General features: G+C 37.1%; 22 protein-coding genes, 2 long non-coding RNA genes and 2 other non-coding genes across 35 annotated transcripts; 10 read left to right on the top strand and 16 right to left on the bottom strand.

Moving 5' to 3' along the window:
* Positions 1 to 2,651: 2,651 nt before the first annotated feature.
* LOC117781446 (WD repeat-containing protein 82) lies at positions 2,652 to 4,589 on the bottom strand. Its single transcript, XM_034618206.1, has 2 exons — positions 4,334 to 4,589; positions 2,652 to 3,649 (listed from the first exon to the last, which is right to left on the bottom strand). The coding sequence occupies exons 1-2, from the start codon at positions 4,586 to 4,588 to the stop codon at positions 2,744 to 2,746; spliced, it is 1,161 nt and encodes a 386-aa protein (XP_034474097.1). The 5' UTR covers position 4,589; the 3' UTR covers positions 2,652 to 2,743.
* Positions 4,590 to 16,977: 12,388 nt separating this feature from the next.
* Positions 16,978 to 19,575, bottom strand: LOC117781186 (probable cytochrome P450 309a1). Its single transcript, XM_034617936.1, has 6 exons — positions 19,336 to 19,575; positions 18,717 to 19,074; positions 18,238 to 18,657; positions 18,036 to 18,159; positions 17,704 to 17,967; positions 16,978 to 17,154 (listed from the first exon to the last, which is right to left on the bottom strand). The coding sequence occupies exons 1-6, from the start codon at positions 19,530 to 19,532 to the stop codon at positions 17,000 to 17,002; spliced, it is 1,518 nt and encodes a 505-aa protein (XP_034473827.1). The 5' UTR covers positions 19,533 to 19,575; the 3' UTR covers positions 16,978 to 16,999.
* A 636-nt stretch (positions 19,576 to 20,211) lies between these two features.
* LOC117781185 (probable cytochrome P450 309a2) lies at positions 20,212 to 22,779 on the bottom strand. Its single transcript, XM_034617935.1, has 6 exons — positions 22,464 to 22,779; positions 22,048 to 22,399; positions 21,052 to 21,477; positions 20,872 to 20,995; positions 20,552 to 20,815; positions 20,212 to 20,443 (listed from the first exon to the last, which is right to left on the bottom strand). Exons 1-6 carry the CDS (start codon positions 22,757 to 22,759, stop codon positions 20,280 to 20,282), a joined length of 1,626 nt encoding a protein of 541 aa, XP_034473826.1. The 5' UTR covers positions 22,760 to 22,779; the 3' UTR covers positions 20,212 to 20,279.
* Positions 22,780 to 23,965: 1,186 nt separating this feature from the next.
* On the bottom strand, positions 23,966 to 25,855 carry LOC117781187 (4'-phosphopantetheine phosphatase). The gene has a single exon (XM_034617937.1). The coding sequence runs from the start codon at positions 25,605 to 25,607 to the stop codon at positions 24,531 to 24,533; it is 1,077 nt and encodes a 358-aa protein (XP_034473828.1). The 5' UTR covers positions 25,608 to 25,855; the 3' UTR covers positions 23,966 to 24,530.
* Positions 25,856 to 26,071: 216 nt separating this feature from the next.
* On the top strand, positions 26,072 to 26,896 carry LOC117781188 (60S ribosomal protein L37a). The gene is made up of 3 exons (XM_034617938.1): positions 26,072 to 26,176; positions 26,384 to 26,512; positions 26,580 to 26,896. Exons 1-3 carry the CDS (start codon positions 26,174 to 26,176, stop codon positions 26,724 to 26,726), a joined length of 279 nt encoding a protein of 92 aa, XP_034473829.1. The 5' UTR covers positions 26,072 to 26,173; the 3' UTR covers positions 26,727 to 26,896.
* Positions 26,897 to 27,895: 999 nt separating this feature from the next.
* Positions 27,896 to 51,607, bottom strand: LOC117781184 (polypeptide N-acetylgalactosaminyltransferase 5). Of its 4 annotated transcripts, none has more exons than XM_034617930.1 (11): positions 51,479 to 51,607; positions 50,794 to 50,844; positions 35,680 to 36,570; positions 35,258 to 35,610; positions 35,013 to 35,179; positions 34,633 to 34,951; positions 34,210 to 34,387; positions 33,783 to 33,963; positions 30,200 to 30,339; positions 29,823 to 30,056; positions 27,896 to 29,763 (listed from the first exon to the last, which is right to left on the bottom strand). In XM_034617930.1, the coding sequence occupies exons 3-11, from the start codon at positions 35,857 to 35,859 to the stop codon at positions 29,617 to 29,619; spliced, it is 1,899 nt and encodes a 632-aa protein (XP_034473821.1). In that variant the 5' UTR covers positions 35,860 to 36,570; positions 50,794 to 50,844; positions 51,479 to 51,607; the 3' UTR covers positions 27,896 to 29,616. The 4 variants fall into 4 exon arrangements, with proteins under 4 accessions (XP_034473821.1, XP_034473824.1, XP_034473823.1 ...); XM_034617933.1 differs by lacking the exon at positions 33,783 to 33,963 and adding an exon at positions 31,225 to 31,405; XM_034617932.1 differs by lacking the exon at positions 51,479 to 51,607 and adding an exon at positions 51,233 to 51,364.
* A 1,364-nt stretch (positions 51,608 to 52,971) lies between these two features.
* Positions 52,972 to 62,742, bottom strand: LOC117781050 (protein Hook homolog 1). 4 transcript variants are annotated; one of them, XM_034617767.1, is made up of 7 exons: positions 62,247 to 62,742; positions 57,481 to 57,791; positions 56,098 to 56,944; positions 55,258 to 55,356; positions 54,403 to 54,495; positions 53,400 to 53,599; positions 52,972 to 53,344 (listed from the first exon to the last, which is right to left on the bottom strand). In XM_034617767.1, the coding sequence occupies exons 1-7, from the start codon at positions 62,700 to 62,702 to the stop codon at positions 53,275 to 53,277; spliced, it is 2,076 nt and encodes a 691-aa protein (XP_034473658.1). In that variant the 5' UTR covers positions 62,703 to 62,742; the 3' UTR covers positions 52,972 to 53,274. The 4 variants fall into 4 exon arrangements, with proteins under 4 accessions (XP_034473658.1, XP_034473659.1, XP_034473660.1 ...); XM_034617768.1 differs by having other exon boundaries at positions 52,972 to 53,599; XM_034617769.1 differs by lacking the exon at positions 54,403 to 54,495.
* Positions 62,743 to 66,647: 3,905 nt separating this feature from the next.
* On the top strand, positions 66,648 to 69,110 carry LOC117780105 (26S proteasome non-ATPase regulatory subunit 14). The gene is made up of 3 exons (XM_034616509.1): positions 66,648 to 66,820; positions 66,886 to 67,662; positions 68,825 to 69,110. Exons 2-3 carry the CDS (start codon positions 66,898 to 66,900, stop codon positions 68,984 to 68,986), a joined length of 927 nt encoding a protein of 308 aa, XP_034472400.1. The 5' UTR covers positions 66,648 to 66,820; positions 66,886 to 66,897; the 3' UTR covers positions 68,987 to 69,110.
* Positions 69,111 to 69,140: 30 nt separating this feature from the next.
* LOC117780106 (histone H3.3A) lies at positions 69,141 to 69,990 on the bottom strand. The gene is made up of 2 exons (XM_034616510.1): positions 69,605 to 69,990; positions 69,141 to 69,465 (listed from the first exon to the last, which is right to left on the bottom strand). The coding sequence occupies exons 1-2, from the start codon at positions 69,884 to 69,886 to the stop codon at positions 69,337 to 69,339; spliced, it is 411 nt and encodes a 136-aa protein (XP_034472401.1). The 5' UTR covers positions 69,887 to 69,990; the 3' UTR covers positions 69,141 to 69,336.
* A 655-nt stretch (positions 69,991 to 70,645) lies between these two features.
* LOC117781853 (protein D7) lies at positions 70,646 to 71,081 on the top strand. Its single transcript, XM_034618725.1, has 2 exons — positions 70,646 to 70,685; positions 70,742 to 71,081. Exon 2 carries the CDS (start codon positions 70,750 to 70,752, stop codon positions 71,008 to 71,010), a length of 261 nt encoding a protein of 86 aa, XP_034474616.1. The 5' UTR covers positions 70,646 to 70,685; positions 70,742 to 70,749; the 3' UTR covers positions 71,011 to 71,081.
* Positions 71,082 to 71,091: 10 nt separating this feature from the next.
* Positions 71,092 to 72,778, bottom strand: LOC117781844 (UDP-galactose transporter senju). Its single transcript, XM_034618715.1, has 3 exons — positions 72,515 to 72,778; positions 72,338 to 72,455; positions 71,092 to 72,278 (listed from the first exon to the last, which is right to left on the bottom strand). The coding sequence occupies exons 1-3, from the start codon at positions 72,594 to 72,596 to the stop codon at positions 71,297 to 71,299; spliced, it is 1,182 nt and encodes a 393-aa protein (XP_034474606.1). The 5' UTR covers positions 72,597 to 72,778; the 3' UTR covers positions 71,092 to 71,296.
* Positions 72,779 to 72,842: 64 nt separating this feature from the next.
* LOC117781846 (eukaryotic translation initiation factor 3 subunit H) lies at positions 72,843 to 74,359 on the top strand. The gene is made up of 3 exons (XM_034618718.1): positions 72,843 to 72,985; positions 73,249 to 73,926; positions 73,992 to 74,359. Exons 1-3 carry the CDS (start codon positions 72,908 to 72,910, stop codon positions 74,247 to 74,249), a joined length of 1,014 nt encoding a protein of 337 aa, XP_034474609.1. The 5' UTR covers positions 72,843 to 72,907; the 3' UTR covers positions 74,250 to 74,359.
* Positions 74,360 to 74,541: 182 nt separating this feature from the next.
* LOC117781843 (putative ankyrin repeat protein RF_0381) lies at positions 74,542 to 77,688 on the top strand. The gene is made up of 2 exons (XM_034618714.1): positions 74,542 to 74,797; positions 76,032 to 77,688. Exons 1-2 carry the CDS (start codon positions 74,578 to 74,580, stop codon positions 77,624 to 77,626), a joined length of 1,815 nt encoding a protein of 604 aa, XP_034474605.1. The 5' UTR covers positions 74,542 to 74,577; the 3' UTR covers positions 77,627 to 77,688.
* On the bottom strand, positions 77,657 to 79,057 carry LOC117781849 (ankyrin repeat domain-containing protein 39). Its single transcript, XM_034618722.1, has 3 exons — positions 78,913 to 79,057; positions 78,643 to 78,849; positions 77,657 to 78,461 (listed from the first exon to the last, which is right to left on the bottom strand). Exons 1-3 carry the CDS (start codon positions 79,013 to 79,015, stop codon positions 78,223 to 78,225), a joined length of 549 nt encoding a protein of 182 aa, XP_034474613.1. The 5' UTR covers positions 79,016 to 79,057; the 3' UTR covers positions 77,657 to 78,222.
* Positions 79,058 to 79,070: 13 nt separating this feature from the next.
* Positions 79,071 to 79,540, bottom strand: LOC117781852. Its single transcript, XM_034618724.1, has one exon. It carries the CDS (start codon positions 79,513 to 79,515, stop codon positions 79,129 to 79,131), a length of 387 nt encoding a protein of 128 aa, XP_034474615.1. The 5' UTR covers positions 79,516 to 79,540; the 3' UTR covers positions 79,071 to 79,128.
* A 111-nt stretch (positions 79,541 to 79,651) lies between these two features.
* LOC117781851 lies at positions 79,652 to 82,397 on the bottom strand. The gene is made up of 3 exons (XM_034618723.1): positions 82,010 to 82,397; positions 80,229 to 80,332; positions 79,652 to 79,987 (listed from the first exon to the last, which is right to left on the bottom strand). The coding sequence occupies exons 1-3, from the start codon at positions 82,089 to 82,091 to the stop codon at positions 79,787 to 79,789; spliced, it is 387 nt and encodes a 128-aa protein (XP_034474614.1). The 5' UTR covers positions 82,092 to 82,397; the 3' UTR covers positions 79,652 to 79,786.
* A 1,130-nt stretch (positions 82,398 to 83,527) lies between these two features.
* On the top strand, positions 83,528 to 85,789 carry LOC117781845 (reticulocalbin-2). 2 transcript variants are annotated; one of them, XM_034618717.1, is made up of 5 exons: positions 83,528 to 83,679; positions 83,755 to 84,276; positions 84,565 to 84,703; positions 84,857 to 85,313; positions 85,372 to 85,572. In XM_034618717.1, exons 2-5 carry the CDS (start codon positions 84,054 to 84,056, stop codon positions 85,570 to 85,572), a joined length of 1,020 nt encoding a protein of 339 aa, XP_034474608.1. In that variant the 5' UTR covers positions 83,528 to 83,679; positions 83,755 to 84,053. The 2 variants fall into 2 exon arrangements, with proteins under 2 accessions (XP_034474608.1, XP_034474607.1); XM_034618716.1 differs by having other exon boundaries at positions 83,531 to 83,679; positions 84,565 to 84,712; positions 85,372 to 85,789.
* Positions 85,790 to 86,355: 566 nt separating this feature from the next.
* Positions 86,356 to 88,145, bottom strand: LOC117781847 (SPRY domain-containing SOCS box protein 3). Of its 2 annotated transcripts, none has more exons than XM_034618720.1 (4): positions 87,587 to 88,145; positions 87,361 to 87,518; positions 86,704 to 86,922; positions 86,356 to 86,632 (listed from the first exon to the last, which is right to left on the bottom strand). In XM_034618720.1, the coding sequence occupies exons 1-4, from the start codon at positions 88,038 to 88,040 to the stop codon at positions 86,603 to 86,605; spliced, it is 861 nt and encodes a 286-aa protein (XP_034474611.1). In that variant the 5' UTR covers positions 88,041 to 88,145; the 3' UTR covers positions 86,356 to 86,602. The 2 variants fall into 2 exon arrangements, with proteins under 2 accessions (XP_034474611.1, XP_034474610.1); XM_034618719.1 differs by having other exon boundaries at positions 86,356 to 86,606; positions 87,587 to 88,137.
* LOC117781848 lies at positions 88,064 to 89,247 on the bottom strand. The gene has a single exon (XM_034618721.1). The coding sequence runs from the start codon at positions 88,719 to 88,721 to the stop codon at positions 88,134 to 88,136; it is 588 nt and encodes a 195-aa protein (XP_034474612.1). The 5' UTR covers positions 88,722 to 89,247; the 3' UTR covers positions 88,064 to 88,133.
* Positions 89,248 to 89,614: 367 nt separating this feature from the next.
* On the bottom strand, positions 89,615 to 96,829 carry LOC117794448 (collagen alpha-1(IV) chain). Its single transcript, XM_034635035.1, has 9 exons — positions 96,813 to 96,829; positions 96,331 to 96,426; positions 95,826 to 95,874; positions 94,795 to 95,748; positions 94,239 to 94,735; positions 92,711 to 94,161; positions 91,682 to 92,650; positions 90,476 to 91,620; positions 89,615 to 90,418 (listed from the first exon to the last, which is right to left on the bottom strand). Exons 2-9 carry the CDS (start codon positions 96,348 to 96,350, stop codon positions 90,158 to 90,160), a joined length of 5,346 nt encoding a protein of 1,781 aa, XP_034490926.1. The 5' UTR covers positions 96,351 to 96,426; positions 96,813 to 96,829; the 3' UTR covers positions 89,615 to 90,157.
* Positions 96,830 to 99,123: 2,294 nt separating this feature from the next.
* LOC117779808 (collagen alpha-1(IV) chain) lies at positions 99,124 to 115,343 on the top strand. Of its 2 annotated transcripts, XM_034616128.1 has the most exons (10): positions 99,124 to 99,282; positions 108,873 to 109,055; positions 109,110 to 109,154; positions 109,214 to 110,970; positions 111,034 to 111,884; positions 111,947 to 113,861; positions 113,920 to 114,034; positions 114,097 to 114,320; positions 114,381 to 114,568; positions 114,635 to 115,343. In XM_034616128.1, exons 1-10 carry the CDS (start codon positions 99,193 to 99,195, stop codon positions 114,901 to 114,903), a joined length of 5,637 nt encoding a protein of 1,878 aa, XP_034472019.1. In that variant the 5' UTR covers positions 99,124 to 99,192; the 3' UTR covers positions 114,904 to 115,343. The 2 variants fall into 2 exon arrangements, with proteins under 2 accessions (XP_034472019.1, XP_034472018.1); XM_034616127.1 differs by having other exon boundaries at positions 114,381 to 115,343.
* A 678-nt stretch (positions 115,344 to 116,021) lies between these two features.
* On the top strand, positions 116,022 to 116,815 carry LOC117781076. The gene is made up of 2 exons (XR_004617144.1): positions 116,022 to 116,109; positions 116,183 to 116,815. It is a non-coding gene; the product is annotated as an uncharacterized LOC117781076 (long non-coding RNA).
* A 2,081-nt stretch (positions 116,816 to 118,896) lies between these two features.
* Positions 118,897 to 120,537, top strand: LOC117780761 (fibrinogen-like protein 1). The gene is made up of 2 exons (XM_034617406.1): positions 118,897 to 120,002; positions 120,081 to 120,537. The coding sequence occupies exons 1-2, from the start codon at positions 118,960 to 118,962 to the stop codon at positions 120,223 to 120,225; spliced, it is 1,188 nt and encodes a 395-aa protein (XP_034473297.1). The 5' UTR covers positions 118,897 to 118,959; the 3' UTR covers positions 120,226 to 120,537.
* A 2,174-nt stretch (positions 120,538 to 122,711) lies between these two features.
* Trnam-cau lies at positions 122,712 to 122,783 on the top strand. Its single transcript has one exon. It is a non-coding gene; the product is annotated as a tRNA-Met (tRNA).
* A 104-nt stretch (positions 122,784 to 122,887) lies between these two features.
* Trnam-cau lies at positions 122,888 to 122,959 on the bottom strand. The gene has a single exon. It is a non-coding gene; the product is annotated as a tRNA-Met (tRNA).
* A 12,199-nt stretch (positions 122,960 to 135,158) lies between these two features.
* Positions 135,159 to 135,570, bottom strand: LOC117781160. Its single transcript, XR_004617151.1, has 2 exons — positions 135,436 to 135,570; positions 135,159 to 135,356 (listed from the first exon to the last, which is right to left on the bottom strand). It is a non-coding gene; the product is annotated as an uncharacterized LOC117781160 (long non-coding RNA).
* Between the last annotated feature and the right edge of the window lie 2,115 nt (positions 135,571 to 137,685).

The raw sequence follows: 137,685 nt of genomic DNA, 5'->3' as shown, positions 1-137,685 counted from the left end.
AGTTTAATTACTAAACAATTTAAATAGCATATTTGTGAAAATATTAAAATTGAGCATATTATCACAGGTAAAGACAAATATTAAAAAATTAGAAGGTTAATAGACTATGTTTTGCTTAAGTACAGGGTCTAAAAAGAGTAGATTTGTGCCAGCGCTGTAAAAGTTTTGCCGCCTAAAAGTCTGGGCCGAGTTGAACTTCCCCCATATCTACAAGTGGAGGTCATCAGGTAGGGGCTGCCATTATTGAAAGTGCTTGCTGAGTAATTTAAAAGTTTAGCAAACAATCGCCTATCTCCCCAGCCACCTTCTTCCCCAACCAACTTCTGCCTCTCAGAGGAAGAGTCCAAAACTTGTAGTCGCATTAAGGTCAAATTGATTCTTTATAATAAGTACATAACAAGTATGGATTGTAGCTGAGCTTAAATCACTTTTATTATAATGCCACAGTGACCTGAATTTCGTTGTTGTTGCTGTTGTTTCTGTCGCTGTTGCTGCCACTCGCAGCGATGCATGCAACTGATTGGCGCCTCGAGTACAAAATTCCTCAATAATTTCGACTTGACTACAAAGTTTGCACAACTTTCTATGCTTTCATACTTAAAAAAGAGCAATGGGCCATGTTTCTAAGCCCCTACCTCCGGCCCCCTTTTTAACTTTACTCTACTCCGCTCCATCTAACACAATTTGAACCCAAACAAGATTTGTGAGATGGGGTCCTAAAGAAATCCGCTTTTATTACCCCACGAGAGTCGGAGCATTAAATATTCCTGCTTCATTGCACAGTTGATTTGAAAGTGAAGTAGAGGAAGGAGGCGGACCAACTGAAGGGGAGATTTGTTTTATAATTTAGTCACGCATTTGGCTCATTTCGTTTTTGCATTTTGCCTACCTTTTTTAATTAATTTTACTTTGACTGGGAGCGAGAGCGTGCAACGTTTATGCGCTTCAAAGGATGTTCCAGCCTCAAAGCCAATGACCATGCAAATCAAAATGGCGACACGTGCGCTTCCGCTTCCGCATTCAGCTGCAAATTTGTCGCATGCGTTAATTTAAGTTATTTATGTTTACTTAGCCTTCGCTTTCCACCATTTCCACCTAATTAGCCTAATAACTGTTATTGTAATTGCTATTGCCATTGTTGTTGCAAATATTTGGGAGATGTCCGAAATTTGAGTGAACTTTTGACTTTTGAATTGTTTACCATTGGCACGTTTTCCTTTTGACTCGGCATATTCCATTAACGATTACTATTCAAAACTATGCGAAATTTATGCAAATTTTATGTTTCTATTATGAAATTGGAGCTGCTTTGGGGTATTTCAGGCATAAAGCTGTGTGTCTTATCCCTAAGGAATTGGAAATTGGCATTTTACTGTTATTGTAAGTATTTATTCCCCCTTGTGATCACACGGAGACCAAAAACTTATTTCTTAAATCCGTTTAAATTAAATCTTTTATAATATTTTGCTTCCTTTTAGCTTCTGCCTTTTAATATTTCGTTTCAGGAAGTGAAACATAAGTAAAACCTTTTCCTATTTATAAGAAATATAATTCTGATCGTATTATTTACCAATATTATTGCTGACAGGAAGATTCGAAATTTGTTAATTGGATTCATTGTAATTGTAGTTTCTCTAATCACTATTCGTTTTTCTATTGCGTTTACTAACTCCACAAAGATGTTTGCCCAGTCGACCTATCAACACACACAAAAACTAGATGCTTCTACCAAAAACTTTACAGCTTCTCACCAAAAAGTTATTGACAAAGCCAAACTTGTCTTGCACTTTGGTCAAAACTTGACAAAATGTTGATAACTTAAGTCGTTGAATAGTTGCATTCAGAGCTTAAGATGTTTGTCCTTTTAGTAATTTCAAGTAAATACATACAACTGTGGCACGTACACAGAAAGAAAAATTCATTCTAAAAATCAAGTTTCGAAAACTTGATTTTAGCTTGAATTTTTTAAGTATAAATAAAGGACATAATTCCCAAATAAAGATAATACATAGATAAAATGGGAACGATATTAAAAAATTGACATTAAAAAGACAAAGAAGTCTAAATTATTTTATCTAACTTGAGAAAAAATCGGACTTGATTTAAGTTTTTCATACTTGGTATATGGTTCAATACTTGGTATGGTTTATTTTCGCCCGGAATCCCGGATTTTTTTTCTGTGTACATATTCAATTAGTGGTACATGGAAAGAACTTTAGTAAAGTTGAATAGGGGAATTTGTGTGGGTATTTGCAAAAGGTTTTATCAATATAAAAAGTATATAAATCTCTTTGGGAAGAAATAGAAATAAAAATAACAGAAACTAAACTAAATGAAACGCTTGTCAGCTTTGCCGCCAAAGTTACCCCTTTAGAATTGCTACACTCTCGTCCTTCCCCTGGAAACTTGTGCTGCATTACAGGGAGGAATTCAGCCAGCTGTGCAATTTGCTGGCAAAACTCGACAATTTGTGTCTCAAAAGCATAAGGCGTCCAAGTTGTTGTTCCACGTTGTTCAACAGTCGGTTGTCGATGTTGTTGTTGTTGTTGTTGTAACTCCAGCTGTGAAGTGTGCTGCCAGTTGTTGAAACTTTGGTCCAAGTGAAGCAATTTAATTGCACAACTTGCTAGCAACTGCAACTGGAAGTGGAACTTGAGGAAAAAGGATAACAGCAGGCATTGCAAGTGCAACTCTGATTGATAGTCTATGTCTATGTCCCTGTTGTTGTTGTTCTATCAGGAGTTTAGTTATCATCAGGCAGCTCTCCCTCCTCGAGGCTATTTCCATTCAGAAAGCGCCGCCAATGTGACAAACGTCTCTTTACTCGATTCTTTCTCATTTGCTGCCTTCTAGTCTGAACCTCCTCCTGATCGCTATCATCTGTGATGGTCAGGTCAATTGTGGGTACATCGATTGATGACTGCGTCTGTGCTTGCGTGTCCTCCACAAAATCATACTGTCCATCGGCCTTGGGCAGCCAGAAAAGAGTCATCACATCACTGCTGACAAACATTGCAGTCTGGGGATTGAATTGCAGACAACTCACGGGATGATTGCTATTGCTGAGTAAGACTGCAACCAGTTGACCAGAGGATGCATTCCACACATGGACACGCCCCCCATCCGCGCCAGACAATACGAACTGGGAGTCCGGAGTGTAGCTGACCTGCAGCGGCAAATGGCCATCGTTGGCATGGCCCGTGTAGGCCTGAACAAGACTTCCGTTGAAGGCATCCACGCTGAAGCAACAGGAATAATTGGTGGCCAACAAAATCGTCTTGCCATCCGGCGCAAACTGCAACTGTGTCCAGTTGGCCAAGTTATTGGACACGTAGTGAAATTTCTGGCACGGTTTCTCGCTCAGCATGCGAACATCATAGATCTCAATGAGTTCGGTTCTCGTTGATGTGGCAAATACCAAACCCGCCGGATCATAGGCGAGCAATGGACACTCCAATTTGGCCAGTTGCCGGGTATAACTAGAGGTACGCAGATCCCACATAAGCACTTTATTATCCCTTCCGGCACTCATGAAATGATTCTCACTCCCAGGCTGAAAGCTCAAGCAACGCACCTTGGCAGTATGGCCTCTGAAAAGACGCACATGCTGACGACTTCTGAGATCCAAGCACCTTAATGCAAAGTCCATCTAGAAATAATAGAGAGAAAATATAATAGCTTTTTATTTTAAGTTTAAAACGGAAAAGATAAACTTAGTTGTAGAAAAGAGTTGTGTCCATTAAACTTGTAGATCATTTTAAGATCATTTTAGAAATATTTTATATAAATTAAAATTTAAGTTTTCATTATAGACCTTCACAAGATTAAGTAAAACAAAATACCCATGAGTATTTCATTTACATCAGCAGCTCAATTTTTTGTGTTAAATGCAGGGATAGTAAATAATGATTATTTCATTTTTTTAAGTGAAAAAAACATTCACATCTAGTAACTTTAATAGAGCGTGAGATATACCAAATTTGTTCTTTAATCATTATTCTGCAAGTTTTTTTTTTTTTTTGCTCAAAAATAATGATTATTCCTGAGTTTTATTTTATTTCTCATAAGTAACCATAAGTAATATAATAAAATTCAAAAATAATGATTATTTCTTGAGTTGTACAATACACCTTATAATGGTTAAAGTCCTTGGTTAAATGAACTCCATCTGATCGGACAATCGTCGCAATTTTTCCATTTTTTCTGTACATATTGCTAGTCGCCTTTCGCACCCTTCGTGCTGCTTTCGACACTAGCGCGGACTGCCGTCCGCAGTGATGTAAACCTCTAACTTCAGCATACCCAAAACAATCCCCATCGAATTCTGACTCACCCTTGTGGAGCTGTGCAGCAATTGATCCGTCTGGGGTGTAAAACAAACCGATTCTGGATGATATTGGTGCATGAGCACCTGACACAACTGCTTCAGGGCTGTGCAACTGTAGACAATCATATTTTGATGATCACACACAACCAAACGCTGTCCATCCTGTGAAAAGCAGATGGATCGTTTCTGCTCATCCGATTCCTGAAAGATCTTTGCGACACCAAACTGTCGCAATGCGTCTCCAGTAAGTTTAATCTTCATTTGGATTTCCATTAGATTGTTGCAAGTACAAGTGTCTCGCCTCTTCACAAAATCAAATTAGTCGTATAATGACAACCAAGTCAACGCCAACTGACTATTTGATATCGTTCTATATTTGTCTGCAAACTTGCTACACTTCAGCTCTCGTTCCGCCTACTTCAACTTAATTAAATCAAATCTATCCAAGCAGCTGTGCCACGCCCACACAACGCCCACTGTCACAGCTGGTCTGCTGTTGTTGCATTTTACTTCATTTCCATTCTGTGGTCTCGTTGTAACTCTCCATTGCGTCTCATTAGTGCGCTCAATGGGAGGGAAAGCGAAGGACCTTTAAAAATCGACTGCTGAGTTGGCAAAGCAGTTGGCAGCGCTGTCAGCTTCCCTCTCCTCTTGTTGACCAACTGCCAGCATCTTGTTATTTAGGCCGATTCGCGTCATTAGTGCTGCAACGGAATGCCACCAAATGTTGCCATTGCATTGTTCATTCTCTTGCTTCCTCTCTTGAGACGAGAAGACAGCCAACTCTACATTAATGTTGGCCCGAAAACTTGTGTCTTTTGGCAACAACTGTCTGGCATTTGATTGAGCATTAAGCCAGCAACATCTGTGGGAAAATAATGAAGACTGCTTTTAATTACTACAGTTGCAAGGAATTTGCAATATTTAGTTTGTTTGGACAACAACTTATCAGCTAAAACTAATTGGGATTTATCTTTTTCATTGTATATGCAGAGTATAAGAAAGTCGACTACTGTCGATTTCCTTGTTAAAAACTTGCAATATGCAATTTTATTTTTACGAAATGATGATAATAAAAATCTGTTCTAGTTTCTTTAAAAATAGCGCAGGGTGTCTGCTAGTCGTTTACTGCCTATATGCTAGTTTTTGCTAAGGCTTTTATACCTAATAGTCTTGTGGATACTATATATTCCTGTTTTTAGATAATAATGTATCTTTAGTTATTTTTAGTGTGCATAAGGGGTATCTTCCAGTCGACCATATACTATAAACTTACTTTTTCAACTTGTGCTTGATAGTCAATTGAACATTCTATCAATATTACCGATCATAAAAGCTTGCTAAGCAATTTGAAAGAAATGCACAGGGTATAACATACCTAGTCGACTACTCCCAATCAACATTTGTTTGAGCTGTTTAAATCGATATATCCTATGCATGGAATTTGAAAACAATTCATTTCATTTATCCTACAGTACTGTATGTTGTTTATTTACAATTACAGGGTATACGTTAATAAGTAAATGACATTTCTAAAAGCCCTGTACCTAAATTGGCTTTCATGCAAATTTAATCAGCAGTAGATCAGGTGTTAAGACTCGAACTAAACGCTCGCCATAGCCAGATACCTGGCCTGTCGCGATGGGGAGTCAAACTCATCTTGCCCCACCGCCACCACTTGCCCCACAATTGCCCCACTGATGGTTCCGCTAGCAGAATGAATGTAATTGTAATGTAAGCGGAAATAAGCGCGGCTGTCGCTGTCGTTGACGTTGTGAGAGCTGTGTGCGCATTTTAATTAAAATTTATAAGCCTTGGCCGGGGACTTGGCATCAGGCGCGGCATCCGATACCGCGATTTCATGATCCAGAGATACCAGGACACCACAGCCAGGACTCCAACACAGCCGTTGCTCGCGTGGTGTTTTAAGCTTTTAAGTTGCGGTGGATTTGCAAAGCTATGCGCTGGATTTTATGCGAAAATCAACTGCGGTGCACATAAATTAAAAATCAAGCCACAAAAAAACAACAATAACAAAATCGCACACATACATTGTATGAGATTATGGGAAAGGATCCTTTGTGCTCATCGTTTGTAATTAATTTGCAACATTAGCTTTTGGGGCAGGCACTGCCAAAGGCAACATCAACATTTCCATTATTCAACCCAACCTATAGTCGTAAATGAAAAGTTTCCGCAATTTACGCCATTTGCGGTTTGGCCTGTCAAATTTAATTATTTTATTTCAGCACAAAACAATTTTCGAATTATTATTATTTATTTTAATGGATTTCTGCATTTGTAATTGTTTTCGATTAATAAAATTTTAATAAAATCAATTAGGATTTTTTGTTTGCGTTTTTTGAATACTGACAGCAATAAAGGAAATTAAATCTGACACTTAACATATTTGTAATAACCATTATGTTTAATAAGAGTACTTTAGTATTGCAAAGTGTGCGCAACTGTGAGATATTCTATACGAAAATGTCAAATCAATTTTAAGATAAATGTAATGTTAATCAAATAAGTATATGTAAAAGCATAGTTTAAAGCTGCCATTGAACCCCTTAGCTCAGTAAAAATGAAATATAACAAATAATGTTTATTAGAATTTTTAGAACTTAAAAAAAAAATTATTATTTTGTACAAAAAAAAGGAAAGCTGATAAGATAAATACTCAGAAAAAATTACAATTAGATTTTTATTTTTGAGCAAAAAAAAATATTTTTTATCAAAGCTGCAAGCCCCCAAAACTTTTGTAATTTTGTTATTTATTAGTTTATGAACATCGCAAGCATTAATGTAACACTGTTTTATTACGGGAGCTTTAAGTCATATAAATTGTTTTTTTCTAAAGCCAAACTAATTGCAATGTATCGAATTAAATTTAAATGGTCTTTAAAATAAATAAATTATTATTTCTTCATGCCTATCCATGATATCCACTTACACACTTGCACACAGTCATATTTATTTTGACCTGCAACGAATTGGCAAAATTAAATTGCATGATATGCATATACACACAGCCATATCTATAGCCGCGTCTGCATTTTGTATCTGTATCTGTGTCTCTGTTGGCCACTTCACTGAGCATCGTTTTTGGACGATTTGGTTGCCAACTGTTTATTGATATTTTATGCTGCAAATTGCACTAATTGCAATTTTAGGCACGTCCATTGCCCTCGACATTTGCATAACGCGTATTGCCAATTTGATTGTTACCAGACGCCGACTTGTAAACAGAATTTCCCCATTGAATGCAAAACCAAAATAAATAGAATTTAATATTTCTTACCAAATATTTCTCAATTTTTTTTTTTTTTAGTATTCAATCACAGCAAATCAAGTGATTGTTGCTCTGTAAAGTTTTCTGCTTAATTATTTCAAAAATTTTCAGAAGATTCAACTCAAAAGATTTAATTTTTAATGGCTGTAAATAATGATTTCTTACATACGAAAGAGGAATGAATTGTAAACTGTTATTGAATTTTAATTGAAACATGTAAGCTTGATTAAAAATTGTATCTGCGAATGCTGAAATTTTCTGTGTGCTACAAAAACAAATTCGGAACGATTTTTATTGTTGTTGCTTGTGTTGTTATCTCACAGCCAAAGTGCAAATTGTTGTCAAGTTTTGTATGAACTTCTTAAAAGCGCATAAAATTTACAAGCAATCCATGTGGAGGGAGTTCTCATGGGTTTCGGGTTCGAGTGTCAAGTTTATTACGGACAAGACATGCAAAGAATCAGTCAAGTTGCCTGCAGTAGGAGAAGGGTCGGGAGTGTAGGAGGTAGAGGCAACTTAAAATGGCAAGCCAGCTTGAAATTTGTGCAAATTTTTCAATCAGCGTGAGAGACATTCGTGTCCATGTCGAGGTGTATATGAGTGTGATTGTGTGTGGGAGTGTTGGCAAATCGTAGCTTTTGCAGTTGACAACAAGAGCAACGACGACAACAACAACAACAACAGCAATGAACAACAGTAACAACAACAGGAAGTCGATTGCAGTTCACACGAAGGCAATGTGAGTCAAACCAAAGCCAAAGTTCAAACACAATTTCTCAAATATGCACGAGCATGTGCAATCATGTGTGTGTGTGTGTGTGTATGTGTTCCTCATGCGTTGCTCAGGCAGCTGCCAGGCACCTTTGAAATTGAATGGGTCGCTCTCATGCCGTAAAAGAAGATAAATGACACAAGTGAGCTTTACATTTGCCACATGCAACCACCGAGAAGTCCTAACAGTGGAACAGAAATAACGGTAGGAGTGGGACCTACATTAGACACACATTAGACATTCGCATATACACAGACAGTTTGCAATCTTGAGGCCTGCAATCGTCAGTTGACAGCCCAGGACGACTTGCATCCTCCACGTCCTGTACGAGTTTTTGCCTCAGCTATGCATTTGATTAAAACCGGAGGACCCGTCGGATGAAACGCATATGGAACTCGCACAGGTCAACAATGAGGTATCCAAATGCAATTTACTTTCATCTTTATGCCACATGGATGTCATTTAATGATCACATGTCTTGAAAACATTATAGACTTGACCCAAAACGACGCTCGTTAAATAATGAAAAATACTTAAAGCTCGCCAAGCCGGAAGGCGTAAAAAAAAATAACAAATGAGAATAAATAAGAATGCAATAAATTGTCAACATCCACATCAACAACGGATGTGAAACACCCTATCGAAATAAGTATTTTTAATTTTTTTAGTATTATGTAAAAAATATATTCATTAGCCCATATTTTAGTGAGTAGTAATTGTACCAGTTTTTGTAGGACAAGTTTGTTAATCCATCTAAACTTCGTTAATTTAAAAAATTATATTTATAAAAGACTTTGACTATGTTTATAACCCTTTAAAATTAAAAAAAAAAAAACTTTTAACTCTCATAACTTTGTCAATCCCAAATGATTTGAAAAGGCAATGTTTGTTTTTATATTGAATGATCTTTGATTTAGTTAATTAATAAATTTTCTTATATTGTTAGTTTTTTCCTAAATATATACAATATTTTAATCTAACCTAATCTATACATGATTTTTATCTTACCTGATTTATATGATTACAATCCTTAAGCATAACTAATTATTCTCTTGGAGACCGAACTATTAAAAAATGAATGAGTCGAAACTAAAAACTATCTTCTATCTGCTGGATACTTTCCCCTATGAGTGAACGTCATACAAAAGTAACAACGCCCGTCTGACAGTAAAGCATGAAAATTTATTACATTTGCTGAGTTTCGTTGCAACTGCGATGCCGCTTTCAGGTCCGAATCCATTGCGCATTAAATTTGGTGGCGTCGGTATGGCATTGGATAGCGTCGCTGGCATCTCCGGCCATTCAACATAAAACAGACAAAAGTTGTGCCAACGCAAAAGCTCGCTGGCGCCATAGCAACAATGTCCAATACCCAGGAAGTAAAAATTATACGTTAAAAAAAAAGAAATACAAGAGAATGACAAAATAAAAACGAACGCATGGGCTGAAGTGCATACATATAAAATGATGGCCATGGAGATGCACACTTTAACTCGTACGAATACGTGCGTATGTGTGTGTAGGTGGGTAAGATGAAATATATAGTTTTTAATATGCATAAATTGCACACTTACTTTATTTCGTTTCATTTTCAAGTACCCTACAAAGCGGTTGAAATCATTTTGACTGCCCTCCGTCGACAGCTGAGTACGCTGCACCAATTGCAATGATACCAAATGTGTGAGTTCCGTTTTGAAGATCAAATTCTACAAAGAAAATACTATTTTGTTTAATTAAATTTTCCAAGCTAAGGCTTTAGAGTTTGCCAGTCGAAACTAAACTTTTAATCCTTTTAGATAAACAGAAGCATGTACAAATGTCAATTACAACTATTCTGTGTCCTTACTGAAAGTATGTAACAGCTCCAATAAATGTTTTGTACTTGTAAAGCTATTAAAAGCTCAGTTGAAAAATTTTTAAATTATAAAACATTTTTTATCATTTGTTCTAAAAATCCCAAACAGCGTCAAAGCAACCATTGTTTTCAAATGTCTAAAAAAAAATTTGAAAGATTTGACAAAATGTAATGTTTATTGAATTAAATTAAATTATTGTTTATATTGAACAAAAATGCATTAAATAAAATTTTAATGAATTTGTTAATTATATAAAATATTCCTTAATCTAAAAATGTTTTTTAAACTGGAAGTAAACCAGCTATAGGGACTTAAAAAAAATATGTTTGAAAAAAACAAAATCTGTGACATTTAATTGTCTTCAAAAACTTTAGAGATTTGTGAAACACATCTATATATTTTTCAAGTGCAATCCAATATTTGTACTTTAAGTGTAGGGCTTATTATGTATGACCATGATAATTTTTTCAAGTGCAACATGATTCATATTTTCAAATATATCTTCATGAATTTTCAGCAGAACTTAAATGAAAAAGCAAAGCTGACAAAAGTTAAGAAGTAAAGCGGCTTGTGCCGCGAGTCCGAATGTGAATGCGAATGCGAATGTGACGGCCAATGGTGAGTGCTTCCCCACTTCTCTCCTCTTCTTTTTCCGCAACATCCCTTTGCCCTGTTGCCTCCGTATGTCTGACAGCTGGGAAAAAGCGCTTGATATCTTTGCCTCCAGTGATACAGTGTACATCCATATGTCAGTCTCTGTAAGAGTGTGGGTGTGTGTGTGCGAGTGTATATGTGTATGTGAGTGGGAGTGCATGTGCATGTGACAGCTACTCCCGCGATGCGTTGACAGTTGTCAATGTTATTAGCGACAGTAAAGGGAAGCTTGACAGTGGAGCAAAGTCAGCAGATTTCACATAACGCCAAACAAATTGCTTCAAATTTTTGGCCGGCATTGTAAGGAATGCGAATTCGCTCTAATTGAGCTCCACAAAGCATTCGATTCGCTTTAAGACAAACAACATTGTCATTTTCCAACTTCGAAGCTGAACAAATGTCTAACAGCTTCATTTATTTGTACACGGATTCTTAACCTTATCCAAAGGGACAGGAACTCCATACCAAGCTTAACCACAAGCTAACTGCTCGTATTTGCTGATTGTGTAACAAATATTGACAACCTCCGAGCTAAACTAGCCCAGGTCTTTCCCTGTCCTTCCTCGCTCTTTTCCGGTTTGGTCCTGGTCAGGTCAAAACAGGACTCGGCTCGTCCAGTGTCCATAGGGATATTTGTGCCATATCATGTTCCATGTTGACGCACCAGCACAAAAGCTGAAATTATATTTAAAAGTTGGCTATTTTTTGTATTTTTCACTCTCCATCTGCCTCTCCCACACTTCGTCGCATCTCTTTCTATTCAGTTCCGTTCTGTTGTCTCCTGTTCCGACTGTGGTATGTGGCACGTTATTTACTTTTGTGGTCATTGTGCGACATTTGGGGCTTCTAAAGTCCCCAAAGTTATAATTCTTAAAGTTTTTATCTGCCACACACAGAGGCACAAGCACACACACACTGAAAGAGGATGTCGCTGTCTGGCCGTCTGCTTGTTCAAGTGGGCGTATACGTAATATTTAAGTTGTACGTCGTATAAATAGATTTAATAGCCTTGCCTCTCACATTTTTGCATATTAATGATTTATGAATGGCCAAACTTGACATAAAGGAACAACAACAATAAGAAATAAGAAAAATAAGATATAACATTTGCTGTCTATTTTCATTTCGAATTCACTTAATATTCATTTGGTACTCGAACGAAGCGCTAATGAAAATCTTAATGTGCCACAAGTCAATAGCAAATGGCAAGGGACAGACAGGGTAAGGGTAGGTAGAGCAAAGCAACGGGGGAATTACAAATGAAATTCCAATAACTTTTGGCTATTTTCATTTTTAATTAAGAGCTGACGGCTGTCTAACGGAGCGACTGTCTCGTTCAGGCGGCCTACATACTTATTGCCTACTTTTAGGCGATTTATGGGCAACAACAAAATGGCAATTTGTTAAGCTAATGATGCCATTTTTCGAAGGAAATTACCTGACCATAAGCAATGCTCATATAACAAACAAATAAACAAACCAACTGCCAACACACAACCTCCAGGCATGTGTGTGTTTTTGTGTGTGTGACATGAGCTACCTCAGCTATCGGAAATAAGGCTATGAATAAAACTAGTTCAATTGATTCAAAATGAGAGTATATTTGACCAAAATACGTTCATATATAATAAGAAAGCCTACATAAAATAGATACTCTTTTAACTATTATATTTGAGTTTTTACCATTTATTTGAAATCTGACAAGCATTTGTCTAAAAAATGTATTTTTCAAATGTGTTTTTCATTTAAACTGTACAAATTATTTCAATTAAATGCTCGTATTTATTTCAAATGGATTAAATTGCATTTCAGTTTAATAATTTATTCCATCGAACAGTGTTTTGCATTTATATTCAATTAAATTTAATTGAGTATATTGTTGGAAGACTAAATTATTTTTTGGGACTAACTATAAACTAAGCTGATTGAGCTAGATCTGGCAAAAGGAACCACTTGGTTTGAATGACCAGCACTCACATTACGTATACGTGCATTGGGTCAACAAGATTGTGGCCAGTCAGCAAAAAATTTGGTTTGCCTACACAAATACTTACCTGTCATAAAGGAAAGGTCCTTTAATACTTAGCTAGGGCTTATGCTTACACATTGCCTTTGACTTTGTGGCACCAGAAATGAAATCTAAGGGGGATTGAAGACCCTTTACGATGAAAGTAGCTAAGATTGTGGCCTTTGCGCTTAAGCTGAGAGAAATTTCACTTTAATTAGCGCAACGTTGCACAATGCAATTTGAAATCAGCGTTCGAACCAACTGTTGCCGGCAATAAAACCCCAAAGTCTATTAAGCATTGTGAAGCCAAAATGGCAGCGTAACGTTTGGGGATTTAATGCCAATAAACGACGTAAGGTACACGTAGACAGAAGAGAGTCAGTAAATGGGTAGATGCTTGTATCCAAGCTAACCAAGCAGAAACACGGACAGACATCCCGACAAACCGACCCCATATTCGGCAATGGATAGCGGAGTACGATGGCCAATGTTGCATGCAACTGGATGCTGAACTGCGTTTGGAATCCCCTGGCTAAATTGCAACATGCCAATGCACATGATGTGTTTAATGGTTAAATTGTTGCTAATTCCATTAGCTGTTTCCTGACTACATTTTGCGTTGCTATTTGTGGCCAAAGTGTTGCAATGCCAACACAGCGGCAATAGCACCAACCAACTCCACCAGCTACAGTTGCAACAACGTCAACGAATTTCAACTTGACACAGATGCGAGACCCGCTGGCAAATGGAACGTGCCCAAATTAATGTTAGGTTGACACTACGCTACCATACACAAAATTTCGTCAAACTCCCTCCCTTATTTTCCCCTCTCTCTCCATTTGCATTCCCCCCTTTCAACACATATCAACTGCACCTCCAGGCTAGGCTACAAATTGGCACATTGTTTGCCCTCTCAACTGGTCTGTCAAACGTTTGTTACAGCTCGAGGCAATTGAATCGGGGCTAATTCGTTTTCCAGAATGTGTTCAACTGAAAACGATTAAACTGAATGAATTTTACGAGTGCGAAGTTCTCTTTCATTTATAGATCATAAGAAAGTGCTCGACTCACTCTTCCTCTTATTTGTTTTATAAATTTTCTAAGAGTACAGATTAAACATAACATACAAATCTATTAAAAACACCTTTAACTCACTCTGACAATTTGTTTTAATCAAAGAACCAAACCGAAACCAATAAAGGTTACGGTCGAAATCAACTATTTCGATTAAAGGCTCTATTTCAGTTTTCTTCTATCGATTTCGATATCAGTACTGGTTACGGTACACCAAATCAATTTTGAACCATTTTAAAATGATAAGGTGTCGTTTTATTCAGGGGTGCCACAGAAATCTCTGAAGGTTTAGGCTCAATCTGATTTGCAAATCTTTCAAACTAAACTGTAGGTGACACATAACTTTGATAGATTTAATTTTTCGGAGTATTTAGACAAGACAAAATATTTCTTACTTTTGACATGATTTTTTACAAGAAAATGAAAGTCTTCAGAATAAAGTTTTTAAGTGTCGTTTTATACTAATTACGATAAAAGGAGTTGATTTAAAGTAAAAATTTAAGATTTTACATTTTGAATTTTCAAAATTTCAAAGGGGGGACCCTTTGACCTAGCAACTTTACCACAACCGTACCGTAACCGAAACAACGGTTTTCGGTGTCGATTTTCGGCTCTTGTACTGGTATTTAAAATGAAAAGCTTAGTTTCGGTTAACGGTTCCGATATGGGTTCCGGTGTTATTCCCTGGTTTTATAGTCACTTTAGAAAATTATATGACACTTTCGCTTATGTAAGACTCAAGTGGCTTAGAGTGTATTTTAAGAGTCAAAGCTTTAATCGACATGCTGATGACTTTTTATGAGTTCCATTTAAATTTATCGCCAGAGAATTCCACATTCTCGCGCCGCTTGACAAACAAATGCCCGAGTCTCAGCCTGCAACGTGAGTTGGGTAAACGCATTAAATGTGTTTAGTAAATGTACTAAATATACACAACAGAGCATTTACCATAGCTCCCAGATGACAATATAAACGTATAGCTATAGAGTGTTAAAAAGGCGTGGGGTGGAAAGGGGAGGAGAGAGAGGGTCTCTCTTCATTCAGTTAACGCGCCGTCGCGTCGTAGTTGCCACTTTTCTATTTATTTGCCCATTAACGCTCATTTGTGGTTATCAGGTAAATTGGATAAAAGCCAACGTAGCATGAAGCCTGCCACATGCCACAAGCCAGGTATAGCCTCAGCCACGGGCACAGCCTCATGGCTGCGGCATGTCCTTGCTGTTTGATTCTCCTGCTGCTCCTGCTGCTTCTCTGCTTATCTTCAAGTGTTGTTGCACCATGAAATGAAGGCTTTCGCTTTTCTCTCGTTTTTGGCTAAGACTCTGCTGTATTTTTGGGTGTTATTCATTCCATTTCGCGTTAACTGCGACAGTCATTAACTTTTTATGGCCCTCTCTCTCTCTCTATCTCTCCGTCTCTTTCTCTCTCTCTATCTGCCTGCCTCTTCTCACTCCTTTCCCTTTCAAAAAGCAAAGCTGCATTTACATTCAATCGAATTCAAATATTTGCGGTTATGCGAGCTCGAAATTTATTTAAGCCACAATTTGCTTAGGCTAATAAATAAAATGGCGACGATGGCGTCATAAAATTTAATTTCAACTCACAGACACGCAAAAATACTCAAATATACAATATATATATGTATAATTTTTTAACAGCTAAAAGCTTTGTGTATTTTGCTCTCGTTTCAAAAATATAATAAAACTGAATGCCAAAACCGAATGCAATTTGGAAACATGCTTGAATAGCAAATGCCCTGCTACATGGTTTACATAACGATAGAGCTGCTTCTAGGCCTAGTATTCAAACATAATTCTAAATAATTAAGCTAAATATAAACAAAACAAACTACATAATAATGTTAACGAATACCGTATATCGAAGAATTGACTTAAAAAATGTTAAAGTTTATCATTACCTTATTTCAAATATTTAGTTATTGAAGAATCGACTTAAAAAATGTTTAAGTTTATCATTACCTTATTCCAAATATTTTGTTATCGAAGAATTGACTTAAAAAATGTTTAAGTTTATCATTATCTTATTCCAAATATTTAGTTATAGGGTATACAAAAACGAGACTTAAATGCGCCATATTTGCAAGCTTAAATGAAATTTTGTGGCTTGTTGCAAAACAAAGCAAAAAAAAAAGTGAAATTCAATGTAAATAAAAACAAAGCAAGTAATAGAGTGTGACTCACTTCCATATACCCTGTACCAAATAATAAAGACTGGAAACAAATAATATTTAAAACCTTTATTTATTTTGTATATTTTTTCCCCCCTGTTCCTTGAGCTCTCAGGAAGTTATTAAATTAATATTGTCTTTTACGTAATATCTCATGAGACCTTTTGTAAATTTGAGTTAATGTAGAACTGCAGAAAATTGACAAGAATTTATTTATTTTTTCTAATATTATGAGACATACTTAGTGCTCAGGTATTTAAATTATTGACTTTTGTGGGGCTAACTTATATAATTAGAAATGATAATCTTTAATGAGACAAAATTTTTTCTGAAACCAAAAGGTTTCGTATTTCAAAATAGATGACATTAGTTCAAACAGCCCATTAAACTAACCAGCTACAGGGTATTCTCAAACGCAGCCTTTGCAGCATAGCAGCACACACATATAGACACAAATACATTCATATGTAAGCACATGATGCAGACCAGAGTTGCATTTGCGATGTCCACTGCATGCGGTCGCTCAATACGAAAATACTTGTACACAAAAAAAACACTCTCCAACACACACATACTCGTAGTATAAAGTTCAGCGCATTTTGTGCCCCGTTGAGGGTCACAACAATATTTGCCAGAGAGCAGGGGAAGAGTTAGGGGGACAGTGTGTCGCCTTGGTGTCAGTTGGTCTGCGGTTGGTTTGCGCTAAATTAAATTTGGCTGCGCTCGACACCAAAACTCCGGCACATTCGACAACAGACGTTTCACGCTCGTAATACTCGTAAGTGTCCCCCAAAAACTGCTCCAAATTGAAATGTTGTGCTTTATTTATTATAATTTGGTATATTTCAAATTAACATCACCTTCCAAAAAGATTCCAAGGCCTGAGTCCGAGCTGAGAGGCAACTTTGTAGTTTGCTCGACTTTGTATTTCGATAATATTTGCACCACAGCCATTTTAACATTCAATAGTCCCATACGCATGCCTAGAAAAAGAAATGTTTGGTGGTTATACATGGATTTTTGTATGAAATTAGTTATGATAAATGCGTAATCATTAAATGGTATTTATGAAATAGAAAATGTACATTAAAATTTTTTTTATTAATATAAACAGGTAATAATACCGGAACCGTTAACCGGAACTAACCGTTTCGTTTTCATCGAACCAAAACCGTTACTAAAAACCAAAACTTTTGTACCGGTACTTGAATAAGTTTCAGTACTTGAATAAGTAATATTTTCTACAGTTACTTTCATTATGTCACTTACGAAATCTTCTTTAAAAGACAGAGAGCATTTCTTCATAGCATAAGTCAGATTTATTTGATTTAATTTAAACTTATGATAACTATTTACGAATTATATTATACAAATTTTCTTTTTAGTCTATTCTACTTCTTTATAAAAGATATAATTTATGCTATTGGACAGTATTCAATAAGTCAATTAACGAATTCAGAAAACCTAATGAAGGGACTACATCTTTCACTGTATTAAAGTCTATCAGAAATTGCAGCCAAATAAATACTCACCCATACAAATACGCGGACCATCGCCAAAAGGCAAAAGGCAACCCCGCTTGGTGAATTCACTGGCAGCATCATTATCAAAGCGTTCAGGCTTAAACGTCATGGGATCTGAATAGAAAGCTTCATCGTGATGTAAGTGATAGGTGGGAATGGCCACTGTAATGCCCGGCTCTACATTCAAAATCTTTCCATCACCCAGATCTATAGTTGTGGGCTTTGTGCAGATTTTAATAAAGAAACCAATTGCGCTGGTCAAACGCATGGATTCTAAAATTGAATGGGTAAAACGAAAATAAAACTTTTAGGTGTATTATCGGACGATTTTTTAAACTCACCATTAACACACTGATCGAGATAAGGTAGAGCATTGAGCTGCTCATAGGTGATTATCTTATCAGTCTCTAGGGCATTTAAGATTTCAGCTCTCAACTTTTCCTGTTGCTCTTGATACTCGCCCAGCTATAAGTATGTTATGTTATAAAACCATATTGTGAAATTGTAATTGAGTGCATTTTTAAATCTACATATATTATTTACCGTGTAGAGAAAATGATAGAGCACAGCGCCGGAGGTCTCAAAACCATCCATGAGCAGGGTTAGAGCATGACCCACCATATCATCATCAGTCGCACCCTTCTGTTGCAATTGCAACAAATGGGAGAGGTAATCATTGCGAGAGGTGCCACTGCCACTTTGACGCAGTTTTGCAGCATCTTGCGTGAGTTTCAGATATATATCATTTGATTCTTGGGTAAAGAAACGCATTCTGAACATTCGACGCATAATGGGAGCAATGGCGGTTTTGTTGAAATTCCTCATGTTCTGGAAAGCATTGTAGGCCCAGGCCGTGGTAAGCTTTTGAAATTGGCTAGTCTCATTGATGCCGCAACTCAAGGAGCCCGCGTCGATGCCCCAGATGAAATCACCCATGGCTTGGGCTGTATAACGATAGCACAGCTGAAATATTAATACAACTATCATTAATCGATTCACAAAGATAGTCTTCTTCAACTCACATCTCTTGTCTCGATAACAGTGTCTGCCCGCTCCTCGATGGACCTTCCAATATAGTCGAGCAGCGTCTTTCCAGTTTGCTCCCAGATGACATAAGCTTGCTTTAATTTATTTGATGTCAGACCAGCTCCTCCATCTGTGCGACGCTTCTTCCATTCGTCGCCTGCACTAAAGAAGGGATTCCTTGCTACATACTTGTCGTAGTCCTTGGAATGCGTCACATAACTACTGGTCACAGTATCTCGAAAATCACTAAAGTTCTTTACCAGGACCTCATGGGCCAGTGCCGGATCGAGCACGAGAATTTGAGGTTGTCGTGTCAAAAATACGCCCACAGCTCGGTGTTTTCCTTTGTATTTGCTATAGAAAATAATAAAAAAAAATTATATAATAATTATACAAATTTATTTATTATTTATTTGTTTCTCAGTGCCACAATTATAAGTAATCAGTTTATGTTTTATACGTAAGGTAATTTAAGTATATTTAATTAAATTTTGTAACTAAGCACTCCATAAATTTTTTTTTAATTAATATAATTTTTTTTTTATATAATTAAATGTTTACTTGAAATTTAATATTTTCTTAATTAACCATTACATTTATTCGAGAGCAACTTACTTATAGATCTTTCCCAAATCTCCTATGAAAGTGGTGCTACCGCCAAAAAGGCCTGGATAGCTGCCCAAGAGGGTAATTGGCTTGGCTGTAACTAGACCTCGTTTATCCCAATAAGTATGAAACCAGGTCAGATACAAATAGACCAACGCAAAGGAGACATGCACGAGTCCAAGCAATAAAGCGATCAGTGTCCACATAGCGACGACGAACAGAACTAATCGCAATGGAAATAAACTGAGAACTGTTTGCTCAACGCTTTGTCGAGTAGCATTTTGAGCAATACCGGCTGATAAACCCTATCTGAAAACATCAATGAATACTATATGTAAGTAGTAAAACGATCAGAGGCGCAGTCCCTGATCTTTTCAAATAAAAAGGGGGTACTTATCAGCAGCAGCTAAACTAAGTCTACAGGGTGTCTAGAGAACCTCTTAATTTTTTAATAGAGAAAACATTCATGCCTCTCATTTATATAGAAATCACTTACTAAAAAAATATCGTTTATTTTTTAATCTTGACTGAACCCCAGTCATCGATCTCTGACATCGCTATATTTATTCATAAAAAAAACATTCTTATCAATAAATATTCAGCGTTATTTATGACTGCAATGTCAAGCGACCTTAAACTCATCATACACCTTTGTAGAATATTGTTTAAAACGAGATTTAGTCGGTTTATACATCATAATATTAGCTTAGCGTGGAAATGCACATGAATTAGTAAACTTGATTATACACATTCAGACTTGCGAAACTTCAATGTAAATTATATGTTATACCTGAAAATTCATATGTAATTAATTTTAAATAACGTTACCCAGTTCTATATGAAGCATATTAATTAACTTCTACTTGGATTTAAGATTGCAATCTATTTTTTATATTTATTTACTTTATTACAATGAGATTATTATTTATTGTAGTATAGTAATTAAAGATATTCTATTTTAAGAGTCGACGATACTCCAGATTGATATTGCCTCGTAGAACTACTCCAAAACCGGAATCTCCAGCTGTCTCTATATGGTCTTTAGAGCGAACAACTTGATATTCGCTGATAATGTGCAATAGAGCCGATTTCAATGTCAATAAAGCCAGTCGCATACCTAGACAATAATACGATAATATAAATATAAGTAGGTGAGAAACAAACAAGATAGTGATAACTAATAATGTTGAGCTTTAATATATATGTAGCTCTGTTTGGTACTTACCCATGCAAATGCGGGGTCCATCACTAAAGGGTAACAGGATCCCCTTCCGGATAAGGTCATGATGGGCTCCGTTGTCGAAACGTTCTGGTCGAAATGCCTTCGGATCGGGAAAGTATTTGGCATCATGATGAAACTGGTAGTTGGGTATCATGATGGTCATGCCCACCTCAACCTCCAGCTGCTTAAACTCATTCAGCTGAATATTTGTAGGATGAGTGCAGACTTTAGTATACTGCGGTATCAGGCTGCTTAGACGCAAGGATTCTAAGAGAACAAAAAATGTATTAGGTAAGTCATTTAAAAAAAAATACAGTTCCTACCATAAACAACCTGCTCCAGATAAGGTAGCTCACACAATTGATCAAAGCTGAGACTTTGATCATTTTCCATAGCATTTCGTATCTCCATGCGAAGTTTTTGTTGAGCACTTGGATGCTCCGACAACTGCAAGGACCCAAGGACTGAAATATTTCTCAAATGTGGAATATTAATTTACTCACATAGTAAAGAGCGTGCAGCAGAGCTGTGGCCGTGGTATCATAGCCATCCAGCATGACAGTTAGAGCATGTCCCACGAGATCATCGTGCGACGCATCCTTCTCCAGGCGCAGCTTCAAGAGATGGGACAGATAATCGACACGTTGTATTTCGTCGCCTGACTTGAGACGCAGCTCAATTGACTCCTTGGTTAGATTCGAGAAGAAATCATCTGTTTCTTTGGGATAGAAACGTAAGCGCAACAATTTGCGACTGAACGGCGCAACTATCGATGCCATAAAGATGGATATCATATAGAAGGCATAGCTGGTCCATTTACTGGCCATTTCCTGCACCTTATTCGGCTGCTCGGCGTTGGGAGTCAATGTATCCGCATTAATGCCCCAAATAAAGTCACACATCACATCGGCGGTATAGCGAAAGCAGAGCTGCAACGGCATCGGGTGAAAGTAAAAGTTAAAGTCGGAGAGGCTATAGTCGCGATCCCGACAGTAGAATACCCCATACTTATTTCAATATATATAAATGTACTTTATAGAAATTACTATCTGATAAAAACTACTGCATACTTTTGGGTGCTTGTATTGCCTTAATTGTCAATAACTTTGGTGAGCTATTACTGCCGTTCTTCTTGTTCGATCTTGCTAAGATTAAGTGGGATAATAGATAATATAAATATATAACGTAAATTGCCATTAAATCCGAATTGTCTTAAAAACTGTTGGTCTGGTGGTTTTTCGCGATTTGCGGGGGATATACAGATGATAAGTTTTCCAGTCTAAAATGTATGCTATAAATATTTTATATTTAACTTGGGAGTAGATTGGGTAACATGTCTAAAATCTCAGGAAATTTTCTTAATAATTTTAACAGGTTTTTACTAACTTTTTCCACTAATTTAAAAATATTTTGTTATTGTTTGTAGATTTGAAAAATCTTTATAATTTATCTGCAAAATTTGTAAATCTCTCCCTTAAGTTAGTCTCATGTATACTTACATCCCTGGTCTCCACGATATTGGAATGCTTCTTAGCCTGCTGGTTCACAAAATTGGTTAACTTCTTGCCACTCTGCTCCCAAATGGCGAATCCCTGCTTCAGGCGATTTACGGATAAACCAGTCTGAGCCTCGGTGCGCAGTCGACGCCAGGTATTTCCCGATGCCCAGAAAGGATTACGACGCGCATATTTATCCCATTTGGCATGACGCATGTAGGAGCTGGTTAGAGAATCTCGGTAGCAGCGGAAATTTAACACCAACACCTCGTGGGCCAACTCCGGATCAAGCACGAGGATTTGAGGTTGTCTTGTGACAAAAACACCCACAGCGCGATATTTGCTTTTGTATTTGCTACGGAATAAAAACGCCGAAAAGTTAACTTACCAGCTCATATCGAATACATAAAGCTACTTACTTGTAGATTTGCTGCACCTCCTCGACAAGGTTGCTCTTGCGTGTGAGGAGGCCAGGATATGTTCCGAGAAGCGTCAGCGGCTTCGCTGTAACTAATCCTCGACTGCGCCAATACCGATGATGCCATGTCAGGTACAAATAAAGTGGCAACAGCAGCAAGTGCAGCAGCAACAGCAGTACAGTGAACATAAGATACATATTTCCGCGCTCTATATTACGACAGCCCCAGCCTCCGGATCTATACTGAGGCGACAATTGCATTTGCAAATCTTGAATGCTCTTCGCTGGCATCGTCATTGATAACACTCTATTGATTATAGATTTCTTTCTTCCAATTTTCAAATTTTATTTATTTTGTATTTATTTGTATATACGTGTATTTTTCCTATACTACATCCACTGATTTCTTAATCATCTTCTGTTATTTTTAGACAAATAAACATTTATTTTTAAATACTTCATTCATATTGCATACTGATAGATAGCATAAGTTCTATGTAATTAGAAGTATTCATTTCTTCCATCAAAGAACTAGTATTTAAATTTTATATTAGTTTTCAATACGCAAATCAATTGTATTTACATACATGATGTATTTGAAGATATAGCCTTGACATTCCTTATCTAATCTGAAAGTTTCAATAATATTGGATAATAACCACAGTGAAATAATTTTCAATGGTATTTAACTGGGAAAGAAATACTGGCGCCACCAAGAGTTTGTCGCTCGCAAGCTGCGTTTCAGATATTACAGGGTATAATTTTGTTAAGTTTTTAACCTATGTAAAATAATGAAAATAAATAAATAAAACACTTAATCAATCACTCTTGACTCTAACTGAAGTACTTGTTCTTATTATATATTTCTCATGCGTTTCAAAACTTTTATCTAATCAGCTTTACCAATATTCCACTCTCTGAAGCACTTTGTGGGCATTATATCTGCCTTATCATTGTATGTACATTTCCACTGTAAAACCGATCAAGCAAACTTAAGTTAAAAATTGTTCATATACCCTGTAAATTACTTATCATATTTGGTAAAAGGGATAGCTAAGCATCTTCTATCTTTTAGCTATGATCATCTCATCTTGTTGATTTCAGCGATAACTGTAGTAAGATCTACCAAACCTGCTTTGCTGCTTTGTTTTGCTTTCTACAGGGTATTTCCCCAGTCAATCAGCGTCCAGCATAATAAAATATCATCTCAAAACTTGTAAATTATTCTAAATAATCTTTTAATTGCATTTTAAAACTATCTGTTGATTATCATTTAGTGCACAGCTGATAAGCTGCAACTCGAATTGTGCTTATCAGTCAGCGTACAAAACGAGAAAGAAAGATAAAGAGGGAGATAGTGAGTTTAATCGCAAGTTAAACAATTAGTGCAAGTATAGGTGAGGCATTTTAAAATTACCCATATTGAAAATTGTTTGTGCATTTTATCACGTCTGTATAAACAATAGCAGCTCTCCCTCCATAATCAAAAGTTCTGGCTGGTTAGTTTAATGTCTTATCGACATTGAGCTTTAATCCGTTGTGGTTGTGGTTGTGTCCCTTATCAGGCAGTTAATTTATAACCGTGACCGATAAAAATGTGATGTTTAATGTGAGCTGCTTTGATAAACAAGAGGCTTTGTTATTTATACTTTTAATAATTAAAATCTATGCATGTGTGTGTGTGTGTACAATTTGCAATAATTGACATAAAACGCTTAAGCTGAAATTGTAAGGAATTTATAGATTTGTAAACAAATTCTGAGCTAACAATTGAGCCAAAGAATTCGGATTGAATAATAATTATAATTGCTAGAATTACTCTGGAGTAATTAGATAACTATGCACGCTTTTTAATTACAGTTCTGTTAAAAGTATGTATCTCATTATTTAGTAGACAAATACAAAGGGACACCAACCCACAATTCGTATCCTGGCTAGAAGACAGTAACCAGAATCGGATTCTTAATCTGAATCTCAATCTCAGTTTTGGATTAAAAAACAATAACAATTTGAAAGCATAACAATCAATGGTCGATCCACCGCCCTTCCTTCCTTCCCACGAGATGCACTAGCTGTGCTCGTACTTGCAGATGACTGCGAACATCCTATCGCCGCCAAGGTATTTGGCCAACCAGCGATTCTTGATCACCGCCAGCTTTAAGGTCTCGCACTTGAAGTGGGCATTCAGATTGGTGTGCAGCGCCCTGCCCATGCCCTCTATGACGAGCAGATCAGTCTCATTGGCAGCTATGGCATCGCACAGATCACGGGGCAACGTCCTCATGTCCAGGCAGGGTCCACTCTGTCCATTGGCATAGACGAGGAGTCGGTTGGAGCGCCAAGCGCTCTCCAAAATGCTGCACTGGCAGGCGCAATCGTCGAGCAGCAGGCTCAACTCGCTGCTGGTCACGTCGTTGAGCGAGGGTTCACTGTTGGCACAGAGCAGCACCTTGGTGCCACGCTTCAGCAGCTCCCGGACAAAGGGCAGGATGCCCAGCACCACATCCACACCGCTGTTATCCACAAAGATGACGGCACATTTGTGTGGCGTCTGGTGCAGTCGCTGCAACCATGCATCCAGATTATCCATTAGCCAGGGCCGCCCCTCGATGCGATCCAATGCCGCATGCAGTCCAAAGTTGCTGTCCTGCTCGAGGATGCTGGCAATGGCCTGGGCGCCCCAGTCGAACATGTTGCCGGCGAGTACACCTCGCACCAGTTCCGTCCACCGTGCATCCTCATCCGCAATTGCATCGATCTCCTGCAGGCGTTGCTTCAGCCGCCCCTTAGCCGAGGCATTCTCCTGCTGCTTCTGGCTCAGCCAGGGATCAGTGAAGCCAAAGCGACGCAGCATCGTCTCATTTAGCTTGAGCAGCTCACTGGTGCCCAACACAACCTTGCCGCTGTTGCTGGATATGTTGTTCTGATAGTCATCCAGTTGCTGCAGATACGCTGCCTGGAACTGCGCTGCCCGCTGCTCGGCGGTGTCGTCGTCCGCTTGACTGCGTGCCGCCTGCTTGGCAAACTTACTGATCAGTTCACGAAAGCAGGGGAACCAATAGGCAGCCGCCTTGGCATCTGTGTTGAGATCCAGTGTGTCCGGCTGATAGTTGCCCTCATCCTGCAGGAGCGTACAGCTGTGCATGTTTCCTCTGTCTCTGCCTCTGTCTCCGACTCCTTCTCCGTGTCTGCCTCTGCCTATCGACGACACTCTTTGCAGTGTACGCTGAATGGGGCGCTTTAAACGTGACCAAATGTTGACGGCCGTTGTGTGGACGCTGTGAAATGCGCACTAATCTTATAACGCAACGATTCAATGTAAATTAATTTTGTGTTTTTTATCAAATCCGCACATTGGACAGCACTGGCAATGTAACAACAAACGCATCTTGGCAGCAACAGCTGACTGTTACGTTAACGCTTGAATGGCAAAATGCTTATCATGCATTCATTTTCAACTGCTAAATCATGGCATGCTATTATTTAAAACAATTTAAGTTATTTGTATTTTTTCTTATATTTTTTGGAAGTTAATTATTATTACTTGATTACTTTTTATTACATAATTTTTCAAAATTTCAATGCCGCCAGTTAAATTGACATACATGCCAGCTTTTGTCCGTCACGCGTGTAAACGCAGCCAACTTCACGTTTCGGCATTGACAAGCCGTCTCTTTCCTGTTGAATTTTTGACAAATCAACAACACAAAAATGGTACGAATTCCGAAAAATCGTAAAATATAAATGTAATCGGCAATTTTTGTGATTTAAATATGCTGTGTAATAAGCAAGCAAACTATATACTATTGTTTGTTTGTTTGATTTTGTATGCGAAATGAGTTTAAATCAGTTAAAATGATCTCGCAAAAATTGTGTATTATTTTTGCTACATACTAATCCAATTTTTCGAACTTAACGCAGGCCAAGCGCACCAAGAAGGTTGGAATCGTTGGTAAATATGGTACCCGTTATGGTGCCTCGCTGCGTAAGATGGTCAAGAAGATGGAAATCACGCAGCACAGCAAATATACCTGCTCCTTCTGTGGCAAGGTAAGTTTTAAACTAATATGCCCTTTTGCTGCAAATATTTATGGCATTTGTTTGTTTGTGTGTTTAGGATTCCATGAAGCGCTCCGTCGTCGGCATCTGGTCGTGCAAACGCTGCAAGCGCACCGTTGCCGGTGGTGCCTGGGTTTACTCCACCACAGCTGCCGCGTCCGTGCGCTCCGCCGTCCGTCGTCTGCGTGAGACCAAGGAACAGTAAACCCCACACTCATCTCTGGATGTTTACGTTTACGTTAGTGGTTACCGTAGTTAATAGACAACGCGATTGATTTTCTGTGGTTTGCGCCGCGCCGGTCGAAAGAGCTGTTCTGCTTTATTCCAAAAGCAAATGTGAAAAATAAAGAAATCTTTTACTTATGCCAGTAAAAATGAAAGTGCTGTTTCTTTTAATACCCTGTAACCACGAGGTATGACATACAATTGTGCAACAGAATCGAACGAACAACTGAATCGAATAGCACTCGGGGAACATCCAGAAACACCATATATGGCATAATTTACCTATATCCCATAGAAAATAGGCAGATTAATTTTATATATGGTACAATATCTGTATAGCAGGGACTATTAAAACTTTCAGTGTATACAATTATTCCATGTCTGTTCGCAATATGCATCGAGTCAATCCAAGTAACATGATCTTTAACGCTTATATCGCATTTGGTATACAATTTTGGTTGCTAACTCATCTCTTAGGTTGTTATGATATATGAAGATGTCTACAACTGTTTCAGTAATGCTTGATTCGCTCATATCATACAAATACTTCCATAAATGCTGTTGTACTCAATATAAAAAATCTTACCTTTAAATAAAGAGACACTTTCAGTAAAATTGTAGAAGCATTAGATTATTTCAATATATCTAATTTTTGGCGGATATTTTGCCACTATAGGTTTTTGTAGTCTGAGGTAATTTCAAGAAGCTCGTTCATTATTAAGCAAGTTGCAGTCTTAGTTTTCGGAGTTGGATTTTCTTACGTTGTACCGGATTAAGAAATAGTTAAAGTTGTGATTCTTATTATTTTTTTCCAGTTACAGTTAGTAAAGTAATATTAGAAAGCAAACCTTTTGTAGGAACAATCTGCTGAGTCATTGAAATTCTCAGTTATTTCTTCTTATTCGACTTAATTGAAAATTTTCAAGAATACTTTTACCTTATGGGGTCTGCCACGCCTCCTTTTGCCTAATTTATCCGTTTTAGACCATTTTTAATAAGCTCAGGGCATAAAAAAAGATACTCATAATTTGCATAATTTTTAATTTTCTTTTTTATTTATAAAATTTTAAAAGTTTCTAATTAAACAAAAATTACATTATAAAACTTGTGGCATATTTTAAACGCTTTGTATATTTCGTTTTTTTTATAGGAGATTGTACAATCAAAAACAATTAGAAATTATATTTAGCTAACTAAATATGAAATTTGGTTGCCAGACTGGCCCGGACGAGGGTTGTGTTTCCTTCGTATCTTTAATGGAAATAATTGAATGTTGTTTTTTTTTTTTTTTGCTAATTTAATGCTAAAATTAAAATTGCACCGCCACCAGTTATATATATTCGTCTATATTACTATATATATATATATATATATATATGTATATATATAATATATATATATGGTTAAAAAATTAATTTAGCTAAAAAGTTTTACTTGGCTCTTACACTTGTTAGTTTGAATAGTTTTTTAGGGACAACATTTAAGTCAGTTATTTAGTTTATCAGGTTGCATTTTGATTAAATATTTGATAAATATTTACACAACAGCGAATCGAGTAAAGTTTTTTGAGCACATACATAAATTTTTTTTCTTGTTAATAAGAGAGCTGTTGTTGTTGTTGGTGTTTTAGTTGTTGTTGTTGTGGATTATGTGAACTACGCAAAACTTTCGACTAAGTCTAAACTCTAAATTCGAACTTAGAGAATTACTTAATGCTAAATGCAAATTTATAGTACAGTTTTGTTTTGCACACACGCATGCTCACAGACACAGACACTCTCTAATTAATTTAAATGTATAATTTTTATAACTAATTTCTCAATTTATATACAACATTTTTCGTTTACGTTAGTTTTATATCTTCCATAAATATAGGTTTATAGTATATATGTATATGTATATGTATGCCTAGAACCTATGTATATAAATATTTAGTTTTTACACTGTATTATGATATGCGTGCATTTGTTTTATTACGAATGTTGTATAATGATTATGGTTTTCAAAGCAATTTTCATTTGTTTATGATATGCAGCGCCGTTTTGTGGTATCAACTCAACAATTTGGTACAAAGCGAAAAAGATTTTTAAATTGCCAAAAGATAGAAAGCAAACTTAAACATTAAATATACAAAAAACACAACTCAAATTTGTATTAGCTAGGGGAATGTGCAGGGTACTTTATCATCTTTCATATACATAACTATTGGGCTGTTTCCAATTGCAGTTCAATTTCAACTTTTCCTAAAAGGTTTATGATTTCAACATTGCATTTGAAATTACAATTTGGAACACGCCATTTCATTTTAACTTTTGCCTTAATCGATCTCCTATGACACATGTTAGTTTGTTACAATTATAGTTGTTGCTGTTGTTATTAGTTTAGTTATTTGTTTTTGTTGTGAAGCACAATGTCAATTAAATGCCAATTTATTGGTACTTGGTCGAGGCTAGGTAAATATATTACAATTAAATATGCATAATACATAAAATTTATCGCACACGCATACAACATATTTATTTATATATGTATATACACACACACATTAATTGGGAAGACATAGCGCAACACACACGCACACACACCGCACTCACACACATGGAGATAAAGAGATAGAGTGAGAGTAACTATCTGCTTAGGCTACAACTTATAGCATAAAGTAAACGAAAAATGCTTGAAATCCTTGCTAGTAAATCAGATCCTGCTACTCCTGTTCTTTTCCTGTTCCTGTCTCTCCTTATCATCCTGCTTCTTCTGCCATTCCTTATAATGCTGGCAACTTAGTTAACAGTTTAAACACAAATTGGAAGTTCTCAGTTTAGTTTAGTTTGTAGATTTTTGTTTTTTTTTTTTTTTGGATATCTTGTCAGCTAGTGCGCCTGCCACTTGAACTTTGACTCCATGAGCCATTGCTGCCCCTTGGAATAGTTGCAAGGTCTCAGCAGCGGCGTGCTTGCATCATCTCGCGTTGCACGCTGCAAACACTGTCCCGTGTTCGTATGCCTTATCCATTTCTCCTGTAAATAAACACCAGTGTTAAACATGCATCCACACAATGATAATAATTTAGACTCACCTCCGCATCGTAGACCCATTCCTGATTGCCGCCCATGTTGTGACAGCGCACCATATTCACTGGCCCATTTGAGCTGGAGGCATCGAGGCACAGATCATCGGACATGATCTGCTGTCGCTTCGTATACGCAAACACCTGATTGCCACCGAGACCATGACAGTAGCTAATGCCGACCTTTTCATTATACTTGCGACCCATCGTATCCAGGCAGGTTTCCGTCTCCGCATTGCGAATCTATTAAACAAATATATAGATTAATATTTATAATATTTTGTGCATTCAAATTCACAGTTTTTATTAATTCTCCGGTGTGTCGAGAACAAGTTTATTACATATATTTTTTTCTTTAATTATTTTTAGTTAAAATCAAAGCTTACCTCGCCCAGATAGTAGTAGTCCAGTGGCATTAAACTCTCTGGATATACGTTCTCCAGATACCAACGGAAGCTTTTGCATTTGAGGCGATCGCGAAGAGATTTCCGATCGCTCACATCACCAGCAGAAGCTTTGCGAGCACCTAAAAGAGTTCAGCACAAAATATGGATGGAAAAGAAGAAATAGAGAACATTGAGTTAAGATATGAACATGGGGGGGTTATTCAATTCAAACATCAATGTAAGTGTAAGTGTACGTGTTTTGGAGCTACAATCGTGTACGTTAAAAGCTATTTACAGCAATTATGTGAGGTTAAATATGTCAAGCAATTCGGCAAAGAAAGTGTGTGCAAAGCTCTCAATAAATATTATAACAATATGATATAAACATAGATATTATACAAACACATTCAAAGCATGCAAAGGTGGGCATTTCTCGGGTGCTACAAGTATAAAAGAATCGGGAACAAAATTAGGGGTATTGAACTCATAGATACCCCACAAAATAAATACGTGAGGAGGACATGTAACAGGCGACGTGAATTTTGGGGACAAAACAATAAGAGAAGAAATAAAAATTGATCAGATAAGAAACTTAAATAGACTAAATGGAAATTTAAGAGTTGAAGGCTGAAAAGCAATTTGCAAAATCAAATATACAGGGTGAGAATTTTTCGTAGGTGTTGCAGTTGGGTGATTGATTGTTTGATTGGTTGGTTGATTGATTGGATTGTCACGGCCATGCCATAAATTATATTTATAAAAATATTCGTATCAACGATTGATATCATAAATAAATAATATAATATATGTGTAGAGTATATAAGACAGACGATTGCAAAATGCAGAGCTTGCTCGATAAATATATACGAAGCAGATAACTATACGTTAGAGATAGAGACAGAAAGACAAGTTAGTGAAAATAGGAGAAAAGTAGAAAGAGAATTAAAGTGAAGAAGCATTCGATGGAGTATTTCTTTTGAGTTTTATTTTGTTTTTGTTTTTTTTTGTTTGTTTTATTCGTTAACCTGGATAAAAGCTGTAGTAGAACTCTTTCCAGTCGTCCAGCCAAACCTCAACCAGACGCGCATTATTGTGATTAACAATCTCCGTGGTGCCGCCTGGGAAGGTATACGGCGTTGACTTTCGAAAGACATGACCGACCCGGGAGCAGGGCGCTATTTCGAGGACACCACCACACATCCATACCTGGAGGATCGGCGGGTTTTCATTTTGTATTGTCAGAAGTTATCGGTAATCGAGCAAAAAATAAAGTGAACGAAAGTGGGAGAGAAAGATGTACACATATACATATTCATATATAAATATATCAAAATATATCCATATCAAATTTTATAGCCAAGCGCAAATGTAGCGAATACCAAATGTACCTCTTTTTGGGGCGAGATACATTCGTTTATTTTTTACCTAAACTGTATGAGGAAAACTTAAAAAGAGTAACGAGACCTAGGACTTATCGAGACAGCGAATCCTAATAGCTGATATGGGTAGAACAGTTTGTTGCTTGATCGGCCTGTAAGCCATTAAGACGCCAGTCACATGAACGAATAAAATCGTTTTAGTTTAAATTATTTTAGATTATTTCTCGTTGCAATTTCTGCAAAATAACTAAGTGTTTCTGAAAATGTAAAGAATCCAACTTAGCGAGTAAACAATGAGTCTTAGAACGATTACCAATAAGTAACGAGACTCTTAGAAACCAACGAGACTTAATGCGAGTATTTCCAATATCTATGGAGACTTTTAAAAAGGAAATATAAAAGGCAAAGAGTCTTGTGTTAATGAGTAACGAGACCCTTAAGGAGTTAATATAAAAAGCAACGAGATTTTTAAGCGATTAGTGACTAAAAGTAACAAAACTCTTGAAAGGTTCTCATAATAAGCAATGAGAACAATGCTGTAACGAGTGGTCGTAGTAACGAGTTCGTTTGACTAGACAATCCCAGGCCACAACGAAGGGCGGATCAAATAAAAACATATATATGTATCGAGTAATCATCGTACCACAAAAAGAATATTAGTAACAACTTAAAAGAATTAACTAAATACTAAAATAAATTACCAATTAGTGTTTGATTAACAACATTTTACTTAAATTATAAATTAAAACAAAGCAACGAGAGTAGTACGTTTATGGACGTTAAGTTTAGCTTAAGTTCAATGTTAAGGTTTCAATACATCTGTTATATTTACTCGTATGTATTACATTACTCGTTATTTTAAAGCTTTTGTGGGTTTCATGTGTTCATTTGTTTTTGTTGGTTTTTATATTTTTATAGATGAATGTAGGTTTGGTTAGTCTCATTAGACATGAGCATGAGCACAAAATTCAATAACATTTAGAAAGAGTTTTGTTAAAAAACAATCAAAGAGCACACTAAATATTTATAATATGGCTATAACTTTAAAGCATATGCCAGTGCGTATTACACTTAAGTTAAGATTTTATATACGACAACAGTGGCATTAGCTTTTTATTTTACTTAATATCATATTATACAGTACAATACATTTATATATGTATGTATTATATGGTTAGCTAGTTAATATTACGAGTAGTTTTAGTTAATTCATAGAGTCGACTATATAGATTAGATATTGAAGACTTGATGCTTTTTCTATGCTCAAAACAATGTCAATTCTTGTTTTTGTTTTTGGTGTTTTAAGTTGTGTTAGTGTATTAGTGTTGAAGTGTTGAGATTGACCCTTTGTTAGGCTTCGTAACTGTAATACTCTTGCAGAGGATGTCCATACCGATATCAATCATTTCAATTAATCTAGTTTTTATCATGTTATCAATGTACAAATAACTAACTTTACTTGGAATCAACAAACTTGCAAATTAATATAAAAACTGTTCGCAAAAATAGTGTTAATGGTGCGCTGATTGTAGGGAAACCTCGATTAAAAATGAGCATGTGCTCAATAAGTTCAGATCTTAAAAAATGTAACTATTAACATATATAGAACCTATAATGAATAAAGGAAAAATATTTTTGAAACCTATGATTTTTTGTTGTTCCCGATAATGACCAATGGACATGAAAATACTTATCAGGACTTCTTAAACCTTATGCTAACCTTTGTTTGTACAAACCAAGTTGGGGTATTGTCTCTTACTCCGCTCGAATAAAAGTCTATCAATCTGATCAAAATAATATAGGCAGTCTGTTTTTTACTATATAGTTCTGTGCCAACAATTTGAACTTTAGATTGTTTTATGCAACTTAAAATTTTTTCTACGAATCAAAGTTTTTTAAAATATTGTTGGAACTGGATCTCTGCAAGTGAATTATTGCACCGGCAAGCCGAAGGTAATGTTAGTTTATTGTCTTTTGTTGCTGTTTTTAGTAGCGTGTGAAAGCCAATTACAATCAAATTTTGAATACTTAAATAAGTTAGATGCACGTTATAAGTATAAGTATTAGAGGCAATTGTTTATGTTTATGTAGTTGTTGCTGTTTTTTTTTTTTTTTAAATTATAATTATTATTATTGTAATAGTAGTTATTGTTTGTTTTCGAGTTTGGTATTTTTATTTGTTGTTGTTTTGAATATTTGCGAACCTGTGCTCATTGCATAATAGAAATCACGCCACTCGTCCAGCCAAACCTCGGCCACCCGCGCCGCATTATGCAGCACAATTTTGGCTACGCCGCCGGGGAAGGTGTACGGCGATTTGTCGCGGAAAACGTGGCCCACATGCGAGCAGGGTATAATTTCTAAAATGCCTCCGCATTGCCATATCTGAGAATTGTCATGGATTGTTGTTTGTGTTGGTTGTGATTAGAAATATTGTTTAGGTATTTTTTTTCACTTCTTTTTCTTTTGCATGATAATAAAAAGAATGAAAATAATACGTTGTACTTAAATAAAGAGAAATTAAAGTAATTATCATAAGTATTTTATAGGCGAATGGGCAACACTTGTTTGCGGCTTGGCTGTAGCTGTAAGAACGAATAGAAAGATAAAGTGCATTGTGTTTTGCCTTACTCTAAACGACATTTCCAGATTCTCGCCGCCCCAAATGTCCATACCCTCATCGTAGGATCCAATCTCATAGAAGTAATCCTTGTCAATGGAGAACAATCCACCAGCCATTGTCGGTGTTCGGAGTGGCGCTGTGCGATCATTATTACGTCTCGCCATCTCCCTTTGAGGCACACGATACCTAAGAGCATAAGTACAATTAGAGAAGTTCTTAGATTAAAGCTTACCAATTATAATTATCATGTTTTACACTTTACAAGAGCTAATTTTTACTTAAAGTGAGCTTCACTGTGTTTTTTCAAAAATATTAGCTCAAATTTCTACATAATTTTCCACATTCTAGTTATCAGATTGAAATGATCTTTACTGTGCTTTCGAAAAAGCTTAAATGCAACTAGTGTGAAAAGAGAGATAATCATAGCGCACCATCTAAAGTTAAGCTTCCAGTTGAAGCCACCCCACGTGGAATCCGATGCGGTAATGTACTCGAATGTCTCATCCGAGATGACATCAATGATGGGACACACAACCGTGCGACGATTCTGAACAATGCGAGCCAGCAGCGGCTCCAGCCAACCCTCAGTGCATTCACAATGCGCATCCAGGAAGGTGATGACCTCACCGGTGACATGCTCGGCACCAAGGAGACGGGCGCGTATCAAACCAGAACGTTTCTCAGTCCGCAGCACAAATGTACGGACCGGCAGCTTGGCCACATAATCCTCCAGCTGTTTGCCCAGAAAATCTACAAGAGATACGAATTATTAGACATGTATTTCTTCGATTGAATTTATCTCTGAATTAACCTCTTTCGCTGGCATCATCCACTAGAATAATCTCCTTGAGCAGAGAACGCGGTGAACGATTGATGACACTCCAAACTGTGCGCAACAACGTCGTCCAGGCCTCATTATGGAAGACTATCACAATTGAAGTTGTGGGCAACTTTGAGGGATAATGTTTGTGACGACAGCTAAATTGAAAGGAAAGGAAAACATATTTTAAAGATATTCCAAGGGGTTACTGTCTGTTTTTACCATCTTTGACTTACTTGTCATGTCGCACATCTGTTAGTGAGCGATTTAATGAGATCATGTCACTGGCCAATAGATTAAATTGATTCTCTTTGAACTTCTCCTTCATGAGATCCTTCATGTCAGCGGGTATTTTGACGGGTTTACCCATCTCACCCGGTTTGCCCTTGGTTTCTCGCACCGTGGGCGCTTGGAACCATTTCTTTAGCACCAGGCTGCGATAGGTCATCGAAATGCCGCCGGAAGCAAAGCCCTGGCCCATGATGGGAGCAACGCCAGCGCTATCACCACCATCCAGAGATTTCTCCGTATTGATTTCATTATCGTCAACCATTTGATTATCGTCCACCAAACGCTCAGCGTTTGGCAGCTAAAAAATGTTAAGAAAATACAATTAATTGGTATGCGTATCTTAAGAATTTAAATGGGAAATACTCACCTCCACATCGTATTCGCCGGCTCGCCTGCAACGCCAGCCATCTTTGCCTATGCAGTCCGAATAGTGGGCAATGAGCACAAAGTCAAAGATTACCCACACCAACGATGTGAGCAGAACAATGCGACAGGTGTTGGAGCGCATGCGTCCCCGCATTTTTCGTGTGAATGTTTGAAATGTCATTTTAACTTTTCTCTTTTAACCTGTTATGCTTCTTTTTTTTATTCTTTGTTGTTGATGTTGTTGGTGTCGGCTTAATAGTGTTAAATTAACCGCAAATTTTGTTTGCGTGCGACAAATTTGATTTGTAACTGTCAGTCAAGCAGTCAGCCGGCAGCAATCAGCTGTTGTCCGTCTTGAATGTGATGACGATGTTAACTTGTATATCAGTAATTTAAGTTAACAGCATTCTGTTAATGTGAACGCTGCTGTTAGTTAGACGATATGTTATTGTTGTTATGTTTTGTTGTTGCCCTGTCGGTTGCCCTATGTTAAAATGTATAACTTTTCTTATCAGACTTATCGTTAGACACGCGTCGTGATCTCAGCTTCTGCTGCGTCTCTCTCTCTCTCTCTCTCTCAGCGATCGTCAATTGCTGTTAATTAGTTGTTGTTGATGTTATGGTTGGTTGGCACATATGTGAAGCAGTCGCTCTCTCTGTCTCTGTCTCATGCTACGCACAGACGTTGATGTTAAATTTTAGCTGCTGCTGCTCAACTAGTTGCTCTTCTTGTTGCTGCTGCTGCATCGTCTCACTGTTGTCGGCTGATCCATTGAGACGACGTCCAGTTCCAGTGTCGCCTCGGCCAGCTCATGCCCCAACCAGTTTTCGTCTGTTTCCCTTTCAGTTCCACTCCACGCACAAAACAAAGAGACCTTGAGATATTATTCAACTGCAAAGAAAGCAAAAAATCAAAGTAAACATTAATAATAATACAAATGAAAAAACAGAAATTAACACAAAAAACTATTATATAAATATGCATAAGAAATGAAAGTTTATTTTACGACATGACTTGCAATTGTTTTCAACCCTTTAATATGTTATTGAAAGATTCAAACTTTAATTTCTAATATTGATTGAGATAGACAAGGTATTATCTGGTTTTTGTTTTTTTTGGTATGCAAATAAATTCAATAAAAGAAACATTCAATACCTTTTCTGTCAGATCTCACCATAAAATTCTCGTTATTCTGTCAAAACAATTCAGCAAGAAAGTGCAAAACAAATGCAAAAAAAATAAAAAAAAGAATGGAACCCAAATACCATTGACAAAGGTCATAGTCACAACACTCCTAAAAATGCCACAGACAACAACAACAAAAACAGCAACTATGGCAACTCTAACGAAAACCCAAAAACCGGCATCCAAACGAGATGTCAGCGGCATCCAAATATCATGGGAAAATGTTGCCGTGAGAGAGGCTCGACTTGACAAATACCCTTAGTAAAGGCACACAAAACAAATACTTTAACATTTACCTAGTGATGTAAAGCGAAGCTTTAAATCGAGTTGTATATCAAAATGTTAAATTGAAAAAAAAAAAAAGAAACGAGTTACAAATATCGAGCTGAAACAAAAATTTATGTGTTTTAAATATGAATTAATTGGAAAACTCAATTTTAATCATAAAGCATTCGTTAATTTATTAAAAATCGTAAATTGAATAGCTGAACTTAATTTTGTCATTTGGCTATGATTAAATCAAGTTTTCGATGTTTGGACCTTTTAGCCCATGGAAGTACTTATTAGGCAGGTTGAAACTCATGTGACATTTAACAAAAGACTTTGCACAAAAGTCTTCAATCAGTCTTTCACACAAAATTTTCTTTATGCAGAAAATGCCTTTAAAAATATACAAATGAGAATTGTATCAGCAGCGAGTGGACCCGTTTAAAGCTTTCGACTCTGGGGTATAACACAAAAAGCGCAACAACTCTTAACGGTATTTTTGCCATGTTGTTTTTCTTTTTTCATTGTGCACAGAAAACATGCATTTGAATCATTCATAAGGCATGCGACGACTGCCAAAGCTCGTCTACTAGACAGACTGAGAGCGTGTCCCCGAGAGAGAGGAGGAGGAGGATGAGGAGAGAGCGAAGCGTATTTTAACCAGTTTCTTATAACATGATGCACACACGCACACCACGTTGAGAGCTTGTTGAGATGACTGCCTGTCTGTGGAGATGGAGAGAGAAGGGGGACAGTCGGCAAAAGGGCGAACTGTTAAAATATGCAGTTGCATGCATGCATGTGCAGAGCCGAAAAGAGGCTAAAAATGAAGTGGCAAATGACAAGGCAGAGAGAGAGATTCTACAGCTTCACAGGAGTGCCCTTCAGTGTGGGCAGGACAACTCGTCAATTATGCATTCAATATCAAAGATACAAAACGAGTTTCCAGTTGACGCGATTAAGCTGTACACACCGACACACACATATGTATATACATATATACACGTCATAAACACAGAGTACACAAATACACATACATATTTATGTTTGTAACAATGATTTTTGCAAAAGCTGTTTGCATTAACGGCAACAGCAACAAAGCTGCACAATTCAATTGGTTTATTATTCAGCAAGGCCTTAAAAAATTATTTAAATTAATAAAAAAAAGTATAATAAATAATTTAAAACAATACGTTTCGAATTCGTTACCACGTTAATCAATTTTAACTGACAGTTTCTGCCATTTATGTATAATTTAATTGTGCCAATATTTCGATGGCAATATAATTAAACAAACGAAATAAACGATGGCAATATAATATATATATATAAACATATCGAATAAATAATTATGTTATGGAATGACAATAAATATAGACAAGATAATCTATCATTTAAAACTACTTTTTAAGCCAATGAGGACCAAAACTGATATGTAATTTGTGGTATTTATTCAAGGTTAGTATCCACTGATAATTAACAGAATTAAATGCAGCTCATTCTAATCGATTGTTAACGATTTGTTGCTCTGTATGGCAAGATAATTTTTAAACAGTCAGCATTCTTTAGCATGCAATCAGTGTTAATATATAATTGAATTTCTTCTATTAACGATAACAATATTAATAAAGACACATTAAACCTTAATTATAATTCAATTCGGAGCAATTGAAGCCAAGCACAGCAATCAATTGAGAGTCTATCTGCAAATGCCGCTCAAATAGAATTAACAGCGTCTACAATTCTAACAGTCGAATGTAAACAGCTCTACAGCGAAAGTGAGACAGAAAAAGAGGGAAAGAGCGAGTGCAAGTGTTCGCCTCCATCAGCAACAATTACAATGGATGAATTTTTTATATGTGTGTGTGTGTAAATGTGGGTGCTAACGGCGCCGTCTGCGAACTATTGCTTTGATTTGTGTTTATCGTGTTTTCTACTTTTCATATACATATGTACTATGTAAGCATGCTTGTGACTTAATCAACTTTTGTGTGCTGTATGCGCGTAAATTTAATGTTGTATTTTAATTAAAAGTCGCACAGCCACGACTCGCAATTTTTCGAAAAGCTGTCAAAGTGTCATAAATTGAAAATGGCGCTCACTTAACATCTCGCCTTTCCTTTCCTCTCTCATTGTGATGTTCGTCAGCAAAGCGGAAGCAACATTTTTATAAGGGCGACTGTTTATTGCTACTGATAAGCGTGGCGTGGCAGCTTGTGGGCGTGGCACAAGAGTTGACGGCACTTGTAGCCCACTTGTAGCACGCTTGTTGAGTGCAACACACTTTAAGCGCCCCACAGTAATTAATTTGATGAAAATCTGTGTCAATTTTACATGAAAAGCTGCGGTGCGAAAAGGACAGCAACAACCAATGATAGCGAAACATGAACATAAATAACTATTCGGTTCGATTAGTCAGATGGACAAGCAATTTAATAACTACATAAAAAGCTTTGAAGCTCTTTGAGCAATTCATTAATGAATTGGCGAGTTGGCAAAGGTCGCGTTAACAACAAAAACAACAGAGAGACAAGCAAAAACATTAACAACAACAACAATTACAAATGAAACTGTAACAGAAATTGCAATTAAAAAACGACAAAACAAAAGCACAGTGAACGCCAATTTAAAACCAATTTAGCAATTAAAAGCAATTAATGAAATTGTCAAATTGGTCAATTACAAACACCGGTGACCAAAGAACCATGTGGATAGAGAGTCCTCAAATGATAATTATGATAGTCACTTGGTTGGGATTTGGTTCTCATGCGCTAGAGTTAATTAAATAGGTTACACACAGAATTTACAGCTGTTATCCCGTTTGCCATTTGTACCAAAACTTGTACATTTGTTTAATTAAATGGTACATTAGATTTTTTCTCTTTAAAATACTTCCTTTGGTTTATAGGCTTATCAAATATTTTGTTATTAATAATACTATGACCTTCACACATTTAAACATGCACACTTCAATTACATTAAAAATTAATTCGTTGGTACAATTCCGTTGCTTATTGCAAAAGAGACAATATTTAGCAAAATTTTGGTACACGATATTTTCATGAAGTGGTCACCTTAACTGTAATGTTAACAGACATAAACAATTAACATAGCTTACTGTCATTTCAGGATAACATTCACATGTCGAAATGACAGCTTACAGTGAACATGCATTCCAATTGCAATCCACATACGAAAAAAATTATTCATCGTTGTAAATGTTCACATGGCACTCCCAGACAATGGCATCCACACATACATATGTTTATATACATGCATAAATTCATCATTCAAATGCCCCAGCGCGCTACCAAAATAAATCACTGGCTGTTAAGTCGAGCGCAAATACATTTTGTATAATTAAGCACGCGCATTTGGCGCACACTCCAAGCACACACAGCGCCAAATCCGACATAAAAACAAAGCAACAACAACAACAACGGGAACAATAACAAATCCCACAATATTTCGCATAAATTTGCGTCGCACCAGAAAGAGAAACCATAACAGAAACAAACACATCAAAGCCGCCTCCACGAGAAGTGTATCCGATGTTACCCCTGATTGAAGTGACGCAGCAGAATCTACACGGAGTCCCTGCACTTGCCCTGGCGCTTTAATGATCCGTGATGGCCGCCAACTGCCAAGTGCCAAACCGCCAGACAACGACCTGCTCCGGTTGAAGGAGCCACTTGAGAGGCGCGTAATTTATATTGCACACAAATAAAATTTATTTCAGTTACATGTTGGCATGCACAGCCGGCACTGTTACAAATTAGTGTGCTATAAATACGACGACACACACACACACACGCATATACTTACTACAGTTACAGATACAATCCACAATCGGGCAGCAAGTCAAAGTCATAAACAAATGCGCTGTCGCTTGAGCCGGCAAAAGGGTTAATGAACTAAGCGAGAGACGATGCTCAGCACTTTCAGCTAATAAAATGTTAATTTGCCAACCGGCTTTCTGTATTATCATTAACTGTACACTTGGCCTAGATTGAACAGATGAGACAGCCAGTGATCAAAGATATCAAAATGATAATCGTATGAAGCTGAAGATGATGAATCTTTACATTAATCATTAGCATAAGAATTGCAACAGAGATTTTGAATTAAAGCGATACTTTAGAGCTTGCAGTATTTAGTCAACAGATGTCATGATAAAAAAAAGTGTTCAGATTTTACAATTCAACTTATTCTATAACCTTACTTGTCATTATAGTTTTTATAATTTCAACATAGAGATATTTTTTAATTTGACATAAATTTCTACTCTCCCTTTCCCTTCCCTAATATCCGCAATTTTGCAATACCTATCGTTAAATCCCTGACCTTACTAATACTAATAACTTGTTATGTTACTTTATACTAGTCTAACATTCATACTATTGTTATTAACAATACTAATCTTAATTGATCTGATTGGGTTTTTCTGGGTTTCCCCAATCCTAGCAACAAATGTTGGATCATTTATAGTTTTTGCTTACCCCAGATCTAACTTTAATTTCAGTTCATAATTTATTTTTAGTTGTTTTTGTATTTTTAATCTTTAACTTATTTTTTATACTTGGTAATTTTTTCATTGCCGACTGCGTTTAGTCGTGCATAAATAAATAAATAAATAAAAAAAATAATAATTAAATATTGAAAAATTTTGTAGTTTAAATTTAATCACATTATATGCAGAGTTTCTCAATATTTCCTAACAAAAAAGAAGTTAAATAAAATGTATTATGTATTTAATTTATATAATCGCAACTGAAAACTTTCTTATCAAATACTTTTAAGTAGTTTTTACAATCTAGTCGAATGTATCTGGTTATAAAGACGACACAATTTTTAACTGTCACGTAAAACTTAATTGTGAAAAAGCTGCACAAACACATTCAGTTCCACAAGTATGTTTACATTATCACAAACAGTCGCTAATCCCAAACAGCTGTTCAAGCAAATTCTTATTTTATTCTTGTAAGTATTAATTTTGCAGCTGGCTTAAATGCCTGGCTATCAACTCACAAAGCACAAAACAAAAATAAGTAAGACTCAGAATCAACAAAAGATTATTAGCAATTTATATTAAGCCTATGTAATAGGTACCCAAGGCATTGTGATTAATATCCATCTGATGAATCCGGTAAAGCGAACATGAAATTATAGAAAAATGGGCACAGAATGTAAGAAATGCGTCGAAATGTGCGGATTGGCAAGCGGGCAATCTCGTATTTTTTTGCCCAGTAAAGAAAGCTGTCATTATCATCATCATTATTATGCGAATCCCATCATTTATTCCGAGCGTTACTTGTCTCCCAGTAGCTCGTAAAGCAATTGCTGCACTCAAATCTTTCGGGGCAGAAAAAAAAATCAAAGTAAGAGTGGAACGCCGAGTAGTTAATACTCTAACATTTGATAAAACTATATATCATTTAAAAAAAAAAGGGGAATGTATTTAAAAAAAATATAAGTTCTCCAAAAAGCATTTAGATTACAGATAAGTTCAATAGTAAGCTGATCAAATAATACTTTCACAACAGAAGAGTTTTATGGGGTTGTTGGCACCTCCTTTCCCTATGCTATAAAAAAATTAAAATACCCACTGCAAGAGAATACCAAAAATCCATGACACGCATTTTAATTAAAATCAAATAGAGACTCTAACAAAGGCGAGGGACGGAGGATGATGAGGTCGACTGCAAAGTCCGCGCTAATTCCAACAATTTGTATGGTAAGTTGCACGAGTTTTCCCATTCTCTTGCCAAAAAATAAAAAAACACAAATAAAGAAAAAAGTAGAATAACAGAAAAACTGGGGAGCTGCCCCCACAATGCCCAGCGGAGTTGACGAGTTCTGTGGCCAACCCGCAGTTGATTTGGATTCTGATTTGGCTTGGGGTTCCGGAGTTCTATGCTGTGTTAAATATACTAGATGAGCGCCCCTCGACGGGATGGGCGTGGCATTGCGGTTAGAAAGCAGAAATATGCTAAGCGGCCAACCTTTTGCATAGCAATTGCCCAATGCTCATTGTCCGCGTGGGGAGTACACAAAAAGTTGCCCTGTTTTCAGCAGTCGTGTTTTTACTTTAAAAACTTTGTACTAAAGTGGCATCTCAATCGAAAGTGGATCGAGCAAGGAAGGGGCTATGAGACACCCTGTAATCAGTGGAAAATTATATGCAAGTGACTGAAAAGTTATCAATAGTCAACCTTGTAGTATTTAATTAATTTCAATTGCAATACTATCAATAGTAAAAGTAACTAAGTTTAATAATGGTAAATCATTTCAAAATTAAATATTGTGATTGTTCAAAAAGTTTATTGGTTTTAATAAATAATGAGATGATATAAACTCTCATATAAAAATATATGTTTTGTCCAGTTTCTCTGAATTTAGATTACGACCCATATTTGTAACTCTTTTTCTGTAGTTTATGAATTTTATGCCAAGTCATAAACTAAAGACACCCTTTAACGCCGTTAAGTACAAAATGAGACATTTTACGCAAAAATAAAAATGCCTAAGAAAAGTTTTTTGAGGTTTGACATTTGGTCCATGGCCTTTTATGTAGCTCATCAACGGACGGTGGCTCGACCCGCATCATTAACTTTTTTCCATGTGCTCATTACAACAGCAAAGAACCAACAACGTTGATGGTTTATGCTACGCTAAGTAATACAAATAATTTTTTTAACTCTTTATAACTTAATCGCAAAGATGACTTAAAATTCGATCACGACATACATCATATACATTTTTACCTTGTAACTCATCTTTATAAAAAATATCAAACTAACTTTATTTTTTAAGTCTTCGAATATTAAATTTTACATATCATGAATATTAATTTCACTTCAACAAAAAACTGCTAACTTGTTATGATTTTCAAGCAGTTATTGAAGAAAAGCGCTTAGAGATCTGCAAATTGCTTATATTATTATTGTTAGTCACCATACATTTATCACAATAACGTGCACGCATGAACATTAACATTAACAGCTGTTGACATCATTCGCTTGTGTTGCGGTTTTCTCATGCAAACCCCAAAATACTTGTCATCTCTCTTTGTACGCTCTTCCTATCGTCCCCCTGTCCCCTGTCACTGTCTCTCTCTTCCTCTATTTTTTTCTCTCGTCTTTTATTTTTTCGGACTGTAGGGGCCATTAAAATGTTATTTCCTTATTATTGCCCTTAGCCTTAATCGCCTTCCTCAACAGCAACAACAGCACCCATTGGGGAGCACTTAAGTCCAGGCTCAACATGTGGCTGACTGACTGAATGACGGACTGATGGACAGACTGATTGACTGACTGACGAACGGAGGGACTCTTTGATGGTGTGTGACAATATGTGGATCCAAGCTGTATGCGTGCCAATGACAATGCCAACACATTTCTATAGAATACATTTTGTGAGATGCGGCCACGTAATCTTCAGTTTTGTGTTTAGTATGTGGCGCCACATACACACACACAGATTCAAATACACACATTCACCCTTTTCAAAGCCACCCGTTTTTAAACTTTTATACTATAGCCAAATTGCAAACAAAAAACATCTCTTTGCTGCGTCATGTCTATTATGACTATGTTTATAAAACAGACAAGAACAACTATAAGAAAAGATTGTTCGGCTACGAAATACCCTACGATTAAGTGTGCTAAGCCTTAAATTTGCTTCGTCTTCCCTTAAATTCTAGCTATGTTAAACTGATTCTTGAATAACTTCCGAGTTTGTTATCCGATCCTAATGAAATATGCAGGTCATATCTAGGCTTGATTAAATACTTTGAAAAATGTGCTTGTCATCCAATTTTTTCGATTTTTGTCTCTACTCTTTATGTTAATTTAATTAATATGCACTTCGTAGGTTCGTAGATGCTTCTTTCTGTATTTGCACAAATCTATAATACCCTGTATGACAATTGTAAATGAAAAACAATAAAAACAACAACTATCACCATAATAACAAGAACAACATTGGGCTTATCTCATCATTCATACTACATGATATTACTTGAGTTTCTAGTTAAAATCGATTTGAGCTTTAAATACGCCCTCTTTTAAGTTCAATCCGCCTTTGCCGGGGGCATCAATGCAAAAACATTGATCTAATTAAGAAGTTGCGTAACTTTTAGACCTCTCCCCCCTTTTGCCCCCTCAACCTCCCTCCCTTGGGGACATGGCCAGTGAAGACCTTCAGCCATTGGCAAACTTGGCAATTAGCTTGAGTGCAGTCAAGCATTACGCAGACGAACAAAGATTGTCTTCTGACAATGTCTCTTATCACAGCGACAATCAATTTAAGATATGCACTTTTAGACTCTGAAACTAACTAACTTGAAGCACGTCTTGCACCTGTCCAATAAAAACTACATATATTTATAGTTCTTTTTTCACAAATGCTGAGTGGAAAAATATGTTAAGCAAATACACCTTCAATTGGTGTCAGGCCATCTATGAATATTCTAGTTATGCTTCCTATGCACTCAACGTGGGTTGTACATTAAGTAATTAAGTGGAAAGAACAGCTTTGAAAATTTTAAAAATCATTCAATTTAATTTAGTTAATATAATTATTTTTTCTTATTGAATTTATTTGTAAATAATATAATCACAACTTTAAAAGACGAACTTTTACTATCAAAATTTAAATATATTGCTTTATTTTATGGACTGTCGTTAGAATTCAAAATCAATTTATTTTGTCCACTTTAAATTATATTAAAATTCATTGAAAAGCGGTGGAAAATCAATTGTTCGTAATCGGTTTCGAAAAGAAAAACACAAGATAATTTCTGCCTATGATTTCATTTTATCATATCATATGGAAACAAAAATCATATTATTTAGAAAAGCAATCGGAACTAACTGAACACCTATTGTATGTTTGAGATAGGAAATACCCTATGTTGTCTTTCATAATTAAATGCAATACCTTATCTTTCGTTTGGTATTGTCAGCAAGTTGTGATTCGACACATTCGTATTCATATTCATGTAAGTACAACTAATTACTTAATGAACAACCCTCGTGCTGATACACGTATGTACTTTTCAACATATTTTTTCCGCTTGTTAGTTGCGTGGCAGGCGTTTCATGCGCTAATAGTTGCCAGCCCGGCCAAACAAACAGTTGATCAACATTTGTTGTTGTTTTTATAAATGTTATTGTTGTTGTTGGTTTGTTTTGTATTTGTTGCTGCTGCAACTTCGACAACGCTGGCAGCCTTGGCAAAAATGCTGCGCTTGCTGCTGCTGCGTTGGCGTTGACTCATTTGTTGTTGTTGTTGTTGCAGCTCCAGCGCTTTGTCAAGTACACAATAAATGGCCATGGACCTGCTTCGCTTGAGGGGCGTGGAGGCTGACGGAGGGGGAGTAAGGGCCCTTCTCATGGCTCATAAATTTCTTGCCGCTTTGCAATATGAAATATTTGCAGCATAATTGAATTAAGTCTGTCTGTATGTTTCTGCGTATGTATGTTTGTGTGTATAAGTGTGTCTGCTTGTGTGCACTGTGCTGTTAATTTTTAATTTATGCTCATAAATAAGCAAGCAATTTTCATTAGGCAACGTTTGAAAGATGGTAAAAACCAAAATTCATCAAGCAACAGTCAAAAGTCAAAAGAAAGTAAATTAAAATGTTAATTCAAAGAAAGCGTTAAAGGTCAACAAATTTCTATGCCCTTATACATTTATAAATATACGAACAAGTAGTACTCAAACACATAATTAGCTATTTACCTTTGCATGCGTAGTTACATTTGCATCTATGTTAAGCTTATTTAGCAGAAATGTAATGTTCATATATCAACTTGTCTGTTACTTACATAATTATGTAACGTTAACATATGTTAAAATTCGTAAAGTCATAAACTGTGTAAACGTAAACACAGATGTTATATTTACATTATATAAATGTCAACTGACGTCAAGACTCCATAACTCAACTCAGTTTTTATTTCATAAAGATACTTTCTGCAACTATAAAGACTTAGAAAAAGTGAGAGACAGCTGGCAGTCAGCAACGTGTCCAAAGAAGCTACGAGTATGTGGCTATAAAAACGAATTAACGAATTTAAAAACAAATTTGAATTTTCGAAATTTCAAAGGGAGGGACCCTTAGCATCGATAAAAAATATCTAGTAGAATCTAGATGACATTTTTTTTTAAGAATTTAATAAAATTTGAATGCAGAATGAATTAAAATGCCAAATAATGATTAAAATGACATTCTGGCTCATCTAGTTTATTCGCTTGATAAGATTTCAATTTATATTTATATTTGTTTTTTATTTGTACTTGTGTTTTCGTTCGCTCAATGGAACTACTGAACTTACACCTCAAATTTAACTACAAAGTGTGATTACAACTCAAGCACATTTGCAGGGTATTTAATCTTTTTCATTTGATAGTTTTAGTTTTCTTTGGAATTTTCTAATGCTTTACTTTTTAACTTGTTTTGGTCTCGTTGTAAAACCACGTATGCTAAAAATAGAACTGCAAGTGTTTTGAACGTAAAATTTATAAGAACACGAACTCGAGCTTTGCTGGTGATCATAAAAGAAAGAATGTAGAAGGCAGTCAAGGGAGGAGGTGAAGTGTTTCGGCAAGTAAAGTTCTCAAGTCACAAAGTGGCTGCTAAAATGCTGCGTAATCATTTTCGGAAGCTTTCAAGTAACTGGAGAGCAGTATTAACTACAACAAAGATGCAAAGGGATGAGAGCAGGAGTGCGGGAGTCAAAAACGGAAAAACGAGAGCAAATTGAGTAAAAGCTGTGCAAATACTCAAAGGCGGCTACAAATAAACCAATGCGTGAGTATGTGTGGAAGTACGTGTGGGTGGGGGGTGAGTGTGTGTGTGACAGACATTCCAAACAGTAAACGGCAACGAAAAAAAACTAAAAGAAGCAGCAATAGCTTAAAAGAAATAAGGCCAATGATGCTTGTAATTGTAGCCAGCGTTGTTGTTGTTGTACTTCTTGTTGTTGCGGGCGTGCAGTTAAGGCCATGCAAAAGTCTCAAGGCAATAGTATCACACTCGTTTGTAAGAAAGAGAGACAGAGAGAGAGAAACACACGCAAAAACAAAAATGAACAAAAAAAAATGATGAAGAATAAAAAAACAAAACCAAAAGAAGACAAAAAGCGTGCAATGTGCGAGCTTTGCAAGTGATTAACGTTTCATGTGAGAGCCGCCGGCTGATGATAGCCCCATAGAAGTCAATCAACCAACAACAACAACAAATGAAAAATGAAAGATGTGCATCAAATGTGATGATGCCTTGAAATGCTACAACAAAAAAGAATCATATTGGAATACTTTTTGCGCGTGAAAGACTTATAAATATCCCGTATTCATTTGCATATTCAAGTGAAATATTCAGAAAAAGTTGTTATCCTACGAAAATTATAGCAATTTATAGCTTTAACGAAAATTGGTTGTGTATTTCGACATATTTTTAACAAAAATAAATGTGTCATTGGGTCTTTTTTTATTTATTTCAAGTAAGAACACACTTTATAAATAAAAAACAACTTTTTTCATAATGTGTATTCAATTGTTTTGCATGAACACAGCTGAGACACACGACTATAATATACAGGAGTGTTCCAAAAATATTAACCAACCGAAAACCAACCTAAAATGTATGAATTTTTGGTTGGTTTCGGTTGATGTGAATTTCTGTAATCTACAGATATATTATATTACCCATGTTGGCTTTAAATATAAACTAAAAGCTATTTACTACATATACTACATATTTTTATATAATTTGCTACAGTTAGTAAATGTTGAGGAGGTATGCATTTTTAATGTAGTCCCTTTTTTTTCTTTCAAAAGTTTGGCTACGTTTAAATTTGAAAAACACTTGACTAACTACTAAAATCTCATCTTGCACATTTTAAGCAACAACAATCGTATGGTCGCACTGTGGGGAAATTTAAACAGCATCCAGTTGTTCAGTTTTTCATTTGCTCTTTGGGTTGTTAGCTGTTTTTGCTGCTTATAATGTTATTCCTTTTGTTGTAGTTGTTACTACTATTGCAGGTGTCTCATGTATGTGTCTAGTTTTAGTGCCTGACTCCGGGGGAATTGCGGACTTTTGATGGCTTTCTCTCAAACAACTTTGGACATTGCAACAACGATCCGGGCTTATTAAAAGCGGCTAGTTATCTGTTTGTGGTCAGTGCCATGGCCCACTTTTATAGCTTCATTTGGCCAGAAACAGCAGTCAGCAGTGGCAACAGCATCAGCATTAGCTACAGAAACCGGGACTTGGGCAATTAAGCACTTCACCCAGTCAAGTACACTTCAGAAAAAGTCATATAGGAAATATTAAGTCAGGAAAATGTCTAACTGAGTGTATACCTATACAGACCGAGGATGAGACTGTTATGTTACAACAAAAGAATTCATATAATCCATTTTTTTTATTTGACCAAATTTCATCAAAAGCAAAAGAAAATTGCGTTAAATCAATTGTAAAACTTGATAAAGTTAGCAGAAGATTGCTTTTGGTTTCGGTAATGGGATTTTCTCTACTCAACGAACAGTTATTTTGGCTGGCCAAAAACAATGGCACTGTGCTCTGTATGTTTTAAGCGGACTTTACTGTATAGAGACAAACTTTAAGCTGAGTAGAATATATGTACAATGAAAGAAGAAATTGATATTAGCAGGACTCTTCCTTAATTCTTATTGGGATTGCATATGCATCAAGTAGTGTTATTTGGAAATAAAGATATGCTTCCAGGCAAAAGCTTATATTTCGATAGAATTTCACTTTTGAATACGCGCAACTTATAAGAAATTTAAATTTTTGAAAGACTTTTGTTTTTAAAAACTTAGATTCTTTTCAACATAAGAAAGATTAATGATGGTTTGGTGACTCAGTCTAGTATACTAAGTGTGTACTATCAGCAAATTCATTTTAAAGGCAAAAGAAATGTTTTTTTTATCTCATTCGAAACTCAATTTGCTGTGGCAATCAACTGACATTTTAAAAGAAGGTTTTTTTTTGCTGAGTGTAGGGAAGCGATAAAGCGTAATGCAATCACATTGTTACCTTCCCCCCTCACCACTCGTTGCCGTTATCGCCCCACAGGTTGGTCCAGTGATGAGAGACGAGCACTTAACATTAATTACAGCGCAAAGACGGCCTTAATGCATTTGGTTCCACTGTGCGGAGAGTTCGGTTGATAAAAAGTAAAATGAAACAAAAAAAATAAATAGCGCAAATTTACAAGTCTCCTGGACAACGGTGGCGGCAGCTGCGACTGCGGCAGCAAATGAGTGCATAGAGCAGATAAAAGAAAACCTGCGATTACTAAAACACACTCACACACACACACGCACACAATCATGCATTGCATATAGACGAAAAGCCAACAAAAAGCAGAATTGCAACTGCAGCAGCAGAGGCTGAATTAAAGATGAGCATGAAGAGTGAATGATGCGAAGAGCGGGGAGAAATGCGGAACCGGTTTAATTGAGCGTCGGCCTCCAATAAGAATCAAGTTCACAAAACCAACATCAACAACAACGACAACAAAAGCCGCAAACGCATTGAATTCGAGCAAGTAATAATTTTAAGTACATTAAATAAAAGCAACAATTTTAAGAAACTTTTTTATGTTGCTTTTCTCTCATTTCTCTTACCTTACAGTCGACGTCACAGCTAGTGTTTGTGGTAGGCAGCGCTTAAAATTCCTGCGAAAAAGGAAACGAACGTTGCAGAAATTGAAGAAGTTAACAATAAGATCGGAGGGGAAAAGAAATGAGATGGAGTGGCAAGGATTAATGTGGACGCGTTCACCGCAAAATGTGGGCGACCCGGTTTATTTACACGTTGTATTTAAGACGGAGGGACCGCGCCTGCTGCCGCACTTTCTACAACTACAACAAATACATGTTTGTAGTTTCTTTTATAGTAGGTATCAAGTGCCTGCGCACACACACACACAATTTTACGCACGCACAATACAAAAATTTCTAATATGTATACTCAGTGTGTGTGCGTATGTATGTGCGTGTATTGTATAAGCACTATTTTTATTCTTTTTAAACAACAACAGTTAATACACAACGCGCAATTTACCAAATTTTCATTGCATTTGCACTGCAACAATTAATCAACACTTTCAATTTTCACATATTACAATTTGATAAACAAAACGCGACGTTCATCAACATTCATCCGGCACTAAAGTTACAGATGCTAAATAAGATGTATGCACATATGCATATATTGTGTAGGTTTGGTGTATCTTTCTATAATATATTTATTATACACCGCATATCACGAAAACTTCAGCAAACGCTTAATTTGCTTTAAAATACATACAAAAACAGACCACGCCACGCGTCCGCACAGATTGTTGAGTCGAAAAAGAATGAGCACGTCACTGTCTCTCTCGGGGGAAATCAACACACAACTGGAGAGCAGAGCTGTGTCGTTTCGTTCCGAAGAAGATCAAATGAACGGGTCATTGAATTGAACGAGTGAGCTTGTTCACTCATTCGGGCCTAATCGGACCGATTTGATCAACGCTGGTTCCGGTGCTTGGACTGTTTACACCAGAGTTGCCAACTTAGCTATTTTATAGCGAGCTCTGGCTATTTTCCGAGTTCGTTTGCTAGAAATGTTTCAAAATTAGCTGGAAATCTGGTTATTTTATTATATTTTCAGCTCTGTTTTGTTATAGATATTTTTTAGTAAAAAGTTCACACAAAAACAAATTTAGATGCTTTCCAGACAGATACAGCTTTTGTTTTCACTAATATCTTGGCATCACTGGTGTGGAAAGGCTGTCTTGGCCCAAACGTTGCCATCCTGCAAAATTTTACGATCTGGCAATATGCACCACTTTGGGAATAATACCAAAAATGGGAACTTATAAATTTATATATTTTTTTTTTGACAATTTCTCAATTTTAAAGCTAGAATTTTTTTTATTTTAAGAATTAAATTTGTAACTTCTCTCCTTTTGAGGTGATGAAATTCAAACCTTCATAAAATCTGTTTCAGTATTTATTATTTACCAGATGTTCTGATATATTTTATATAAAACGCGCGGAGTTTAAATTTTTGTAGTTTTATTTTGCAATATTTTGCCGAGTTAGGTGCTAAAAAAAAGTTGGTTGCAACAAACTAATGTTAATTTTAAAAATAATACCAATACCAAGATAAAAATATACCCAAACCAATTGAATTCGAAAATAGATTAAGTGAAGGAGAATAATAAATGTTCGGGCTCGTCACCCATCGCTGTAAGAGTTACAAATTAAACTCTAAGCAATAATAAAAAATTCGACGAAATTCTAACAAAAATTCTTTTTTATTAATTTACTGTTTGCAAATAAAACGTGTGTCAGCCTTAGCTCGCAGAAAACAGAACGGTAGTCAGTTCATTTATTTGATTTTGGTAAATTTCTGTAAGTTTTGTGGAGCTTTTATATTTTTGTAATTAAAATTGCTTTATTTTGAATCTAACTTAGAGTAATATAATTAATCAAATTGAATTTTAAAAATTGCTAAGAAATTGTTTGTTTAAATAACTTTACGCCTTTTTTATTTCGGTACTGTCGATGATTAGATTTCGATATATCGATAATCATGTGCTAGTGGAAACATGCTTGGCAACATATTTTTTGTTATGCTTAGCAACATGTTTTTTGATTTGATGCGATTGCACTTGTCAATTTTTTTAATCAACATCGCTGTATTTGGCGACTATATAAAAGCAATCTCTCCGTGCTCTAGCTAAGGCTTATCTTACTAAAATAAATTTTCTGTAATAAAATTATGCTGCCACTTAAAAATAAAACATGAACATGTTTAACTAGTTTAGCATTTATTTATCATTAAAATTTCACTGAAACACAATCAAAACTATGTCTGATTTTTACTTATGCCTGAGTTTTATCTGACAACCAGGACTACCAAAAGGATGTACATTTTTTTAAATTAAAATATATTTCTATTTGTAACGCATTTTGCATTATTTAAGGACGTACTCGTTCGCTTAACAAAATTATTTAAATAAAATTACACAGCTTATTGGAAATTTTTACAAGGTTCTTTCTTCGTTGTGTTCGTCGCCAAACAAAATGGGTACGTCTCAATTTATCAAAATTATTTTAAACACAAAATAAAATTGAAAATAAATTCGTAATATAAACAAGACACAAAACAATGAATTTAGCGACACTAAAAAATAAAACATTATTTTGCAGACTCTAAGCAAATATAATAATATTTTTACTTTGGCGATCGTGCTTGATTGATCTTCTGCTTCTCCTCATCGGTGAACTCCAGAATACTTTCAATTGCCTGAAGATGGCCCTGTGAGTTCTCTTTATCCGTTAAAAAGTAGAAAATAGCGCTTTTGAGGAACTGCAACGTTACTTCCGGATCAACATGGGTGCGATTCTTTTGGGCCTCCAACAAACGACGATAAATAGTCTACATTTAGATCAATTGTTAGTTTGAAAATAGAGGAGAGAGTGCAAAAAGAAAATCTTGAGATTAGTCAACATATATACTTTAGAATACATATTAAATGTGAGGTTAGATTGCTTTTACAAAAAATATAATCATTGTAATGGTATTTACATAAAATTGATTCATTTGTGCTTATGACATATGAACATTTATATTATGTATATGTAACACTGAAGATTAAAGGGAAATGTAGTATACATATTTAGTTTTTGGGCAAAAGTTCAAATGGATTTGTCTAAGGATATATAGTTTTATATAAAACCACATGCTGTATGTATTTACTTAAAAGGTATACTTAGGTATATTTAGCTTTAAATGTGTGGATTTATCAGAGTTTTTACTTCCGGTTGCACTATAGCAACGAAATGTTGATCTTATATTAGAACATACCTTTAGTTACCATTAAATAATATCAAAAATATTGTTGGTAAAATGTTCCAACAAGGAACATTGCGAAACCAAATAAAATTGAACACATTTCATGTTTCATTTCACGCATTCCAGCCCAGCCCAGCCCAACTCCAAGAGCCCCATTTACCACATAATGATGCCGCGTATGTAAATGAATTGTATAAGTATTCGGGAGGGGAATTTGATTGATGAAAGACCAAAATGTTCGAAAGCCAATGATTAAATAATAATGAAAGTAATATAAAAGTAGTTTTGTTAACTTTTGGTTTTTGCAAATAAATTAAAAATTTGGTTAGGTACAATTTGTTAATATCTTGGATTTTAAGTTTTGGGTTTTTACGGATATTACAAACCTTACGCGCGCCAAGAACCCACAAAGAAATCGCCTCCTTTGCAGTAAGGAGGGCGTGATTACTGCCGCACTCCCTCATTCTACACTCTGATGCCTACAAAAATAGTTTGTTTTGTTGGTTATACGACAAAAGTATATATTTAGATATATATGTATATAATAAAGAAATCGGAAGAATTTAAGTTGTTAAAAATATTGCCAACAAAATTGTAAGGGAAACAATAAGAAAATCTATAAATCAGCTGTTAATTGATAAGAAAGAAATACAAATGTCATTTAAATATATTTAGAGCACATGCAAGTAATAACTGTATAACTGTAAACTGTACTTGAATCATGCATACACTTTTATCCTCTACGTGACTGTTCTTTAAACTTTAAAAACTTGAAACTCTCAATGGAACGCAACGGAATGGAACAAGAAGCAAGTAAACAAAAACAACTATATGTACTTGAAATCAAAACGTTGCTTTTAATTGAATGCAGTTTGTAAATAGTAAATGGTAAAAATTATTTAATTATTATGTTATGATTACTTAAAAGCTATAAATGATAATTTGAAAATTTGAATTATTTTGCATTTACTTTGACGCACATTTCAATTAACTGCAGCTTTTCCAGCCAGGCAAAGCGCCAAATTGAAATGCGACGTCTTAACCAGAAGCACACACACATGATTGATTGATTGATGTGTTTCTTTTCATGTTGTTGTTGTTGTTGTTGTAGTTGTTGTGGTGGCTGTTGATGTGTGTTGTTGATGTTTATGGGATGAGTCGCTTGACATTCACGATGCAACAAAATGCAACACACAAAACAAAACCGAAAATAATATTAGAAATATATTGAAGAATCTTACGCGTATATTCTCCAGTTCATCCTGTGTGCTCTGCAGCTGTTGCAACAGCTCATTGATGGACACTTTGCTATCTGGCTGACGCTGAGCCAGTTCCAAAGCCTGGAACATTATGGAATGAAACACAATTAAAATAATTACATATCATTACTTTCAATTTGCTCGACAGTGAGTACTCGCTACCCTAACGATACTTAGTACATTCTTGTTTTTTAGTTGATCTTTCCGAGTAGATCGGCATCAGGTTACGACTGATTAAAGTTTTCGAAAAAGTGCCAAGGGAAAAGTATGGGAAATAATGAAATGTGATGAAAAACGATTAATTTTTCCCATTTTAATGCAGAATAAAATAAAAGGTCAAATAATGATCAAATTGGCATTCCTCTAAGGCTTGACAAAGTTACTTTGGAAGTTTTTAAAAGTGTCAAGTGAAAAGTATTGAAAAAATTTACAGTGATGGACATAAATAGATTTTTCCAATTTCGATGCTAAATGTAATAAGAGTCAAGTTGTCGATATCTTACAAAAATCGATAATGTTGAGGGACCATAAAAATATCGAGCTAAAGTAGTTGAAAATCGCATCCACGAAATTCGAGCTTTCGATGTATTTTTACAAACAGAGTTATTACTTCAGTAATTAATATTTATCAATTTGCGAGAGCGGAAACAAATACAAATAGACAGACAAATGGATATATGCCAAGGCTAATCAAGAATTGATGTACTTAATGTACTCAGTGTTCCCTCTTTTTTTTGGCAATAATTATAAAAAATCTTCTACACTTTGGATAGCGAGCATAAATACGTAAAGACAAATATGGCGGCAAGTACGAGACTGTACCTGATCGGCGCGAGAGATACGCTCGGCTTCCTGGCCCTGTTGATACATATGCAAATACATTTTATTTTGTTTCTCCTCGTGCTCGATTAGTTTACGCTGCAGATCCTCCAGTTGTTTCTCCAGCTCCCGAATTCGCTGCTTCGCATGCTCATAGTCCGGCACAATATCCGAGTATCGTGTGTTGCATTCAGCGAGCTTTTGCAGCAACGCCTCGACCTTGTCGTTGTGGGAACGCTTTAGGTCACTGCTGGCTCCGTCCTGGGTACGTATCAGTTCCTCAATACGATGCTCGTACATGCGAATTAGCTCCTGCCGTTGTAATTCGTAATTCTCCAGGCTGCTGGCTGCTGCCTCGGGTGTGGCATTGCCACAGATCTCACTTTGTGTCTGAGAATCCTTCGAGTGTACCGACGACATTGTTAGATCCTCAAAGTGTCCCGAATCCGCATACGAACTTTGCATCTCAGCTGAAATTTGTTGATGCTGTTGCTGGTGACGTGGACTGCATTTCGCCTCATCCACCATGTCCACAATAGGGGAGACATCCTGCGATGTCTTCAGCTCCGCCTCACGTACGGTTACCGCATCTGAGGAGGCGGAACGTTCCTCCGGCGAACTCAGCGATGCCTTGAACAAACGCAGCTCCACAACTTCCCGAGTTAGACGCATTATTTCCGTATCCTTAGCCTCCAGATCCTGTCGCGCAATGCACAGCAGCTCCTTGAGGCGTCGTATCTGACGCTGGGCACGCTGCGTTGGCGTCAGATACTCCGGACCCACTTGACCCGCATAGTTCGAGCAGTGCACCACATACTTCATCTTGCGTCCACTGAACGTGGTGCCATTTCTGCAAGATAATGAACATTAAGATTTCAATAGTTTCAGTAACATATAAATATTGAAAGGGATTTATATGTTAATACATGCCTTTTTACTAGAGACAATATTCAACTTAATATACTATATTCAATAGATTCTATATGCACCCAACTTTACTTTGTTAATTTTAATGAATATATAAATAACAATAAAGAGTAAATTTGTTATAAATTCATTAACCTTCTTCAAAACTTATCGCGAAAATTAAACTTTAAGAAATTAAATAAACTAAGACTTTATCGAATATTTCTATTTTTTTATATCAAATATCCTAGTCGAAAAAATAATTTATTCTTTCCAAAAACAGAAATCTTACTATAAAATTTCTTTGTGAAAATCTTTTCCTTCCTGAAATGAAATTATTATAAAATTTCCTAGTGGAAAGTTATTTTTCTTTTCAAAAAATGCAATTTGTATTATCATCAGATGATACTGGTGACTTGTCGTCTCTCTTTCTTTTTATTATCTCTTTCACCTGCTTTTGTTTAAAACACCAACACTCACCTGGCCACGTAGGGATGCTCACAAGACATGGTGGAACGGCCCGAGGTTGTGGTTGTAAAGGAATACATCGAGTCTAGATCATCATCCAGATAGGTGCTAGGTGAATCTGGTGTCACTGGCGGCGTCTTTGGCGATATCTTTGTCTCATGCACCGTCGACAATTTGGTGGACTCCTGTTTCTTGAGAGTCTTCGACGAACGGGAGCCGGTGTGACCAACTGGACCGTTCAATGGTGTCTTCGGTGTCTTTGGAGTGGACGTAGACGTCGAAGTGCCAGTTGTCTCAGCACTGCCGCCGTTTAGCTTCAAAGACTGCAAATAGAAATATGTTTAGTCAGAGCGATTAACTGTTTAATTTCTTTCTTTCTTTTGCTTTTTTTGCTTTCGCTGCTAATATCTGCGGTTGTTGCGTCTAAATCTCTCAATTGCTTTGCTGCTCACTCGTGCATAGTTCGCAATGTTGGCAAAAAATAAAAAATAAAAAAAAATAAAAAACACACAAAGATAAAAATATCACAAAGAGATCGGGGTAGGAAAGGTAGGGAGTCCAAGTTGTAGGGAGATTGAAAACAACATCATACAATACCGAATAACGTAACGCCCCGAAAACCAATTTGTTGTTATACATTTACAAAACATTTTGAGCACCAGTGTTGGCAACTTTCATTGTGGCATTCGTCTCCCTCTCTCTCTCTCTCTCTTTTTCCCCCTTGCAGCCACTGCAGCATATTTGTGGTCAATTAACTGCCTATTACCCTCCAGGGGGGGTTAGTTTTGTGGAGCCTTTATTATGTGGTTAGAGCCCTAAACCATAGTCCAAGTAATTTCCGATTGACTGACAGAATGTATTGTCACCTTCAGACATCACTGGAAGTTAAGGTTAAGGAAGTTATACAAATTTAAATATAGCTAGAAAGCTAAAAGAGCAGGTTAATTTAAATAAAAAGAAAATAAAAAGAAATACTACAAATCAAAATATATCTAAATTTACAGATGTTAATAAATATTTAAATACTTCTTCTGCAAATTTACTGAAAGTTAACTCTTATCTATTTCTTCATTATTTTGTCTCGTCTGTACATTTCTTTTTTTTTTTTAAGTGTATGACTAAAATTGACAGTGATGGAAAAGAATTGAAATTTAAAATTTGAATTCAGAATCAAATAAGAGGCCGAATAATTAGTTCTATGTTTTAAAAAAAAGTTACCGAAACCGAAAAATCAAAACTGAAATAGAACCTTTGATCGACATATGTAGTTGCTTCGGGACGTACCAGATCTGAGACCGGATCGATGTTTGTTTCGGTTGATTTCCTGATTTGTATTTTAATATTTAAGTCTATGATTTATTCAAATTAAATAGTCTACAAAATATAGATAGGAATATGATATATTTAAGAATCAACGCAATCAAATTTTTAGTTGTTGCTGAAAAGAAACCTGAAAAAAGTGCCGTCTGACAGTTTTAGAGTGACCCAAATGTGAATTGATTTATGTAGAATATGGAATGAGTTGAGGCAGTCATTGACCAACTCGTCATTGGTTACTTTAGCCCCATTGTCAGCTCTTTTAACTGACTGCATACGATATGACCATTGTCAGCGACAGCTGCAAGTGGTTGGTTGAAAGCAAAACAGCAGAAAGTTGTTGCAAATCTGGTTAAAAGCAGAGAGACTCAAGGGGGGACCCTACAATTTAGAAGGTGCGTTCAGCACGTTCCTCATGCATATTTCATAATCACCATTAATGAGTTTCTTGCCCTATTTTTAATTGTTCAACCGCTGGGGAAATACTGAGAATACTTCATGGCACTTCTTACAAATTCTTGCAATGAGTTTTACGCACGAGCTAACTGTCGAATTATGAGATACGAAAACAAAACAGAGTTACGACTATCTGAAAGTGTATGTATATGATGGTAACTCTACACCACGTTAACTGGGCTAATATGCGTAGCTGTTACGTTGACGCAACTCACACTTAAAAAAAAACAATTGAAAGTCCACTACAGTCACGTCCCATCAATTTGCATAGTATCTTATATGGACCGCATATCACTTAAACTACCCAACTAAGAAAAATCGATATAGCTTTGATTTGAGTGCTACCTGTACCATCTTTACTGTGAGTATGTATGCCAGGCAGGTGGTGCACTTTGTCATTGCAATGTATGCTCCGTAATGGTCATAATAGCCCAGTTGGAACACTGCCAAGATGTTTTTATATGTGTTGCAGGCATCTTTTTTGGCAAACTTTTCAATATTATTTGCCTACTTTTCAGGGTCGCTCAAGGAAGAACGAAGGTACAGTCGAACTTCCCTAAAATTAACTATCTTAACACAAAATGACTTCCATAAGGCATTTGATTAAATTGTGTAACCAGATATACAAGAAAAATACTTTCAAAATAAACTTTACTGCAGCAATTTTCAAAAAATTATTTAATTTATCTGTTGTAGGAGTATTCTACAGAAATGCTTCTCTGTACATAAGATGCTTAGTCAACTTGTATACTTTATTAAATAATTAATAAAACTAATTCAACGTATATTAATTTTTTCTTCTTATTTGTACAACTAATTTAATAAACTAACACAAAGATTTTAATAAAATATTTCCTTCAATTTTCGTAATTTATTAAAGTGCTTCAGATAAATTAATAAAACATTTTTTAATATTTCCGTTATAAAATAATTTGTGGTATTTGAACAAATCTTACTTTCTTTTATTGCTAACTCATCACTTATTACCAGTCTTTATTGTTAACATTATTATTATTAATTTTGAAATATTTTTTTTTCAACTTTCTTTAGTTGCACATTCAATCATTTAATACAGTTCAAAACAGTTAGTTGCACAAGTGTTGCCACTGAACAATTTATCAATAATCATTATTTATTTATTCATAAAAAAAAAGCAAAGGGCCAACGAACTGTGGTCTTGGGCTGGCCAATTGTGGCTAAATAAAGGCCACCATGGGATAATTACCATTAAAAAAGCATGTTAAAACATGCCACAAGCTGCTTGCCGCAAAGCTGTTGCCATTGACTACAATTTAGAATGCGTTACGTTACATTCACACACAAACACAGGTACAGATACAGACACAAACGTATGTATATGTATCTTTACAGATATGTTTGTTCACACGAAAACTCAAGTTTTGCTTAATTTGAGGTTTAAACAATAACACAGAAGCAAAGAGCGCGACTGAATGAAGGTTTGAGCTTTTGCACGCGTTCACTTTGAGCATTAAAAATTAACTGAAACGCAAATCGCAATGGGCCAGAGAAAAAGTGAAGAAGATGCCCAAAAAGAAGCAGACAAGAAAACATTAACAGCAACAACAACAACCCCCCAAAATGACAGCAGTTGTGAGAGAGCAAGAGAGTGAGTGAGTGACTGCAAGAGAGAAAGAGAGAGAGAGAAATAGAGAGAGAGTGTGTGTGCTAGTAACTGTGGGGGTGCATGTGTTTTGATTCTTTTTCTTGGTTCCGTTGTCAATATTTGCAAAAGCTGAGATTTAAACAATTGCATTTCTTCGTCAGCTGTTTGCCCTGTGTACACTTTGGCATGGAACAGCAAGCACAAAGTGGAATTGAAACAGCTGCAAGCGGAACACGAGTGACAGTTGTTCGCCTCGTTTGCCAGATTATTCAAGCTTTGCTCTGTTTACCAGCTCCGAAAGAGCGGAGAAAGAGCAACACGGAAGCACTCATTTTTCCAAACTTCAAAAAACAATAACAACTTTGCAGTTACTTCAACTTTGTAATATCTTGAACCCTTTGAATTTCATTTGAATAACAAAGCTAGAAAACATTTATTTAAATTGAAGAAAAATTTAACTTTGCTATAAAATTTATATTATTATAATAATAAATATATTCTTTAGTTTAGCTGCACTTAAGACAATTTTATAGAAAATAAAGCTAAGCACAAGGAATTGGAATACCAAAGCCAAAGCTTGTTAATTATATATTAGCAAGTGACACCACTCGACTAGGAAATACTCTGCATCTCCTATTTGCGAGTGTCATTTATTTCCGATACTTGAATATATTTTTTGTTTGTTAGTCAATTACTATGAAATTCTTTAAATAGTTTGACCTTTGGGTTTGTTCAATATAAATAAATCTTAATATAACATTTTGTGCCTCAAGCTCTTACAGACTTTGCAATAAAAAATATGCATACCGTCGGAATGACACATATTTAAAGATTCTGCAAAATGAAGGAGTTATCTGTTGCGTAAAATGACAGAAAAGAGTAAAATATATTCTTAATCACAGAGTATACAAGCTTAACTGTTTTGACCTCTTGAACTTTGTGGAAAGCCTAATGCTAAGATCCTAAGGACCTACACTTGCAGGCTATCTGGGTATGACAGGCTATATGTAATTATAATTATAGTGACAGCTCTCTCGCTTGGGAATTTTATAGGATGGTTCAGACAAGTCCTTAAGCTCTACACTCGCAAGCTTTCTGTTTTTGTTAAGGGTAGTGCATGTGAAATGCCTAGAATTATATAGGGAGCAATGACAGTTGTCTCGATATGGAAATTGTGGGGGTTGTTAAGAGTCCCACAGGCGTTTTATAATGAAAGTGGACATGGTATTGACAGGCGTGTCTGCTTACGTCTGCTTTCCGGGGGCGGTTCTTATTTTAAGTTACGTAGGTCAGCACGGGGTAAATGCTCGTAATAAAAATCGATACAACTACAAAATGTATGCCAATTCCAAAGGCAAACTCAACGGGAGGTACAACTTACCATATTACGCGACTTGGAGCCGGACATGTCCAGGCTGTTATTGAGCTCCGATTCTTGCTGGGACAGGCACTGTTTATCGCTGAATAATGCATGGAGTGGCGCCTCCGTTGTTGATTCCCGCACGGATGTCGACGTGTTGTGGCCTAAATTGCTCCAACTGCGATTACGCCGTGTGTGGGCGTTTAATGGAAACGTTGACGATGAGCTCTCTGGGAGCTTGGCGCGCGTACTGAATTCACCGGCGGGAACATCGGACTCATATTGTTGATGATGATTCGATTTTGTGCCGCGCAAGCGCATGGAGGCGGAACGACGCAATGGAACAAATTCGGCATCGCTTGGATGTGGTATGCGTGTGGAAGGTATTGTTGTTGTTGTTGCTGTTGGACCTGTATGTTGCAGTTGCTGCTCCTGTTCCTCATTTGATGACGTCTTAAGTGGCAACAACGACGTCATCGCTAGCGCTGCTGTTGTTGTTGTTTTTGCTATTGAAAGTGAAAATGCAAAAATGCAAATTATTGCAATTTTATTATTGTTGTTGCTGTTGTTATTTGCTATTGTCTTGCACTTTCAAAATTGAGCAATTTTTCAAATGAATGCACGACTTAAAAGCTTCATTATCTTAAATGCTCGCTAGTCCAAATAATTAAAAACTTTCTTCAGCTAAACAATTAATGAGCCACCTCCCTCTCCCCCCCTCTCACACTCTCCCTCTCTCTCTTTCACTCTCTGTCTATTTCTTCCCCTTTACTTGCATTGCATTTTGCTTTAAGTTAATTTTTTCCAATAACAAGTGAAATTGAAGTTGGTTGCATGTCGCGCGTTATGAAATTCAAAAAATGTACTATATTTTTTAAACATATCTGCGGCTTTGGTTATGGATAGGTATAGTCTTTAGTCTTTACTCTTTGGCGTTCTAGTTACTTAAAAACCCCATTGCCAAGTCTTGGTTAAAACCAAAAGCAGCTGTACACACATTTCAGTTACAAGTGTAACCAACACCTTTAACCAACATCTCTGTGTTGCAATTCCACTTATACAAATCTATATCTTTAGTTGAGAAAACTTGATTAGATATTGCCAATTACTTATTAGTCTAGAAAGTTTGCGAAAACTTGCAAATAATTTATATAAAAACATTGCTTTTGTTTAATATAAAATAAGTGTTGCTGACGTTTACCTTATTTACTTGTGAGTACAACAAAAAAAATGATTGAAAATGCAAGGCAAAAATTTAAAATTATAAACATGTTATGGCTATGAACTGATCTGACAATAACAAAAATATTTTACCCTTCTTATAAAACTTATGTTTTCATAAAAAAAATTATTTATTTTATAATATTGATCTGATTTTAAAATATATTAAATCTAATAGTAAACATCTGATCGCATATTATCAAATAATACATTTCTGATTTAATCATACAAAAAATTATGTAGAAAGGGAAAATGATTTAGTGAAAATCTGATGTTAACAAATTTTAAAGAAGAGAACCGAACCTCTATTTAACCATCCGTACAGAAAATAATGTCACTCTTATAATATTATTGTTAAACTCATTTAAAAAACAAAAAATACCATAAGAAAGCTTGATTTACACATTTAAAAAAATCCAACAAAAAACTGAAGATCGTATTACTCTAAAGTATTCAAATTTGGGGTATTTAAATTTCATATGAACAACTTACCAGCTATTTGATATACTACTGTCTCGAATAAACAAAAATTAAATTTACAACATTAAGAAGATTATTTCAAGAAATAATTTTAAAGTTTTCTTTGAAATTTTTAATTTAAATTAAAGTGCATATGTTTTTATTCAAGTATCTCCAAAGATTCACATATATCTCAGGTTTCGAGAGTGAATTGCTTGAGCTGAGGTTGGTACGAAATATATGATGATAAAGCATTTCAAAGATTGACAAACTGTTGCATGTGGTGATATGTTCTTAACGTTTTCACTGAGTATAATCGATAAAGAGTCGAAAATTAGTAAAATGAAGACACAAATTACAGAAATTAAAGAAATTTGTTGAAAAAAACGTTTAACTCTCCATTAAGTGGACTCTGCCAAGGGCATGATTATCTTCTGCTCCAAACCTTAAGCTTTTCTTTCACTATTATTGTAAAGTATTTCCGCTTATTTCTTATGGACGAGCAACAACAACAATGACAACGAGCCAAAATAAAATATATACACGTATATAGTTGAGTTTTGTTTAGGCCATAAAAGGTCAATTTCACAGCTGAGCAAACGTGTTTTCATTTTTGTTTTGTACGTTCAAATGGATTAGGACATATGTACAAGTTGTTTAGCTTTACTTTGCCGCATGTAATTTGTTGTAATACTATGTAGCTGTAGAAATAGGGAATATTCAATTGGAGATAATTTAGGTAACAGGTTGGAGGTGGAAGTTAAAACTTTATATTGAGCGTAGAGAATTTACCTGTGATCGGTAAATCAGATAGATTAAAGAAAAACCGTAATCGAAACCGTAACCTCAAACCGGTATTATCCGATTTAAATTTGTTAACCGTAACTGAAACTCTAGCAGAAACAAAACTTTTTATTGTCCCGAAACCAAAAAACCAAAATTATTATTATTATTATTATATTATTATCGTATAATGAAAATACCCTCACATTTTTAAAAGATTAATAAATAAGTAATAGAAAGCAGGCCCACAGAGGAAATGGGGGCTGGTCGCGAGCATCATTTTACAAACTAATTTTCATTTTAAAATTCAATATTGATCTTATTATATAGAACTTTTTTAAAATTAAAGAATTTTTTTTATTAACATTTTTTAACATTTCTACAACTTATTTTTTATGAGTAGTGTGTTACATACCGATTACTGTTATAAGATTAGATAAAATAAAAAAAATTGTGATTACAGAGTATCCCATAGTCGACCACTCTCGACTATAGCACTTTTAAAAGACTTGTCTTATATATATATTTTCCAGGTATCGCAAATAAGATTATTACTACATTATTTTTTTAATCTTACTACGAGAAATAAAAATTGTCTTTATTTTTAAAAAATTTAAAATAAATCTTATATTTGACCTTAATAACAAAATTAAAAAAAAAACAAGAGTTATATTATGATTTTTAAACAAAAATTTAAATATAATTATTATTTAATTTTTTTTATTGAAAATTAACAGTTGAAATGTATATAATTATTTTTAAAAAAAAATCTTTACTATGGTTTTTAAAACAAGCATAAAAAAAAATTAATGTAAATTTATTTTGTCAAAACACTTTCTTGACTAATGTTTACATGTTTATATAAAGCGCAAGCGAGACAAAAAATGGAGTAGCAGACTGAACGGCGACGCTGGCAGCAACTGCAAATGTTGCAATCAAAAAAGTCCCACCTTTGACTTGTCGACCTGGCAAACGATGGCATTTTAAATGATTTCCAGGGCTGGGAATTTTTGTGGCATTAAAATAAGCGTTGAGTGAAAGGCAGTACTGCAATTAATTAGCGCACCAACCTGCCTACAATTGCTTGTACTTACCTTTCCGTTCATTCCCTTCACATGCCATTTACAATTTTAAAGGTAGGCTAAGAAGCTGCCACCATAACTTGGATTCGGTCTAGCAGAACGCATTGCCCGCAAGACTTGCTCAAGCTGCATATTTAGCGGGTAATTTTAAAATATTTCAATCATTTGCTGCGAAATTCAACAGCTCGATAGTTGAAGTAATTTTACAATCTACGTTTTTCTACCATCAAATTACGATGAGACGATAGGAAACATGTAAATATTTTGCAAAATAATAATAAAATCTTGATGTTGTTATTTGTTTATTTAAATACAAATTAATTTAACTTAAATTTGAATCACGTTCTGGATTAAATATCTGTTTCTGGCTAAAAAGCAACCAAAAAATATCTGAAATTGCGCTATAAAACAGCTTTAAAAAAACAAAATTGCATCCCTGAATCCAAAAAGGTGTGGCAGCCTTAAATATCAGAAGAAAAAAAATAACGATAGCTTAAACTTCCTTTTCAATAAAAGTACGATGTTCTTAATTTTAAAGCTAGAATTTTTTATTAGAATTTTTTGTCAATTTTGGTATTTGGCTTAGAGTCAAATTATATAACTTCATCCCCCGAACTGTGGCGAACTTCACACCTTCATTAAAATCAACATCTTTATTTTATCTAACTTCGAATTTTAAATTTCTTAAAAAATCTTTATTAATTGCAAAGTTATTGCTAAATTAAGTTCACATTTGAATTGTGATCACAGTTCATCACCGATTGCTCACTTTCGATTTTATGTAGCCCTAGTTTTCTCTATGCCGTTATCGATATACTTTTGATTCCTCCTTGATAGTTGGTCACACTTCAAGAACAGCTGTTGAAACAGTGTTGCGATTTCAGCTGTTATCGATAATTAAACCATTACTGGCACTTTGCCGACGCTGACTGTCAAAAAAAAAAGGAAAGAGCAAGAAACTTGCTTTGTGTTTGTTGTAGCTGCCAACAAAATTCAACATAAATTAAGTAAAAACTTTGATTAAACACAAGTCGTTTAAATACCAATCAGGTGAGTGCTTTGATACTTGGCATTGTTTTAGTTCGATACTCACCCACTGATTGAACATTTTGCAGTCGAATATCATCATGGATCGTTTGCTACGTTTAGGTGGCTCAATGCCACAGGCCGCTCCACCAACAGACGCCCCTGTCGTGGACACAGCCGAGCAGGTGTACATCTCATCCCTGGCACTATTGAAGATGCTGAAGCACGGACGCGCCGGCGTACCCATGGAGGTGATGGGTCTGATGCTGGGCGAATTTGTGGACGACTACACGGTCCAGGTGATCGATGTGTTTGCGATGCCACAGACGGGCACAGGCGTTTCTGTGGAGGCCGTGGATCCCGTATTTCAGGCCAAGATGCTGGACATGCTGAAGCAGACGGGGCGACCAGAAATGGTAGTCGGCTGGTATCACTCTCATCCCGGTTTCGGCTGCTGGTTATCCGGCGTGGATATCAACACGCAACAGTCGTTTGAAGCGCTGTCCGAGCGTGCCGTCGCCGTTGTCGTTGATCCCATACAGTCTGTCAAGGGCAAAGTGGTAATTGATGCCTTCCGCCTAATCAATCCCAATATGCTGGTGCTGGGCCAGGAACCACGCCAGACCACCTCCAATCTGGGCCACTTGCAGAAGCCATCGGTGCAGGCACTGATCCATGGCCTTAATCGTCACTACTATTCCATCAGTATCAATTACCGCAAGAATGAGCTGGAGCAAAAGATGCTTCTCAATTTGCACAAGAAATCATGGAAGGATGGTCTCACATTGGCCGACTACAACGAGCACTGCTCCATCAACGAAGACACAGTCGCCGAGATGTTGGATCTGGCCAAGAACTACAACAAGGTAAGCCCAAGCTGCACATCTGCCAACATAACTATAATAATTACAAAAACTCCAATTGAAATTCAATATCCCTCAACCAAGCCGAAATTGTTTCATCCGATCGGACTATATTTTATAATATACCATATTTTTGAGGAAGCATTCAGATGCTGGTAACATTTGTTTCCAACATTTTCCCCATTATAACTTTTAGTTAAGTCCTTATTTTACTTGGCCACAAAAATTATTTTTTCGACATGCCGAATAGCAAATACCCTACCATTTATGCTCCAATTTCATTAAAAAATAATTTTGTTTAATATTCTCCGTTTCTACATTTGCACAAACTTAGAAGTGAAAATATAAATTTTATTTTTTAACTTGTTCTTAGAAACATGTACCAAAATAATAAAATAAGACTAAAAGATGTCCATAAAATAGATATATATTTTTTCAAGAGGAATGTGTCTATTTTGGATTTTGTCAAAACACTTTGTTGACTGTATATGTATTTTTAATTTGACAAAAATCAGTTTTTATCTTTATTTTTATGCAGTTAATGTCTGACAATGCTGCAACTCTAACCCATAACCAAATAATAATTGCAAGTTTTATGAGCTTTAACTAGTTCCATCAACTGTGAATGAGTCACCAATATTATTATTTATCTTTAAACATATTTTTGGGCAGCATTTTCTATGTAGAAATGAATTCCTACACATATATTTTACTTTTATAGTATTATGAGAATTTCAAAATGCTAGGGATGTTTGAAAATTAGAAGCTTCAGTAAAAAGGAGCTGAGATTTAAGAGCTGTCCTAAGGCCTCGCCCGTAAAGTGATGCTCTACCTGAATAATGAAGAATATACTATTTTCCCTTAAAACTTTTCCCATTGAATAATAAACATATTTCAAAATTTCAAAGGAATTTACCTGAGAATTTGTCAAAAGAAATCCATAATGCTGATAATACAGTTAGTGAATTGTTTTGACAAAAAAAATGTACATTTTATTTTACAAATAAAAATATATTTTTTCATGCTTTCTTTTTTTAACATGTAATATAATTAATAAGATACATTGGTTTTTTTTTAAATAATGTGATTTCTTACATTTGTACTAACTGTATACTTTTCTGCTAATTTCGGAACATACTGAAATACTTAAAACATTTACTTACAGTCACTCGAGGACGAGGAGAAAATGACGCCCGAGCAGCTGGCGATTAAGAATGTGGGAAAGCAGGACCCGAAACGGCATTTGGAGGAGAAAGTGGATAAGGTTATGCAGAATAATATTGTACAGTGCTTAGGAGCCATGCTGGACACAATTGTCTTTAAATAAAATATTGCATTTGCTATTAAAAGAATAAAACCAACCCTAAAAAAAAGAGAACACAAAAATCACACCCATACACTAACAAAGAAAATAAAAACTGCTTTCTGTTTAGAGCAAAGTTTTACACAAACAAAAATGTATTTTTATTACTCGGACAAAATTCGCATATGTATGTATATGTATTTTTTCTTCTTCCTTTACTTATATTTTAAGTATATAAAGTACGATAAATCTTATGAAACTTAAGGCTAAGCGGCCGCAGCAGCTGCGATTAACGACGCCGACGTCGCTGCTTTTCTCGATGTTGTTCGGCCGTCTGTTGCTGCTTTTCTAATTAAAGATGGCGGACACGTCGTTTAGGCGCGTTCACCACGGATACGTCTGGCCAGCTGGATATCCTTGGGCATGATGGTAACACGCTTGGCATGGATAGCGCACAAATTTGTATCTTCGAATAGACCTACCAAATAGGCCTCGGATGCTTCCTGCCAAATAAATTGTGTTTACAATACATGATGAAATTGTCATTACATGATGATCTAAAATCGACCCCCCACGCCACTTTTGATAACAATATTCCCACCATTTTTTTCTTCTCTTTCCCGCCAATTTTTCTTTGCTTACCTGCAATGCTCCGATAGCGGCCGACTGGAAACGCAAATCGGTCTTGAAATCCTGGGCAATTTCACGCACCAAGCGCTGGAAAGGCAGCTTACGGATGAGCAATTCAGTGGACTTTTGGTAGCGACGAATTTCTCTCAGTGCCACGGTACCAGGGCGATAGCGATGGGGTTTCTTCACACCGCCAGTGGATGGTGCCGATTTACGGGCTGCCTTGGTGGCCAATTGCTTGCGAGGCGCTTTTCCTCCAGTCGATTTACGCGCAGTTTGCTTGGTACGGGCCATTTTTTAAGCACAAAATTCTTTTTTCACAACTTCAACAATTACAGCAAATTTTTCTTTCTCAGACAAAGTGACGTCCGAACTGTACGATAACTTTTCAATGAATGGTTGGTGAGGGGTTGGGAGGAGGCGATACCGCTGGATTATTTTCAACATTCAAAGAGTATCGATTAGAGATGATTCAATAATATTATCAAACTATCGAGTAAAAATACTTTCAATGCAATTACGTAAGCTCAATAGTTCAATAAAATAATAAAAACCAGATTTTTTATATATTGTAGACGCTTTACATAAACTATTCGCTTAAATTCTGAAATATTGCATACTTTTAGTTTGCATATAAAGTAAGTAATAATTATGGTAATTGTAGGTTCACACTGCATCACTGCACTTACCTTGGACTGTGACAAAAGCTGACACGTCATACAAATTGTTTCAACAGCTGTTGCACTTAAGTATTCCCTATTGCTTATTGTTTCTTACTCATTACAAAAAAAAAATAAATATATTTTATATTAAACAAGACAATTGTTCGAACTTAATTTTTAGAGGATCTTGCTTTTACAATTGGCGCAACGCTGTCACAAACTGTCACAGATCAAAGTGTCACAGTGTGTGCCTAGCATAACTTTGGTTCGTGTCTCCAGTGGGCTGCAAGCGTATGGTCATCACAGCCTACAATGCTCCGGAATTCGCTCACCCCTAGCACTGATGTTAAGCTATCGATAGCACACTTGTTTGACTATCGTTAAAAATACTACTTCCATCTCCAGAGTAGCGGTACTTTGAATTTTCAGGTGTGCGTTCATTTTATTTTTGTCAATTATTCAAATTTTCTAAATAAATGTTGTATAGCAATCAAAATGGATGAAGATCAGTATGGCACCTGTCCCTACGACAAGAGCCATCGTATTGTGCTGTTTAGGATGCCCGGCCATATTATTAAGTGTATGCGCAATTACAGGGGTCCTCCGCTGGCAATTTGTAAATATAATGCAACTCATCGTTTACCGAAGGAGCAAATGGATGAACATTTGGCCGAATGCGTCGATTATCTAAAGTTTCACAACCATAAAAATCTGAAAATTGGACTAAAGTCTCGACAGTCTCCTCCTACTGAATGATGTCAGATATTGTCAAGATTCGACATTATCATTTAATGTATGAATAAAATACAACATTGTTATCATTTGAATCAAACGCAGTTTCAATGAAAGTAGTTTGATATTTATATGAATTATATCTAAAACGGAAACGCTATTTACACGCACATATGTACATACAAACAAAGATTGCACGCTTTTGAGGCACTTCTATACACTGCAATAAATAATCAAATGCAGTGACTAGAGTAGCAGTGAGAAGGGAAACTACATATATATACACATTATTAAGCCTACGTTAATTTTGTTAGACTATATCCATTTCCAAATCCGTATCCCCTTGCTCATCCAGCAGCCTGCGATCGTCTTCTCTCTCTTTAGTCTTGGGATTGGTAGTTACCTCACTTAGGGTCGCCAAGGGACGCACCTTGCCGAGATTAACCACGGGACTTTGTGTATACAAATAGATGGCATAGGAAACTACGGCAATGGCAAGTGCGGTGTTTATATAGATCGGTATGGCGAACAGGAAATAGCACAGCACGGCCGTAAACAGAAGTTCCAATGCGCTGGCGAATGTCTTAAGTATGGAGTTCATGTACTTTAAAAAGAAACTTGTCACAATACCAATTGCGGCATTGTTGACTATGATGATAATCACACTGAAACGCATGATGCTGCCAAGATTGTGGGCACTGAATGCGTCCAGCAGTTCGCCGCGCAACAGAAGAATGCCAGCGTTGCAGACAATTGAGTCCAGATACATGAACACGTTCTGCACAAAGATGTTCACCTCGGCGCCCTTGTCCTTAAGCAGATACTCGTTGTACACGCCCGCCAAGCAGGAGCATATCGTCTGGGCCAAGATAAAAACGGCGCTGATGCTGAAATCGAATCCAGTCATATTCTTGCCAATTGCTTTTGAGGCAGCAACTGTTCCAGCTGCAGCCCCCCCGCCTGCCTGTTGGAGGGCTGCCGCTTCGCTGTCATCGTTGGCATCACTGTAGAAACTGTTTAAGTCTACCTGCTTCAGCATACAGCCGAGTGTTAACAGAATCAATGATATCCATTGGCGACGTGACAAATACTTTTTAAATATGATTTGAAAGAGAACGCCTGTGACTACAACTCGCAGTTGCAGCAGCAAATAATATGTCGTCGGATCGAACGTGGCGAGATTCACAAAGGCGAGATTATTGTAGAGACAGTAAAGAAATGCGGGCACCATATAAAGAGCAAGCACTTGGCGATCTTTGTGTACATCGCGCACCAATGAGCGTAGATTGTTTCTAAATTAAATTAAAAATCAAAATTAGTGACAACATCCCAAAGATTGTTCTCTACTTACTCTCTGCAATAGAGGCAAGTTGAGACTATGAGCTTGAGGATTTCGGTGAGGAGAACAACAGTGACAGTATTATAGCTGTAGGAATTGTTCGAGTCCTGTGATGCCGTAACAAATATACCTGCGAAATAGAGTTGGCAATTAACAAGAATGACATTGTGTAGGTCCCTCAACACATACCTTGTCCAATAAACAATGACATATACAGCAGGAATATGAGAAAAGTCAATTTTGTTGGGAACAATTCACGCCAATTTGTCATGTTGCTGCCGTTTGTTCCAGTTCTACTTGCCAGCGTAGCGAAATGTTCAGTTCAGGGTCAAGCTACAGCTCGAAGTTGACGCTGTACTATCAATAACGCTTGTTTCCCTCAAATTCTGACAAGCTCAGCACTTTCATTTAGTTAAATTTACAGAGATAAACAAAACAAGAAAAAACGAATATTTGTTATCTCAGTCGGCACTACAGCTGATTGTTTACAGTGTTGGAAAATTGCTTTGTGCTTGGTGTTGGAAAACATCGTTTTGTGGGTCTGCGGCCAACTTCACGTCTTTTCGCTTCGTCAACGTCAAAATGGCAAACCGCGGTGGTCGTCATGCTCGTACTGAGGATTCAGATAATACCATAAATTATGTACAATGCGACGGTTTGGTAAGTTATTAACAAAGTGTTTAGACAATGGTATAAGTGCAAAATCAAATATGAGTATAATTTGAACAGTAAATGGTGCTTTTAAATGCCACGCGCTGGGCATGTCCATTTGTTTGTATGTGTGTGTATGTGCAAATTAAGAGAGCGGATGACAAATGCCAAGAGAGAGAGAGAGAGAGCGTGCGAGAGTGTGAAGCTGCCGTTGCAGCTGATTAAAGTGTCCTGCTCAAACTAATGTTTTCCCATTTATTTCCATTCTACAGGCCGTCATGAAAATGGTAAAGCACTGCCATGAGGAGTCCAGCAATATGGATTTGGCCCAAGGTGCACTGCTCGGTCTGGTCGTGGACAAGTGCCTGGAAATCACCAACTGTTTTCCATTCCCCAAGAGCGGCGACGAGACCATGGACGAGGAGATGTATCAGCTGACAGTGATGCGTCGTCTGCGTCGCGTCAATGTCGACCACTTGCATGTCGGCTGGTACCAGAGCTCCGATGTGGGCAACAGCCTTTCGTTGGCCCTGCTCGAGTCGCAGTATCATTACCAGACCAGCATTGAGGAGTCTGTTGTCGTTGTCTACGACACACAGAAGTCATCACGCGGCTTCTTGTGCCTTAAGGCATATCGCCTTACACCCCAGGCCATACAAATGTATAAGGATGGTGACTTTACGCCCGAGGCATTCCGTACCCTCAAAGTCGGCTACGAGAGTCTTTTTGCCGAGATTCCCATTGTCATTAAGAACTCGCCGCTGACGAATATCATGATGAGCGAGCTAAATGAGCTGCTGCCCGAGGATAAGGGACACAATTTCCTGGATCTGGGCACCGCTTCTGTGCTGGAGAATCACATGCGTAGCCTCATTGAACGCGTCGATGAACTCTACCAGGAGGCTGTGCGCTATAACAAGTACCAGCAGGTGGTCTTCAAGCAGGACACGGTCAGTTTAATCTTTTTCCCTTAAACAATCCTTTTTATATTGTATTTATTTTTTATTGTTTGCAGGAGAAACATCGTGCTCTGGCCAAACTGGCGGCCGAAAATGCTGTGCGCACCTCGAAGGGCGAGCCAACGGTGGCCGAGGAGGAGGTCATCAAGCAGTTCCGACCCATGCCGGTGCCGGCCAGGCTAACAGCCACAATTACCTCTGGCCAAATTAATACGCATGCGCAGCACATTGCACAATTCTGCTCTCAGTCGCTGGCTAAACTCTTCATTACGGAATCACTGCAGAATGCCAAGGAAACGAAGGAGATCAAGTAGTTTAGTTTATGTTAAAACACATCTAAAGCGAGTCTTAATTTAGACACATCAATAAAATATCCAAACTTTGTAGCTGTGTGTAAGTGCATATGCCACAGCTGAGCGGAACTCTCTCTCTGATTCTCTCTGTATCTCGAGTCATTCTCTCTGTGGGGCACGCTTGATGGGTGGTGGGTTTTTTTTTAATATGTCTGCGTTGTTTGTTTCAGTCTCTTTTCGTGCGCTTTTCCGGGCAGTCATCATTATTTTATACTGCAACTTTTGTCAATTCTAGTTTTATTAATTTTTAGCATTGCAACTGCTTCAATTAGATTAACCCAATGGCAATATGCTATCCTACGATCTCAATGAGCGTTTGCTGACTGCCGTTCACAGCGGCGACTTTGGTCAGGCCCTCAACTGCATCATTGAAGGTGCCCAGGCAACCTACGTATCCTCCACTTGCGGTCGCACCGCTGTTGGCACCGCTGCCCTTTTAGGTGACGCTGAACTACTCGAGCTTCTCGTTCAATCTTGTGAGGAGCCGCAACTGAATCTATTCCATCCGAGTAAGTTGAACGACACAAAGGGTAAAGGGTTCATGGCCAACAGCTGGTCACAGAAAATCAATGATTTGCATACACATTAAATTTGTTTCAAAATAACCCCCAGATTTTTATTTTGCGGTTTAATTATCGGTTTCAATAAAAATGAATGATACAAAATTTGAATAAAATGTTTTTTTTTTTTAATTTTAATAATACTAATAAATAATATGGAAAATGAGTGATAGATGCAAAGAGCTTTGCCTTTTTAAATATTTATTTAATATTTTTTGTAATCTGAATACTTTTTTTTTTTAATTTTCAATTAATTGCAATTCTTGATTTTTTATGATTGTAATAAGCTAAGACACAGTTGTATACATTTAAAATCTTTTTGTTTACATCCAAAAATGTTTAAGATCAGAACGTAGAAAATAAGAAAAATTAAATTTATAATTTGATATAATGTATATATAAACTAATATATTTTCGAATACAAAAGAGAAATTATAGCTAAATGAACGTGATAAATAATTTTTGAGAATTATCTTAAAATATTAAAAAACATTAACATTAAATAACTCCTAAAATATATTTATTTGGTTTATTATTTTAAAATATAACTGTGGATCGTACATATTTTTCTAAATAAGATAATACAGTTTAAAATAGTATGGGATTTTTTCAGGATTAAATTATAAAATAACTTTAAAATTATATCTAAAACACACAATTGTCAAGTATAACCATGTATGGTTTAGAATTCACAATAGAGTTGAAAGGTAAATGGGGTTGATCATATCGTTAAACATTCTCTACCAGAAATGTAAACATGAATTTTGATACGTGCCGAGCCTTCCAAATCGTCCCTATTGTAACAACTCTATATGATTCATCAAAAATATTTTGGGGTTGGTTACGATCGTTAACCTTCTGAGAGTGTTTAAGAGTTGAGTTTTGTAGCATAGTGTAGCACCGTCAATGACCCAAATTCGTAACGTAAAGAAGAAAAATGAAAAGCAAGTAGATCAAATTTGAAAAGAATGAAAAAACCGGTTACCTGAGGAAGTTGGGGTGTGGCTTGATAAGGTCTTCGGAAAGAAGTTATGCACTTCAGGAAAGGTTTTGGAATTGCCTCAGTGTGTTGGCTGCAGTCTCAGAGTCGGGTAGTCGGGTATGCTATGAGTTTTTTATATTTGTATTTGTGTCGATCTTAAATCTCCATAGAACTCATCAGATATAAAATTAAATTTTTCAGCTCATACGGATTCTCTGGAGATTGAAAGCACACCTGACGGCATGGAGAAGTTGGAATGGGTTGATGAGTTTGAAGGCGAAAGCTGGTCAGAAGATTCAAATGGAGGAGGAGGAGGAGGAGTTGGAGCTGGCGAAGATTCACAGCTATATCATTACTATGCCAAAACCTTTGAGAACACTGGCGAGTTTTTGATGCAATGTTGTCCCAATTGCCGTCAACAAGATCCACATCTATATGACTCGGACTTGGCGACACCTCTTCACTACGCAGCCGCCTGGGGACATTCCCAGTGCGTCGCTGTGCTGCTCAAACATCAGGCACCCATCAATGTGGTCAACAGCGAGGGTTATTCACCGCTCCATGTGGGAGCCGGATTTGCCGAGGTCACTCGGCTGCTGATCAAGCATGGAGCTCACGTTAATGCGAAGACCTTGAGCGATGGCAAGACGGCACTTCATCTAGCCATCGAGAATCGTTGCACGCAGTCGGCGCAGCTGCTGCTCCAGACAAATATCAATATCAACGAAACGGATGACGAGGGCGAGACACCACTGATGATGGCCATCATCTGTAATCTCCATGAGCTAGCTGTGGATTTGATCAATCGTGGTGCTCGTATCAATCTCCAGGATAAACGGGGAAGTACCGCACTATATTTTGCTGCAATTGGAAGACATCTGCTGTTGGCACAGCTACTGCTGGATCGCGGTGCTCGAAGATTACCATCACATCATCTGCTGCATCATTGTGTTGGCTCACGTACCTCAGATCTTGATATGGTGCAGTTGCTCCTGGAACATGGAGATAGTCTCAGTGTGCGGGACTACGATAATTGCACTCCGATTATGCTGGCCATACATCACCAGCTGCCCAAGATGCTGTCCTATATGCTGGACCAGGCCGAGAAGCAACGTCGCCAGGGACTCTATACGGATGCCCAGGATGAGGGTCTTCTACTCTTTGCCGTGCAGCAGATCGAAGACATTCAGGAATTCTCTACCACACTCAGAATACTGCTTGCCAAGTTGCCAAGTGCTCGTCGAGATTTGTATAGCTTTAAGACGCCAACTCTTGTGTGTGGATTTGTCTACAGTGAGACACCTTTGGCTCGTGCCATCAGCTTGCAGAGATTCAATATTGCCCAACTGCTGATAAGGGAGGGCTGCAATCTCTCCCAGATCTCTGCCGAGCATGCTGTGAGCAATCTACGCTCCGATGTCTCCACACAGAGTTTAACATTAGCTCGACTTTTGGCACATGCTGGTTTGAAATTTCCTTTGCCCTCCGAAAGCAGTTCAAAGGAGACTTATGTTGAGCAGGAATTGCGGCAGTTAAGCACACAACCTCACACGCTGCAATCACTGTCCCGTCACGTGATACGCCAGCAACTGTTGCTGTCGCTGCAGCAACATCCATCGCTCCACGAACAGTATACGCCCACGGAGCAGAGCTCTACATTGGCCCGTATCGTGGATGAGGCGCTGTGCATGCCGATGACTTTAAAGAAATATGTTAGCGATTTTTCGGAGTTACCCACAATTCGTGGGCCTCAAATAGAACATCGTCTCATACGTTCCGTCGAGTCTTGGGATTAGCATTGACAACAACAGCATGTGCAAATTGTGTGCAAGTTCTAAAATACATTTATTTTATAATTATTTATGTATGTAATGTAGCATAGGTATTTTAAGTTTGTGTATTGACCCATAGTCTAGTGTATGGTAATGTATTGTGAAATTGCAGTTTTAAATGGTTCGAGTACAAGTTCTCTAGTCGAATAGCCCCCATATATAGTATATGTAATTATCATATAGTTCTATTTGTCTTTCACAATGCCAAAAGTTTTACTATTTTCAAATGGAAATTTCGGGTAACATTGCAATAATTTTCAAATTCCCATATGGGGTTTTTAGCATTTTTAGCAATATTAATTTTAAATAAAGAAGGTTAATTGGGAAACTATAAATTATGAAACAGTTTTGCGCTTATAGTTTACAGTTTGACAAAATATACAACCAATACTACAAATGAAGTAAATTGTCTACGCTTAACTATTACACGTATTTTAAGAATAATCATACGTTCGGGGTCCATTGAATGTTGCCATGAATGCGCCGTTTTATTTTGGCTGCATTCGATCAAAACTTATTAAGGCTACAAAGTGTTATTAATGTCACATTAATGATTCCATTTAGGGCTTTAAAAGCAGCTTGAAATCATCGTTGGCATTCTCCATAATATACTCAAAAGCAATTTTATCCTTCTTGTCCTTGAGTAGCTTCAACTCCGGCTGCCGCTTCAACAGATAGCGACACACCTCCAACTGGTCACGCAGCGCCGCCCGATGCAACGCACTCTGACCGCAGTCATCCTGGACCAACAGATTAATATTGGGCTGCTCCGCCAGCAGTTTCACAATGCTCAGATGACCTACGAGATAAGAATTTTATTAATAGTTACTCAATATAATAACATACTTTTCATGGCTCGAATGACTTTAAAGCTTTTATCAGCAATAACCAACCATATATTTCACCAATCTTCATGCTATTTTATTCAATCAATCTAATGGCTATGAAAATGGTAGAGAATAACAACGAATGATGCTTACCCATCATGGCAGCACGGTGTAGAGCTGTGGAACCCGCCTTGGTCACCGCATTCACATCCACTTTGCCTTCGTCCAAGAGCAACTTGCAGATTTGCTCGTTGCCATTGCGAGCAGCATAATGGAGGGCCGTGTAGTCGCAATCATCGCGTGCCATTGCCTGACCCTTCTTGATGAATTCACGGACTCGCTCCAGTTCATTGTAGATAGCTTAGGGCATAACAAGGATTTAGTAAGTAGGTAAGTAGGGATATTTGAGATGGCATCTCTAACCTGCATTCCAAATACCGCGATCGAAATCCATGTCGGAAAGCGTCTGCTGTGCCGGCTGCGTTTGTTTGTGGCACTTGCAACTATCTGCGCTATGCTGGTCCATTTTAATCCAATTATTCTTAGCTAACTATTTTGAAACTTGTTTGATAAAGATGATCAATTGATTGTTTGGTGATTGATGAATTGGCTTCGCTATGCTTTTATATTGATAATTCTCTAAACCTCACGCTGCATTGTCCAACAGATTTCGGCCTCGCCACAACTGCAAACAACTTTGTAGCTAAGCTGGGCAAGGGTATTCAGCATAACCATGGGCGGTACAGCAACCAAAACACCATTCACGCAAGACTTAACCGATAGCCGTTGGGACAGAGCCTGAACCTCCGCTTGATTTAGGCCAAACACGGTGCAAGTATAATCATGCAGTGATCCCTTCACGGTGACGTATGCAAAGGTGCCCTCCGTTTGCAAAATGGGCACGGGAATGGTCACAACATTTGCTGGACAACCGGCAATTGATGTTGCCGATGGTGCTATCTGTGGTGGTGGACACTCGCAATTTAATGTGGATTCCTTTGGTGCTGATGTCTGATTATCGCTCATACTTTGCTTTTGAAACGCTAAATACACATATATGAAAATAAGGATGAATTCACGAAGAGACTGTCAGAATAGGTTATGCTATTCTGTACTATTCTATTCTATTCTATTTTGTTGTGGTTTTTTGGTATTTTCTTTCAGGTTGCTATAGTTATTTCTACAAAAACACAATCACTCTCCTACACACAGACACACACACATATACAGAGACACGCACAACTAAGTAAATAAGTAAAATCTGAAGATATTAACAAATTGATTGCAAAAACGAAATTTACTCGGGCGAATCAACCTTGTGATAATTGCCTAAACTTGCCGCCTCGCGACCAATATTTGATAAATTCTCGCGGACAACGGATACGCTTTCAGACTCGGGTTCAGGTTCGTCAAACTCCTTGCGCATAGTCCACATATATTCGTTATAGTCCTGTTTCACTGCTGTCGATGAGCTGGCCACAACGCGAAAGCCCAAAATCTGGAAGCCATGAAATAGTTATTAATGTTGTATAATTTATATAATTATTTTTAGTTATATTTAATATTATAAAAAACTAAAATGGAATATATGATATTAAATAAGAAATTCAAATACTATTTATTATACATTTGTTTCAGGGATTGCGAAACACCCAATCGAATCTGCTAAGGTATGTTCAAAAAGAGGAAATGTTTGTCACTCATTATGATTATTATATAGTAAAGGGGAGTATACTTGCCTCTAGCGCTGATAAAATGCGACACGGATGCACTAGATACACAATCGTCGACTCATCACTGTAGCCGCCGCAGGAAAATTTGTTCAACTGTTCAATATCGTCAGCTGAAAATACCGGGGAAGATTCCATTTTAGCTGTTATCGTAATTACTTTTTGTTTTCTTTTTTTCGGCTTAACATTGTTTAATTTGCAGTGTTTATACAGTAAAGTATGACAAGCTCGAAAGAAAGATAATACATAATAATAATAATAGTAATACTTGAGGTCAGTGAATGACGTCAGCGCCCGACCAAACGGTGTGTGCGAGTGTGTGTAAGTGTGCTAATTAAACAAAAGTCTAGACCTGACAGTCTGTGTACTATTTCTTAGATTTATTACAAAGTTTTATATTGAAGATATTTGAACGACTTTCGTTTATTCTCAAAGTGCATTGACTTTGTCTATAAAGACAAAAACGTAATAAAAAAAATAGTTGTAAATATGCAATTTATATATGACTGTCTACGCTTGTGTTTCTGTATCTCACCATGAAATCTACAGGCGTAGTTCAACTGCACTCAGTGCGAAACCAAATGAAACTGACTACTACTCAGCTCAATGTGCGACAAAAACAAGATATAACAGAAAGAAAAAGAGAGAGAGAGAGAGAGACAGAGAGAGAGAGAGAGAGAGAGAGAGAGAGAGAGAGAGAGAGAGAGAGTGAGTAATAACTAAATTCGTTTAAAAACCGAAACTTTAATGCTCTTCGCAACTTTTATATTTAATCGATGCAAACGGGTTTAGATCTGTAAAGTTTAAACCAAAAACTGCAGCGCAAATGTCAAAAGTTAAATGGTTTTGAAAATTAAAATTCAAAATTTAAATGCATTAGGAACATGTAATGCGGAAAAACTGAATACTTCAAGAAACATCATCAAAACTACAAAATCTTGTAAGTTTTCGAGCAAAGTCACAGACTTTAGGTGAAAAAGTTATATGATGTTTTCACTACATAATTTACATAGTAAGTAATTTTCATAAAGTTTGTAATTAAAGAAGGGTATTTAAAAGTCTTTCCAAGCAATAGGACAATATATTTATATTTTTATGTTTTCAGTTGCCACACGGATATTTTTGTTTTTAACTTTTTATGATGGCTAGTGTTGTAAAAGGGCATTAAATTGTTCAATGCACTCACCTGACACATTCACATACAAATGTATTTAATACATACGTAAGCATTTATGTATAGGTGAGTGTGGAAAAGGTGCGTTTACTTATCAACTAGCAATTGCTGCAGTTACAATGAAAAGCGAAAGAGAAGTTGAATTTAATAAATTAGTGCATAGAATAAACAATAACAATATAAACAATATTTTGGGATGCCATTGTCTAGTAAGGCCCTACACACACACGCATACACAGAGACAGTCAAGGCCGGGCCTTTCAGAAAGTATCTGCCCGTGCATACATATGAATAGTAAAAAATAACAAAAATAAAGAAAAACAGATGCTCAAATATTTAGGTGTTGTGTGTGTGTGTGCGAGTGTACTTGTCTGCACATGATTGTGTGATAAAGCACTCTTTAAATTAATTATGTCGCACAATAAAAAAATATAGACAAAAAGAAGACAAAGTACTCGTAAATTCAACAATCAAACTGGCCATTAAAATGTTAACAAAATAGAAGAAAATAACGGTTAAGGTTGTGTAGAAGTGATTTTCGGGTACACTACTAGCGTGAAGAGAGTGAAGAGCTCTACTTTGGCTTTCTTTTGTTGCTGATTGTTTAATGATTTACCTTTCAATCCAGAGACGAGTACACGCCATGGATATTTGTGACTGTAGGAGGCTAGATTGCCGCGAATGATAATGTACGGCATTTGGTATTCGTATTTGTTTATATTTTTCTGTATTTTATCTTAAATTTTTATTAGCGCGGGCGGGGCGTGATGGTCGTTGCAAAAGTAACCGGTTCAAGCTCGTAATGACCGAAAATCAAAATAGTCGCAACACGACAAAAGCTAACTGCTGTGCTGACTGAAGGCTGGCTCTCGACTGAATTTGGTTTTCAAGCTTAGAGGTTTTTCCCCAACGTCAAAGCGTGCAGTGCTTGTTGTTGCTGCTGCTGTGGTTGTTGTTGTTATGGTTTTGCTGGCTTTTGTTTGTTATTAATGGGCCTTGCGCTGTGTCGCTCTCTCGCGCTCTCTGAAATAGTTGGCAACTTTATTGGATTAATCTTAAAATGTAAGCAATGCACTCTCGCAGTGGCGAGTAAAATAGATAATCCCTCGCTCTTGTCCAGGATAAAAGAGAGAAAGAGAGTACACACAAATACACTCACACACACACACACATTCATATGGGGGCTGACCAGTTGCATGTCAAGCGCGAGTCACCGCCGATTGACTGTTCACAATTACAGTTAGCTGTGTATAATTAGGCGACTCGCCTCACACCAAAAAAAAAATATTTCCGTAATTCAACTAAAAATAGTCGTAGCAACTGTGCCGGTCAACAACTTCATATAAAAGCTTGATTTTTATTGCACCACACACAGTGGCTTTCAGCTTATTTGAAACTAAGTTTTTTTTATATTGATTTAGTCGGATTTAATACATATAAATAAATAAAATGGAAATTCGTTGTCAAAGTTCAAGCATTAATTAAGAAATCTTCGTAGAAATTTAATTAATATCTTCTTTCCATTTAAAGATAAATTAATTTAAACTTGCAATATATAAGAGTTTTGGGTCAAATAAGATGGGAGCCACTGTACACAAACACCTACACCCTCACCCCCAATGACACTTTCAATTGCGAGCTATCGTATCCTTTTGCGTGTTTTGCGCACACAAAAAATAAATAAATAAACGCGCGAGTCATAAACGAAACTGTTGGCACACAGCCGCTACAAATTAGGTGCTGCCTCAATGATGTCATTTGAATTTAATCAAATTTCAATTCTTGTTTTTACTTAATTCAAGTTGCGGAACTTTTTATATATCTCACATTTTTCATTTTGTACCCACCTTGTTTTTCTGGCACAGTTTTAGTCTGCTAAAACTGTTAACCGTTGATAAATTGACCAAAAATTGTTAATTTCACTTGTTTTATTTAAACTTTTTCCACAATTTTGGCAAATCAGCGAAATTTTTTTTTTATATTTGCAAACACAATAGCCAGTGATGTACCGCTGAGTCGATATTACCAGAGCGATTGATACTTGCATCATATGTCAGCTGTGTCATTTAGTTATCGATAACTTGTTTAGTGTTTCGATAGGCGCAGAAAAGATTCGATTGCTCTAGCGAGCAACTTTTATGTAAATAATAATTTTTAAAATGTTTAAAAATAGTTAAAATTTTTAGTGAAATAATAAATGAGATAGTTTAGAAGCTTGTAACAGTCGGCCAGACAGTGTAGCGTTCATAAATATCGCAAATTTGTGTGCGCGTCCCAAAACAGCTGGTAGGAAAAATATTAATTTTGAATGAGATGCATTGGAGCAAACACAATTTAAATATGTATGTATGTAAATTTCAGGTTACGCAAATTCATTGACTGGGTTCAAAAGAGTTCATAGATTTTTTGGGCTATTAGAATCTCAAGTGCCAAACCGATTGTGTGTCTGTGTGCATGCGTGTGTTTTATGTTTTCTTAAAAACGCTCAGCATCCAAGAGCACTAAAAGGCTACCAAATAAACGCTTAATGAGCTCAGTATGCGCCTGACGAGCAAACCGTGAGCATCAAACGACATCGCAGAACATTTCTTTAGCTCTCACAGTCTCACATATAAACAAATAGCCGGGAGCTGCTTTGCATAGTCATTAGTCAATTGATTATGGCCAGAATAATACCGCTTTGGCCAATGCTACTCTGTGCGTTGGCCATTATGGCAACTGTTGGACCAATGCCCACCCATGGCGCTGTGGCCAACTCTCACAAGCATGAGAAGCACACGAGTAAGGAGCGTGTCAAGGATGGTATCTATGCACCGCGGGATGCACATCATCATGGCGAGCACGGCGAGCATAATGTGGAGTTCGATCATGAGGCCATTATAGGTGGGTAAGCACAACCAGATCTGGTTGAGTCACGTGTTGTTTTTAGCATACACGCAGTTTCCACTTTATAGCCCCTACATATTGTTTATACCATACATATCTGTGTGCGATTATACGGGATTTCTTCACTCTACATTAAAATCGTTGCGCATTTAATAATATTTTGAATTTTGAAAACACCACGTCAATATATGCTTTGTATGTACATACATTGTGTGCACACGTTCCTTTTTTATGAGCTCTTGCATTTCCCTCTGTTTCTTATGAATATTTAATCAATCTATATAGGGAATACAAAAGAGGCACAGGAATTTGACACGTTGTCACCGGAAGAGTCGAAGCGACGTCTGGCCATACTCATTCGAATGATGGATTTGAACAAGGATGAATATATCGATCGACATGAATTAAAAGCGTGGATTTTAAGGTCTTTTAAGTGAGTGTTGTTTGTTGATTAACCAACGCAGCTAACCACGCTCAAAATAATGCCTTTGCTTAGCTTGATTGTCTAACTGTCGCATGTATCCGTAACTAATTCGTATCTATACAAATTTAACCAACTATTGTCTATGTCACGTAGAAAACTCTCCGAGGAGGAAGCAGCGGATCGTTTTGAGGAACTCGATCTGGACTCGGATGATTTAATTACTTGGAAAGAATATTTGCTAGACACCTATGCCATGGAGGATGAAGACTTTAAAAAGGAAGTCATTGATTTCGACAGCTATGAGGATGAACAGAATATGATAAAACAGGACAAGGAAATGTTCAATGCAGCGGATACTAACAAGGATGGAATGCTCACGATGGAGGAGTATATCTTATTTCAAAATCCCGAGGAGCATCCCCAAATGCTGCCCGTTCTGCTGGAGCATACGATGGAGGACAAGGATACTAACCACGATGGTAAAATCGATTTCCAGGAGTTTGTTGGTCATGCGGCCGCTCATCACGACAAGGAATGGCTAGTGACAGAGAAGGACCGCTTTGACAAAGACCACGATGAAAACGGCGATGGTGTTCTCACAGGCAATGAGGTAAGATTCTTCAAATGTTAGCTGGAATTTCTTTAACATCAACATTTATTACTTTTAGGTGTTATCCTGGATTGTGCCAAGTAATACAGCAATAGCCACCGATGAAGTGGATCACCTGTTTGTTTCTACGGATGAGGATCACGATGACCGTCTTTCATATTTGGAAATCCTCAACAACTACGACACATTTGTAGGCAGCGAGGCTACCGATTATGGTGATCATTTGCAGAACATAAATCATATTTCCGACGAGCTGTAATCCATTGAACATATGACGATTTTTCTAGAGGTTCTGTGCTTACTATTGTATTTTATTCATTTAGTTAGTAAATTAATGTTTTATTCATGCAAATCCCTTTCTTAACATGATCATTTATAAATTATACATAAGCCAAAAAAATGTATGTATTGTAATGTATTTATGTAGTAATTTATATAGACATCAAATAGAATCTACAATATTAAAACATAGCATACGAACACGTATTTCATAAATATTTTTGTCTAAATTACTTGTCTGTGTGTGTTGAGCTTATGAATCTATAATGGTTTATACTGTGTTTATTATTATTATGTTATCTTAAATGTTATACATAGAGATCAATCGATTTTTGACTAGAATATAACTGAACTTATTCAGGCTGCAGTTGCACAATTTAACATGTTCTTAAGACTATTAGCCGACTAATGTGCTACCAATTTATACAATTTGGATTCCACAACGTGCTTTCTTTGACTAGATTTCACACTCGTACCAAAATACATACATATGTATGTATACATATTTCTATACTTATCTTTATTTATTATATTATTTTGAATACTTACATATATTCAATATTATTATATTATGCGTTAAAGTTTTGCTATATGGGCGACACGCCATGGAGTACCCTTTTTGACGTTCATGGATGTATTTCCTCAACACAATTCTTGCCTCTGCCTTATATCACAAATATTGCACATAACTGGCCTATTCCCGAAAACATTTTAGCTACAAATTTCAACAAAAATATGAAAACAAACAAAAACAAAATCCAAATTTCAATACGGCAACTGTTAGGGTTACCTAGAGTAATGTATTATTGTAATAATGAATTGCAAGAACAAATACATTTCATACATCCAAAATGCACAGCTACTTGAAATTTACAATTGAATTCATTTTATAATCGTTCTTCCCTTAAATATGTTACTTCAGTTTGCCCCCAAACTATGGCACAAAACTCAGTTTCACGGGACGTCTTAAACTTCTTAGTCATAATTCATCATGCAGATCTCGTAATCACCTACCTATAATGTACATAGAATACCATATACTACAAGCATTTACACATATCAACACACTGGAAAACCTCTAGAAATCACACAATATATCATAGTTGTCTACCTGACGCAGTGGCTCCATATCATCAATCACCTCTCCAAGATATTCGCTAATTGGCAACGGTAACTTGAGTTTCTCCAGATCGGCAGCAGTACGTATTCTTCGCATTATCACGGCCCGACAACGATCTTGAAGATTAACAAACTCTCTACGTGCACATTTTAGAGTCATCTCCGTTTTGGCAGCTGTTGAGCAGACGATGGGATAAAGCGGCTCCTCCACCTGCAACAAACATGTTATAATTTGTGGTGTTTTAGCTAATAACTTGAGATAATAATAAATATATCATATTATTTTCTCGATTGTAAGTTCAAATTGAAAATATTTTTAAGGAATTTAAGACTCAAGAAATGGGAAAAATCTCTGTTTATGACATAATGATTTGTCAGATTAATTAGGATTATCTTATTTAATTCGAAATTTTTTTTTATTTAAAATTTATTTGCTACCTTTACGAAATCAGCGCTTATTAAATGTGTATTATAAATACCACCTGTACTTGAAGTGTATGTTTTTTAGAGATGATCTGACATAGTTACTATGGTAATCATACAATCCTTAAATTTTGTCAAGACTTTGGAATAGGCTTGCCTAGTAATACATGCTAGTAATTTCACCTCGATGTTGATCTGACTTTTTATTCATATCTAATTTCCATACCTTGTCCAAGCCTCTAAAAGCTACGCCCAAGCATTTGCCATCCTTGTAGTAGGTCAAGGTGCCCTCAATGCCATCATAGAGCACACCAATTTGCGTGGGATGATTTTCACGAAATCGTTTCGTATATAAAAGAGCCACGCCCTTGTGCCAGAGAACGCCTTAAAGAAAGGAAAATTAATTAAATAATTATTGCTCAATAATAATTGTCTTGTTTTTGAATTCTTACCTTTGTGTGAGAGACCCCAACCGTGTTCATTCTCGCCGAGCATATTGCGAAAAGCATTGGCATGGAGGCGACAATTTTTGGTACCAATGCCAAACATAATGGAGGTGCCGAAGACACGTTGGGAGACATGTAACTCCCAATAGTAGCGTCCATTGTTTAGGGGTCGTTTGCCTTGGATGCCGGCGGTACCTTTGCTCCAATTGGGATGAAAGTGTACGGTTCGGAAGTTGGGGCCACTGAGAACGACCTCTTTGGATCGATAGCGCTTACTCCATGTCCAATTATCATCGATGCCATGCACCAAAGGGCAGGACATTGTTGCTGTCGCCGTTAACAACAACTTATCTTGGCCATCACCACAAGCATTCTCACAACGCGGCTGGCGTCGACGTTGTTGTTGTTGTCGTGGCGTCTGCGATTGCATCTGAGGTTGTTCCACTTCCAAGTCGGACATTGTGCGAAAACGAGCTAAATATGTTGCTTGAGCACTCACAGGGAATTTATTGAATGAAGAGACACAAGCCTACTTGATTTCTAAGAGCCAACACTACAAATCACTTGTTATCAACTCTGGTCCCTCCTCCTCCTCCTTCGCCTCCTGCTGCAGCTGTTGCTGTGTCTCCTCTTGTGAGGGAGAGAGCGATGCGTAGCCACTGCTCAAGGAGCTAACACTGGGACTCTGATAGTATTGATAGCTTTGATAGTTTCTTCTCGGCTGTTGCTGTTCCAGACTGCGTTTCAGCTCCCTTCTTATTCTGCGCTGTTGCTTGTAATCCTGTTCTCCGCCTTGGTAACCGTTGCCGCTTCCAACCGTCAGCCGTCTCGTGTGCAGCTGCAGATGAAAGTGATGGCGACAATAGCCTTGTGGACTATGGGCACAAAAGCGACACGCTTCCAAATTGAGACCGGCACCAAGTGGGAGTATGGGTTCCAATATTCGACGCTTTTGTCTCCTCTTGCTCTTCTCCTGTTCCAAGTGCTCCAAATGCTGTAGGGCCTTACGATCGCCGACCGTTTCGGCCACCTCCTGGAGCAGACGTGCGTTCCGCGGAAAGCATCTGTCGTGGATGTGCAACACCAGACGTTGGCAGTAAAGGCACAGCGATTGAAATAGCAACAACAGCACGATAATCATATAGAACAATGGGGTAGCTCTCTCTATTCGCCTGTGTCTTTTGGTTTTTGGGGGTTAGCTATAGTACCTCGGATTGGGGATGTTCCACTTAAGTGTCTGCTCTTCCGGTTCTTTTGCCACACTTGCAACACTTCTTATCACTTTCTAGGCTAATTAACGAATTACTACAATTTGCAGCACTTTAGGCATACATTTTATTTCCTTTTTTTTTTTAAAGAGTTCCACCTTACTGTCTGTAGCTATGGCTAACTTGTCGTAACTCCCATTGAATGGTGTCGCCGCTCTTCGCACTCCGCACTCTGCGCTCTGCACTCGCCAGTGTCTCGCTGTATTCTGCTCGACTTTTCCAATTCGAATGCAAGAATCTACCCCTATTTCATGAACACAGCTGGAACGAGTCGCTTGTTTTTTGTTACTTGTCTTCTTTCCACCACCAATTGGAATTTTTATGTGTGCTTAGACATATCATTATCATATGGTATCGTATGCCACCCTCTGACTCTGCCTCGCCTATCGACAACCCCCCAACCCCTAACCCATGACATGCGCACAAGTGCCTAGTTGAAAGCAAAGTGGTGAGTTTCTCTGAACATCAGACCATTGCATGATTTTATGATAACACTGCCGTCTTCGTCAACAAAAGAATTTTTACCACAAACCACCCCCATACCGCCCATCATCAACCCCTTAAATGTTATCTGGATTAACTTTGAATATAAAAAAAGAAAAAAATATAAATTGTACAATATACTATTGTAAATCATATCAGGGAATTTTAAGTCAAAGATTAATCAGCTGAGCTCAATGATTTTAGATATACTGACCTGAAAAGTTTTTTATGTTACACTTTGGGAAAAGGAAAATTGTTTAGCAAACAGTTTCAATAGCTCGGCTTAACATATTTATAAAAGTTTATTTATTTTTACCATTTTTTTTTCTTTTATAAACATAAACAATTTTCAAAATCTGTGTGTATTCAGTATAGCACTGGGAAAATAATTCTTGATTCTAGATTCTTCTGGGATACACATGCGTGATGCTGGCTAAATTCGAAGATTACATGTAGACATACTGTCATGATCGAGATGTTTCATTAACCCTGTTTTGTTGTACATATTACCAGGCTAGTTTATTATTTCTTGATTTACTTAACTTACACGTAACTAAGAAGCAGTTTACATTTGTTTAGAACATTGTTTGGCAAACGATAAAAAATGGCAGATACAAAAATGGCATCGAGCTCCGCTTGGATCGGAGCGGAGCTTTTGTTGTTTTCTTGCTTAACTTTTGGTTAGTTTAAGGAATTTGGTAGCAGTGTTTGTTGTTCTTGTGTATGTGTTTGTTTTGTGCGTATGTCGTTGTGTGTGTATGTTGTTTCGTTGGTATAGTTAAGGCATTACATTTAGATTAAAATTATTGCATGTGGCGTGATCCGCTTATGAGGAGTTCTTCACACAGACTTGACATCTGGAGACACGGGTCAACAGATTGCCGGCCTTGATGGTTTGTTGTTCGGGCCGCTGGAACTGATCGCTGTCCTCGAGCGTGACCATCCAGAAACTAGTCATCGTCTCATAGAAGTGGCAGTGTCCCTTAGCGCCGTTGCACTCAATAAACGGTGTGGCACGGAAGTCCTCCAAGCAGGAGCCCGGCGATTGCAGCGCCTGACCACCGCCTCCATTACCAACGGCCGTGTGCTACATATAAACAGTCACCATCAATCATATTTTTCTAAAATTGTTATTTGCACTTACCATGAGGAAACTGTAGCCGATCCATAGGCCTTCCCAGCCATTGGGGCAGGTGGGTATCCTTAAGGATTGACTGTGAACCGCAATCACATTTGCTGGTGCCTCACAGACGACGCAACGGGAAATGTATTTACTGATCTCTTGACTTTCTACCGGCATCATCGGTATGGAAGCCGATGTGGATAGCCAGAAGCTTTTGTCATTGCGCGAAGCATAGTTGCATACGTTGTTCTGTCCGCAGGACATCACTGGCAGTGTTGAGAAACGTGGCACACAGGAGCCGGGCGAGCCAAGATCTTGATTGTGAGCATAATCATTGCCATCGACATAGAGCAGCGAGTAGCCAGTCCAGAGTTCGACATGGCCAGGAGCGCATTGTGGTACCTGGTCGTTTTGACTATGACGCGTCACTAAGATGCCAGTTAGGTAGTCCTGGGCAGAAGTGCAGGGTAGACCAGGCTCCCCCTTATAACCAATGGCACCGACAGCGCCTTCTGCTCCTGTAAAGCCTTGTTCTCCGCGCTCGCCCTTGATACCTGGACGACCGACCGCACCAGTCATACCAATAGCACCACGTTCACCTTTTTCACCGCGTTCGCCTTGGATGCCAATCAGACCGCGTTCACCAGGCTGTCCCATGTCTCCCTTTTGTCCATCGCGACCTGGGTGTCCAGGCTCACCCTTGGGTCCGGGTGGTGGTACCAAACCAGGTTCTCCCTTTTGACCACGCTGACCGGGAAGACCGTCACGACCGTCACTGCCCTTAGGGCCGGTGAAGCCTTTTTCGCCAGGTGCACCAACTGGACCTGGATGTCCATCTATGCCAGGTTGACCAATATCTCCCTTCAAACCAGGCAAGCCACTCAAGCCCGGGGGTCCGGAAAGACCTTGTTCTCCTTTTTCTCCCTTTTGTCCTTCGAAGCCAGCTAAGCCGCGCTCGCCTTTTGGTCCAGGATAACCAGTGTCTCCCTTAATTCCTTGAACTCCATTCAAGCCGTCGGTTCCATCGAGTCCAGGTGCTCCAGTTAAACCCCGATCTCCCTTAGCACCCATGGGTCCGATTGGACCGGGCAATCCAACAAGACCAGCATTACCAGGTAAGCCAGCTAAGCCACGATCGCCCTTCAAGCCAGGCGCTCCAGGAGGACCTAAGTTTAATTAAATTTTTATGAATTTAGTGGAATAATAATGATTCTCCGGAGTAAATACCTTCACGTCCGTTTTTGCCAGCACGACCTGGCAAACCCTTTTCTCCCTTGATGACAGGTCCAGGGTAGCCAGTTTCACCACGTAAACCAATATCTCCCTTGTCTCCCTGTAGTCCAGGCAAACCAGGGATGCCATGTGGTCCGGTAAGACCTCGATCACCTTTCTCGCCAGAGAAACCGATTTGACCTGCCTCGCCCTTGTTTCCCTTCTGTCCTGGCTGTCCAGGCATGCCATTCAAACCGGGAAGACCCTTGTCACCTTTTACTGCATCAACGACAGCAGAGGGTCCTTGAAGACCTTTCTCGCCCTTATCACCCTTGATTCCAGGAGCTCCTCTGTATCCTGGTCGACCGGCAAGACCCATATCTCCCTTCAAACCGTTTTCTCCAGCTTGGCCACGCTCGCCCTTAAAGCCTTTAGGACCTGGATAGCCGACGGGTCCAGGATTGCCTTGTATTCCAGGCAAACCGTCAAGTCCAGGAGTACCTGGGGTCCCAGGCTGTCCAGCTAGTCCTTTGTCGCCCTTTGGTCCAGTTGGGCCAGGGAAGCCACGGTCTCCTTTGTCTCCAGGCAACCCATCTTGTCCATGTTGTCCATCGTGTCCGGCATCACCCTTCTCGCCCGGTAAGCCTGGGAATCCGTGCACAGCAAGGCCAGGCATGCCCTTGTCACCAACTGGGCCTGGCCTTCCAGGTTGCCCAGCCTCCCCACGAATACCTGGCGTACCATGCTCACCCTTCTGTCCCTTTTCAGAAGCATCTCCAGGCTCTCCCTGAAGTCCATCAAAGCCAGGCAAACCTTGATTACCCTTCTCACCAGGCTGTCCATCTAATCCATCTTGTCCGGGAAGACCCTGTGGACCCACATCACCCTTAACACCCATAAGTCCTGGTGGGCCCGTTGGACCTCGGGGACCGGTCGGACCATCGTTTCCTGATAATCCGCGTGCTCCCTTGTCTCCCTTCGATCCTATATATCAGATGAGCACTATTAAGTAAGTCATTTGAATTTAACAGCCAAAGAATTTACCATGCAATCCAGAAGGGCCAGGAGGGCCGCGTTTGCCTGGAGCACCATATGGACCAGTGAATCCCTTGGGCCCGTCGTTTCCGACAGCACCACGTTCACCTTTGTTGCCAGGCATACCAACTAAGCCAGTACTACCTGGCTCACCCTTGGCACCATCACGACCTTGAACACCATCGATACCGGGAGTACCCGGAGGGCCAGCACGTCCTTCAGGCCCGATGGGACCTGGTTCTCCCTTTTCCCCGACAGAGCCAGTAGCACCAGGTTGCCCGGGGAAGCCAGCATCACCTTTATCTCCAGGATAGCCAGGATTGCCGTCAGGTCCAAGCAAACCAGGTGCTCCAACTGAACCACGATCTCCTTTCTCTCCAATTAAACCATCAGGACCTTGGGGTCCAGGTGGACCAGCAACAGTAGGTCCTTGTTCTCCCTTTTGTCCCCGTTCACCAAAACGACCAGGTGGGCCGCGTAGTCCATCTTTGCCATCATTACCCGGGGCACCGAACTGTCCGGGATTACCCTTCTCACCACGAGGGCCATTCATGCCACGAGGTCCAACCTTTCCTGGAGGACCCTGAGGACCAGTGTCTCCCGTTTCTCCTGTCTTACCCAGGTCGCCCTTTTGGCCCATTGGTCCATCAGGGCCAGGCATTCCAGTGGGACCCTGGTTTCCTTTGCTACCCTTCAAGGGAACTTTAAGTTCGCTGGCAGCGCATGTGCCTGGCTCACCCTTTGGTCCAACGTATCCGGACGTTCCTTTGTCACCTTTGAAACCGTCAAACCCAGGTCTACCTGGCTCTCCTTTAATGCTTTGTCCGGGGAATCCATCGGCACCGTCGCGTCCAGGACTACCAGCTGTACCATCTATTCCAGGCTGTCCAATGTAACCTTTCTCTCCCTTCGCTCCAATTTCTCCTTTAGCGCCTGGGTAGCCGGGAACTCCACTATCTCCACGTTCACCCTTGACTCCAGCAGGACCAGTTTTTCCGCGTTCTCCCTTTGGTCCCTTCTCTGGCTTAATTTGACTCAAGTCAACAAATGCGGATTGGCCACGTTTACCAGTAGCTCCTGGAGCACCAGGCTGTCCATCGACTCCGTTATCGCCAGGGGGACCCGTTTGTCCAATGATACCGTCATCACCACGTTCTCCAGGGTATCCTCGCTCACCGTCAGGACCTCTTGCGCCGGGACTACCGGGAGTGCCATCAAGGCCACGCTCGCCCTTATCTCCCTTAAGTCCAGGAGGGCAGGAAGTACATTTACCACCAGCATCACCTTTTGGTCCCATGTCACCCTTATCTCCGGGAATTCCTGAACGACCAGCATCGCCTACAGGTCCAGGACTACCTGCCGGGCCAGGTGTACCAGGTCTGCCTAATTTCGAATCGCCGGGAACACCAGCATTGCCCTTATAACCGCGCTCACCCTTGGCGCCCTTCAGGCCAGGTTGTCTGTTGATGGTACAACATTACAGTAGGTATTTGTGTAATCAGAAAAATTGAGGAGCACGTTGGCTAAAGACATTTACCCATTTTGTCCATCATCTCCTTTGGGACCCTGAAAGCCGTAGCCTGGAGTTCCTGGTTCACCTTTTTGTCCTTCAGGTCCTGGAGGACCGTTGTGGCCAATAGGACCTAGAGGACCCTGGGGCCCTAAGCGTCCAGCGTTACCCTTGTCGCCCTTTTGCCCGGCAGGACCCTCATTACCGGCATGACCCGGCAACCCAGGACCTCCCTTAGATCCAACATAGCCTTGAGGTCCTGGTGCACCGTCCATACCGTTCAAGCCCTGGACACCTGGCTTCCCAGTATACCCACGGGGTCCCTTTGGTCCTGGAGCACCGGGTTGCCCACGGCCACCACCAGGAGGACCCGGTGGACCCTGTAAGCCTCTCTCTCCAAATTTTCCAGGTCGTCCGGGTTCACCTTTCAGGCCAGGTTGTCCAGGGAATCCATGCAGACCGGTTTCACCACGATCTCCCTTTTGTCCAGCAGGTCCTGGGGGGCCAAAGTTACCTTGACGACCCTAGAAATCGATCAATTGGATTAATTTCACGGCCGCAGCAATCGTTTTCGAGGACTTACTCTATCGCCAGCACCGCCAGGCAACCCTTTCTCGCCCTTTTGTCCATCATGTCCAGGTTCCCCGGCTGGTCCCCAGCCGCCCTTTTCTCCCATAGGCCCAACTTCACCCTTTTGGCCAGTATCACCACGTTGACCTAATTCTGTGACTACGCCTTGTACGGGAAGTTTAATGGCCGGATCTCCCTTCTCACCCTTATCTCCCTTTTCTCCAGGCATAGCAGTAGCAAAACAAGCTGCGCCCTTCTCACCCTTGATACCGCGATCTCCTCGAGGTCCTTTTGGCCCATATGGACCGGTGTCACCGCGCTCGCCCTTTGCGCCGCGTTCTCCTTCGGGTCCGGGGAAACCAGAACGTCCGGCAAAGCCGGGCTCACCCTTCTCACCCTTGGCATAATCCCCATTCTCCTTAGCTGGTTCACCTTTTTCACCCTTAAGACCTTGTCCGCCTGGGTAACCGCGTGGACCAGCCATGCCAGAAAGACCTTGCAAGCCGGGTAGACCATCTGTACCGTCGCAGCCATCCTTACCAGGAGTTCCGGGAAAGCCTGCATTACCGGCAGGACCTTGAATACCAGCTACGCCTGGCAAGCCGGGTATACCTCGTGATCCCCGCTCGCCCTTATCACCGCGTGCGCCAAATGGTCCAGGATCGCCCTTCTGACCCTTATCACCAAGTGGTCCCTCCGGGCCAGCATATCCCATAATACCCTTGGGTCCGGTCGGGCCCTCGGGGCCAGGTAGACCACGGTTACCTTTTTCAGCAATGCATTTGGGCATACATCCGGCAAATGCACCAGTGCAGTTCTTAGGTGGTGGCCCACCACGCTGTATGCTGACCGAATCTACAATATCGTAGCTATCGTCAATCGAAAACGTGTTTCTTGGTTCTTCCCTGCTTTGGTGTCGGACTGATTCTTGAATTGAGCCAGTGGCTCCAGGGTTCTTCCAGAATTGCTGTTAAAATTAACATTGATTTTTGATTGATTTATTAAAAAAAGCATCTTTGCATTGATTAAACAAATTAATCTTACAGCGTTTGCAGAAACCAACGCTCCAGCAATCACAGCGGCGAACAGCAGCCTGCAAAGAAACGGAAATCTTAACATAAATTCGAGAATCACTTAGGGTCAGATTATTGAGTTAAGCTATGAAGAGCACCAAACTGTGGATGGCAACGGAACTCATTGGATCGCTTTCGACGTTTCGCTCTGTATGCCTGATAATTTTAAGTCTCTTATCTTGCATGCGTGTATGTGTGAGTATTTAAGAGTATGAGAGCGCCGTCAAGAGAAATGTTCTTTAAGAGAACGCAGTCACTCTCATCGTATCATGAACTCAAATATTGCTGTGTGAGTGCGACTTGCAATATTTGAGAGGCACTGGAATGCTCAAGAGCGTTGTCATGCTTAAAGGCACTGAACATTAGTCAAATTGTGAATGTCCATAAAGTCAATAAAATATTTAATTAAAAAATTAATGTTTATGTTGATTTAATGATTTAATGCACATATTTAAATTATTAAGTCTTTTACTTACCGCTTCCAGTGGGGCAACATTATGCCCTATGTACAATGCCTGCACAGTTAATAATTGCGGTCCTTGTCGACTTAAAAATATGTTGCCGTCGTTGGCCTGAAAAAATTGGTAGAAAAGTAGGCACTTAAATTTGCTGTTCATTGGACACAGAAATTAGAATATCAATAAATTAAAGTAAATATAATAATATACTGCGATTGCAATAATTAAATTAAGTTTATATTTTGCAAATATTGAAATTATTTTATTTTGAAAAAGTTTTCATCTTTATTCAATCAACGCGCACTGCGCAGTTTGACAAGCACTGCATTTCGTACAAAATTTTTTTTTTTTAATTTCCAATTTTATTGTAATGTAATCTCTTGACATTGTTAAAAGCTGAGATTTTTAGTGGAAAATAGCTTATGAGTTCACTTGGGGTTTAGAAATCTTTTTTCTTGCATTAAACTAAATTCTTGACTTTTTGTACTATTATCCCTTACAGGAATGTGATCCAACTATATGGATCGACTGGAGCGTACTGAAAAACCACACAACCGACTCGCTGCGCAGCGAGCACGAGCGAAACACAGAGAAGCAGCCAGTTAGCTAGCCGAGAACTAAATCACTAAAGACAGAATCGCAGACAGCAGACCCAGCCTACTTACTCGAGAAGACGGAACACGACTAATTATAGTATAAGCTCCATCCATCCAAAAACCAAACAGCCATCGAACGATCGTCTGCCGAAGAGCTCACACGATCGGGCACGAATAACGTTCACAGCTCGGCTCACGTACACTGTCCATGTGGTCTGTGTCCATGTGTGTGTATATATGTGGAATAGTTGGGGAGGGAGCATGTGGAACGTATGGGAGACGACTATGTAGCAAGACTAAACCAATCAGTTAACCTAACTAAAATGAATATGAATGAAACTTGGCGATAAGTACAAAAAAAAAACTATGTCGCTACTTAGTAATAATTGTTGATTTTGCTGTTGTTGTTGAAGGCGATATGGTTATTCAAATGGCAGGCAAAGTCTTTGGATATGGATTGCCATATTCAATGCCTTTACTTCCCCCTAGAGCACCTAGTACACAGCTCTGGACTGATAGCCCAATTGAAAGATCGGGCACATGAGTTCCGTTACTGCCCGCTCTGATAGGACTTGATCCGGCATGTTCTGGCTTCTTGTGCTATTTTCAACACTCTACACTACAGTAAAATATATTACTGCATTTAAGTTTCATATAAGATCAAACAAAATTGTTTGAAATTTAATTCGAGTTGAGTTTTTCATTGATTCTCCATGCAAAACTGACAATAAATGTATCATTATATTATTATTTAATTTTTTTCTGTAGTTCTTTAAGTCAAGGCAAAGTGTCAACTAAATTTTGAAACCTCTGATAAGAAAACTTTGTTCGTTTATTTCATGTATGGAACTAGCGATTTTTATATTAACACATCTTCAGTGTGATTGTTATGCAGTATAGGAGTCCAAGGATTTTCTACTCATATTTTAATAACATACTTTGTACTTGCATTCTTTTTTGCCATTATAATATTGTTTTTTATATTATAAATTCTAACCTAAAATGCTATAAATCTATGTGCTATGCACCAGTTCGAGCCAATAACATAAAATAAAATCGTAAAAATAAATTGCATTTTTGACAAAGTACACAACTATTTTAAAAATGTTAAGGAACTATTTTGAATGAACTATTGGAAAGAATAAAAAGAATTCCAGATGCTGTTGAAGATTCGAGTTTTGCAACCTTGGATATTAAAAAGTTACTTTGAGATGCGATAATAGAGTAGTGAAATAAGTGTACATTGTATTGAGACTAGTAGGTCGTTTATCCAAATCGACATCCCACTAACCTAACCTCAGTTGTTTTGGGTTAATCTTGCTCAATGGACAAATTCTTGATTACGCTTGGAATTAGATTCGGTTTCAAAACTGACCCAAAAAAAATGAAACTTTAGCAGTGCTTTGATCATTTCGTAAAGTTCTATTTATATAATTCTGCGTACTAATTAATTAAAATTATTAAACGCTAGGGCAAGCGTTCAAGCTGATTTTTCATTTGACTAACAGGAAATACGCAACCTTATCCCATCTTATCAGGCCATTAAGCGTTGCGAGTCTACTAAATGAAAAAGCTTTAGGCTAATCACTTGAGCGGCGACGAAAACAAGAAACTAAATAAACTAAGTAGGGAAATTATAATATGGAAAATATAATAAAAAATATTAAATACGAAAAAAAATATATGTTGCCGTCGCTCGTTTCCTCATTTCAAGGCAACAAAGTTCTAAATTCAAAGCGGGCCCACCAACAGGCTGCGCAACCCAACGCAGCCTCCCAATCTCCACCTCACCTCTTCCCATGACAAGCTCTCACACCCATACAACGAAAGCGAAATGCTTGTTGTCTGCGAGAGCCGAACACGATCATGAGCCGAAGTCAAACGAGCAACTGGGTTGCGCTCACGACGAATTCAAATTTCATTTGTGCGGCCCGATTTTAGTAACACTTTGAACGCTTGACGATCTCCACATGTGGGGAGTGTGTTGTGCTCGACGATCGCAGCAGCACAGCAAATCAAGTGGCGAACCCGCACGCAGCAGCATTTAGTGTTAGTTCCCGATCATAAACCAACATTTTTACCGAATATTACAAAATATTCACAAAAATGTTCCTAAATATTTATATAAACTGTGTTTAATTTCTTTTGATTGTTGTATTTATTATTATTGATTTCATTTTAAAACTTTCACTTCTCAATTGTTTATATTTCGCAGTTTCGTGTGTGTTTACGCAGTGACATTTTGTATTTTGTCTAATTCGAGTTTGTGGTCAGGCTTAGGACCATGATGTTGCCCAGAGATCTAGCGGGTCTCTCGGGTGTGCTAGGCGCAGTCTATCTGCTTGCCAGCGTTGTGTCCTTTGCGGATGCAAAGGTAAGTCCATTTATCATTACACACTTTATTTTTTATTAATTATTATATTTTCGAAAAATATCTTTTATTAAAATTCATGTCACCAAAGTGCCTCTCAAACTGTTGCAACAATGTCTATGAAAACTGTCAGAGAATTTCAAACTGTGAACTTTACAGCGTCATTCACATATACTAAAACCGCAACTGATTCATAGCTGCATTTTGTAATCTACAGGAACAAAAAAAAAAGAAGAAGAAGAGGAAGAACAGCTTGTGCATATTGAAAAGGAAATTAGGTCAGCATTGCAGCATTTAATCAGTCAAAAAGGGCAAACACAAAGCACACATGTCCCAAGATTTTACTCAGTATATTATATTTCCGTTGCAGTTGTAACTCTTTGACAACATTATTGATAAACTCTCAAAGAGTGTGAGCTTATTTGTTTGTATGTATAAAAAGTCAGTGCCTTGATCCTAGCTCTCCGGTATGAGATCAATCGATCTCATTCAAGTGTTATTATGTCATCTTTGTTAATTATTTTGATTCAGATTTGGCAATCTTGCTTTGGCAAAGGTTAACGCGTGCTATCAATAGCGATAACCCCATAGGTTCATCTATGCAATCGACAACTAATTATGTTTCAACATTTTATAACAATTCAGTGTTGCTCTTGAACATTTCCGGTTAGCAATCAAATCAAAATAAAACAAAACAAAAAAACACCAACGCAAATACTTGAATTTGCAAAGATCATTGGGTAATTATTAGAAGTGGATTGGATTACGATTATCTTTCATGGCTTTGACACAATTTAAATTTATTTAGAGCCCCTGGAATTATGCAATACAATTTTTAAATTTTAACTTTGCGCCGAATCGCACTGTTATCAAAACTTAAGTTAGTCCTCTTGTGATTATCATGAGGTATGCTTTTGTTCTTTATATAATACTTGTGTTTTTATGACACTATATTTCAAAGTTGCCTTATGCTCGTTCCGTTAAAATATTTAAAAATTTCTTCTGACATCGTTTGCGAAATAAACTCGAAAGCGATTACGTCATACGAGTATTTTAAATTTAGACAAATTCTGTGAATTCTATGTAAAGTCTATTTCTTAGCTGTAATTTGAATTTGGTAAGCTTATCAAGCTGTGACAACGCTCTAGTTAGCTATTCTATATGCGATGATGATGAATAGAAATCGTAGAAATTTAATTAGGTTTATTGCTATGTTGGCGGCATTGACGGTTGATAGCATATAGCTTAGCTTAGCCTGCTGATTGCGACACTTGTGGAATCGAATTGAAAATAGAATTCCAAAGTGTCGCCAACGCCAGAGGCTATCGGCGTGACTTTTGCCAGGGCGCTAACACATACATATACACATGTACATACATATGTACTTTGTACAAACTCAACTAAATGCGAGTACGGGTATAATTTCAAGCGTATAAAAATGCTTCAGTTCAGGCCACCTTTTAAGAGACTCACGTGTTTCAGCCTCATTTGAAGGCATTTCGTTATTTGATCCGAGCATATTTTCGCACTCGGTTACGTGGTCAATGCCATGGAACTTTTATGTTAACTCCAATTGCAGACAGTTAAGTGAGAGCGTCAACGTCTTGTGGCTTAAAACCGCAAGAAACGTTGCTGCTAAACTTGATTTGTGCTACTGTTTGGTTGACAACAGTCACTCTCAAACTGTACGCCAACTGGTTTTGCCGTTAGCAAACAGATTTATTGCGCTACATTTAACATCCAAATGATTTCCTTTTCCGTCTCACACACACTCACACGCTCGCAAGCGCGACGAGTGACAGAGAGCATATTTGAAAGAGAGCACGCTTCTCAAATTTAAGAGCGCGCAACAAGTGCGCGTGCATGTGTGCGTGTGTATATGAGCAACTGCATTTAACTAGGCGTTGTTATAGCCGGTGAAGACGTCGACTGCGACAGAGGCAGCAAAAGCGTTTGTCTTCCTATGAATGAATTTTGATAAATTTACTTTATCAGCAGCGACTTTGGCTCTGGCTTCATCTGCATCTATAAAAAAAGAAGAATGAAAGCATTTTTATATGGAAATATCTGTCAGTCTTTCTGTCTTTCTGCATGTGTGTGTGTGTGTGTTCTTTTCTGCTGCCGACAATTAGCAGCTCAAGTGATTGGTGAAGAGGGGCTAAAGAGTGCAGCTGCGGCGGTCTTTGACGCTCTGCCTCATTTCAAATTGGAATTGAAAGTTTGTTGTTGCTCGTTCGATGATGCTGCTGCTGTTACCCCCTTCCCTCTTGTGCACCTCCCTTGCTGCTGATATTTTGTATGCTCATTCCAATTTCATTGGTTCAACTTTGTTTATGCAAAAGTCTTTCAGTCGATGTCTCAGTTCTTAGGCTGACCCTACCACGTATATGTACATACATAAATCACTGACCAGCTGTAGACATAACGGAGCCCGCACAAGTAACAACAGCAACAACAACAACACTTGACTTTCTTTATGAGTGAAGTTTATTTGCGTGTATCTTGAGAATTGTTTGGCGAGTTGCATTTCAATTTGACTCAATTATTTATTTATCTGCAACTGAATGCGGAAATTATGCGAAGTGCTCTCTTATTCTCTACCGACCTCTGTGTGTGTGTGCGTTTGATATGAACAACATGTCGTATAAGTGATATATTGCAACTAGGGGCAGCAGTAAAAACAACAACAACTAGCAGCTTGGCAGCACAGTGTGAAAATTGTAAATTAAAGCGATTATTATTTTGATGCTGTGTTCATTGCGCTTAAATCAAGAAATTGGGTTATCAGCCATCTCAGAGTCAGACTGAGTCTCTGTCTCAGGCAGAGGCACATTCACATTCACAGTTTCGTTTCATTCTTGTTATTGTTGTTATCAGTTTTATTTAGTTTCAGCTTTTTGAAATTGGAATTCATTAAATCTCATAAAAATATATGTGTATACTGGTATCTCTTTGTCAATGTGTCACTGTCCTACTCTTTCTCTTTCACTATTTCTGTCTCTCTTTATGTGTCTAACATCATTGCTAAAAATACGCGAATATACGCTTCAAATTCCAGCAGACTTATTTAACAACAACTGTAGATAGTTTTCTGACTGCAGACACAATTGCCTAAGCATTCAAAATGTCATCTAGAAGGTTAACAGATTTGTGATAAGGCAACAGATTTCAAATTTGTATTCATTTTTTTTTTACACTTTTTGTTTTTGCGGATCTGCTGGCTCTACTCTACTTAACATTTCAAATAAATTTTAAACTAATAATAACAGATAAATAAAATTTTAATTTTTAAAGCTCAAATTTAGATATAATAATGCATATTAAAATATAAAAATATTTCGTAGTATTAGTATTCTGTAAAAATTGGTAATAACCATTTGAAGAGATTTGAAATTTGGGAATCTTATAATAGAAGGGATACATACAGGATACAAGGGATACCGTTAGAATACATATTTAAAATACATCTCGAGTGCTATAGCAAATCTATAGATTATGTTAAAATTGTATGTTAGAAAACATGTTAAATAACAGTCGAATTACCTATATTTGTGAATTAAATTTATAAATCGTACAGTTTACAGTTTAAGAGTCAATGCTGGTGTTATCAACTGACCGTACGACAGTTGGAGAAACGTTGTGCTGTCATTAACGGGTAATTTGAGTGCGCGGCAATTAGTTATCATCTGTCAAGCGTTTGTCTAAACAATTAACCACACAACAAATTGTAAAATGTAAGCTGTATGCTACAATTTTAGCATTGCTTTTTGGATCGACAATATCTCTCTCCCTCTATCACTCTATGTGCATGTGTGGGTGTTTATTCTCAATCTGTACTCCATGTGCAAATTGTGTCGTGTGCATATGCATATTTCTTCGCTCTTCATGCGTCTTTATGATGTCAAAAATGATGTCATGCTGCAAGAGCGCTACAACAATGACATTAACAAAAAAAAAAAAAAAAAAAAAAAAAACAACAACAAGATCAAGCAGCCAACCCGAGTCCCCGAGTTGTGCAGTCCAGATGTCCAGATGTGCATTCATTATGCTCTCTGTCTTTGTCTGTGTGTATGTGGGTATGAGATTTCATGTCAATCACACGTTGCTCATATGTTTGTTCCATATACAATTCTAAACATATACCCTCTACTTAGTAGCTAGTCCGGGTATACTTGTTTGTATATATTTTACCTTCATTCTAGTATCTACTATTTATAGGCTTAGATGAAAGAGTTTTAGTACTATTCAAAATTTTGTATAATCTTGATTTTGCTTACAGATCATCTTCTTCATTCTTATTCTGGTTTTTAAAATGCCGCAAAATTTTAATATAAAAAAAATCGGAGCTGCTTAAATATAAATCGATGGAAGATGCGGCTCTTGTAGAAGTTTTTAGAATTTAACGCAGAATATAATTATTAACTTGAAATTTGTTCATGAGGTACTACACTTATTATTTCGTATTTAGTTTTAAAATATCAATTGGGATTATCATATAGAAAAGTTATGAAGTATCGCGCAGTCAACTCCTTTAAATGTTTTAATGCCAGTCTGTGCACTTGTACACATTTTGCAATTGTTGTTTCGCTTGCTGATGATGATGATCAAATGTTGATTGATGGCGCGTGTTGTTGCATTTTGAGATCATTTGACAAAATGGGTCAATTTTGATGGACGATCAAATGACAGGACCTCGACACAGACAAAAGATTTGCCTGCAATCTCAAGTTGGCAACAAAGAGTTCGCATTGAAGCCCAACAGATAACCCCTTTGTACATCTATCTTTTGGAATGCTTTTTGTTCACAATTCCCGATGTACAGAAATCTATACTATATGCATATGTGTACAAGTATAATTTAATGCCAAATTAAAAAAAATGTATTAATTAAAATGCTAAGACAAGAAAGAGCTGTCAGCGTCTTATCAGTCATAATTTATATACATACGTGTGTACCATACAGACTGTGCCACATCCGGGGGCCGCTAAGTCGCCATTTGTGTACGACTATATACTTAGCATATAGATTATGAGCTTCAACTACTACATCGACTAACTTGACTTACTTCAATCCCAAGTGCTAGAATTCTCTGTGTCTCTCTCTCTGATTTTCTCTGTTTCTCAAATTCTGTTTCAATTCTTCGAGTTTTTGCTGCGCTTGGCATTTTATGCGTTCTATATAAAGCATAAGTTCGGGATATCACAGACATTTCTTTTTCAACGGAACCCAACTTGGGAATTTCAGTATTGAACGTCATTAGATATTCTTTTCTCCTTCCCTTCTTCCTAGGCTAGTAAGACAGGCCAATGTACTCATACATACACGTGCATCTTCCCTCACATATATAGAATATATATACCGCATACTATATAGTCATCTACGGATCACATTTAGCGTGGGTGGGTGTGCCAATTGTCGTTCTGATATAGATATGGGCAAGTGTTTCAACGACACGTCGTGCGGGGAGGCCAACTTTGACCTTAAACTGCATCGCATGCCTGAGCTGCTGTGTGCAAGTGAGAGAAAGAGTGAGAGAGAGAGAGAGAGGATAACAACACAATTGACATTAGCATGTGTAAATGCGCTCAAGTGAGCCACTGACACAGATCATGCTAGAGACAATATAAGTAAGTATTTACCGACAATCAGAAGACGCCACATAAATGTGATTGTGCAGTGGCGTAGCAGTCAGCTTTTGTCAAAAAACGATAAAAAAAAATCAGGCTTGATGAAGAGACAAAACAATTTATATTAAAATAGGACTTTATTTGAGCAGATCTATAACACAAAGACTTTGGCTTTGATTAAGTGAAGGTAAGAAATTACCATAATATGTAAGCTTTTTAGTATATTTTTTAAATTTAAAAAGATTTCAGTGAAGATATCACAGTTTACCTTATGATTATTTTATTATTTACTTATTTTTTTTTTCATTTTATTATTGACTGTCTACAGGTATCTCATGTTATGCAAACTATACCTGTACCTATGTCAACCTAAACTGCTCAACCACACAGACGCCGTAATACACGCGTGCCCATAAACCTGAATTGTATTTAAGTTCCCAACAGTTTTTTTTTTGGGGCCTTTCCCCATGTATTCTGTCTCCTAGCTGACGTCGACAAAATCGGTTGTGCATATACCGATCCATAAACATACATTTGTTATATGTATATAAGATATATAATATAATACATATATGCACATTGCAATGTTGTGGTCGTAATAATCAAATCGGGCTAAACGGCAGACACTCTATATGGTCGCTCATTTTTGTTTTTGACTTTTTTCTTTCTGTTTTATTCTTTTTTTCACATAAAAAGTAACAACGCGACCGGGTGCATTGTCTGTTACTCGGTTGTCCCAAATGTGATATAGTTTGAGTACCCCATATATGGAAATTCGTATATATGTATGTATCATGTTAGATGGCATAAATTTGTGTTGCTTGGCAAGTGTCAAGTTCAAGGAAATTGCTGTGCTGTCATATTCTAAGCGTGTTTCCATTCGCTTTTTCTGCCAAAATAAAAAGAATAACGAAAGAATTGAATTTATAATTTGTGAATTTCTGTTTTTATAAATTGATTGAATGAAATTCGAAGGCTTCACCTGGGTTTCGATTGCCGTTTTTTCAGTTGAAGGAATGCATGAAATAAAAGACTTTAATTTCAATTTTGTCACTTTAATTTCGATATACATTGGTTTCTAAGGGGTACCTTTAAGAATCATTCAGTCCCTTCTGTATAAAGTGCTTGGACTTATTACAAAAATACATTATCTCTTTAGAAAAATTATTATACAAATGCTAGTAATAGTTATTTCATATATCTAGTATTTTCGATACATATGTTGAAATTAAAATATTGTCTAAAAGTAAAACTTCAATATTTTATATTGAAAAGATAGATAGTAGTAATAGAAGTTGGTCAGGGATCTATTGTGTGAAGGAAATGAAAATCAGTTTGGCTGCAGAGTAACGGATAATTCCTACACAGATTTGTATAGATAAATACATAAGAACACCTCATTCATATTCCAGAAATTGAGTGCAAAGCTCATTGCAATTGTTTCACGAATTAACTATACCACACCCCACAAACATATACACACTCAGGCACATAGTACATACACCTGCCATATGCATTGTTAATTTTATTTTTGGTCTTCGTCTGTATTTGGTCGACTTGCTTCAGTTTTATTCTTTTACTGAAGCCGCGCGAAAACAAATTTTCTGGTTTACCACACGCCGAACTGTTTCTTTAGCTCCAAAAAATAGTTTATACACTTTTTCCCCGGTTTTTTTTTTGTAAATTTGTTTATGTTTTACGTTCTGATTTTCTGATTTACACGTCATGTGCATATTTTGTTAACAGATGGTTTGATCTATAAGATCCCAAAAGACCCATCACACCCTCAATATTCTCGGAATTCCCCGTTTTATGCAATTGCTTGTTGTTGGTGCTTTGAACTTTTGATTGGAAACCTGTCGAGTGCATCAGAAATTGCACTAGATGTTTATTGCGATTATAAACAATTTTGTAAATTTTGCATTAAATAAGTTTTCCTTTTTTTTCTTTGCAAATATTTGACACTAATTTTCCAGTCTGCAAGCATTAAATTTATTTCTTTTTAATTTTTTTTTAAACATGCGTGCAACATGTGTGCTACTCTCCTTAAATATTTTTTTTTTCTTGTTTCATCTGAAAAACTGAAGAAAACTGGACGTGAGATTTCAACGACGCTCAAAGTCATTTTAATGAACTGAGCAATAAATTTAGATTTTAAACTAAACGGAATTATGTCAATTCTATTAATAATTGTGTGTGTTCGCAATACAAAACAAATTAAGGATGTTTATAAACTCTTTTAACGGTACATGTGTCGCCAAACAGTTGAATCGGGTAGTAGCAACGGGAACAGGGGCAAAGAGGAAAAACTTTCATTCATTGCATGTGCTTTCAGATCAATGCGGTCAGTTTTAAAAATTGACACGTTTATTTAATGACCACTTCAAGTGCACGCATTACAATATGGGTTTATATGCATTGAAATTTGAAATCATTTAGGATCATAATAGCTTCAACATGTCTTTAATGACGTACTTCATGGATGCAACACAAATTCTAGATAATTAATAGAGATACTTAATATTTAATTTTATTTTTATTTCAATGTTTGGGTTTATTAATCGAAAATATAAAATTTAGTGAATTTTGAGTGGAATTGCTATTTATTTTTGACTGTTAAACTTCTGTGGCAAACTTCTGTGACTTAATCAAAATGTATAATAAATACTATTTTAAGACCGTTTGATGTAATTGTATCGTGAAAAATTTATGAGACAGATTTCATAAAGATTTATTAAGTTTAACTTGAAAATACATATATAATAAATACACTTTCACATTGTCACATTGTTCTTGTTTTGAACTGTGACCTTGAGAAGGTATCTAGTCGAATTTATATCAAAACAGTTAGAGTTGTTAATAAGTATTTTTTGGACCAATAGTATCTCAATGTGCGACTGCTAATTCTATTTTCATAAGTACACATAAGGGTGACTTTTCGAAAGCTTCAGAACATCTTCAAATATAATAAATCTTTGACTACATTGCCGTTACTTGAATCAGGAAGTAGTATTTAGAAAATTCTATACTGAATTCTTCAAAGCCCAGATTAGTTTCCAAAATAAATCTTATCAAGGAATAAAATTTTGCAAAATCCATGCAGAAACGATAAGCCAATATTTTTATCAGCTGTTCTGACCATTATATATTGTTTCTGGGGCCGAATAGCCCACTCCAGTGACCGCATCAGTGGCTGTGTTTTATGCACTCGGAAAAAGTGCTGGGGCAATTGTTGTTGAGGCAGCTGCAAGTGTGGATGCTTAGTGAAAACAATGGAATGGGGAAAAAAAAATATATAGAAGATTATCTCATTGCAACGGAAATAGTGCAATTAAAGCAAAAATTTAAGTTGCGTGGCTTGGCTGCGTTGCAACAACGAGCTGTGTTGCAAACATGCCGCACTTGCCACAAGTTCTATACGAATTTGCACCCGAAACATCTTGTTATTGTTATTGTTATGACTAATGCTTAAAACGAGAAAATATCTAAAGTGCATCAAGCATAAAAAATCAGACATTAACTGAGCAATTTCGTTGCATTATATGATTGTACTCGCTGTTGTTCCTAATTCAAACTAGGTCTAAAAATAAAACAAACCATTTAGTAAGGTATTTAACAAAGGTCTCTCAGATTTCTTCGCCTCGCAAATGTATAAATATTTTAATTCGTGTCGAAAAATAAGTCTAACTTTATTTATTACTAAAATAGATACAATAGATGATTTTTTTTTGTCTACAACATATTCTTCGGACGTCATAGCGTCTAAACATTGTTTAAAATTTGATGTAGGACAATCAGTTGATATCGTATATCTAAAGACATCAATTGAGATCGAACCAGTTCGAAATCAAAATGCTAATGAAAGGCAATCAAGAATCGTTCTTGTTTGTCACGCATTTGAGATTGAATTATGTGCATTGCTCTCAACATAAATATAAACTCTTAAGTTGAATTCATCATTTCAGGACTGCAATACAACGCTGTGCGACTGCAAGGGCATTAAAGGACGCAATGGCCAGATTGGAAATCCAGGTGTTCCCGGACGTGAGGGTTCACCCGGCGATTTGGGGCCGTTTGGACCGCCAGGATATTTCGGCGAGAAAGGCGATTTCGGAGAATACGGCGAACAGGGCGAAAAGGGACATCGGGTAAGTTTTTCTCAATTTGAAGTGGTGCTTATAATGCTTATTACTACATCTTAGGGTGATGCTGGACTGCAAGGGGAGAATGGTTTTCCAGGACCACGCGTATGTATAACAGTTAGATGAAATGGAATATAGTTACATATTTTTTACAACATATACAGGGCTTTCCTGGTGAGGACGGTACATCTGGACCACGTGGCATTGATGGCTGCGATGGTCGTGAAGGCGCACAAGGCAACCCTGGTCAACCTGGTGTGAATGGTATACGCGGTCCTATGGGTAAGCCCGGTTTACCTGGCGCAATGGGTGATGCTGGCGAAGGTGGCATTAATTCCAAGGGCACCAAGGGTAGTATTGGCGAGCGTGGACGCAATGGTACTGATGGAGTCCAGGGATACAAAGGCGTTTCTGGTATTAAGGGTGACATCGGATACGCCGGCATACAGGGTGAGAAAGGTGAAGAGGGCCCCCAAGGATACAAGGGTGAAATGGGTGTTCCGGAGAGCTATCCAATACTTCAGGGCGTTGTGGGCGAAAAGGGTGAGCCCGGCGAAGGTGAAGCTGGCGCATTACGTTATGATGAATCCCTAAAAGGCTACAAGGGATACGCTGGCGAGCGCGGCGCAATCGGCCCGCCCGGCATTTACGGCGAGCCAGGACAAATTGGACGCGATGGATTACCTGGCGTCCGAGGCGATATTGGATCACGCGGCGAACGTGGAAAGCCGGGTCGTGATGGAGGTCCAGGCGGACCTGGTGATAAGGGCATGAAAGGCGCTCCAGGCTATGATGGTGAGGACGGTGAAGATGGCAGACCTGGTGAGCATGGTGACGATGGCTTTGATGGTATGCCCGGTGCTCAGGGTCCCTTTGGACCGCCTGGTGTCTACGATCCCAGCTTGGACAAGTCATTACCCGGTCCCATCGGACCGCAAGGTGACATCGGTCCTAATGGTCCACCTGGTTTAAATGGCATTCCTGGCAAGCAAGGCCGTCGCGGCCCCCAAGGACCACCAGGCCCACCCGGAGATCAGGGCCTTAATGGAAACCGTGGACCACCTGGACGCAGTGAGAAAGGTGAAGATGGAGACTACGGTTTAATGGGACCTCCTGGCGAGCAAGGTCCACCTGGCGAGGCTGGGCCCCTGGGTCGCGACGGCTATCCTGGCGATCCCGGCCTTAATCGGTACGGACCAAAAGGACAGCCTGGCCAGCATGGAGTTCCTGGCTCAGATGGCTACCGCGGTGATCGTGGAGAGGTCGGCGTGACGGGTGACAAAGGTATGCCGGGTGAGGGTCTCAATATTGTTGGACCAGCAGGTTCTCAAGGCCCACCCGGTAGACGCGGAAGGCCTGGCATTGATGGTAGCCCTGGCCTTCGAGGATACCCTGGTGACAAGGGTATACGAGGTGATGACTGTGGATACTGCCATGCCGGACCTCGTGGCATTAAAGGATTGATGGGCGATGCTGGTTATCCAGGCGAGCATGGGGCACGCGGCATGGCCGGTATGACTGGCCCTCGCGGACCTAAGGGAGTTCAGGGTAACCCAGGCCAACGTGGTCACAAAGGAATGCGAGGCTCAGATGGTATTCCCGGTGAGACGGGTCGCCCCGGTAAACAAGGTCCTCCTGGCATAATCGATTATAGCGGCAGCTTGAGGAAAGAGGAAAGGGGTGATGACGGTGACAATGGACCGCGCGGCGATCAAGGGGCTCAAGGTGAACGAGGTCAAGATGGTAGAAACGGCGATCCAGGACCTAAAGGTGAACCTGGCATGCGTGGAGACTTTGGTGACGCAGGGCGACCAGGTATAGATGGAGCTCCAGGAGTCGATGGACGCGATGGAAAGCCAGGTGCTCCGCATAGCACACCCAAAGTTTATTTAACCGGTCAACCTGGCTACAACGGAAGAAAGTGAGCGCCAATAATATTGAGAATCCAATTGCAAGATCTAGCATTGAAATTTATATCTTTCAGGGGAGAACGTGGAGACGAGGGTAGCATTGGCACTAAGGGTGACAAGGGTGAGCCACATCCAGGCGAAATAATTCTAAACCGAGGAGAACCTGGTGACGCTGGTCTTGATGGCGTACCCGGCTTTCGCGGACCTAAAGGCGAGAGAGGCGAACCAGGACTAAAAGGTGAAACTGGTCTAATAGGTTTGCCTGGAGATGTCTATGTGGGACCTATCGGTGCCAAAGGATACAAGGGAGAAAATGGTGATTATGGACAGCAAGGTCTTCCCGGTAAGCCCGGTAGAGATGGTGAGCCTGGTTTGCCTGGCGCAGCAGGCTACAAAGGACAACGTGGTGAGCCCGGACAATCCAATTTGTCTGGAGAAATTGGAGTTTCTGGTCGACCAGGCATCAAGGGTATACTTGGTGACAAGGGTTTCATTGGTTACACTGGCCCTAAGGGACGACCGGGTCCAAAGGGAGTCAAGGGCATGACAGGTGATGATGGTCTTTGGGGCCTGAAAGGTCTGCCTGGCAACAAGGGACAACGTGGTGACATAGTGGTTGGACGTCCAGGTCCAAGAGGTGAGCCCGGTCGGCCTGGCAGCGTGGCTCTTCACGGTGTCAAAGGTCAGAAGGGTGAAGTCGGTTATCCTGGTCAATTTGGACAGAACGGTGCTAAGGGCAGCATTGGATTCTCTGGTCGCACTGGAAGAGTTGGCGACCCAGGACCACCAGGCCTTCTCGGTGAACAAGGCATTGCAGGTCTACCAGGAATTCCCGGAGAGCCAGGGGATCGCGGTGACATTGGAGTTTCTGGAAATACTGGTAACAGGGGTCCACGTGGAAGTACTGGCGATTTTGGATCTAAAGGTTGAAATGTGGCATTTATTCTGATTTTATAAAATGCTAAGCAATGGATTACGTCCTTATAGGTTTTGCCGGTGAGATGGGTCAGTTCGGCTCCACAGGTGTGCCTGGAAGACCTGGCGTTAAAGGCGAGCCTGGTGATCAAGGTGTGCCCGGACGACCGGGTATCAAGGGTGTATCTGCGTACAGTGGCATTAAAGGCGATGTCGGTGAAGCTGGCTGGCAAGGTCCACCTGGATATGATGGAGCACCTGGCTTTAAAGGTGAACGTGGTGAAACCGGAGATTCATTGCCCGCTTCTGACGGTATACAAGGCATTAAGGGCGCAGCTGGTATTCCTGGTCGCAATGGCATGCCCGGCTTAAATGGCCTGAAGGGGGCGCGAGGAGAGTTTGGATTATATGGAAATCCTGGAATGATAGGTGATCAGGGCATTGACGGTCTTCCCGGATATCCTGGTCGCAATGGAATTGTCGGTCCGAAGGGAGAAGTCGGTGAAATTGGACCCATGGGCTCACCTGGTGAGTTCGGAGATATGGGCGATGTTGGGTATCCAGGCGCACATGGAATACAGGGTGACGAGGGAGCTCCTGGCGAATATGGCTCAGACGGTATACAAGGAGAAGTAGGAGAAGCTGGTGAGATCGGTGATGTCGGTCAAATACTTTACTCTGACATGCGCGAGAGTCGTGGAGAGCCCGGAACTCCTGGATTTCCAGGTGAGGAAGGTATACGTGGAATGCCCGGTGAGGTTGGATCCATAGGCTACCAAGGAGCTCGTGGAGAGAGCGGCGAAATTGGTTTCGGTGGTCAGCCTGGATCTGATGGCTTGCCTGGAATAAAGGGTATTCAAGGAGACAAGGGTCTACGTGGTCTACCCGGACCTCGGTTAGCCGCTGAGCAGGGCGAGGAAGGCGACATGGGCTATGATGGTCTATCCGGACGTCGAGGTCGTATTGGCCAAAAGGGCGCACCCGGTGAGCAAGGTGAATATGGATTGAACGGTGAAATCGGCCCTCGAGGTCCTGTTCGCGAGGGACCCCCCGGTGTCCCCGGTGATGAAGGCTATCGAGGACCACCTGGCCGCAGTGGCTTGCACGGCCATACGGGAATCAAGGGTGACCGCGGCGACATCGGATTGCCAGGCGAAAGAGGTGAATCTGGCTTTGCCATTAGGGGCAGAGACGGTGACATCGGTGAAAGAGGCGAACAGGGTGAACTTGGTTACGATGGTGTTAAGGGTGAACAAGGCTTCAACGGACGTCCTGGTCGCACTGGCTTTATTGGACTGCGTGGACCACGAGGTCCGACTGGTGATGCCGGCTGGAGCGGTTATAATGGCATTGACGGTCTTGTCGGTGAAAAGGGTGAAGCTGGTGTCACCTATTCGTACACGTATGCACGTCCCGGCGACCGTGGCGAGCCTGGTCTTGATGGATTTAAGGGTCAACAAGGCGACCAGGGTATTCCTGGTCTTGATGGCGCCGTGGGAATGCGTGGTGTAAAGGGATATCGTGGCGATGTTGGCGAGGTAGGCTACCAAGGTCCGGACGGTGATCAGGGACAACGTGGTGAAATGGGTGAGATTGGTTTGACAGGGCAAGTAGGATTGCAAGGTGCGCCCGGACCCCCTGGTGATCCAGCCCCACCACCGCCACCACCCAAAAGTCGTGGATTTATATTCACCCGTCACTCGCAATCGGTGAGGATTCCTGAGTGCCCTGCAAATACGAACAAGCTGTGGGAAGGCTACTCACTATCCGGAAATGTCGCAAGCAGTCGAGCCATTGGTCAAGATCTTGGACAATCTGGTTCTTGCCTCATGCGATTTACCACAATGCCATATATGTTCTGCGACTTCAACAACGTCTGCAGCTACGCTCAGAATAATGACGACAGTCTTTGGCTTTCCACTGCCGAGCCAATGCCCATGACTATGGTTCCCATTCAATCCAGGGATCTCATTAAGTACATTTCGCGGTAAGTTCAATTCAACATTTATATGAAGTATCATATAATCTTTGATATCTATATGCAGCTGCGTCGTGTGCGAAACAACAACGAAAATTATTGCACTGCACTCACAGTCCATGTCCATCCCGGATTGCCCTGGTGGCTGGGAGGAAATGTGGACCGGCTTCAGTTACTACATGGTAAGCATGTTTTGCTTATTTACCTAAATTTCCGTTGATTGCATTCTCTATGTCTATGTCAGACCACATTGGATAATACGGGCGGCGTTGGCCAAAACCTTGTCTCGCCCGGCTCTTGTCTGGAGGAGTTCCGTGCCAATCCCGTAATCGAATGCCACGGACATGGACGTTGCAATTACTACGATGCCTTGGCGTCCTTCTGGCTGGCTGTAATCGAGGAGCAGGATCAGTTTGTCCAACCGCGACAGCAGACACTCAAGGCAGATCAAACTAGCAAGATAAGCAGGTTAGTTTGCCACATCAATCACATAATTCACATGTCTTTATCATGGTATATTTCTTTCAGATGCACCGTGTGCCGTCGTCGGGGCGATAGCTTCATCACGCGCCAGCGCTCTTCTTCATCGTACAGCTCCGGCTCTGTTAGTGGATCTGGCTCGCGCTTCAACACTGGTTCAGGTTCTAACTATGGGCAAGGCTCCAGTTATGGACAGGGCTCTAACTATGGGCAGCGCTCCAATAATGTTCAAGGCGAATTAAGCCAAAGCTCTGGTAGCGGCTCAAGCTCAGGAGGGAGATTCCAATCGCCTTCACAGTCTAGCTGGTCGACTGGCTATCAAGGCGGGGAGTTCCGTCAAGGACAGCAAACGTTCCGTCAGCCACAGTCACAGCCTTCACACCCAAGCTGGTCGACTGGCCATCAGAGTGGTGAATTCCGTCAAGGACAGCAAACGTTCCGTCAGCCACATCCACAACCTCAGCCACCACCGGCTAACTACAACCGTCAGTCCCAGTACCGCAATCAATACCAAAACGTTGGAAGGCGTCAAAACCCTCGGTATCCGCGCGACGACACCCATGCTCCTTAGATGTCAGTTCAGTTTACACACTAAGTAGCAGTTAAATAATTATTAAGTCTAAGTTGCTATCACTATCCGTTAACACAACCAAATCAAATCACCAAACACACCACAAATAACTCAAATCCTCTCTCTTATTATCTCTTTGATGATGATAATTATTGAGTAGTGCCATTTTCGAATCGAGATCATAAATGCTAATTAAATCTAATCTAATATCGTACAAAACGAACAAAACAACCAAAAATATATTTTAATAATATAATGAATCAAATAGTGGAAGCCGATATCGATGCCAACTATATTATATTAATCCACTGCCCTGATATGTAATTTTAAATAAAATTTCACGTTGATTGATGATTGAAGGGATACAACTTAATAACAAAGAAAGCCAATGCCCAGTTTCTGATAAATAAAATGTACACATCATTAAAAAAATGCGAAAACATTTCTTTTATTATCAAACTTGCAAATGTCCTGTAGATTAATTTGATATCCAATTTAGAGACAACTCCAATAACATAAAAAAGGACTAAAATAAAAATGTTTAATAATAATTGCATCTCTATTTTTATAAAAATTATAATTCGGTTAAATATTAAAAAAAAATAATAATAGGCATTTTTTAATAATATATTCAATAGAAACACCGTAAGTGTCAGGGAAACTATCGATTACCGCGCCGATAGATTTTTAAAAATAAAAACAGTGCTGCCAACATCTTAGAGGAAAAAATAGCTGTTTCTGGCTAGAAAGAATCCAATAAATTGTTTAAATTGCGATGAAAAATAGGTAGAAACTTATTACCAATATTTTTATACTATATACATGTGTATTGTAGGTATCTAATGTACCAATTTTCCTAGATAATATTCGGGCTAATCACAACCAGCATTTATCTATTATCACGCCAAGGATCAAAAATTTCAATAACCATAAAATAGCTAAGTTTTCAACAGTGGCGCCACATATTATTATCGTCCTTATTTTGCCCGTTTCTAAGCAAACTGAAACTAACAAAGAAAAAATACTAGAATTCTGTGCCATTTTTAACGTAACCACGTACGGTAACACCTTTGTTTTCTTTTCTAATAATTTGTTGTTTTTTCCTGCATTTTTTATAATTGCAATGCTGCTGTTACATTCAAGTCTAGTATTTATCCCGAGTGTTGCCAAAGCACATCAACAGGAATTGACATCGATAACTAAGAAGTATTTGTTTATTTTATTTCGTTTCCCTTTTGAAAATAACGCTGTACTTTGCTAACGCTTTTTTAATTAACAGGTGAAGTCATATTGCTAAGTGCTCATACCCAACATATACATGTTCAGGACGTTCTTATGTCCTTCCTACTATGATTCGTCCGTTTGGTTACATAAGTTGCCAAATAACAAAGGAAAGTGCATTCGCATTATTAGCAGAGTGGATGCTATTGCGCAAATATCAGAAAAATTCTTATTTTAATGGTGATAAATTTGACTGTATGAAAATCAGTATCCACAACGTCGCCCTTGATTGAACACCTTTCGTGTCGAAATGAAAAAATGAAAATTTATATCTTTTAGAAAACCGGATGCAGGAAGTCTCACTCTATTGACAAGTTTCTAGTGGTCAATTAACAAACATTAAAATTAATTTAACAGGTTGCTGCAGCAGAAAACGTATGTGTAGCCGGAGATTGCGATACATAGTATACACATATGTAAGTGTAAGCTGAATACAATGAAGCTGTTATTGGTTATATTGTTGGGCCAAGAACAATTTCCTTGCGCAGTTTATGACTCAGTTTATAAATAAAGAATATATACCTCATGCAACTTTAAACATTTAAGTGAAAGTCCCTGTATTTCTTTGATTAAACATGACTTGTTAGAGATCATCGGATATAGCTGCTTGAGTATCTTTACTGACAGTTTATTAAATTGTATTTAATTGAATATATCTGACACTTACATGTATTAAATTTATTTCCCATGAGTTTGTGCGTTTCCCGTGATGTCGAGTGCTTCAAGAGAGGTTGACCACGTAAACATGTCGGTACTTGCAACCACAAAATGTGCTAATTGGTACTACTCTTCTTTTAAAACGTTTGGTTGATCATCAGAAGACCGTGTCATGTTTGTGGAGTTTAAAAAATGCATGCAAACAAAAGCCAAGAGGCACTCTATAAATGGCTGAATTTCATGCCGCCTTTGTCCTCAATGCAGAGCTGTTAAACAAGTCAAGAGTTGCCTATTTCTGTTCGTTATGTCGGTTAAAACATGCAAACTCGCTGTAAGGCTGCCGGTTCAAAAAATAAAAATAGAAAATAAATTAAAAGCAAAAGGCAATGTCAAACAATGCAATTACATCCTTTTTAAAACATTTCTTGTTTTCTATTGTTAGCGGATAAAATTAGAGATATCAGAAAAAATGATTTGAATCAACATTAAAAAAAAGTGTTAGAAATAATTAACTGAATTTTTAAAAAGCTTTTATTGCTGAACACAGGTTTTTGTGCACATCCTCGGGTTAGGTAAACGTGTACATATACTAAGCGTCATTGCGCTATACTTTTAAAATTCAGTCTTGTTGGCAAAAATAATTCGTTGTCGTTTTCTGTGCAGCCTTCAAATATCTTTCTTGTCATTTAAATTGATTATTCCTTTTTCACATTGTTCATTCATTTGAAACGCGCAAATAGACTCCACAGAAGCAACAAGTTGAATTTATATACCACAACTTTTAAGTGAATAATCAACAGCTGCAAACACTGAGGTTGACAACAAATGTGTGAATAGCTTTATTGTAAAACTAATGGCATATGTTAAAGAAAGCTTCAGTAGACTAAGACTTCACACTGACTAAGTCTTCACACTAGATGCAAAATAAACTTATGTCACAGACATAAAATATAGTCGTATTTTCATTGTAGTGATGCGGGAATTCACAATTCATTTCCAAAATAAACAACAAATAACTCATGCGCAGATTATGTCAGGGGCAACTTATGCGGGAATTATCTAGCCAAGTGGTGCATAAAGGAATTGCCTTCAAAATGATTCTGAGTATATACGGCGTATATACTTACTTCTCACTTTCTTACACTCCACTCAGACTACCATTACTCTTTGACAATTCCAAGGGTTCGCACTGAGATTCAATCTTACTATATGAGCACTGTCACAGTTGGAAACTTAATATTCTCACATTGTCATTGGCAGGGGGTAAGGCTTCGAAATTTCAAATAAAGTATGTGCAGCGATGCTATTTTAATTTTAACATGTTTTCGAGCTTTGTTATCGTTAAATACATTTTGGCTTAATTGTATCTGTGTGCGAAAATTAAATTATTTTTATAAAGTCATTTGATGTTTGTCAATATATTAATTTAAGTAATTACCGCACTTAAGCATTCAAATTGACACCTAAATAGAACAGCGATAAGATATACCCTTCATTGGCACTGCCTATTTTAATGTATTTCAGTGGGTGCTATAATTGTTCTATAATGAAATATTTACTGATTAAAGGAGGTTATTGCGTTTTCATTATAGCGAGCATATTTGAATTTTGATATTCTTCTTCTATATAAAAAAAATTCGATTCCTTTGTTTTTCAGATAAATGGTTTCAGGTAATGCCCAAAATGTTCATTAAAATATAAATACCTTTAAATAATATTAATATTAGCAATAAACAAATTACAAAAATTGAAAGTATTCAATTTATTTAATCAACATATATAGAAGTGATTGCAAATTACACCTTAATTAATTTATTACAAATATTTTAAGTGATCTCTGATAACACTTGACATTTGAGCTAAGTTCTGTGAAAGTGTGCTACAATGTCTTAAGTCTCTCGTTCCGAAGTTTCTTATCTGCGACCAGAGAACAAAAACAACAAAATGAGTATTTATTTATACATATAAATACATATATGTACTTAAATGTTTATTCCAAAAAATGTGTTATTTTCTTGTCTATTAAATAATTGTACATTGCTGAATAGTATTTAGTTCTCTCTCGCGCGATCTGAACATCGGTTGTCGTACATCAGTGAACAAATAAAAAAAAAGAAAATGAAAAGAGCTATATGTGTTTTAATATTCATTGCAATATTTCATTTATTAAATGCTCAGGCTGACTTATTGGAAATATTTCGATTACAGAAAGAGCTTAAGAACTCATATAGTGATCTTGAGAAGTTGCAAGCAAAGTATAAAACTAAATTAAGAGAAGCTATTATGATGCAAAATGAAAATGTAATACAAGATATCAATAGCCATGTTAATGATGAGCTTTTAAAGTGTCGAGAGCAAAACTTGGCCTTCGAAGGGCTAAACAAGATTTATGTAGAACAAATCGCAGATCTACAGAACAAAGTGAATACAGGGAATACCAGTTTGGAGGAAAAAGATCGTCAAGTACGGGAAGGTCTTGAGACTATAACTGTCTACACAACAATTATCAATGACCAAGCTACACAAATAGAACTTTTAAAGGAAGATCTAAAAATTAAATCGCAAATAATCTTCCATATGGAAACCAGAGCAAAGGACATTAACGACAGATTTAAAAATCTTGAAGACCTCACATCAAGTACATCAACCGATATTGAAGAAAACAGCTGCCTTCCATTCGGAGAGTCTACTGATGTGCATTTAATAAAGGTTGATGAAGACGAGCCCTTCCCAGTACCCTGTGAGTCTCGATTATCTGGCCCCGGATGGACTGTTGTCCAACGTAGGATAGATGGAAGCGTCCAATTCAATCGAAATTGGCTGGAATATAAAGAGGGATTTGGTAATTTGAGTGGAGAGTTTTTCATAGGCCTAGAGAAGTTACATCGCATGACGTCTGCAAGGTCACACGAGCTCTATATTTACATGATAGATTTTAACAACGAGAGCAGCTATGCACATTATGATAACATCATTGTTGATGGCGAGAGTGAGCAATATACTCTAAGAGAACTGGGCGATTACACTGGCACCGCTGGTGATTCAATGCGTGATAATGAGCATCAAAAGTTCAGCACCTTAGACAGGGACAATGATGTGAGCGAATTAAACTGTGCACAGACCTGCTTGGGTGGTTGGTGGTACAACAACTGTGGTTTAAGGTTCGTTATCAAATTAAATCTAATCAAAATTAAATTTTAAGGTTCTTATTTACTTATCATCTTTTCTTTTACTTACAGTAATCTAAACGGTCAATACTCTAAGCAGGATGATTATTATGATAGTTCTGAGTATGGCATATATTGGGATGAATGGCATGGACCGGGTTATACGCTGCAGTCGGTGCAAATGCTGATTAGACCAAAAATAAATACAGAAAAATGAAAGCAATAAACATAAATATCAAATATAGATACACATCTTAAATACTTAAAAATGCTCAGAAATAAACTACCATCTTGGGTAAAATAAATGCAACAGCCAATTAAATTACTCTCATATTCATAGACTTTAACGTCATGGCTGACGAGAACAAAATTTTCCCAGAAAAATCATCAACAATATATTGCGTATTAAAATTTTGAAAATGTTTCCCTTGTTTCTTATTATTTTTTATGAAACAAATTGAAATGGCCTCAAGCATTTTGTTGAAGTGCACTTGGATGTTATATTAAAATGTTTGGATCTGTACTGAGATTAACGTATTGGTGATGAAACCATACATTGGTTGAGTTCTATTTGCTTTTTTGGAAATTGGGTTTTTATAAATAATATTTTCCTAAAATAAAGACAAAGCTTTCTGCCACTAACTAAAAGTAAACAAAATATCGCATCAGTTGAACATTTTTAGTTAGATACATATGGAAACCAGATATATTTTTTATTACAGAATTTAGTGAAAAAAATATTGTTCCAGTTATTTTGTGCACTTGCAATTACTTGCCAATAATTTCAGTTCATGGCAATTATACTCGTACATTATTTTGCCGTATATAACCCACAGTAAATTGGAGCAACCCACCAACTAAATACAATATGTTTGTATATCTAGACTTCAACAACATTGTATGTATTTGTAATGTATGTGTGACAAAGTATGTCATGGAAGTTAATGCAGTTAGTTCAGTGGTTGTTCGGTTGCCTGGCACGAAAAAGACATCTAGGTTCAAACAAAAATGATACTGAGTCTGGTTTAGAGTAGGAGCAACTTCAACCAGTAGCCGAAATACTCGTAGTTTGTAATTTCTATGCTAATGAATGGCGTAAAACGGGTCTAACAGATGCCATGGTTGTCCCATGCATGTGAGGAAAGTGTGCGACAGGACAGTAACGATGAATTTTCGACATTTTCAGGCGAGAAAATGCAACCTAGTTGCATCAGAGATTAGTAAAATTAATTGCATGTCGAACTTTCAGTGGCAGACATCGCCAAATAGAAGTCAACAGCTGAGAAGTTGGCCAACTGACTGACCAAGGAGAGATGTGAGCAAAAGGAAAAATACCAAAGCAGCGGCAAAATTCATAGTTAATTTTCAAAATTGAAAGCTTTTACCATCAGTTGACCACAGCCACATCGAGTAGCTTCCTTTGAATATTCTTTTGAGCGAGTAATTAGTAGGAAGGATGTTAATATAATGTTCTGACCACTATTTTTATTACCTTGAGTTGAATAAAATTAAGTGTGTTGATATAATTTCCGTATTATTCACAGATGTGGAGTAACTTTTTGAAAAATATTGTACAAACAATGAATTTTTTTTATATTTTTTTTTTTGTTTATGTCGTGCATTTGCATTTGAATAGTTCTCTAAATTGTGTTGGGAATCTTTCAAGGACTTCAAAATAAAATAAAGTTAACTAACTAACAAATTACTAATTTTTCTTGAGCAACATTTTGTAGATCTTAGTAAGTGCATTCGATGCTAATTAGCTTACACAACTTAATGTAAATATGTGTTGGCGGCGGGCACGTTTTTAAAATAAACAAAACTTAAAAGTAAACCTAGTGGAATTTGTGTCCTCTTCCTTGCTACTTCTAAAGACGTCACTCTGTATGTTAAAAGAATATGAGACTGACATGCTGTCTGAGACAGGAATAAGTTTTACATTTTTCATTTGCGGCCAAGATAATTGGGAACTCTTTTAATTGGCTGCATAATACTGGAAAATTGATAAAAGCAGTTCCAATTTCTTGCCATATTTTCAACTTGTTTTCTCACTGCACTAAAAGACTTTTCACATGCTTCTTTTTTCTTGGCAAACTTTTTTTTCATTCCTTTTATAAATTGTTGTGTATGTACTCTTGTCCATTAATAAAACAAATCCTATTTTGTGGCGAACAATATTAAATTTTATTTACTTGTAGATAGTTATGTATGTTATGTAAGCAAATAAATAAGTACGAACCGACTATGAGAACTCAATTCTATTGATATTAAAGTTTCGAGAGCTGCAATAAAATGTAACCTGATTTTGTAAAGAAAAATACATATTTTAAATTAAATTCACTCTCATAAAAGCACAAATTCCAAATTTATTTATGGACATCTACGCCCTTTACAATTATCCTTCTGCTGCTAATTCGACAGACGCCTTCGGCTTGGTTGCCAAACTTTGTGGCACCTCTTAAATTTTAGTTGCCACTGGGCAAATAAATGCTCATTAAGAGTGTTAAAAAAGTTTTCATTTAGTTGGTTTATACTTGCTTCGGGCATTGTAGATATATTTTAAGCGAAAATATAAATTGAAAATATGTTTACCACATTTAAAGACATTTCAATGTCTTAACTGTCAAGTAGAATTCGGTAATTGACTGGATGAAATGATGGCGGATGGAAATTGTGTAAGTTTTGCCATGGGAAAAATCAAGCAGCAGAGTGGCGCAGTGGAAGCGTGCTGGGCCCATAACCCAGAGGTCCGGGGATCGAAACCTTGCTCTGCTATTATTTAATTTTGCATACATTTTAAATAAAACTTAAGTTTCTTTAAATATTTTGTCCATTCATTCTAATTAACCCACAAATATTGCAAAATTATACAAAAGGAATAGCAGAGCAAGGTTTCGATCCTCGGACCTCTGGGTTATGGGCCCAGCACGCTTCCACTGCGCCACTCTGCTGCTTGAACTATACAATGGAAAAACCTCACAGAATTTCCATCTTTCAATAATCTATTTCTACTTGACAGTTTTTACAATAAAAGGTTTGATAATTTCATTATAAATATATCCTTTGTACATAAATAAAATGCACACTTTAATAAATTTAAATTCAAACTCATCTTACTTCCGTTTATTGTGTATTAAGTTACATCAAAGGTAAATGAATAACGGACTGAAGCAGCACCTTTTGCTGTCTAAATCTAATAATCCAATTTGGTATTGTCAATTTAATAAATCCTTTTATGATGTGTATCGAGATTATTTATGAGAAAAGTTTACGCTCTGTTTGCTCATGCTCAGGCTGCAAGTACTTTTATTTATTTTCACTTTGAGAGCTGTAGAGAAAAGTTATAAGTAAATTGATATTTACCAGGCTTGTAAATCAATTAGATACGAAATATAGCGTTAATCCTTAGTTATTAATACACTTTCGTTTCTCGTAAGAAAGACGATAAATTGATTAAATTACGCATTTCCAGGATTCTTGTTGTCATTTTCCATGGAGGCTTGTGAGATTTAGAGCAAAGTCAGTCAAGTTAATAAAAGAATTTTATTATATTTATAGTCAGCCTGATGCTGAAGAACATTTGGCAACAACAATATTTCTAACTAAGCCTAAGCCTAGATCTGGAAATTATACTAATCAGTCATTAATATGTAAAATTGACATTAAAACCAATAATTTATTTGGGTATTTGCGGATTGACTGAACTTTGCTTAATTTGCTTAACAGTTCATTGCATGCTGGCCGCGGAAAATCAATCAAGTTAATGTCAGTGCTGAAAAATTGCTTTTGGGTTTTGATTAATAACCTTTATAAAATTGGGAAGCAGTCAGATTCTGGAGCACTTCTGGCACTTGTGGTGTTTTTATTGGGTTGAGAAAAAATTTGATTTAATTCTTCTTCTGCTTAAAAGTTTTATGGTTTAGCTTAATCAAATTGAAGAGCAGCTTTAACTTGAATTAGAAATTAAATATGATTATTGCAATGATAAACTAACGTTGACACAAGTCAACATTTTACTTGAAGTGTCTGTCTGCTTTTTTTTTTTTAATCATAATTGAGGAACGCTGGTTGTTTCTTTTCGAATTTAAGTTTTGGGTAACATGAGCTGATGGCCTCAAGGCAACTCTCTGTTATTTTTCAGACACGTCACGACATACGCTGATATTTTGTTTCAAAATCTGAAATTATTGTTAGAAAAAAAATAGAGAACTTATGAGAGCATGCAAACTTGAGTTTCAATTAAGTCATGGGCTCACGTCGTGCAATTGAGTCCCTATATAAAGTAAATGATAGTTTATCTACTGCTTTCCAATATAAACTTAAATTTTTCTCTCCAAATATCAATTAAAAAATCAGCGAAACATAGCTGAGATTACATACCTTTGATCATGACCAAAAAATATTCAGTGCGTAAAAGCTGGTTACCAAAATATTAAAATAGGTTTATAATAATATAGATTGCACTCTGGTTGCCACAAATGAGAAATTTGTAATACACAATTGAAGTCGGAAGTCCAGAAAATAGATACAACGTGACCATTGTTAATTAAAAAAAAAAAAAATAATATGGAAAAACTCATTATAACATATTTAAATTCACGCCAGAGCTGGTAGAAGTTTTTAAAAATTAACAACAATAAATTATACAGAAGCAGTTACAACAATTCATAATGAATTCTGTAAAAGTTTAGAGCTACAAGTACTATAACAATAACTGTGCCATTTCCATGAAGCCGAAGTAAGAGTTTCCATGTAAATTTATGGTCCGCCCTTCACTCACTTGGATGACCCTTTTGAGAGCTGTACGAGTATGTGCGGAAAACTTGTTTATGAAATACCTTGAGGCAAAGTATGAGCATATAAAGGAGCCAAGTTACTAATTTTTTCTTCAATGCTGCTGCTAGGACAACAACATTTCACCCTTGTTTCTTCGCACAAGAGTCTTGAATAGCTCAAAACTTGCACACAGATTTTTGAAATATTAATGCCAATAGCTCGAGGAAATATTTGCGGATTGTGTTCCAGTTGCGATAAAAATCATTTTGAACAAAATTCTTAGTAACCGGTTAACAGTTTTGCAAGCAGTTTCAGAATGGAAAGCAATAATGAATGATTAAAAATTTGGTATAAAATTATACATTTTATATATATTGTGTATTGGTCAAGTAAAATCTTTACGTAAATTTTTTCGCATTATTATTATATCCTGTTTATAAAGTATAATAATTAAAATATTTTAAAGAATTCTATAACAATAATTTGACATGTTTGCATAATTGTATTATGAAATATAATTAATTACAATACAATTCCACTAAGCAATTTCTTTACACACGAAGATTTTTCAATTAATTTCCACAGTCAACAGCTAGACATCGTTTAGTTTTGATTGTTATCCTTGACAATTGAAGGCGTAAAATGCTTAAGGCAAATAATCACCTCATTTGTCAGTCGATGCCAGGAGGTAGAAAATAAATTACGCGAAATTGTACGTTTTTGTTGTTTGTGTGTGTGTGAGTGTGTGTGTGTGAGATGATTTGTTGGTGCACCACATGAAGGAAGTAATTGGCTGCTCAGAAACACACTGTGAATGAAACACAAATGAGATTCGGTTTGGTTTGTTTAGTTTGATGCTTCTTGTTTTTCATTTATTTGATTGTTGCTAACTTCTTGTTTACCTCAGTCACTGTTTTAATTAATTAATTAAAAATTTAGTTTGAAAATTGAAATTATTAGATTTATTCTCTTCTTTATTATAATAAAGGAAAACACTACTATTTAATTTTTTCAATAAACATCGCAAAAAAGACTTCTTTGTAACGATAATCAAAAATTATTTGCGTAAGAGCGAAACAAAACATTTCATAGCCTGCTAGTCTGAACAATATATGACAGCAAAAAGTTAGAGCGCTCTCTGAGATTTCGTGTATAATTGTATCATGTTTGTAACTTGAATGTTTTTTTTCTTCTAAATATTGTTGTAATAAAAATTCTATGTCAACTAAGAGCCCCTTGCCAAACGAATCAAACAGCCCCGACTTGTATTATATAATTTTTACTGTAGAAATTTTAGTATCATTCTCACATTTATAGTAGAAATATATATTTTTAGCAGGATAGAGTTTTTTTTTTAATTTTTTATAATGGACAACAATCTAAATGAAGAACAAGTGGTGCAGTATCTACGTAATAAAATCGAACCAGTATCATATAAAAGTCTGCTATCGGATTTTTGTGATTCCAAGGACGATGAGGAATCTCGCAAGCAAGTGGCAACTCGGCTAAAAGATATTCTTCTTTCATTGATAAACTCGGGCTCAATAATGCATTACAACGAACACTTTTATGCCTCATCGCTTGCAGATGATTTGGAGGGATTTGTTGACCTGAATTCTGAGGGGGACACTCTATCAGACAAAAGCAGCTTATCACTTTCCAGCAGCGATTCGATTGACGAAAATCAACTTCCGAAGTTCGACGATCTGGAAGATATGGACGATTCAAATTCTAAGGAAGAATCGACATCTCAGAAGTTTTGCAACTCAGTTCCTTGCAAGAAGTCTTTTCCTCAAGGAGATGTGCCAAAAGATAAGGGGAAATAAGCAGCTGCGAGAGTATGAATCAATAATAACTGTTATATTTTGCAAATAGGGATAAAGACCAAATATCCGCCTTTAAAAATTGCATAATTTACAATTTATGTATTTTGAAATTAAAGTTAAAATGTTGCAGTGTATTCTTTGTAGAACTTTTCTAGGGACAGTTTTTAATATTTTTACCATGTGGCAAGTAGAAAGAAATATTAAATTTACCAGTTTGATTTCACGTAAAGCTCAGGAATTAATAGGCATATAACAAGTGATCAGGACAACATCACAAGTGGCAGTCGGAACGTGACACATGGTGATGGTTTTTAATTCTTAACATATTTAATTTCGTCTGAGGCACCTTGCAATATGACCCCCCTTAGAAAATAAACAGAATTCCTGCTAAAAAGCTTTTACTGATAAATATTTGAACCACAATTAAAATGTAGGAAATATTTGATTGATTTATTAATTGATTATTAATGTTTAACATTTTTTTACTACTCTTTTTATTCGATTGTGAGAACTTTACCCTTTAAAAGCACTTGGCCTATATATTATTTACTATTTTTTGTTTATGTGTCTCTTAAATTGTGCATTAACTTTTCCGATCATGAGTGCTATAAAATTTTTTCTTTGCGTGCGGCAAGCTACGTTTTATGTATGACAAAAGCGATAATGAAATTAATAATTAAAAGAGAAATTTTTTTCAAAACGTTGTCAACAACATTTAATTGTAATTGTATTTTTTTTAATTGTAATTTTTGTAATACTATAGTATTGAACAGTAGCTATTGATCTGTTGGGGAATTATCTGCTCAATTTTCAAATTTTCAAAAGACCAAGCAGGCTTTGAAATAAACAGGCATTATAACACGATTTACTTTAAAATTGTTTTTAAACAATTCATTTGGGTAAGAAATTCGTAATAGTAAATTTCAACAACTCTGAAAAAAATCTTTTTAATTTTGATGAAATACAAAGTTCGAGAATTAAAAAATAGTCACAGAATAAGTCGTTTTTAACTGTTTTGAAACATACGTAAAAAATTCACTAACATAATAAGATCGTTCAACTAACGTGTTATTGAGTTTTTTGTCTTTTTATATTAAATTTAATTCTAGTTTTAATATTGCAACTAGTTGATGGCAGATTTAGAGAAGTATATAGAAATTGGAGACAGATTAAGAGTATATGTAAGGTCATAATTGCAGGCACCACAGTTGTAAGCTGAAACTGAGATGTCGGTCATTAATAGTTTTAATAGCTTATATTTTTTAATATCTAATACCCATTCATTGGAACCATTAATTAAAATCATGAGATATGAATGCGGATTTCTAGTATCTGTATTGGAAACCGATTTGAACCGAAACAAGTGTCAAATATTAAGAATGATTGTAATCGTAAATCCTCGATGTAACTATTTTCGGCTATGAATTAATTGCGGAAGAACATAAATTGGACTAATTTGGTTTTTATGCTTCTACGTTGATAAGGACGAAATGAACAAATTTTATGAATGAATATCTGCATTGCACAAAGGGAATAACCGAAAAAATGGCGATATTGAAGGCATATTTAACAGCAGCAGTTATGATTACCCCGGGAGATTACGAACATATTAAATTATTAATGTATTTGATAAATCAAACAGGAATCATCACGCCTAGAGGCATGATTTTAGAACTAAGAACAATGATTCTTTTATACACGTGAAATATACGAAACAGGAATTTGCATTGAAATCGGAAACAGGATATGTGCACTTCAAAAGCGAGACTTGTAAGATTTTATTACGTGTTTTTATTAAAATGCAAAAAAAACCAGATCTCCAATTATCCTATTATTCCAAGCAATAATTCATTCTATATATAAATGACGCAGTAGCATTGGAATTTCTCACAGCAAACAAACTAGCTGCAAGGATGTAGGATTTATATTTAGTTAATTTGCTTGTTTAAATATATGATGTTTCAATTATGCTAATAAGGCAAGCGAATGGCATCGGAATATCGAACAATTACAAATATTACAATTCGCTAATTGGTAGTTTTAATGACTGTAACGGGCAATCTCAACAACTAAAGTAAACAATACTAAAATTAAATGAATATTGACCATTCTTTATATTAAGAGTAGCTTTTACAATGGAATTTTTCACGGAATTAAACCGAGTTATGTCAAAACAAGAAATCTTCTTTATTATAATTGATGATGTGGTATATCTGCAATAAATCATTGTCAAAGCTACCAAGGCATCTAAATAAAAAATCGAAAAGGAAATGCCATGCAGTTACATACTTTAAAGCAAGTATTATATATGGTATACAAGTATATATATATAGTTTGCTTACATTTCTATTGTCTCTACTTCCATACCCGACTACATGTTGGCTGCTCCGCTCGAACTTCAATTTAATCACTGTCGATGCAGTTTTGCTCCTTGTCTGGCATTTCAATTGCATGCGACATTTGATGTTATGTTACGAGATTCAGAATGCCCCTACACATTAAATTTTATATTCCGCAGGAAGTGGATAAATGCATCGTAAGTTTTGATTGTTATGAAGAGTTTGCCGGTTTACATTTGGCCAAGTTAATCAAATGCACATTAAACAGGAAGTTGATAAAAAAGACTATCTTGTACAAATGCTGTTTCAGTACTGTCAGAATACCATTACATTTTTAGGAAAACTGCGAAACATAAATGGTGTATTTAATTCAACATTATTTAATTTACTTAAAATTTTGGAAATATTTCGTCATACAGTTAAAAATGCTTCACTGGAAAATTTATCTTGCTAAAACAATATTTAAAGCTTAAAAATATGTAAGTCAATATAAACAGGTACTTTTATGGAATCTAAAAAAATTTTACTAGCTGGTCAAATTGTAAAACTAAAACGCAAAAAGTACCGGTTAAAAATGACTATAGCAAAAAAAGCACTATCGCAAGAGCTCAGTCACATACTATGGAGACAGACAGGATTCTTGGCAGGGCGCTAAAAGCGGCTATAAAATAGGCAAAAGAGAGAAAATTGGTAAAAGTAGACGGCAATGGCAAACTGGAGCAAAGCTTGTCTTTATCTGTGCTTGCGAGAGTCAATCGTGGGGAAAAAAGAGAATACAAATGGACAGAGTTCTGGAATTGGTGCGATGTCAGCAAGCTAGGCTCGGTTCTAGCCGCGGCTGCTGACATTCATTTTTGGAATCCGCATCGTAATTGACATTTGATTAACGCATTGCGCAGCAGTCCACTCAACTCAACTCAACAGTTGATAACAGCTCAAAGAGCAACGTAATTCACGTCAGCGACACGGAGACATACAGAATTTGAGACAAATTGAAAGCGTAATTTAAGGTGAAATGTTTGGCAAGAACATACTCATCTTGAATACATGATGTTCATATTTCATAACCACAGACATGCATGCGGTATAAAGTCTCTGATCTCCGATGCGGATAAGAATAAATAAAAACAGCCAGTTGTCAGTTATTGAAGTTGTATTAGATTAAAATATGTATTTCCTTAGATTAGCATTAATAATTAAGGCCGGTTTTTCAATGTCTCCTTAAATTTTATAAAATAGATTAATTATAATTTGACATTAATTTCTATACATTTAACGTCAAAATATCTGTTGTATAGTTATCAAACAGTTATCAAATAGTTATCTTAAATAGACATTGAAAAACCGGACCTAAATCTAACTAACTACAGTCTTGAGTTAATGTTTTTGGTCTTTAAAGCTTTTGTCTTGTTTACAGAACTTGAGTTGATTTAATATTAACATTTCATTTGCATTTTCAGTGAATATACATTCTCCCATTGTATTTTTTTTTATTGCAAAATGGATACTAAGGAGAACTCAACTATCCATAAAAATTACCACATTGTTCTGTTGCCACGTTTTGCTTTGTTATTGTAATTCATGTTTTTGTAACTTATATAAAAAATAGGTTACAGGCTTGTAAATTCTTTATAAAATTTCGTTATTTATGTAAGGAAGCCATTTGTTTAAGGATATCTTAACAATTGTGTACCAATTTTTAAGAAAATGAAAAAAATTAACAAAAGGAGACTTGTAAAACAATTAATCTTGGTGCACCACGTGTTGTTTTTCAAAAGTTTTTTAATTCTCTTTATGAGACGCACGATTATAAGTCTTTCATAGAATGTGCACATGACGAAATTGCTAAATAGAAAAATTAAGTTTTTTTTTTTAATTGTATATACTAGAGAGTTGCACACAATATTTTTAAAGTCGACATCACTTTTTGTGTTTGCTTTGACAGCAAACCTATATGCTCTAATATTTTGTTTTAAAATAGAACAAACACAACAGAAGAAAAAGATATTTAATTAAACAAAAACTATTTTAAATTTGTTGGTTAACTTTATAAAGTGTATCATAGGCTTAACATGTTCTCTGAATGAAACCGAGATTTTTTAAGAGTCCTGAAAACTTTATACTGCCTCGTCCATGTTTATATTTGTTTTGTGGTCTTAGCGTTTTCTTCTGAATTTATGTGCCACACTTGTTACACATACGACGTGTAGGACGTGTCCACAGTCTAAGACAAATCGATTGCTGTTGCAGCACTTCCTCTTTCGCTACACATACAAGGAACTCAGAATAATTTATTGATCACTTTGTTACACCCGCTGTTCGAGTGGTGCGAAAAAAAGGCAGGGATGCACTTAGCTGATACAAAAGAAAACTTAAAAAATTATATACATATATTCCTTCCAGCTAAAAAAAAAAAAAAATATTTAGTACTAGGGTAACTAAAATTAAACTATTCAATCGTTAATATTAATAATAATAAAAGCTTTAATGTTTTACCCATTTTTGCAGAGCTTGCTCAACCAACAAGGAGCAAATATGCTAATTTTATAACAAACCCCTAAGTCTGTCAGCTTTTCGGTCTTCTGTTTACTTTTATCACTGCCATTTATTTGTATATCTAGCAAAGCATACTTTTCTCAACTGATTATGATATTTTGATTAGAAAAAGGCTCACAGATGTTACATGGCTAAGCTTATCCTTTTTGAGAATTTGAATTGTGCTTGTCATGTTAAAATTGACTCTGACAAATTGTGCAACTAACAAAATATCTTCCCTTAATGATGACCATATTTCTCTTTTTAAGTGGAGACGCACAGACGTGCTCAAAGTTGACAATTTGTGATGTTTGTATTGATTTGAAATAATTTATTTATTTCTATTTCATTGTTGTCAAATTCTTATTGATTTTATATTTATGTAAAGATGTACTTGAATAAAATTGTTATTAACATATGTAGTATATTCACTATATATACACTTCTGATTTATATGTACTATTTTTATGGCACCTGCTTTAAATTAACGATTTTGAGCAATAATGAACATTGACATAAAGTTGGGGTCGGCATGATTCAGCCCAGGGGACAAGAAAATAGGGTTTGTTATGTTATTTTAATTATCGAACATATATTATATGATTTACACTAAGAAAAAAATCATATATATTGCATATAAAACGTTGTTTTTAAAGTTGAAATTAACTCAATTAAAGCTTGAGTAATGGCATACACTCTTATAGTAATTACATGTAATATAGTGTAAGCCTGTTGCGTAACTATAGGTCTGTTGTAATGATTCTAGTTATATGTGGTGCTTACCTTGAGTTCACTGTGCAACTGCAATCTGTTCATTCCTCTAGCTATGAGCTTAGCTCACACAATTTACCGGAAAAGAGGCAACGTTTAACAATTGTCTAAGCACTCTGGGCAAAAATACAGGGAGAGCTCGACATGCCAACTAAAAGAGCTTGCAATGGCAACAGCGTGATGCCCCGTGTGTTTACAATCAGGCCGAAACAATGGACATCACTTGGTATCGTCTGTTAAATGACTTTTGTCAGAATATAATTTTCAAGCACAGCTTGTGGGTCTTTCCTGACAGGCGGCAGACAGTAAGATAGGCTCAGGTAACCACATGAAGTGACTGTGGTCACGGCCTGTTTCCATCGTCAGTTATACCCATACCACGTATTTCTTTTTATTCGTCTTACAAAGGGACGAGTACTGTGTACGAGTAAATAGCAAGAAGACGAATCGTTTGTACTCATAACAATCATTCAACCTGTCGGACATTTATCTGACATTCTATTTGAAAACGGCTTTGATGTTTACGTCAGATTCTAAAGTCATGCTCTGTCTTGCAAGCAAAAATTACTAATAAGTGATAGTTTCATTATTATAAAGTAGCAAAACATTTTTAAGAAAAACTAAATTTTCATTTTATAATTCGGTTAATCAAATTAAATTTGTTGTATCATTATTTATAAGAAATTTTATATAACAAATACTTGTTAAAATAATTTTCCTTTAAATTATTTTCACCCCTTATTGTAGCGGTATTTTTCTTGGAGTACTTGTAGAACTTGTAATTCACTGAAACACACATGTTGAGAAATAATTTTCGTTTAAATATAAATAAGCTCACAATGAGAAATAGCGATAAATAAATCCCACCAATTATACAACAGCAAACGCTCAACAGAATGGCAATGAATTGCCGACATCTATTTCCAACACTATCAACAATAAATAACAACTGTTGAACACCATCATTCAATTTCACATTGTGGTAAAAAGTATGAAAGAGCAAAGAGAAATTACCCTTGAATATATCACAGAAATGTTGTTCAGTGTCTTTTCTATTTCTAGTTACATCACGACATCAGGATATTAAATACATATATGGCATACAATAATATTTACTATAAAGCAATTAAATAAATTAATTAACTGAATGGAGCATAAATTGTTAATGGAGATGCCAGAAAAAAGTGCACCAAAGCAGATTATTAAATTTTGGTGGCTGGTTAGACACTCAAGTCAAGGATACACTGCTTTAAGTTGATTTTGGTTGAGGTGTGAATGAAATTATTTAAAAATTAAATTCCGTTAGTTTATATATACTCGTTATCAAAAAATTTTTATTCTAACATTTATATGTTGAGTTTTCTCATATTTTAAAATATTCAAAGCATTTACTCGTGCATTGCTTTAAATGGCCTTAAGCATTGGCTTTAAGTGCATTTGGGTGCACCATAAAAGTGCTAGGCTACAGTTTGAGGGAATGATAATTTTAATATTTATCTTTGAAAAACTGTTGATAGAGTCTGCCTAAGCGGTTTTAAATTTAGATAGCATTAAACACGATTTCTGAAAGACCAGAAAGAAGGTACACCTAAATATTTTGTATTGTAGGCCCAAAAAAGTTCCCAATGAGATTTTTGGTTGTACTTGAAAAGTTTAAGCGCCTTAAAAAAATAAACTTTGATCAGCCACAAATCATATGACACAGTTTACAATTTTAAATAAAAGTTTATGATTTAAGTGTAGTAAGCTCCGCTGGATGCAACCTCATTGGCATTGAGAGACAACATTTTAAATTAGACGGGTTTTCAAAAGCATTTCAATTTGATCTCTTATTTTTTTTTGACAATTTTAATTAGTATATATCCTATACAACCTCTGAATTGCTAGTAATTTTTACGCCTTGTCTGACCAAAGTTATTAATAAAGTTATTATTTCAATACAATCATTTAATAGAAATAATAAAAATAAAGAATCATCAAGCAAAGTTTAAAGAAACATGTTGCATTATCTGAACTGAAAATGCAGTCAATTTGAGAACGACCGCATCTTGAGGTCGCCAGCTACTCAAAGTAGCAGGCAAGACACTCGAAAGGAATGCATAAAGACAAATTACAGAAAAGATAAGTCAAAGATAACCGCAGCAAAGGACATGAAGGACAGACAGCCGACTGAGTCTGTGTGCATTATACTGACGTGTCATGGAAAGAAAAACGCTGGAAACGAAAAATTAACCATGAAGAAGATTTAACAGCCGAGCCTCAACATTGCTAGCCCAATAGAAAGATGCGGTCTCAATAGGAATCAGTGTTGTACAGTTGTACAGTGGATTCTAACATCTACATATTTTAAAATACTCATTTGGCAATTGATTAATAAAGAGCTCAGAGCCCCTACGGAGTTTCTCACTACAGAATGCTTGTTCTTATGAGGCAATCCTTTAGAATATTTATGATATTTAAATATGTTTAATTTTATTTAATAAGCACAGTCTTTGAAATTTTCAGTAAAATTTAATTATTGTTTTAAATTTTCCCAAAAGGTTTATTAACAGCAATATATCATTACCAAAAAATTTAAATAATTAATTTGATGTAGAATATAGTATTCCCATTGCAGTCAAAGTGCTGTTGATTAAAAAAATAATCTTAGTAATACCTATATTTTAAGCTATCATTTGAAGTTTTTTCAAAGCCAAAAAAAGCATTTTGATGTTTCTTATTTATTCATATTTACTATGAAAAGTAAAATTCAAAAATTTACAAAGCGCAGTTTGACTTAAAATCTACCCTCATAGCAGTAGGGACATGTCGGAGCTGTCATGTCAAGAGTGGCCTGGGGAATATTTAAGTAATTTTGATTTTATATGCACAGCTCGGGAAAGAAAGTAATTATTGGACGCTTCTGGCGTTATGAATTCGAAAATTTTTTATGCATTCTGTCATAGATTTATAGCTTCATTTAAGATAGAACTATGCATCTTATCGTTTTAAAGTACACATGTTTTTGAGTACTTTAAGCATTTTAGGGAGCAACACTGCTCGGCACGAGTGCATTTTAAGCCATTGCCACCACAGAGCTCCATAAGCTGCTGTCGCTGAGGCTAAAATCAATGAAACAAAAAATTCAATATTTATGATAAACATTCAAATATAGGTCAAAGTTTTCTGATTTAATCAAACCTCAGTTAAATTCTTCGAAAGTGGCACTACTTGAGTGTGTCTCTTAAGCGCGTATGATGGATTCCATGGCATTGCCTCGGAGTTAACTCCAATTACAGAAAGCTGGATTAACAGGCCAAGTACAACAAACAGAATATTTAAAATCAATTTCATGTTTAATCTGGTAACTGCGAATTCTGAACTGACTTCAATTCGTATTTGTCCCCCAATTTATAGATATTAAAAATGACAAAGAAACAGTATTTATTTAAGACCGCAAAACATGTTTTTTAAAAACACATGTGGTGACGCATTAAATGTGACTCTTTTGGCCGAGTTATCAATAAATCAGTTTTCTTTGCTAAAGCTTTATATAGCTGCAATTAGTAATGACAAAAATTGTCGTAAAATAAAGACTTTTTTTTATCAAGGTCTGTGTTTTTTGTCCGGGCGTCATCTGTTTTGACTAGTCTTAAAGTAAAACATGTTGCAAGCCAAATGCTTACAGAGTAACATATCCTGAATTTCTATAACAGAAATCTGTTATCGTCCAAAAATTTTCCTTCGCTCAAAAGTTCTGTAAATAAAGTGTACAGCAAAATCTTTATGCTTACGTTTTAATGCAGTACAGACTGTGAATGTGCGCTTTGAAAAATGAAATTACGTAAATATCCTTAAGCTTACAACATTTATATCTACTCTTTAACCAAAATCGATTATGAAGTGATTTTTTTTTTTCAAATATACTTTGAACTACATTTTTTTTTTACGAATACTTCTATATTGCAATTTTTATAGGACTTAATTATGCAAGTTTAGATTATAAGTATGTAATAAACTGTGTTCGATTCCCTGCCATGTTATTGTAACGGTGGTTTTTAATTGCTGAGGAATGATATTCTAATTATATTGTGAATCCTTGCACGCCTAGTAAAAGAGAATTTACATATTTAAAGTCATTAGGTAAACAATATTAAAGCCAAATGCTGCGCGGTGTTTATTAATTTTTGTCACAAGGTTTCTGCTAAAACTGTAAAAATACGTATATTATTTAATAAAACAAGTTTATTTTAATTTATTATTTATAGGTTTAAAAATTGGCTGGTGTCGTAAATATTGATAAAATAAATAATGTTTCGCTTAACAAATTACTAAAAGCATTGGGATTTTTAATTATTCACACTGTCGCTCAAAATGTCAAAAATGTCACTGCTGTCTGTGACTTAATTATGAGTCCTGTTACAAATAATACATACATATTTAATAATATTTAGATATATTTTTTATTTTAAACATTTACTTTCATATGTACATACTTATATTGTTATAAATATTATGAATAACTTTATCAGATTGAGGTAGTAAATCTTGTGGTTGTTAAGGTTATCTGCAAAGATTTAATGATTGCTATCAAACAAAGTTTATGACAAACCATTGAATTGAAGTGATGTCCGCTCACAAGGGTCCTCCCTTTATTGATGGTGTGTCTGATGAGTAGCAAGTGGCCTCAAAGGGATAATAAATTTTGGCAAACACTTGTGATATTCGCCTGATTATCTTTCAGGGTGTGATTTTTGCATGACACGTGGCGTATGAGTAATACGCTTCGATTAACCCTAAGATGAAGCTTTAAATCATAAAATGGACACGATTTTTTGCAACCAATAACCAAATTCACATAATTCAACTATTTAAATATGTTAAGTATTTTTGCATCGTGCGGGCAATAGTACCCTAACAGAAATAATATTGCAAATTTAAATTAAAGCCAATTAACATGCTTTGTTCAATAAACTTATGATTGAAAATAATTTTGTTTCTGAATTATAAATGTGCATAAAAAAAATTCAAATGAATTTCAAATGTAGCAAATGTATTTATTTACAAAACTTCGTAAAATCAGTAGAAATAGTAATTATGTTACACTCTGCTAGGTGGCAAAAATTCGCACAAGCGCGGCACGTGATATAGAATCTTTGAGGTAATCAAACAATTTTCAATGATGCATTTAATTAATAAATTGATTTGCATTGCTTCTTTAATTGATGTGCAAAATACAATGTTTATTTAGGGCAAATGTATTGGTAGAATAGTTTCATGTCGATGTACTTATTCAGTGAGTATGAACATAATTACAGAATTTAATGCAGGGAACGGGAAATAATTAATTAAAAAAAGAGTGTGCAAAGCAAAACGTAAAATTGCCACATTCCATTGAAATTCTCTGTAAATTTAATTTCTTACTTACTCGTCTACTTACATTATCTATCA

This window comes from Drosophila innubila (genome assembly GCF_004354385.1).
Source record: "Drosophila innubila isolate TH190305 chromosome 2L unlocalized genomic scaffold, UK_Dinn_1.0 4_B_2L, whole genome shotgun sequence".
NCBI classification, from domain to species: Eukaryota; Metazoa; Arthropoda; class Insecta; order Diptera; family Drosophilidae; genus Drosophila; species Drosophila innubila.
Note: the sequence above shows the minus strand (reverse complement) of the source record. Positions and strands in the feature narration are given on the sequence as shown.

Coding starts and splice junctions, on each gene's coding strand:
- LOC117781184 (XM_034617930.1), bottom strand. CDS start 35,859: ATGACATTTCAAACATTCACACGAAAAATGCGGGGACGCATGCGCTCC. Junction 30,340..33,782: donor CTATTATGCAATGAGCACAG/GTTCGCAAATAT, acceptor GAACTCTTTTAG/GTGCTCGCAAAGCTTCTGCT. Junction 30,057..30,199: donor ACTACTACTATCTGGGCGAG/GTAAGCTTTGAT, acceptor TTTGTTTAATAG/ATTCGCAATGCGGAGACGGA.
- LOC117781851 (XM_034618723.1), bottom strand. CDS start 82,091: ATGCCGTACATTATCATTCGCGGCAATCTAGCCTCCTACAGTCACAAA. Junction 80,333..82,009: donor ACTCGTCTCTGGATTGAAAG/GTAAATCATTAA, acceptor CGGTATTTTCAG/CTGACGATATTGAACAGTTG. Junction 79,988..80,228: donor GCATTTTATCAGCGCTAGAG/GCAAGTATACTC, acceptor CATGGCTTCCAG/ATTTTGGGCTTTCGCGTTGT.
- LOC117781852 (XM_034618724.1), bottom strand. CDS start 79,515: ATGAGCGATAATCAGACATCAGCACCAAAGGAATCCACATTAAATTGC.
- LOC117781186 (XM_034617936.1), bottom strand. CDS start 19,532: ATGTGGACACTGATCGCTTTATTGCTTGGACTCGTGCATGTCTCCTTT. Junction 17,968..18,035: donor TCTCGATCAGTGTGTTAATG/GTGAGTTTAAAA, acceptor ATTCAATTTTAG/AATCCATGCGTTTGACCAGC. Junction 17,155..17,703: donor TGGTCCGCGTATTTGTATGG/GTGAGTATTTAT, acceptor TTCTTTTTCTAG/GCATGCGTATGGGACTATTG.
- LOC117780761 (XM_034617406.1), top strand. CDS start 118,960: ATGAAAAGAGCTATATGTGTTTTAATATTCATTGCAATATTTCATTTA. Junction 120,003..120,080: donor TACAACAACTGTGGTTTAAG/GTTCGTTATCAA, acceptor TTTTACTTACAG/TAATCTAAACGGTCAATACT.
- LOC117781848 (XM_034618721.1), bottom strand. CDS start 88,721: ATGATTATCGTGCTGTTGTTGCTATTTCAATCGCTGTGCCTTTACTGC.
- LOC117781843 (XM_034618714.1), top strand. CDS start 74,578: ATGCTATCCTACGATCTCAATGAGCGTTTGCTGACTGCCGTTCACAGC. Junction 74,798..76,031: donor ACTGAATCTATTCCATCCGA/GTAAGTTGAACG, acceptor TAAATTTTTCAG/CTCATACGGATTCTCTGGAG.
- LOC117779808 (XM_034616127.1), top strand. CDS start 99,193: ATGATGTTGCCCAGAGATCTAGCGGGTCTCTCGGGTGTGCTAGGCGCA. Junction 113,862..113,919: donor CTCATTAAGTACATTTCGCG/GTAAGTTCAATT, acceptor ATCTATATGCAG/CTGCGTCGTGTGCGAAACAA. Junction 114,035..114,096: donor CCGGCTTCAGTTACTACATG/GTAAGCATGTTT, acceptor TGTCTATGTCAG/ACCACATTGGATAATACGGG.
- LOC117781050 (XM_034617767.1), bottom strand. CDS start 62,702: ATGACGTCGTTGTTGCCACTTAAGACGTCATCAAATGAGGAACAGGAG. Junction 56,945..57,480: donor GAGCATCCCTACGTGGCCAG/GTGAGTGTTGGT, acceptor ATTATCTTGCAG/AAATGGCACCACGTTCAGTG. Junction 55,357..56,097: donor GTATCTCTCGCGCCGATCAG/GTACAGTCTCGT, acceptor ATAATGTTCCAG/GCTTTGGAACTGGCTCAGCG.
- LOC117781849 (XM_034618722.1), bottom strand. CDS start 79,015: ATGGACCAGCATAGCGCAGATAGTTGCAAGTGCCACAAACAAACGCAG. Junction 78,850..78,912: donor TCGCGGTATTTGGAATGCAG/GTTAGAGATGCC, acceptor TTATGCCCTAAG/CTATCTACAATGAACTGGAG. Junction 78,462..78,642: donor ACACCGTGCTGCCATGATGG/GTAAGCATCATT, acceptor CTTATCTCGTAG/GTCATCTGAGCATTGTGAAA.
- LOC117794448 (XM_034635035.1), bottom strand. CDS start 96,350: ATGTTGCCCCACTGGAAGCG. Junction 94,162..94,238: donor GGAGATGATGGACAAAATGG/GTAAATGTCTTT, acceptor TACCATCAACAG/ACAACCTGGCCTGAAGGGCG. Junction 92,651..92,710: donor TGGCCCTTCTGGATTGCATG/GTAAATTCTTTG, acceptor TCTGATATATAG/GATCGAAGGGAGACAAGGGA.
- LOC117781853 (XM_034618725.1), top strand. CDS start 70,750: ATGGATGAAGATCAGTATGGCACCTGTCCCTACGACAAGAGCCATCGT.
- LOC117781187 (XM_034617937.1), bottom strand. CDS start 25,607: ATGCACAGCTGTACGCTCCTGCAGGATGAGGGCAACTATCAGCCGGAC.
- LOC117780105 (XM_034616509.1), top strand. CDS start 66,898: ATGGATCGTTTGCTACGTTTAGGTGGCTCAATGCCACAGGCCGCTCCA. Junction 67,663..68,824: donor TGGCCAAGAACTACAACAAG/GTAAGCCCAAGC, acceptor ATTTACTTACAG/TCACTCGAGGACGAGGAGAA.
- LOC117781844 (XM_034618715.1), bottom strand. CDS start 72,596: ATGACAAATTGGCGTGAATTGTTCCCAACAAAATTGACTTTTCTCATA. Junction 72,456..72,514: donor GTCATTGTTTATTGGACAAG/GTATGTGTTGAG, acceptor TCTATTTCGCAG/GTATATTTGTTACGGCATCA. Junction 72,279..72,337: donor ACTTGCCTCTATTGCAGAGA/GTAAGTAGAGAA, acceptor AATTTAATTTAG/AAACAATCTACGCTCATTGG.
- LOC117781846 (XM_034618718.1), top strand. CDS start 72,908: ATGGCAAACCGCGGTGGTCGTCATGCTCGTACTGAGGATTCAGATAAT. Junction 72,986..73,248: donor ATGTACAATGCGACGGTTTG/GTAAGTTATTAA, acceptor TCCATTCTACAG/GCCGTCATGAAAATGGTAAA. Junction 73,927..73,991: donor TGGTCTTCAAGCAGGACACG/GTCAGTTTAATC, acceptor TATTGTTTGCAG/GAGAAACATCGTGCTCTGGC.
- LOC117781185 (XM_034617935.1), bottom strand. CDS start 22,759: ATGACGATGCCAGCGAAGAGCATTCAAGATTTGCAAATGCAATTGTCG. Junction 22,400..22,463: donor GAGGTGCAGCAAATCTACAA/GTAAGTAGCTTT, acceptor TTTATTCCGTAG/CAAATACAAAAGCAAATATC. Junction 21,478..22,047: donor ATATCGTGGAGACCAGGGAT/GTAAGTATACAT, acceptor ATGCCGTTGCAG/CTCTGCTTTCGCTATACCGC.
- LOC117781188 (XM_034617938.1), top strand. Junction 26,513..26,579: donor CCTGCTCCTTCTGTGGCAAG/GTAAGTTTTAAA, acceptor TTGTGTGTTTAG/GATTCCATGAAGCGCTCCGT.
- LOC117780106 (XM_034616510.1), bottom strand. CDS start 69,886: ATGGCCCGTACCAAGCAAACTGCGCGTAAATCGACTGGAGGAAAAGCG. Junction 69,466..69,604: donor CCGCTATCGGAGCATTGCAG/GTAAGCAAAGAA, acceptor TTTATTTGGCAG/GAAGCATCCGAGGCCTATTT.
- LOC117781845 (XM_034618716.1), top strand. CDS start 84,054: ATGGCCAGAATAATACCGCTTTGGCCAATGCTACTCTGTGCGTTGGCC. Junction 84,713..84,856: donor TGGATTTTAAGGTCTTTTAA/GTGAGTGTTGTT, acceptor TATGTCACGTAG/AAAACTCTCCGAGGAGGAAG. Junction 85,314..85,371: donor GTGTTCTCACAGGCAATGAG/GTAAGATTCTTC, acceptor TATTACTTTTAG/GTGTTATCCTGGATTGTGCC.
- LOC117781446 (XM_034618206.1), bottom strand. CDS start 4,588: ATGAAGATTAAACTTACTGGAGACGCATTGCGACAGTTTGGTGTCGCA. Junction 3,650..4,333: donor TGCTGCACAGCTCCACAAGG/GTGAGTCAGAAT, acceptor TATTATTTCTAG/ATGGACTTTGCATTAAGGTG.
- LOC117781847 (XM_034618719.1), bottom strand. CDS start 88,040: ATGTCCGACTTGGAAGTGGAACAACCTCAGATGCAATCGCAGACGCCA. Junction 86,923..87,360: donor CTTTTAGAGGCTTGGACAAG/GTATGGAAATTA, acceptor TGTTTGTTGCAG/GTGGAGGAGCCGCTTTATCC. Junction 86,607..86,703: donor ATATGGAGCCACTGCGTCAG/GTAGACAACTAT, acceptor TGTACATTATAG/GTAGGTGATTACGAGATCTG.